The sequence below is a fragment of the Vidua macroura genome, chromosome 6, assembly GCF_024509145.1.
Source record: "Vidua macroura isolate BioBank_ID:100142 chromosome 6, ASM2450914v1, whole genome shotgun sequence".
Lineage (NCBI taxonomy): Eukaryota > Metazoa > Chordata > Aves > Passeriformes > Viduidae > Vidua > Vidua macroura.
In genome coordinates this window covers 37288085-37431278 of record NC_071576.1, presented here as the reverse complement: position 1 = coordinate 37431278, position 143194 = coordinate 37288085, and the positions used below count along the sequence as shown (strand labels likewise).

General features: G+C 44.2%; 3 protein-coding genes across 10 annotated transcripts; 2 read left to right on the top strand and 1 right to left on the bottom strand.

Annotated features, from left to right (window-relative positions):
• Positions 1-12652: 12652 nt before the first annotated feature.
• On the bottom strand, positions 12653-53622 carry RPAP1 (RNA polymerase II associated protein 1). Of its 4 annotated transcripts, none has more exons than XM_053979700.1 (27): positions 52914-53262; positions 50297-50573; positions 49266-49414; positions 48635-48727; positions 47121-47301; positions 44881-45057; positions 41911-42117; positions 38312-38427; positions 37801-37899; positions 37236-37337; positions 36256-36423; positions 33791-33973; positions 31900-32034; positions 31543-31722; positions 29397-29554; positions 27849-28019; positions 26882-27083; positions 24874-24983; positions 22823-23018; positions 21767-21916; positions 21197-21339; positions 19235-20039; positions 18299-18475; positions 17564-17620; positions 16707-16801; positions 13243-13326; positions 12653-12740 (listed from the first exon to the last, which is right to left on the bottom strand). In XM_053979700.1, the coding sequence occupies exons 2-27, from the start codon at positions 50484-50486 to the stop codon at positions 12710-12712; spliced, it is 4359 nt and encodes a 1452-aa protein (XP_053835675.1). In that variant the 5' UTR covers positions 50487-50573; positions 52914-53262; the 3' UTR covers positions 12653-12709. The 4 variants fall into 4 exon arrangements, with proteins under 4 accessions (XP_053835675.1, XP_053835676.1, XP_053835678.1 ...); XM_053979701.1 differs by having other exon boundaries at positions 53202-53262; XM_053979703.1 differs by lacking the exons at positions 12653-12740; positions 13243-13326; positions 52914-53262 and adding an exon at positions 53588-53622 and having other exon boundaries at positions 14626-16801.
• Positions 53623-74205: 20583 nt separating this feature from the next.
• Positions 74206-97390, top strand: LOC128809515 (transmembrane protein 151B-like). 3 transcript variants are annotated; one of them, XM_053981556.1, is made up of 3 exons: positions 74595-74664; positions 93052-93149; positions 94072-97390. In XM_053981556.1, the coding sequence occupies exon 3, from the start codon at positions 94105-94107 to the stop codon at positions 95500-95502; it is 1398 nt and encodes a 465-aa protein (XP_053837531.1). In that variant the 5' UTR covers positions 74595-74664; positions 93052-93149; positions 94072-94104; the 3' UTR covers positions 95503-97390. The 3 variants fall into 3 exon arrangements, 2 of the variants coding, with proteins under 2 accessions (XP_053837530.1, XP_053837531.1); XM_053981555.1 differs by lacking the exon at positions 93052-93149 and having other exon boundaries at positions 74206-74664; XR_008437748.1 differs by lacking the exons at positions 93052-93149; positions 94072-97390 and adding an exon at positions 79008-79583 and having other exon boundaries at positions 74577-74664.
• Positions 97391-101362: 3972 nt separating this feature from the next.
• On the top strand, positions 101363-142704 carry TYRO3 (TYRO3 protein tyrosine kinase). Of its 3 annotated transcripts, none has more exons than XM_053981206.1 (19): positions 101363-101801; positions 105076-105259; positions 107304-107404; positions 111422-111592; positions 114255-114341; positions 118268-118383; positions 121200-121377; positions 121838-121980; positions 123264-123408; positions 127506-127635; positions 128413-128513; positions 129456-129551; positions 131271-131351; positions 133006-133098; positions 133810-133931; positions 134239-134348; positions 135791-135950; positions 137301-137437; positions 140265-142704. In XM_053981206.1, exons 1-19 carry the CDS (start codon positions 101714-101716, stop codon positions 140638-140640), a joined length of 2619 nt encoding a protein of 872 aa, XP_053837181.1. In that variant the 5' UTR covers positions 101363-101713; the 3' UTR covers positions 140641-142704. The 3 variants fall into 3 exon arrangements, with proteins under 3 accessions (XP_053837181.1, XP_053837182.1, XP_053837183.1); XM_053981208.1 differs by lacking the exon at positions 105076-105259 and adding an exon at positions 109705-109807 and having other exon boundaries at positions 101720-101801; XM_053981207.1 differs by lacking the exons at positions 105076-105259; positions 107304-107404.
• The last annotated feature ends 490 nt before the right edge of the window (positions 142705-143194 follow it).

Sequence of the window (143194 nt, the reverse complement as noted above, 5' to 3'; positions counted from 1 at the left end):
ATTCCACGCAGTTCAACTCAGGGCTTGTTTCTCCTGTTCCTTTTCATTTATGTTTGCCTAGACCACAAGCACCTCAGAACAAAAGTTTTCTTTTCCCAGCCTTCTCTGTACCACTACATGCATTCAACACACCGAATCTGGAGAACTCCTGATTCTGACAAAAGTCCCCAGACACCTCTCTAATTGAAGCATCGTTATGAAGAAGCAGAAATTAAATGGAAACAAAATCATACCCATTAATCTTGCAGAGGTTTGAACACACTGAAAGTATAGACCAAAAGGATTAGAAGGTGTTAAAATTCCTGTGGCAGAAGAGACTCAGTGATAGCCTCTTACAATTTGTGTGTAAATTTAATATTTAACAGGAAAAGTATGGATAAGAAGCACTGCAGAAGCACAGGATTCCTTTCGAGTGTGTGGGGAAGGGACTACCCCGTAACATTGGCCAGAACTTGAATTAATTACCACAATTCTGGCTTTCAGTGCAGGTTTTGGTTGGCATTACAGGAAACCTGAATTTTGGGTCCCTCATACCAGGTTAGCGGTGGCACAACAGAAAAATGCAGAACACTGAAATGGTGTGATAACACTCTTCTGGTTGACATTTCATACTGCTGAGACCCAGCGGGGTAAGAGACATAAACCATTCAAAGGGGAACCACAGATTCAGGCTCAGAGCTGGCTAAGAGAGACAGAAATCATTCAGCTTAGAGAGCAGATAGTGTGTACTCATTTTAGTCTGAACACTGTACAGATATTCCCCAAAGTAGCAAAATCCTTCTTGCATTGGAAAACTTTCCTCCTCCTGGAGGGACAGTGAAACCATCTACAGAGTCCAATGAAACTAAGAAGGGAAGGCTTCCTGCAGCAGGAAGGATTCCAAAGTCTAATCTGCTGTGATTAATGCTGTCTTAAAAAACTTTCTGGGTTGAGCTTTCAAACCCTTTCCCCTCAAATATCTAGGGTGGTGTTGAAAAATGCATGTGCCACCATCACTAAGCAATGGACAACTTCTTTCCATTCCTCTTCCTTTTGCTGGGTAAACAGGCCAATCGCAAAGTCAGCAGCCACGGCAATTTCTGAATCAATATTTATCAAGCCCTTCTCCAACTGCTATTTCATGCCTCATTGGTCAGAGAGCATCCTCTCCAAGTGAGCCTGAAAATCCTGACCTTGCAAATGACAGAGGAGCTGCTTGAGGATTACAAAGTAGAGCAGCTCCTCTAGCTAAAAAAAAAAAGAAGAGCAATTCACATGAATATCCTCATGGCATTACACATTCTTCTTCTGCCCTTTTCTTTTCTCCCTTCTTTCAGCAGCAGTCCTTGAAGCGGAAGGTTCATTTAAGAGCCCTAAACAAACAGCTTGTTCATTAGCAAAAATCAAGCTACATGTAAACGACATTAAAAGCCACAGATACCCTCAAGGGAATCTGGTTTAGATTGGGTTTTTTTGTCTGTACTTCTAATGACATAAAAGATGGATTTCTTCCTGCCCCTGCCCTAGGCATAGTAAGTGAGTTTGCAATTATTCCATCAAACAAAACCAACTGCACCAATTAGGTGGGATAGACTGACAGAAAGGTGTTTGGGGCACAAGGATACAACCCCTCCATCCTGGCACTCCACAGAGCAGGCCACAGAGAACAGAAAAACCTGGGAGAGGCCAAGTGCTGTAACATCACCTCTGGAAAAACAGATTGCCAAAAAAATCAGCCAAAAGCTCAGGGACATTTGAAAGGAAATAAAGCATTGCCCTTCCTAGTCAGAGAAAATAACTTGTTAAGAAAACAAATATGTCCATGATCCTTTGAAGAGATGAAGTGGTGTTATTTACCAGCACAGCCTCTGAAGTGTATGGACCGCCTCCAGGAACCACTCAGGCAAATCAGCATGAACTGCACACTTCAGTCCAGAGAGGATTTGCAGTGCCACACAATCTGGTACCACAACATGTCCCTTTGCTGCAGCTTGACATGCTTGAGGTTTTCTGGGAAAATACATTTGTACCTGAGCACCTCATCAAAATATACACTGAAGGGGAGGTATCTTTCCATCCAGAAAATAATGAAAACAAACACAATCAAAGTGGAAATAGGAAGAATCCAAGAGGAATCACTGCTCTTTAAGGTTTTTTTATTCTCAAGAAGAAGAGAAGGATGCCTCCAAGCACATTCCATGCAAGAAAATTGCTTCTTCAAGTTTACTCCTAGTCTCAAGTTAATCAGAGAATTTCTGGAACTTTGACTACTGTAGTGTAAGATGTCTTAGGCCTTCTCTGTACAAATCCTTTATTCAAAAGAAAACAACAAACAATAGGGATGATTTCTGTGCAAGTTTTGCTCCCAGTAATCCCTACTACTCTTCTGGGAACACTTCTCCCTAAACAGTTTCTGTCTTTACTATTTCTCCTCTTCTTTTGGTTACAAGTTATTATAAAATTGCTTATTTTATTTTCATTATTTGTGTACAGCCTAGCAATTACCTACTTTGTTCCTTTCAGCATTCCCATATTGGTCCTCACCGTTCTACAGTTTCTCTGACTCTTTTCTGAACTCTACCCAAAAGACCACATCATCACATTTGAAATATTGCAGTGGACTCTGTATTTGAAACTCTCTCTCCTCATTCAGAAAGCATTTTTGCCCAGAGGAGTTTTGTCATGGAGTGTAATTTGGATGACAGCTCCAAATTACACGAAATAACACATCTTATTGGCACCTCAATCCCTGGGAAGAGGCCAGTGTGCACACCCAAGCCCAATGGCTTCAGCTGGCACTTTGTTCCTAAGGAGATCAGACTGACCATTTGCAAACCCTTTTTGAGCAGGTTTATTTTTCTTAGCTAAGCCATGTTTCATATGATCTCCCCTGTTTGAATCCTGTTGTATTGACTTCTGTCCAGATCTCAACATTTTAGTCGCCTTTGTATTTATGTGGTATTCAACACCACTTTCCACATTAGCAGCATCAGTGAACTAATGGGCTATTTGTTGTTTCCCCAGTCATTAGTCAAGGCCTTGCACAGAACAAGCCCTTCAGCAATACTTGTGCCTGCCCAGGACTCTGCTCCTCAGCCTCATTGCTGCTATTTACCATTTCCCTACACAGACATCCCCCACTTGTCAATTTCAGGCTCCCATGCCTTTCCCTGTTTTACGGAGGGGCACACCAGAAGAGCAGGATGCTCTGTGGTCAGTAGGGATATGTAACTGGCCAGCTGGCCCCAAACAGACTGAGCAGACATGGCAGAAATAGCAGAGCTGTTGTCTCAGCAGAGACACAAATAGATGCCCACTTCTCTTCTACTCACTGCCCAGGTCCCATGGAACATGCAAGCACTCCATACATTTACTTTCTGTCCTGTCACGCGGTTTCAAATTGACTGGATTGCAGGATTCCCCAGAACTCCTTCCTGAAGGAACTAGTCCATCAATATACTTGAGTTGGAATGCACTTGTGTGCACTTGCAGCAACAGTGACTTGGGAGTCAGTCATAGTGGCAGATGCACCTCATCAGGATCCTAAAGGCTGAGCAAGAGCAGTCCCTGCAGTTTGTGCTGTATTTTCTCATCTGTTAAACAAGAGAAAGAAGCAAACCATTTCAAACAGGCAACAAGTTACTCAATGCATTAGTGTTTATGGTCTGCCCCGATATGCTGGGCACAGGGAGAAACAAAAACTTGGGAGGATGGGCAAGTCAAGGATCAAATTTTGAGGCATCAGCTTTAAAGGTTCATTCCAGGCCCCCTTCTGTTCAATATATATTTATCAAGAATGTGGATGAAGGAGTTGAATGCACCATTAGAAAGTTTGCTAACGGTACCAGACTGGGAGGTGCTGTTGACTCCTGAAGGACAAGAGGACTTGCAGGGGAGTATACATAGATACCCTACTCTATTCAGCACTAGTACAGCCTCACCTTGAATGTTGTGCATAGTTCTGGGCTTCATAATTTTAGAAGGATATTTGTGGAAATCCATGGCATCCCTCTGGCTGCCCTGGAAGGTCTGAAACCCTGGCAGGGGGTCAGGAGCCCCCCTGTACAGACCCCCGAGAGACACTGTCTCTGATCTCTGTCCATGGAAAAGAGTTTTCAATCTTACAGGAAGAATTACAAGCTCTGAGTGTTTGATATAAGTAGTAATTAGTGTGGCATGGGTGCAAAAGTAGAATTTTAGGATAAGGGGTTTAAAGGGGGCAAGATGGAGGAAAATTGGGTGTGCCTTGTCCTTTTTCTTCTTCTTCGTACCCTCCATGTTTCACTGTGGTGTTGGCATTTTTCTGTTGGTTTAGGCTGGGGACACACTGTTCAACATGGGTGATAGATATTGGCAGGTTATTGTAAATATAGCACACATAGTTTCTAGTATATAATGTTTGTAACATCCCACTGAGGGGCAGAGCCCCACACGCTGTCCTGCGAGGCAGACCTGCTGCAGGTCAGAGAGAAAATATTATAGATAAGAAAGAATAAACAACCTTGAAAACCAGCACAGATGAATTACGACTCCTTCTTTGGCAGCTGGGCTGAAAGACAGACTTTCTACAATCTCAGAGCATTTAAATATCACAGATCCCAACAGATATTAAGGTCCTTGAATGTGTCCAGGGCATGACAGCAAAGTTGGTGAAGGGGCTGGAATGTCCTGAGGAGCAGCTGAGGAGTTTGGGCTTATCTAGTTTGGAGAGGAAGAGGTCAAAGGGTGACAGCATTGCTCACTACAGCTTCCTGAGGAATGGACAGAGAGGGAGATGCTGAGCTCCTCTCCCTGTGATGCAGAGACAGGGACATGTGGGAATGGCTCAAAGTTGCACCAGAGGAGGTCTAGACTGGACATTAGAAAACACTGATTTAGCAAGAGAGTTTGGACAAACCCTGGAACAGGCTTCCTAGAGAGATGCTCAATTCCACAGCCTGACAGTGTTCAAAAGGCCTTTGGACAATGCCCTTAATAATCTGCTTTACTTTGGTCAGCCCTGAATTGGTCAGGAAATTGGATTACTCTGTTCTGTTCTAAACAGAAGAATGCACAGGTCACGAAAGCTCGAAGCAAGCCTTTCAGGTTTGCTGTGCCACCTCAGCTCTGAGACAAGAAGTTTCCTCTAGAAAAGTAGGCTTGGCTGGCATAATTTCCCCAGATGACTCAGAAACTCTGACTAATGTACAATACCACCAGTTGTATTTTCATTTTGTGCACTTGGCTTCCTTCTCCACCCACCTCTTCAGAAAGGACTGATTTGCTGCTACATTTCACTATGAACTCCTGTATCCCTTTTCACTGCTGGTGCCAACCAAGTCCCTCATCAAGGTTGTTGCATTTGACCTTCAGAATCCGTGAGTCAAACAGTATGATGTGACCAACTCACAGTCTGTCATTCATGGGCACATCAGTGATGAGGTTACCCAGACTGCCAGCCAGCCATATAACTGCAGCATCCTAAATAGCTTCCAAATCCAATCAAGGCTTGTAATATATTGGTGACTCGAGAGAGAAAACCCTTTTGTTTCTGAACAAATTTACTTCTCTCTGAAATTAAGACCTTCTGATTTTAATTTCACCTTCTCTGCTGCTGCTAAAAGCAAAGATGATGCAAAGCAATGTCTTTTTTGGGCTAGACAAAACTTCATAATATACTGATGGAAAAACTTGGCACAGCTCATTCGTTTGACACTCTAAAATAGGAGAGCATTTTCTTCTGTCTGTTTTCTCCCATCTCAGATAACATCTGCCACAGACACGTTTCCCTGCTGCAGGCCAAACAGGCTCTTGACAGGAACCACAGGAATACACACTTCTGAGCTATCAAGCTGCACTACAGAGAGTGTGCCTTCGAGGGCAAAGTGGAAATCATATGGGAACATGTAAAGGTGTATGGAAGAGGGTGGGAATCAGTTGGTCACACCACATAAAAAATCAAGTTATGAGCTGGGTCCCGACTCCATGTCTGCTATAAAGGAAAAAACAGGCTACGTTACATATCATATGCTGAGAATAGTTGGGAAGGAGAGCTTCTTTAACCTCCTCACACATGCCTTTTCAAAGTGCAGCTACTGTGCAGAAAGACTTTGCTTATATGATAACTAGAGGGTTTTTAACATGGGTACACAGGCACACAGAATCCAGTTACCTATGACATGCTTCAAGCAGGACTAGCATGGTCTACATATTCCTGCTACATTTATGCAGTTTGCTGTGGCTGCAGTTTTACAGTAAGGGGGAATGAGGGGCCTCACAAGAGACATGGCCATGTAGGCAGAAAGATGAACTGATCCAGAAAAAGTATTGAGAGCTGCATACCCTCCTGAACAACCCAGAAACAAACTAATTTTCAGGCACAGATCAGTAAGCAGTTCTGTGCACAGTACAGCAAATGACAAACGTACAAACTGCAAAATATTATTTGCAGCCTCATGTTGGCCTGCCATGAAAAGTGATAAACAAACCATGACAATATTTCATAATAAAAACTTGTTAGAAACCTCCTCAGGCAAGGAACAGAGCAAGGACTAAAAGCTTTGACGGCATTTAGACTCCTGGCTACACAAATATCTTCTAAAATAAAGCAGTCTCTAGAACAGATAGTCAGATCAGACAGTGACAGATTGGTAGTTTTAAGTTCATGGTCTTTCAGATGAGACATAAAACTGGGTCCTGACCTTGTATGATCATTAAAGGCCTCATAACACTTTCTGCAAAAAGCAGGTTCTTAATCCCACTGGCCTGGAGACAATCCAATTTAGGTAACTACCTAAATCAATCTTACAGATTTGTCTAAATACAGCACTCTGTTCTCCAGGCTAAAATATTTTGTGGCATTTCTGTGTGCTATAATATACTAAGAGTCCTTCCTATCTCAGCATTAGGTAAAGTGATCATTTTATATGCACTCACTGCCACTCCTACGTGGGGGTTATGAACCTCAGTATGTGTTAAGGAACTTGGACATGCAAAGTGCAGTGGTGTCCTAGTTTCAGCCAGAACAGGGTTAATTTTTTTACAGTAGCCAGAAGCATGGTGTGGCCAGACCCTAATATTATTTGATACCACCTCACATCATTAGCAGGGTGGAGAAAGGGACTCTGGCTAGTAGGGAAGAGCCAGTTGGTATTTGTCATTTCTTTGTCCTATATCTCCTGTTATTAATATTGCTGCTGCTCCTGATTGTTTTCTTATCTCATGGCATATCTCAGCATTGCTCTCATCTCAAACCATGATCTCTGCCTTTTGTGCTTCCAATCAGAATGGGGAGGAAGGGAATAAGCAGCATCTGGTTTGGGAGAGTCTCAGTGGGAGCACTAAATGTTGAAGTACCATTCCTAAATCACAACAAATTGAAAAGGCATTTATTACCATGTTCAGCACAATTCAGTTTCCATGAAACCCTTTTCACACTAGAGTACCTAGAAATTAAATGTTCCCAAATTTTGAAAGTTAACAAATAAATGAAAAAAGCAGAAGAGCAGAATGTTTAGATACCTGTGCCACTGAATAAGTCTATGGAACAAGATTCAAAGGGGTAAGACTGAGACAATTGGATAGTGCCTCAGTTATGGCCACTGAACACATCAGTGGTCAGCAGGTGAAACTATAGGAGGTCCAAACCACTAAATTTTCAAAACACAAGGATAGGGTTCTTTGACAGGCATTTAAGGGAAACACAAGTCCTTCCCAAGTAGAGCTTCCAGCTTCCACCCAGGAGGATTCATAACATGCCCTGTTTTCAAAAGTTCTTTACATGTAGCACCATAAGATGTCCCAAAACTTCTTGGAGTGCATTCCATATGGAAATCCATAAGAGTGGATGAGAGAGCAGACAAAACCAAACACACACACATCAACTGTGCTATTCAGTAAGGAGGTAGTCACCCAAAACAGTCAATAATTATCTCTTAGAGGAATAAAGCAGCAATAAAATCCTGAAGGCGCGCAGCTCAAGCTACAGAAGACTTGAAATATGGATGTAGTAAAATAATGTGGATTTTTACTGTAATAAAATTGTAAGAGGACAATCACATCTGTCAACAGAAGATTAAGCTTTGAATGATATAGTGTCTTAACACAAGCATGCCTGCATACACATAAGAGTGCCTGGGTCAAGGTGCCTCAGTCAAGGTTTATTTTGAATTGAGCTCTCTGTTCACACCTATCTGTCAAGGCAAGTGTGTTATTATTTTGCAAATAAAAATGAAAGGTTGTTATCAAAGCATCAGTCAATTATGGTTACTTACAGCAGGTACCTTGCACAATCCCTTGGTTTACTAAACAGAGGTCATGATTCCATTCCCACTAAGATCTAAGATTGGATGCCCTGGGAAAAAGATCAAGGTTTATATGCAGAGGATTTCAGAGATGTTTTCACCTGCATCTTGTCAAAGAAAAACCAAGGTTTCTTCACCAGAAAAGCCTACTAGGTTACCATTTTCTTAATCTTCACTATCTATTTTCCTCAGCAGTCTGACTATATAACCAAGAGCCAAGCACAATTTATGCAAAAAGATCCAAGAACAAGTAATTTCTCATGGTGACACTTGCTTCTTTGATGAGGATACAGAACAGGAGCACACAACAGCTTTTTTTTTTAATGCATGCAATATTTTTCTGGTAAAACATTGTGCACTGGAGTCAAGAGAACACCATCAATAGAATTCTCATGCTCACACTTTCTGGTTCCTCTCACACTGGGGAAAAGCTCACAAGCTCAAAAGACACTGGTAATATTTAGCTTATAGTGTGCAGTTATGAGACTGTGGGAATATTCTCCAGTTACTGATTTAGTGCAATTTGTTGGAAGAGTATGTGGTTAATAAAAAGGAAGCCTGAACTAAGCCACAAAATACATTTATCACACTCTGAGAACATTTTTCCTGTAACAATTAATTTTTCATATATAGTCTGGTGAAGATGAACCAGAAAATAAGAATTCCATTTTGGATACAATTTTGTCAGTGACATGAAAAGTAGAAACCTCAGAAAATCTGGAAAAGCTTTCACATTAGAAGAGCTGTTGACACAGTAATTGGGGTCTCCCACATAATGAAAAATTACCTTAACCTCAGGCTATTTGTCTTTCTGGAGTGTGTCATATTTTCTCTATGACCATCCAGGCAATTCCTTATCCACCAAATGGTCCATCCATCAAATCCACGTCTCTCCAGTTTAGAGACAAGGATGTAATCTGGGACAGTGTCAAATGCTTTGCACAAGTCCAAGTGGGTGATGTCAGTGCTCTTCCCTTAATCCACCAATGCCATAACCCCATCGTAGACCTCCAAATTCATCAGGCACTATCTGCCTTTAGTGAAGATGTGCTGGCTGTCACTAATCACCCACTTATATCTCACATACCTTAACATTGTTCCCAGGAGGATCTGTTCATGGCAAGGGTTTAATCTGACTATAAAATTGCATTTTCTGTTTAAATAGAAGCCAAGAATCCCATGCCAGCTGTAGACTTACTGTTTCTTTCTTCCATTTGCAGCTAGCATAGGAATCACCAAAATAACTAACTACAGAAAGCAGTAAGCAAAAGTTGTTTGTTCAAAGGGAAAGTTAAGTTGCAAAATTGAGAAGTTTCATAATCACACAAGTATCTTGGTAGCAGAAGAGACTCATACAGAAGAAAATGTATTGTTCCTAAAACAATGTTGGCAATAACATACTAACTCTAGAGGAGCTCTCCAAAATGCAGGTGGGCACCTGCTAACTTCTCCAACAATGTAATGGTTGGCCTTCATGGCACCAGTGTACACTGAGGATGAAAACCTCTGACTTGCATTGCACAGGAGCAGTTCTTTAGCCACTGCTGAATACAAATAGCCAAACTTCTGCATCCTAACTTTAACTTGCAAATTGTACTGCTACAAAAAAATATTAGCCCAGAGAAGACTATAAAATACAAAACTTGCTGATAAGAGCTCATTGTAAGGAAGCATGATCAGCAAGCCCACACTCTCTTCCATAAATATTTTAAGTGTTAATAGAAAAGTACCAAAGAGAGAAAGATGCTAAAAAGTATATTTTGCATCCCCTTTCCTCCCACTTCTTTTAACAGTGGACAGACAGGAGGAGAGCAATGGCAGCTCCTGCCCAAATAATTTCATCAATCCAAACATGATCAATCTTACAGCAGACAAGAGGAACAAAAACGAGCCACCATCTGTGGTGTCTTCTGGGTGGCAGCACAACTAGCATTTTCTGAGTGAGCTGACACTCATGTCAGAGACAAGAGATGCATGATGGTTTTAAAAAACTTTTGTATCATTCTAAATTTGTTTTTTATAATCTATATTGAAAGATACATTGATGCCAGGACTGGCAAGCTGCTTTTTTGTGAAAGATGCTAACAACATACCTTCCCAGCGGCTGTCATTGTATCATCATGGTGTGTTGCACCCCTCTGAAACTACAATTCACTGCCAGCAATGTGATACCTGAATTTAATCCAGAGCTCTTTGCACTTCCTGCTACTTGGAAGATATTAAAGACCCTCCCCAAACATGCATTGTGCTGAAAGCTGCTAAGAAAATGTCACATGCACTGAGGAAACCTGGATACTATTTTGGAGATATTCATTTTTTGAGGCAAAAGTTTACCATGGTTGAAGCAGTAACAGTAAATAGTCACTTGATACATAGGCATCAGTCTCCCTTTCAGAAGATAGATCCAATACATTAATTGCTAAAGTGTCATCAAATATCTGACAGATCAGACCCAAATGGTGTGGTGTGCTTACACAAGACAGCAATTTGAGCCTTCAAAGTAAAGTTACAGACTGCTTTGCTGTAAGGTTTCCAAATGGGCATGTTTTGCATGTTATTTATGGACATCTGCCCAGACCTTCAGATGAACAACTCAAGAGATGTGAGCTTCCACTTCAAACTCAGTAACAACATCTCAGTTCTCCAGTTTAACTGTTGAATTACTGATTGCTTCTGCAAACAGCCAAAAGAGTGAGAAAAGCCAACAGGGAACTAGAAGTTACTATAATGGTGGAAAATTAAAAGTAAAAAGGCAAGCAGAGGGAAGGAGAGTCTAGTGAAGGGAAAGAAAGACACGGAACACCTGAGAGTACTGAAAGAAAGGGATACTGAAAAGCAAAGAGGAACCACAAAACTCCTCTCAACCTGAGAGACCCAGAAGCAAAAGCCAAGCCATGCTCCAAGCCCACCAGCTCACTCAATCCTTCTCTTTGTCTCTTCCCAAAGCTTCGCACTGGTCACTATGGTCAGGGAACAAGGTTGTGCTTTGGCAGGACCTCCAGCGCCTGCACTCCTGTCCCCTCAGTTACCACAAGGATTGGGCTTCTCCTGCCTCTTTTTTCCATAGCAAACAATCCTGCCAGAGCCCCCTCATTGCACCCAGGGCCCCCAGACCACCCCAATGAGAGCTTTTGCTGAGGGCAGGATGGTCAGGAGGCTCAGGACTTGGGCAGCCCTCCCTCCTTCCTTGGGGTAAACATGAGGCAGCGCTGTCAGCATAGACCCAAAAAGACAATAACCACATCAGCCCCAGCACAACACGCACAGTTTAACTTTACCAACCTGATCCATGTTCTCCACAGCCCTTAGCCAGGCACCCACACTCCAGAGAAGCAGATAAAAGGCATGAAACACGGCATTTACCTCCCGTGGATGCTGCTGCTGGCCCCTCCCCATGCTCTCTGAAGGCCGGTGCTGGGCCCAGGTGCTCCCTGTTACCTGCCCGGCCCCACAGCTGCTGCCTCTCATGACGGGCTCCCAGCAAAAACTTGGCACAAAACTTTCCTCCAGCCTGAGTCATCAACTAAAACCTCAGATTTCAGCACACACTGTCATGTATGTGGCTGTGCTTTGACATCAGTGGTACTTCTACATCACACAAGCCCCATTTCTGTTGTGGCCAGGACAAGCTGCTGCTTTGTGATGAGGAATAGCACCACTGGTCTGGTTTGTCATCCATGTTGGATTAGGGCAGGGGTGAGTGCATCGAACCTTCCCCCTAGCCTTAGACTTGGTTCTAGTGTCCATACCCAGTACTCCCTAGGAATATTCATCACCCTGACTGGGCTTATTAGCTGGTTGCTCAACAGTCAGCAACGTACTGCAGAAAGTAGCCCAGACACAGATTAAAGGACATTCATCTGCTGTCTGGAGCCATAGGTGTCTGCTGGTTACACCTCACCTACAAATAAAGATGGATCTGAAGTTGAGCCAGGTGTTGTTTGGTCTAAAATGTCCTCTGATCATTAAACCTGCACAGAGGTATTGCTGGGGCCAGGGGCAACTGCAGACTCACAATACAGCCGGTGCAGTGCCTGCTCCTTTAGCACCGTCCTCCGGCTGAGCTGGAGCTCTTGGTGCTGCAGCTGGCCAGAAACCTAAACACAGCATTGCAGAGCTGGCTTGAGACTCAAGATTATCACAATAAACACAGGGACGGGAGCACATTGTGGCGAACTTATCTCTGCTTACAACCACCACTTAATCATGCAAAACACAGCAGTTCTGTGAGCAGGGCTTCCCTGCACATTCTCCATTCAGAGGGAGAGGGGAAGCCAGTTTTAAAAACTAGGGCAAAGGCCAGTAAATTATCACAAAATTATTTAAACAAGGAACACCAGAAAGCCAGCTTTGTGAATGTAAAGTTTATATGAGCTTCTGTAAGCGGAGGGGAATAAGCATGTTTTGCCTCCCAAATACGATCATCAGCTGAAGGCAGCACCACTTCATCAGTGAGAAATTTCCAAGAACTTTGCAGAACTAGGAAGAAGTAAAAGCAATAATTAACATGACTTTCTGCTCTACTTTATGTTTGACACTAAAAGTAACGTGCTTGTCTAACCCACAGTGTATTTACACATCCACATCTTATGCCTTGCTCTGTCCATGACTTCATCAGCAAAAGGTGTTTAGGGTTTTCCTGGCATTAAGTGGCCAGACAGAATGCATTAGTCTAGAAATGGATTATTAAATTCCACTGTCAGACTGAAGTAGTCAATAAATACAGTGGAATGAAAGTCCTTCAATTATATAATGCTTTATGTGTACTGTTAAAAAGTTTCCATACAGTATGGTTTCAGTCCTGCTTTGATTTCTTTCTTGCCTAACCCTTTACTTTCTTCTGTCAGGCCTTGTCCTTCCTCAGTGTGTAGTACTGCCAGCTACCAAGTTGCTTACATCTTTTTGAGAACCATCCCTACTCAGCAAAGTGAGCCAAGTCACCACATATGGATTCTAAAATCCAGGACTTCAAACCACTCACATAGCTGAAGAATCACAAATCAACTCCATTTCTTCTAGGCACAAAAGGATGTGCTTCCAAGCTGATGGGAGAACTCTTTCTTCCCTTTCAAAATGCAAAGGAAAATTCAGTAAAATGCTATTAGAAGTCATAGAATGCAAACCTGTGACAGCCCCACCCTCTCACTCGCCTACTCAACAGCAGTGCTAAAAGGATTATCTTCAACTCGTCTTCAGTCCAATCAACCATTTGTTTTTAAAACCACATTGCTGCTGCCTTCCAGTGCATGATAAATTTGTACCAATAGAGATTCCACTGTTATCCATATGGGACATCATCAGTAGCTTGGATGAAACCAAGCATATTCTAGCCACAAAGGACCAGAAAATGGGATGCCCTTTTTAGGAATTAAAAGACAGGCAGGAATTTTTATAGTTGTTGTTGCTGGTTTTGTTGACTTCTGATGAGAGATACCAGACAACGTATGTTCTTCTGAGTTAGAACCACTTCAACACCAGAAACTATTTGTGGATCCTATTTCAGCAGAATTATTTTCTTCTCAAAGAAATCTTAAGCCTTCAGTAAGGAGTCAAGAAGTCACAGCCATTTTTTTGGACAGTTTTAATTTTCTTCACCTCCTCACTTACCGTGACCAGGATTAACAGAATGAACAGAATGGGCATGCTTTGGTCCTGTCTCAGACTGCTTCAGCTTAAGTTTAGATCTTACATTCAATGTACCATGGTTTTTCAAAAATGCTCCTGCTGTCAAAGCACTGTATGGTTCTCAGCAACCCACCACATAAAATATTTAATTCTCCACACTTGCTCCAAAAGTATATGCAAAAATAAAAAATGCAGAAAATTCAAGCAATGCATAAGGGTGGCTGGTTTTATTTCAGGTCTCATTAGCACTGAGGCTGAGAAATCTTGCATTTAAACTAGATAAAGCAATGCCCTCTAGTGGTTTGTTGCCGAAAGCCTTAAAAAAATTCATGTACCATCTCAGGTGACAGTCAACGTTTCAAAAGCTTACAGCTCATATGCAGCATCCTTGGAATTTTCTGTGTATCACTGTGGCCTGCAGAACTATTTGGGATCCCTTCTTTTCCTTCTCTCCACTGCTGATACTTGCATCATAATTTCAAATACCATCTGTGGACAGTCCTCCCACCTGGGGCACGTGTCAAATCACATCATACCACTCTGCACCTTCCCCAAGTACACACAGAATTTGGTACACTGTGTTACTGACCCATCACACAAGCAGGATGGAATTTTTGGCTTGAGGAGCTTTCTTACAGAGGTCCAAAGTTTAAAAGAATTCTTTAAGGCAGCAGCTGTCCTAAGATATTGATTAAACTGCAAACAGAACTATCCAAATTCAAGAAAGACTCAAGCAAAGTATTCTCATAGTTAACAAAAACTCCTGCAGAGCTATCAAAATATTTATTTACATCCTGTACACATTACAAAATTCAACTTTGCATCCCACAAAGGACTGGAAGAGATTTGATAAATGAAGGCCTGAAAAGCAAAAGGTAAAGTCCTTGATGAAGACTGCTCTTAAACGTGCAGCTAGGAGTCCTTCAATTTTACCACCCATTGCTCTGAAAGACAACTGCTGGGCTCTCACCATCTAGACAGATTAAAACTTGAATGACTTTAATTAAACTTTTGATCACATCAAATACTTTTAAAATAATTAACAACAGTAAAAAAATCCTGTTAGACCACTGTGCTTTTGTTATTTTACATGACATTGATCTGTTGCAGATAGAAACCACAGATCAAAAGGGAGGCCAAAAAAAAAAAAAGAGATTGGAAAGAAACACCAGTTCTGTCCATTTCCTACCTGAAATATGGGGGGAAAAAAAGATGAAACTGGCTATTTTCTGGCAACCTAAGGAAGGGGACTGGTACACTTAGAAAACTGCCAATACAAAGACAGCATCAGTCACAAATGCCCTAAGCCCTATGTGATTATGCAGGCATTTGAGGGGGCAGCAACACGACTGTCAGGTGAAAGAAAAATGCTATAATATAGATGGACACAAGGTCTTTTCTTTTCCAAACTCAACGATTCTTTGATTCTATTAAGTTGGAATTTGTTTCTTGTATGAACAATTTCAGTCACACAAGTGGGCCTATTAACAGTGATTCTCACTCCTCCTGGGACAGTCACTGGAGTAAGGTTAACACAGTTTCTTCAGAGGGAAGCTAGCTTGGCCTCTTTGATAGGTAGACAGAGGCTGAGCTCTTCAGACTAGGTATCACCCTGCACCTTCCAGAGGAATTTATTCATAAGAACAAAACATCAGAAATCTCTTTTAAAAGTTTTGTTCATAAAAGTCAAGTTCTGCAAACAAAAGTCTGCCAGAGTGACCATGCAAAAATATAAAGAGAACACCCAGTGAGAGCATACACCTAGAGAAAATTCTGGACTTGATGTGGCACTTGTAATAAGCCTTTTAGGGCTCTGCATTTGCAGCCCTTGTGTCTGAGGCTGCAATTCAGAATTTGGATGTAGAAGTAGGATCAAATTAGACATTTTTAAAATTAGGCTTGAGCTAGGAAACTCCACTTCAAAATTTAAATTGCCTTCTTCTCAGAGGGCAACCAATACATATTCTAACTAAACAAGCAGATACTTTTTTTTTCCCTCTAATGAATGATGATTACTGCCAAGCATTCTGGCCTGCAAAGAAATTATTTTTGATCTTGTTATACATGTAACCAAATTAAGGGAGAAAAGAAAGCAGTTTAGAGACCATCCGAAAGACAGCCAAGGGAGGATATTCAGTGTTTGTACCACTGCACTAGGAACTCATATTTCTTAGAGGTCTGACACAATACATCTGTGTTACTGAGTGTATGCACAGAACACTATCTTGGAGAAACTGCTTATATATGTTAAAAAAAACCCTCTCAGGATCAGATTCCTCCCTGTCACACTGTCATTCTGTTTGCAGGGAATAGTGTGAGAAAAAGACCATTCAAAATCCAAGGTACAAAAAAAAAGCAATGGAAGGATCTGGGGAAAACAGACATTATCTTGAGAACCCCGTTTCCAGCCTGAGTGAACAAAACAGCTTTTCCAGGTCCTTCAGTTTATTCAACAGTCCAGTGCCTTTCAGACACATTCTCACCTCCTCTGGGAAGAAGCAGAACAACTTCAAGGAGAATGGAGGAAAATGCTCCAACATCCATCACAGAGAGGTCACACACATACATGCTCTCATATCTTGACAGCATGTATGTTCTGCAGGGCTGGGAGCATTCTACTAGTGCTTCACTAGGCAAAGATGCCAAGAGTGTCCAGGTAAAACACTAAAACCATCTGAACTGAAAGTAGTTTCATCAGTGAAGTATAAATTGAGCTTTTCCATTCTTCACCTTGGCCCTCTTCTTGCACAGGTGCTTTGCTATGAGTCTAGTGCTGGTGCATTCTCTGTAATTTCTTTCTGTGTCACTATCTGCAGGTACCTCAGTCGCATGGGAGGGAGCTGCTCATAAAGGTCAAATCCTAAAGGACTCTCTGCATTCACCAGTCTGTAGTACAGCAGGTGCTTTTTCAAGTTCTGAAAAACAAAACAGAAAGGTATCTAATCTTTTCCACCGTCTCCAACACAACACAGCAAATCTGCAAATAGTCCAATTCCATCATGCCCAAGATATTTAATTACATCATGTTCAAAAGAAAGGCAAGTTTCTTCCACTAAAATTCACTTTTTATTTGAATGAGAATTCCTCTTCTAAACACAACTCCAGTCTCCTCAACAGCCCCTCACAATGACTTCTTGCCAGAAACCCAAGTGGATTTTTGAGTGTGATCTAATAATTTACTCTGGACACAAATCACAGAGGGCCAAATGACCCATCTCTGTGCCACAAAGGATAGATTTTGGCAAGCTCCTTGAAAAAAAGATAAACCTTACATCCGTCCTGCTCCTTTCAGGGGAAGCATCCAACTAAGAGTTAAGAAAGATCACTGCTGGCCACCTATTCATAACTGTGCTACAATCATCCCTCTAATATCTCTAGCTATCCAGATATAACACTACTTGGACAAGAGGCATGGAAATACAGTACAGGAGATTCATCTAGGCTCAGTGTTTTGAGGTCAATTACTAGTTAAGCATTTTTACAGATATTTTATTAGATATTTTATTAGATATTATTTTACAGATATTGCAGGCCAAAATCCTGCTGCAAATCTCCTCTCATTGTCAAATTAGCAACATAATTAAACACAATTTTCAAAGCCAAATATAAGACTTTAAGAGTACCACATATGGAAAACTTAATTCCCAGCAGCACAAGCCGAATCTTACAAATCCTACCTCATCCACCAACAGCCACGTCTTTCGCAGCATGCTTTTCCGAGCAGCATCTGTCTCCTGAGAACAAAACACATACTTTCCTTAATATGGTGCAGTAACACCTTTGCCCAGGGGCATACAGCACTTCAGGATGACTTGTTCATTATAGTGATGAGTAACTTGTTGCAGCAGAAAGTGCTTGAGATGCCTTATCACTTAAATCCTGCCTCTCTGCTCCTTTCCCTGATCTGAATCTCAGCTGCCTTCTCAACCTTCAGGTAGAATTGCAGATCAGAGGTGAAGTCTTGTTAGTACAACTATTCACTGATAGAGGCCTCAAGGCCATGGGAGGGCTTCTGCTTGGTTACTTAAGCAAAGTCAAAGAAAAGAGTACTTTGTACCTTAAGATTGCTAAGGCAGAGGCCAAATCTATTACAAGCTCTCTCTGTCTGATCACCTTCCTTATTCCTTCTGCTTATTCTTCCCCCCACACCACAGAACACATAATTGCTGACCTCAAAGATTTAGGTAGGACTAGCTACCATTACTGCAAGTGCATTAGGGTATAATGAACAAAAGCTGCTGCCTTGTATGCAGATCCTCAAACAGCTGACGAGTCCTCAACACATTTGCTTACAGCCTTTGTTTTCAAGTCCCAAAGGTCAGCGATTCATTGCAAGGTACACTAGATTTACAGGGAGAGCAGATGCAAAACCCAAAGACAGTAGTCCTGAAGCTCTGCTATCCATTACCCACCTGTGCTGTGCTTTCTTGGGAGAAAATAAAACTGTTCACATGGGCCACAGCCACCACATACAGAACAGGGCACCAGGCATGCCGCAGTGCACCAGTGACCAGTGTTCGGAAGTAGAGCCGCAGGAGGTTCAGGTTATCCTCAGGAGGGGAAGTGTAGCGCTCAAGAGGCACAGGAAACTGCAACAAACCCATCCAGAGGCAACATCACAATTTTTGTCAGGGTCCAAGTGGTGAGAGGAAGTTCATGATTTCTAGAGTGCCCTTCCTTGTGCACGCCCCCCATAACGCGATGTACTCCAGCGGCATGACCCCCATTTGCAGCAGAGCTGCTACGGCCCACCCTGACTGATGTGACACGCCTTGACAAAGTGCTGTCAAGACCTTTTCAGCTTTATGGAGAGATGTTTTACTGGTCCTATCACTGCAGCTGATTTTTGGCACAGATAAGATGAGCACTTATAAAGTAAGAAGACAGAGTATTTTTGACAGCACTGCTAAATTCTGTCTCTTGTGCTCTGCTCACTCAAAAGAAATGCAGTCCTACACTTGACAGACCAAATTTTCTTGCTGTTACTCAGAAGAGCACAACTCCAGTACAACTATATGTGGAAAGGTGGTTGAGAGGGAAAATGACTATTTGTCTATGCATGGGCAAGGAAAAAGTTCTCACCAAGGTGTGAAAACACTTATGTAAGGGAAAAGTAATTGCTAGCAGAACACAGGGTGCAACCAGCCTTTCATACATACAACCTATAAATTATAAGGTTCTCAATGGTTAAACCAATCATGGCTTGGGATAGTTTCCAGTGAAGACTGAGCAATTTCACAGCTCCTGCCCTCCACATATACACACAAATCAAGGTTGGAGAATCACAGGCAAGAGCCCAGTAACACAGAAATACATAGTGACAGTCTATTACCATAAGCCAGGATTACCTGCTGTAATGGCACTCCCAGCGCCCGCAGGATATTTGTGTGCTCCCCAAAAACAGAGAGACGCAGATGAACACTGAAACGCTTCTGTAGAGGTAGAAGAACAAAGACTCCAAAGAGTGGATCTCCAAAGGAGACGCCCTCAAATTGCTCCAGGAGACTTATATAGAGATCATGGAAGGACGCCAAACCAGGGAGAGGAGCATCCAAGTTCAGGGAGTCCAGGGCCTTGGGTTGGCAATACACAGAGAGAAGGGCAGCTGTGTAGCGGTGGATTGGTGTTTCTAGAAAGAGGTCACTGCCAGTGAGGAAGACACACATAAGCCGTGCAAGTTTGGCAGCAGTCGGGATGCTCTGAAGGATTTTAGAACGCCAGGTTTCCAGCAACAAGACCCACTGCAGGTTCCAGGTCACAGTGTTGATGAGATCAAGTGGGAGAGAGTTCAGTATGGCCCCACGTGTCTCTGCATTAGTCACTTTGTTGTAGAGGCTGATAAGTGGAAAGAATGGCCAGTCTGAAGGCAGGATGGGCCCTCTGACCTCAGGAAGCAGCATTGACTGGATGAGGTAATTCTGCCCTTGGTAGGATGCCTGAGAACGTGTAAGGGTGGGCTGCAAGTGGACAAAGTGGGAGAGGTAGCAGGAACGAATGGAAGGCAGATTCTGGTATGATTCTCTCAGCAGGGCACCACGAGTAACCTTTGGAAGAAATGCTGCTGCAGAGCCAGGCTGTGCCAGTTTGGCACTGGTGCCCAGATGCAGAATATCAGAGAAGTCAGCTGCTTCTGGCCCACCAGCTTTCCCTTCACTGTAAGTTAAAGACAACAGTTTAAGAAACAAACAAAAAAAACCCTGAAATGCCAAACAACACATCACATTAATTCATCTCTACAGTCTTCCTGGAACAGCAGTATAGGCAGAGCACACGACACTTTCTACATCATTGACCTATTATAATACAGAGGGCCTGTAAAGCCTCAGCTACATTGGTATTTAGAAGGAATTCACAGAACCACATCTGAGTCAGCAACACTGAGGCTGTGCCATGAAAACCCTCCACACAATGGCAGTCTAGTGTGGAGCCTGAAACCCCTTGTCCAGAGAGGCAGCCTACTTACCAACACAGACATGAGAGTGCTGAGATGAAATACTGCATATCAGATAAAGCCTACACAAACTAGTAAGACAATTCTCAAAACAGAAGCTTTGCAGCTGGCAGTGGCAAGGTCAGGGGAGCCATACAGACTGATAGAAACTGTGCATGTGGAGGGTGTTTGTCAAATCCATATGCCACAATCTCAGGCCAAAGACTCACCATTTTGTTGAACCAACAAAAAAAACCAAAACACCACCACACTAACAAATTTTCCTTCTTTCTGAAAAAACGTAGTACCTCCTTGCAGCACTTTGGTTCAACCTCCTACAGGGATACACCACGGCTAATTTCAAACAGATTGAGATGAATAAGATAAACTGCTACCATCGTCTTGCCCAGATATGAGAGGATTCATATCTGAGATGCTCATGAGTTCTTCCAGTGTAAAGTGGAGGACATGGCATTTGTCAAATCAGCAAACTTGATTAATATGGGTTTGAGAAAGATTCACTGAGCTTTTAGGCTATGTCAAATTCTCATTTATTTTCCATACTCTCAGGATGGAAGATGCTAGACCTTAGGGATGATCAGTTCTATCAGAATCACACAAGCCTTGTCACAGAGGAAATCAAAAGAAACTGGTCACATTTTGCAACAGCGGTACATCAGAGAAAAATATGCAACCACCATGCTTGCCTGATTAGAAGGCTCCATGCCAGAAGAATATGCCAGTGAGTAAGTAAAACATAACTACAGGCCCTGTTAAAGGCCAAAAATTATGACAAAATTGCAGAGCCAATATGTTTTTTCTATTTTCCCCATGTTGTCCCAGGTACCAGACTAGAAAAAGGAAAAAGTGCAAAGCTTACGGAAGAAACTCTGGATTAAAGGCAAGATCCAGTAGGACCTCGTGAGCCAGATGCTCACTCCCTGGCAACAGACGGCTTAGCAATGCCATGGCAACACAGTGATGGAGTGAGGCATGCTGGGTGGAATCCGGACAAGTGCCTGCCTGTACAGGAAACAAAACCACAGATAAAAGCAGTTGTCAACAAGACAATCAACAAGGACAGGAGGGTCAAACAACACACAGATCTTGCTGCAAAGTGAAAGACTTAGGCAGAGTGCAAGAGCTGTCAGCATTCATACCGAGAGATATTTCTGCTTCCCCTGACTGCCTTAGATAGTCAGATTTTTTTTAGCAACACAGTTGAAAACTTTGTTCTTACTTTATCCCTAAGAAAGGCAAAAATATAATTTTTACATCCAAAGTATTTTGGAACTAAATCCCCACATCAGTAACTGGAAAGATGTTATTTGCTAATGGGTCATAGAAGTCAGCAGAAGAGTTGCCAGACCTAAGTCAGATACAAGAAAGAACAAGGACATGAAGACCAGCTGTCAGTGGGGGAAAGAAATGAAAGGACTAGTAACGATACCATTCTCTGAGCCAACGCTAACACAAAGTACTGCAAGTGATATTCATGGCGCAGGATCCACGCAGATGAGGGAGTCACAGAAGGAGGTCCACTCTGCCAGCTTTGATGCAGATAATCCTTCAAGCCTCTGAATCCCAGCACAGAGCTGTACTATAAAGGAATCACAAGTGGAGACAAGCAATATTAAGATTTGCTTTGGAGGAAAGCAAAACACAGCCCTATCCAGGGCCCACCCCCTACCTCCTCTCACATGACAATTCCTGTTGGCTACTCCAAAAGCCATATTTAAGAATAGCCTAATAAATATCTGCTTTTCTTCCTCAGGACTCACCTGCATCCATCATGACCATCTCCATCACAGATAACCAACAGTCACTGTCTTACAGTGTTCTGTAAGGCAGAAATCTGACCAGTGGCTTAAAATGTTTTTCCGTCATCTGGCCAGATAGTTCCATTAGTAGCCAATCAGCTAATTCAACACAACATCCCACAGGAAGGCTTTGAGAAACCTTATGCTACGTATTCCATCTTTCTAGGACATTTGCTCTTTAGAGTCTGAAATCTTCCATAACTCATTCATCCTAAAATTCAGAACAAACCAAAGTAGGAAGGACCCTCATCAGTAGCACACATTCTCTTCTTTAATATTACCCTATTTTTCTTTGTTATATATGCTTCAACCGTGCTTTTCCTCCACTGACACTCAAATTTTATATTTTGCTTAGCCAAACAACAGCTATTCAACTCTTCTCAACATTCTTTATAAATACATCCTTTAAGCATCCTTCTTTATAAACACATCCGTCCAGCTTTTTAGTGCCAACTGAATATTGGAATTCAAAGACAAGATATTTTTCTGATCCTCATCCCATTTGTTCTGAAAGTCCGGCTGTTTCTCTCTATAATTCTTTAATATTTTTAAAATAAAAATGCACAACAGTTTGCTTTTAACAGTCCTTCTAACATCTCTTTTATGCCAGGGAAGATACAAATACTAACCTCTCACAAGGATATCATCATTCACCTAGAATTTACAGTGAAAAGGTTTATTCTCACCTTGCTAGTCAGGCCCTTATGAATGTGAGTGATGTTATTGATGAGAAATAAGAGGGCAGTGAGGAAGGGGAAAGGTGACTTGGAGCCAACCAGGCTCAAAGGAGGTTTGCCTCCAGTGCAACTCAAAGATGCAATGCTGCTGACAGATTCCGGTGCCGGGGAACAGGACAGAGGGTTGCACAAAGCAGAACATGGCCTATGTGAAGAAATAAAGGGAGATGGGTTAGGTCAAAAGCATTCACAGTGCTGAGGAATTATCTTGTTGAAATGTTGCTATCTGAACTGTACCACACATTGCAGTAAAATGGAAGCCCTGAATACAGCGAAATACAGCAAAAGCCAAAAGCCAGTGTCTTAGCTGGTACACCAAGCACTACTGCCATACAAGCTAATGCCAGTGAGCTGTCAGGAACTCTTCAGCTAAATTGGTCACGATGAGCAGAAATACTGATGCAGTGACGCATCTCTGATGTCAAATACTTGAAAGTGTTGGACCTTTGATTTAAGAAAATACGCCGTTCCCCACATACATACGCACACCAGGCTAATAAGGCTGCCCACCCACTCGAGACATTTCCATAATAAACTTGTAGGCAAAACCAAAAAGCCAGATTATATCTAAAATTGACATTGCAAATATGCTGCCCTTTATGTACTAATGAAATGCATATTTTGAAACTGTATTGCGAAAGAACGTAGCTTTAATGTACATGGACATGACTGTGCAGACCACTCTTGGCATGTGTGTTCTCTGTAGGTGAAACTACAAATTCCCACACCAGCAGTGCTTGTGGGGCCCAGAGTAGATACATCATGTCTGTATAGGTAAGACCACCACAAAGAGGAGTGATCACAAGCAAGCTGCTCAATGCTAATGGGGTAATAGGGCATGCCCTGTCAAAGATCTATATCATTACTCTATGGCAGAAAACTAATTGCTTAAATGCATTGCTCTTTCTACCACTAGTATTACATGTAGGAGATGCATAAACACATGTGGGGCTCACAAAGTACCCTGAACTCCTGGACCTAAACTGCCCAGAAAGTTTAGACAAAATTGTAAAAATATTAGGGCAGAGATCAGTTGACTCTGGTTTTTACCAGCCAGTGTTAGGAACAGCTAGAATTCTTGTGGATGAGCTTTTATAGCCTGACCAAATCCACTGTCTTCAGACCGCCAGGACAGGCAGAAAAAGATCTAATGAGTGCTCTTGTGTTGGAAGCTTCGGTGCCAAGAGCTTCAGAGCTCAGTTTCAGTCACAAAAGAACATGGACCAAACTGTTTGGTGGCCATTAAAACACACTTGAAAACAAAGGTTTCAAGTGCCCTTTATATCAGATATTCTCAGAGGCGGATGAATGCCTTTCTGACTGCAAGTCAGGCCTTTTAGACTCCCCACTCCAGAAGATTAATCACAGCCTAGGTAAGGAGGCTCCCTCTACAGCAGAAAGACAGAATATCTGCAGTGCTTAACTGTTCCCAGAGCCAGAGCTTATGTTATCCAAATGTCTGGAAGAACAGTTTGGTATCTGTTCTTACATTTCTCTGCAGGGGTTTTCAAAGCCCTAGTGAAGCTCTGTAGGAGACTGAAGATTTGAATCTAGTTAAATTCTTTCATATAAGCAGCACCACACAGAGCACATGAACAGTACATGAACACACACACTCACCTCACCATGTAAGAGCGACTCAACTAACGCTACTTGTGCTATTTTTTTTAGACCAGTGAAACCAAAGAAGAATCAAAACCAAGAGTGACTAAAATAATCTGAAATTGATATGAAAAGCCCAGCTACATGGCAAAGCAGAGATGCAGCAGCACCAGTAGAAAAAGAGCTGCAAACCTCTGCAGCCATCATGCCTTTTCTGTGAGGGGTGAGAGGACAAAGCAGGGTGTAGACACAGCCCTACTGCACTTCCAATTCCCATGCCTGGTGCATATTCCACAGGGAAAAGAGGAGAGAGGGGGGAGAGCTGTCACACAGTACAGTATAGAAATGGGGCTCCCTTAGCTTTTGACAACAGCATCTTAGCAGTGGAATGGTTTTACCTGAGCAAGTCCCACATGCTGTCTATGGCTGGCTGGCTGAGAAGGGGCTGCAGCACCTCTGATGTCAAACGTTCCAGTTCCTCTAAGCAGTCAACTGGATTGACTGATGGCTGTAGAAGATATGGAGAATGACAGGAAAAGAGAGTGAATGACCCTAGTATCCAGTGATAGCAAAAAGACAGACTGATTTATTTACTTCCTCTGTGTTTATTATCTTTTTGCCAGACCCCATTACCTACATAGTGGTACTGCTCTAGGTTAGAGCTGGCCTCACTGCTAAGAGTGTGGAAGTTGAGAGCTGGCACCTCAAGGTGTTCTCACACTCAAGTATTAAAGTGCAACCCAGAAATTCTTAATTGGCTGGAAGCAAGATATGGGATCCTTAGAATCAAGATGCCCTAAATTAAAACTTAGCTAGACCCTCCTCTCCCTATTATCTACATGTTTCTATTTCAATTGAAGACGACACAAAGGTGGATCAGAGCTACCTTGAGAAATCTGAGAGTCTGCAAAAAACAAAACAAAACAAAAAAAAAATCAGCTGCATATAGTGTGATCGACCTACCCATCAAAGCATTACTGTGGATGAACACTGGACAGAGGAGGAACTGTGGCTTTTAGAAAATCATCTAAATTCTTCTGACCCTAGTAAGCAATATTCCTGGTTGAAGGAACATGCTGGCAAATTTTAACACTTTTAATCTTCATTAGAATGCTGCTTTGGGATACAGAAATACTCCTTTCCATTACATAAAATTTGATTTTGCCCCAGGTGAAATCCACCTCCAGAAATCAGTAAAACCTTTGTGAAGATGTTAACCTTAGTTTTTAATAGTCTAACAAAAATATTCCAAGAAGGTCCTAGCATACACTCATCTACTTACTATACAAGTTGAGTTTTTCTGCACTAATCTATTCAAACATGATATTATTTTTTTTTAATCAGCTAACTACAGGTAGATGACCAAACTTCTCTTTAAGTGGAATTCAAAAAGCCAGCATAATTCAATGACTGAAGAAATTGTTTCATCAGTCACTCTTCTGGGATATCTGTAAAGGTTAAAAGGGAGCATTAACCTCTTGGCTGTCCTGCTTCTCTAATGCTCAGGACATAATCACAGCCTGTAAAAGGTATACCAACCTTCAGGGCCCTGAAGACATCTTTGAGAGATACTGGCAGTTTCCACCCGAGCCATAATTAATAAACTCAGTTGCTTTTGGCAAGTTTCAGAGGAGTTGCACAAGTGTGAATAACTACAGCCATTAAATTACCCCCCACACCTTCAACACAGCTCTCCCAAGTTGGAACTCAGACGTGTCAGTTGGGCAGTAAAGAGGAAAATTGCATTTATCTTTAGAACATGAATCTTTAAGGTAGCTAAGGTGTAAGACATTATTCTTCAACAGCATCACACTGACGTGTCACCTTCAGAACACTCACTTTAAAAGATGATCACATACCACAACTGTGTGTTGCAGAATTTGACCTTGAATGTCAGTGCTGCAACAAATAAATTTATCTTTATTATTTCCTATCCGAAGTTCATACAGCATGACCCTTAATGCTCAATCTTCCATCTAGATGATTGCAGTGTAGGTGTCCACATGTAAGCTCTCAGACCAAAGCAAATGCAAAAATGCATTACTTGATTTATCCCACTAGGAAAAACAACTGCAGAATAAAATTACATTGTATTTGCTTCGTGCTTTGGCGCTCTGTAGTAAATCAGAACAATCACAGCACTACCACATACCTTGATTGAGACTCTGATCCCAAAGGATGAAAGGACAAAAAAGGAAGCCATACTGCTAATGTATAGGGTTAGCAGACTTAAGTGACCCTGAATGTCATGCAGCTTAGATATGAGCTGTGGTAACAAAATCAGTGCTCAGTTTGATGTCTTAATACCCTTCTTTTTCAGTACTGCCTGTAAGTTCCAGTTTTCAGAGGTAATACACAAGCTGATGCTGGTGAGATGAGAAGACAGCCTGTATTTTCAGGCCTTACCTGTTGGCTGTAAGCACTGTAATAAACTCCCAAAAAGATCACACAAGTCGTGGTTAGAGGCTGGAGAGTTTGCCAAGTTTCTGTCTGGGATAGCTGCTGAAGGATTTTTTTCAGACTTGTCTCAAGGAAGGGCTGTAAGCCTGACACTTGACTCCATACTACTGGAGGAGGTGGGATTGGTTCACTATCTTCGGAGTTATTGCTGAAACCCAATGGAAAAATGGCATAGGATAGCAAATAAATATCAAACAACTGTCTCTCTAAATCATCAATTTTAATAGAAAGATGTAGTCTAGAAAATGATATCCAATAGCATAACTAGGAGGAAAGTCCTTGCATAGTCCCACAACCCAAACCAAATAATTTAGGCAGAAAGGATAAATGTAGAATGTACTTTGAAAAGCTGAAGTTTCTTCTCCTCCACTACTCTGCTCCTGAGCTATGCTCTAGCTTTACCAGCAATAGTACTTCAGTACTCAGCTTTAGTTTAAGAGTTTCTTGCTTTTCACCAGAAAAATTACATGCGTTTGCAGCAGATCCTACTGCTTTGATGTCTATCAAAAACAACAACCTCTTAATCCTGACTCACCTTGGTTTCTGCAGAGAGGTTCTTTCCTCCAAACCTCAACACATTTACTGTCTTTACTCCCAAAAGAAGTTCAAAGCAGCTTCCTACCTCATTTCAGCAGGGTATTTGGCTAACAGTGCCCTTTATGCCCCCTAGCTTAATGTAGATTTTGACTCCTGCCTCTGGCCATGCTAGTAGGCATAGCTATCAGACCAAAACACTACTTCTGACCTTGTGTCAGAGGGAATACATCCCACCATGCAAGCGCTCACATGTCGGACAGTAAACAACTGAAAATGAGGGGGCAAAAAAAAGGTGACAGCCAGGTCTCCAAACCAAAGAAGGGAAGATGGGATGCCAACAATTGAGATGCACAGAATGGTGATTTAGAGAGCCTACCTGCTTAACTTGGCCTGCAGCTCTGCCGCGTATCCTGCTGTTTGTGTCACATGTGTCAACAGCGTAACCACTGCTGCAGCTCGCTGCACAGACAACTCAACCACAGGGCTCTTCCCACTGAGTAACTCGGGCAGGGACTGCAGTATCCTCACCAGCACAGGGTAGAGATCACTGTAGTATGAATTACACATATGAATTACACAGTGGATATGGTTGGAAAGGAGATCTGGAGATCATTTGTACTTCAATTCCCTGTTCAAGACAGGCCAGCAAGACCAAGATTGCACAGGGATACATCCAGTCAGATTTTGAGTATCTTCAAGAATGAAGAGTTCAGAACCTTGCTGTGCAACAATGTCCCAGTGTTTGATCACCTTTACAGTAAAGTTAGTAAAGATTACAGTAAAAACACTTCAGTAGAATTTCCTGTATTTCCATTTGTGCCCATTGGCTCTTCACTTTCCACTGGAAGAATCTGGCTTTATCTTCTTTACACTCTCAAATAATTTCTTTATAAAGATTGCTAAAACGTGATTATGAGAACCACCACCACCACAATAACAAAAATAAACTGAATTAGAAAAAAGATGACAAAGGAAGACTACTGCTATTCCAATTTCATCTGAATGGGACCTACATAATACTCTGCCTCCAAGCACTCTGATTATCTCTTGAAAAAATTACTTTGATTTTATTCTTGCTGGGGAATAGTTCTCAGATTCTCAGAGACACTTATATTCTTGCAACCATAAGGAATTTTTATTCTTGCTGGGGAATAGTTCTCAGATTCTCAGAGACACTTATATTCTTGCAACCATAAGGAATCTTCTGCTGTTTCTTTCCTCAACATTACTTACACTGCTAAAAGAGTATATACAGTTTTTACTCTTTTTAAATCATATATCAGATTGTGCCAAAGAACACAAAATGCTGCTGTGGATGAGAATCTCCCTTCTGAAACTCAATACTGGCCTCCCTTTTACTCCATTTCAGAGCAACTCCACAGCCATCTCTCTTCTTCCAATTCAATGCAATTACAGGAAGAAGATTTAATGCTTGAGGCAGGTCAGACGTACACCAGGTGCAGACCTTGGCAGTCAAGCATCAGAACTTGTCCTGACCTGGAAGCTGAGGCACCAGTCTGCCCCACTCGGTGAGGTGACCACGGCCCACATGCTGCCCCTAGGTCAAGCAGATTCAGTCCTGGGTGTGCTGCAAACCACGTGTTTTGATGTCATACAAGCACAGATTATTCATCCCTTCAAGGGGAAAAAGATGCAGCCCTAAAAAGCTCTCCCACTGTAAAGCAGAAACAACAAAATAGCAGTGCTTAAATACAGGAGATCGTGAACAAGCAGAAGAAGGCAATACACAGCATGAATACCCTTAGTATACGAGTTTTACTGCAGGCAGCGAGAGAAAGCGAGGTGAGACACCCTGAAGGGAATAGAGACTGAGCCTGGAGAGCCCTGTCTTTGCCCCTTTGAACAGGATGCCCGTTGCCTCTGTAGTGCCCTCCATCCCCACGTCTCCAGCTCTGAGCTGTACCTGTAGAGGTCGCAGGCCTGCCCGTAGCCGGCAGCCACAGCCCACAGCCGGAAGGATTCGGTGCTCAGCCTCGTGGCTTCCTCCCTCGGCAGAGGCACATCCAGAGGCTCTTCAGCGATAAAGCGACTCAACCGACTCTTCATTTCAAATTTGTTAAGCTGTAAAACAAACCAAGGAAAAAGAAAAGGATGAAGAACAAAAAAGACAAAGGGCATCAGCTGCATGCATCATTACCTCATTGCTCCGACACACACAAAGAGCTGCAGATTTCAATTCAGCTCGTTCTGAGCTCTTCTTGCACTGCTCAAATCTGCTTTTATTTTGTGCAGTCTTAAGGAGCAGATCATTAAATGGTCACTGGCTATTAAAAGAGAACTATCCCTGGAAGAGATGCCTAGGGTTACCTAATCCATTCCTAACACAAATCAGCTACACTTAAATAATTTCTGATGAATTTTTGTCTGCCCCCACACACTCCTGTTTTGGATGCTCTCTGCAGCATTTAACTGATTTTTTAAGGAAAAAAAAAATCAGACATATATCAGATATATATCAGATATAATTATCCTTCCTTAAATAGTCATAAATACAACTCTCTTAGTCAAGCTTACATATAAAGATATACTTTGTGAAAAAAGATGTCTACAAAAGTACTGAAGTGATGCTGACATTCTTTTGGGGAGGTCACTATGGGTTTCAGAGGTTCTACAACCTAAGTCTTTCTATAATTCAGTGTTTATTTTATGCAAAGGGTACCTCCTGCCTATTACTTTCATAAGGTTATAGAATTTTTATGCCTTGGAAATGTTCTGAGGTTATTTTGGTATGGAATTAAGCATGACATGACTCATTTGCAGTTCTCTAGAAATAATTTTTATCCTCCCCTACATCTGGGTATTTTTACTTAACCATAAAAAAGAGCTTCTCTTTCCTTCTCCCACACATACAAAAGCTTCTATGTGATCTGTCTAAACAAATGAGGCAACAATGTCTTTTTCACAGCACAAGGACATATTATAGGTAATTTAAATTTCAAATGCTTTAGAGACATCTTGTAGGGAAATCAATGCACACCAGCAAGAAAGCAAAGGAGCCGATGAGTCAAAACTATAAATTCTGACACCTCTTCTACAGAAGACAGGACAAAGTCAAATTTACTTCCAGGAGGAAGATGGAAGAACTTTGTTGTTAGTTAAATAAATTCCTACATTGATGGTTTTGATTTAGTTTTTTATTATCTTCCACTCCCACATTTAAATGCATGCAACAAAACATATGAGAGTGTAACAGTAGCAAAGCCTGAGTGTCAGGAACCTTCTAAGCAATTTTTGCACACCTTGAAATACCTGGAGTACATAAAGCCTGAAGTAGAAAAATATCTGAATTTTACTCTGTTATGTTCCTAGTATGACTTAAACATCCCACTATCCATCACTGTTCTCTATATTTTACAGCACAGACTGGTGTTCTGTTGACAGTAGCATTTTCCTGGATAGCAATTTGTTAGGTGCTGTTAACAGCAGTGAACCAAAAAGCCTAAGAAGTGTTTTTTGCACTGTAATGGGTGCTGCTCTTGGTAGTTTTCATGCATTTATAGCACCAGCATGACAACCTACATGAGGGAATGCAATTATCTCTGAAGTGGAAAACTTGTCCAGAAGTTAAGAGGAATTGAAAACACCGATGAATTATCACAGTTATTAAGACAAATTAATGGCAGAAAAGTTCAACCAGGGTTGTAAAACACAAGGATAGTGATTATGTCTCTGGTTTACACAGTCTTACGCTGCCTATCACTGAAACATGGGAGTGTAGAGAGCATCACACATCAATGCATGCTCTAAACATCTGTTCCTGGTCAGTATCACCCTGCTGGGCTCTGCGACTTTCACATGAGTGCATTACACAAACCATAAAAAAGCAGAGTAAAACATGAGACAGCTCATCTACCATTATGCAGGAGAAGCATCATTATTATGACGCTGTCAACAATTCCTTCAAAACACACTAATGCACCTTCCTCACCCTGTTTTCTTCAGCTTCAGCTCACAGTCACCTCCAGTTAGCTTTCTGTCTTTATTTAGGGAGTAAGGCATAGAGAACCAAGGCCTGTGCAATCAGAAAAGCTCTTCCAGTAACCACTCACCAGCCTGGCTGTTGCATTTCGGCCTCCAGATGCCAACACCCTGATGAACTTCATAGCACTGGCACAAGCAACTCCATGGAGACTGGTAAGTAAAAACCCTGGTTCAGCCACTTTGGGATCCCACTGAGTAGGGAGAAATTCCCTGACAATGGTCTCAATCAGTCGAGGACAGTCAAGCAGCTGCAGAGAAATAGCAGGGAGCACAAATAACTAAAGGTGTGCAGTCATGCAGACATGCAGAAGACGTGCAAAACAGATAAGTTTGTCTGATCTCCTTGCCATAACTTCACCTAATCTTTCTTCCCTTTCCAAACCTTTCTCTATCGTTCCCAAGCTCTTATACAATGGGAGATTTACCTGGCTGCATGCTTCCGAGGAGTGCCTTGCTATATGGGTGAGGATGTGCAGTATATCCAGGACTACTGATGGAACAGGTCGCACCACCTCTAGGATGTACCTTAGCCGGTGCTGGATCCTTGTCTTCAAAAGTCCCTGAAAGGTGTTAAAAAAAAAAAAAAAAAAGAAAAGAATAAATCTGTTAGGATCTAAACAAGTGCTTTCTGTACTTCATTCGCTGAAAGCCAAAAGGAGATTACATCTTCTTCAGAGACTGTTTTGACTGTTTTAAAATTGGCAGTCATGAAACAAATAAGTTTCTGTGTATTTGCAAATATGCTGGCAAATGAGCAAGAATTATCTGAACAGAGCAGAAACAACTTTAGTTCTGTTCTGAATCAGACCACTGAAGGGGTTTAGATACTTGTGTTTCCCAGAGTATAAAACTCTAAGTGACAGGGAAATAACCTTCCCTATAAAAGACCATTAAAACCTACTGCTGGTGAAAAAGGTTCTTGTGGTCCTTGAATAATTTTGGCTAGACACCACCTTCAGCTAATGTAGCACTCCGAGAGTACTTATCACATCAGAGAAAGTTAACAGAAACAGAGAACAGACATAAATTCCTATTTTGAAGTAAGAAAAGAGATGCATAGGGATGATGTGATTTCTTTTTTTTAAATGATCAGTGCAGTGCCAGAGTGCCAGGAAACAAATCAGCAATTTATGTAACTGTGTGATGCATTCCCGATTCTGGGAAAAGGCAAATCCATAATACCTGCATTCATATTACTGATACTTCTAAAAATTTGCAGCCAAGCAAGTTGTAGCTCTAGGCCTGACCAAGTTCAGCAGCTGTTTAAATACTCCTTTTCCAACTGTGTGGAACAATTGGGTTGTAACAGCCAATAAGCAAGCATGAAATGGAACTGCACAACAATGGGAACAGAGGGGAATTTGATCCCAAATACCTTCTAAGTTCAGGCCACTCAGAACAAGCTGAATTACTCTGAACCATGACACAGTTTACAGAATCAGAAACTGATCTCCTATCTACCACTCTTTTGTTACATTTTTTAAACAGTGCCACACACCTAGCAGAACACATCTGAAATCATGAAGCCTCTAAACAAGATCAAATGCCCAAGTACAGTAATTCATGCACCCAATGATGCTTTTAGACCAAGTGCTGTTCAAATACAAGCTCAAGGATTAAGTGATGTGATCACAGGTTTTAATGATTGCAGCAGGCAAGAGGGGTGCATTGGCTCCACCAAGGCTGAGTTTGAGATAATAAAGTTTGCTATTTTTACATCTCCTATGAAAAATACAGGATTAGGTTTAAAATGTGGGAAGAATTCATTCTGAACACTGTAAAAATCTTAATCTGAGAAATGCAAACATGACATCTGGGGAAATGGTAAACAGAACAGCCACATTATGACAAATAAAAAAAGAGTATCACTGTACAAATCTACTAGTTCTGAACTATCTAGCTGTAATATTCTTGTCTAACTTCTAAAAAGTGCATATAGACATTTTAATAATTGCTGGAACCTTTTCATTTTTAATTCAAGTATGTAAGCCTGAAAGTCATGACTGTATGCAGTCTTTCAGGACATCTTATCTGGTCATCAGCATGTTTGTTGTTGAATTCCCTAGAAGAAGTTAAGATATATTAATAATACTGAAATGACACAAGTCAAATCTCAACATTTTTAGAGACCAATAAAATTATCCTCCTGGTAATATATGACAGAAACACAACAACCAACAGCCAGGAAAGAGTTCTAATTCTTGTTCAGAATGTTCTTGTCCAGCATGCACAGGAGGGTGGATGTTTCAACAGCACATACAGCACTGTGCTGAGCCTATTTTCCTAAAAATATTCTGGGTCTAACTCTGTGCCTACCTTTACAACATCGTATCGGGCCACATCTGGGTCTGGCTTGTTTTCATCCTTTAATTTTTTATTTTGAGATTTCTCTGTTCCATTTAACTCTTCCTCTTCCTCCTCTTCTTCCTCCTCATTGTTAGGGACAAAGGGGAATGCAGCCATCCCTTGGTACCATGAGAAAGTCCAATCGAGATATTTCTATAAGGAGTGTTAAAGCATATAGAATAAAATTCTTATAAAGAAAGACAAAAGGACAAAGACAAAAACTTTTTGGGGATGCTTTTGAATATGGAATGCTTTATTGATTCCTATATAATCCCAAGAAAACGTGAAGACAATAAAAGCTATTCTAAACATATACAAGTAGAATTCAATGCTTTTTCAGGGAAATTATTTTGACCTTACACACACACAGATTTGGAAAAACCCTGAAAAAGAATTACTGTGATGTGAATTAAATTTACTACACAGCTAACAGAAATTCAGTTTAACTGGAAAAAAATTAGGATTATAAATAAGTAAATAAATAAATAAAACAACTACCAAGGCTCTAGGCATTAAATGGAAATTTGGTATTTATTGGCTTCCTATTTTTGGACCCGTGTGGAATTTAGGTCACAAATAACACAGAAAGATCATGCAATTGATATGATAAAGACTGCTTAGTCTATTTGTTCATGTTTGCTTCACTTTTGCTTGAACATCCCTCAGCTTAAGCAAATAGAAAAACCTCTTTTTTTGTTCACAGCTGATGACAGTGTCAGGTACTCTCAAGTTCTAGGGTAACAGCCCAACTAGGGTAATAGTTCCAATTTTTCAGAGAGGGGATTGCTCCCATAAGAGACCTACTTCTCCCAAAATGTTTTAGAATATGAAAGACAGCCAAATCAAATGCTTGTACTGCTTAATAACTGCTATAATTTTCTATTTCCTGCACCCACAATCAGAAACGAACACCACATTAGATAGAAAAGTAGTGGCAGACTCCAATTGCCAAGTACCAAGGAAGCACAAGCTATTATCAGACAAAAAAAAATCCCCAATGCAATATGAACTAAAGATGGTGAGTGAATGGCACAGTCAGAAGAGGCCTGACTTGAGGGGATGAAGCCATGAGTCCATCTGGAATACAGAGTTCAGGACTATAGTCTTCCTTCAACCAAGAGAAGGAAAAGCCTTAAGATGAGGTAGCTGGGTCATTAAAGGAAACAAAAAGAAAGTTGCTTCTTTCCCATAGCCATTGAAGGATGAACAAAACCTTCAGACAGCACGATTTTTATGTGTGCTGATCTTATGTGTTTATGGTGTGGATAAATCCTATTTGTCTTACAAATCCTGGAGCAGAAGGCCACGCTTCCAACCCTGTCCCTTTCTCAGAGATCTTTTGAAATTCAGCAACACAAGACTCTAGGAAGGACTCTCTGTGTCAGAAAATATACTGACACAGCATTCACAGGGCTGCCTCTGGCAGCAAGAGTCAGCAATCCCCACTTACACAAGACATCTCACCACAAGCTTTGATCTGAAAAATCAGAGCACTGCAGACACTTATAAACCAGAGTAACACCAGAGGAGAGAAAAAGTACATTAAGAAACTGATTCACAGTACTAACTACCTACGATGGGTGGGCAGCACTCGTGTAGCAGAACTCCATTAGGCTCATAGATAGAAAAGTAGTAGCAAGATATGGAGAAAGCTACCTACTCTGTCATTTCTCCTCCTTCCCACTAGGGATAGCTCTACAGGCCTGGTAGAAGTTGCAGGGTACTTCTACTCCAGCTCTTCTATCACCAGCCCCTTTGCAGTCAAACAGAAAAGTAGCTCTCAAGGAAAGTACTTGGAAGACAGTCTATATCAGACTGTTTCTATCCAGCCAGGAGTACATCTTAATCTGGCTGCTCTAGGCTGTCTAGTAGCCTTGAAAATCTTTTAAAGTCAACCTTCTAACAGGTGAAAAAGCACCAGTGAGAAAATAAACACATGAACAGGCAAAATTAGGTATGTAGCAGTGTTACAAAAACACATGGGAACAGCAGAAAATGGTCATTGAGAGAAAAACAAAACAGCATTATTACGAGGCATAAAGGAAAGCACAGAGAATATTTAATCTGTTAAGAAGCAGAAAAACTATGGAATAAGAAAACAACCTAAGAGAACATATTAAAAAAATAAATTCTACATATACATTAGTAGTGGCCTAGATTGCAAAGATATAAAAAGAAGAAACTCAGCAGCGTGCACTGAATTTAATCATAGGGCAGAGGTAATTCAAAGAGTGAGGAAAAAAGATACCTGAATCTCTCAAACTGGGATAACACACTCCATCATCTGTCCCAAAGCACAGCAATTACATTCTATTCACCATTAAGCTAACATGTCCAGTAAACCTTTGTTCAAGCTATTTACCATGTCTTCTCATTCTGATCCTTATAAACAGGTCAGCATGAAATCAAATCCAGGTTCTGAATGATTATCTTACCTCATCATCAAGTGACACCAGCAGAGCGTGGAGAGCACCAACAGATGCTGCCATGACATTTTCCACTGTGTCATCCAGCGAGAAGCGGAGCAAGAAGAGAAAGCCAGCATCAAGCAGCAGACGCAGAACACTGCCCTTCAACGAGGAAGCAAACTCTCCAGCCCTGGCCTGGAAAGTGCCAGACAGAGCCAGGGTTAAGGCTGTGTCATCTCAGCTGGATACATCTCTGGGCTCTCACATCTCAACATTTTACATCTTTGCCTCTTTCCACTTCTACTGTAAAGCTGCTAAACTGTGTGGAGGTTATTCTTCCTATATTTTATCCTCAATTCATTCTACAGAAGAACACAACTGTAGTTCCTTAGTGCAAGAAACCCTTCTTTCTAAAGTATGCAATCATCTTTTGACTTCATCCTGTTCCGCCCCACCACCCTTCTCAAAACCACCATGTTTCTTCTTTGTTCCAGTGCCATTAGGGGGAATGTCAGCACTTCCCCCAGAAGTTAGGTAGAAATATGCACAGAAGTATTCATTTTGCTTTTTCCTCTTGGCACATTGCTCTATGAGTAGGCTTGGCTCTTTCTCACCTCCTACAGAAAATGCACATCATGAAGCTGGCTCAGACAACAGGAGTGAAAGGGTCAATGCCAAGAATAGGTTTGTCACAAAAATAACATTTTTAAAAATCAACGTGCATCCAAATTAACAAGAGAACTGAAATTGCACCACTGCTGCTGAACAGCACCTGAAAACCTGTTGGGAGAACAATACTCTGGAACTATCCAGAGAAACCTGCTTCTCAGTTTGTCACATCCCAACACTTATCTAACAGTAAGGATCCTCAGTGGAACAGAATGCCCTGTTGGTGACTTTGCTCATCTTCACTGAACAGCAGAAAACAAACAACTAGTACCAGAGAATCTGAGCCCTGATCCACCAGAAACTTAAGTTATGGGGAGAAATTCCTTGAAGTGACTTACCCTTTGAACAATACGACCTAAGACCTGTAGAGCCAGTGTCCTCTGTTGCGTAACTTGGCTTCGAGACAGATGAAAGAGCTCTTGCAGAGAATAACCAGCTCTCTAAATGGCAGGGGGAAACAAAACAAAGAAACCAAATAATACCCTCAGCTACAACTAAAACCAGGCCCCTTAAAATAAGATTACCTATAACATACTGCATAACAGAAGATAAATTGCAAGCCAATGTTATTTGCTGCTTCGTGGCAATTGCAGAATAGGTTCTAATCTTACATGTCACAGGAGAAAATTCAACTTTTTAAGCAAAGGAAGTATGTGCACCTTTTTCCAACACCAAAGAATTTTAACAGCATTAAAGAGAAAAAGCATCAACAGTTTTCTGGAAGTAATGCAGTTCATGCATGCAGACACAACTTGTCTTCAGGAGTTTGTTTCTAAAGAAAAATTACTGCACTTTTTAAAGGGTTTTTTTGTCACTAAAAAGCTTGATACAAAAGGAATCTACCAAATTAAACACAGAAAACAGAAATGTGTGTACCTTTTCTATTATATTACACCCACCTACCTCTGCCTCTTCTCCATGGTGGTGCAAGCCTAGATGTGTTGGCAAATCAGCATCTGCAGGAATCAATTCTCCCTTTAAACTGAATCGAGCTTGCATTCCCTATAGCAAAAGGGTAGCGGAAGAAAACTATTATTTTTATCACTGTCCACTCAATTCATTTCTAAAAATAACACTTTTTACATCACCTGCTGGAAGATAACAGTTCAAAAACTCCTCAGGCACCAAATTCTTTTTTAAAAATATATTCCTATCTTTCCTTTTTTCTCAGTTTTACACCTGTTTCATCCCAGATCACAATGGCTAGACTCTCACTTCCTAGCTCTCCTGAGTGCTACAGACTGAACTGATCCTGTATCATCCCATCCTCTGAAAGAAAATGTGGAATCTTTGAAACCTGATGAAATTCCACAGACTGAGCAGCCAGAGGACTCATTTTTGAAGCCTTTGAAACTGTTACTGAGAAGCATGATCCAGACACAAACATGCAAAGTATCAGTTTCTGCTTTCAAACCTTTTTGGTTTTCTTCTGCCGAGGTGAGGGCAAATCTTTCATCCATTCCAGCTTCTCAAACTCTACATTGTCCATGTGAATCCACTCCTTCCTGGGCTTCACAGGCAGATCATCATCTTTGTGTGGGGAGAAAGAAATGTCAGTCTTACCTTCCAAGGCAGTGATGAAGGAAATACTATTCCTTCTTTGCCAAGCTACTCAGCTTAAAGACTGTATCAAATATAAGATTATGCAAAATAAAAAGAAAACAGTTTTCAAACTGACTGTTGTCTGATGCATAAATATCGAAGGATTAAAGCTATTTTCATATTTCATGAGAGCAAGAAGAGGAAGTAAACAGCACTGTAATGAAATTCAGACAATGCTAATTTAGGAGAAGTTGAACAGAAGTCAGGACACAAGTAAGGCAAAATTATCAGAACCAGTGCTGAAAAAATACTATCAGCCCTACTTTTGAGAAAACAAATTAGTATCATCCAAGGAAAAGAGTGTTACGGGGGGCATGAAATTGAAAAGTATTAAAGCAGAGTCCCAGCAAATTATTGGAACCCAGTAAAATTTTAGCCTAGATAAACTGAAGGTAGCCCAATATTTGTGCTTTGGTTGCATTTGTGGTGCTGCCCTTCAGTATCCCTCCCTAAAGGCTTGAAGTGATCAGCTTGGGAAGCTTGGGATCAAAATGGCTGAAAATTTGCACAGCTTTCTAGAGACAGCTCAGTGGGGAAACTGGACAGTTGAAAAAGAATTTCAAAGGTGCAAATACTAAAGGAAGAAATTACTTATTTAACTTTATAAAGAGCTTTGACTACAAGAATTTGAGAAACAAGACATTTGTGCCTGACATCACAACAGTTCCCCAAGGAAAGAGACACATCAGCACATGGAAGAATATCACAAGTGAAGAGACCAGAGAGATATAACCAGGAAAGGTAAGGCTTTGCTACTAGGATACCACCCCAAACCAGAATAAGAAGAGAGGAGCTAAGAAATCTTTGCTATCTCAAAAGAAAGCACATGTAAGGACAGTAACGGGCAGTTTAAGGGCATGGAAAACATTAGCATCACTCCTGCTGGAGCAGCCCAGAACTCATCTGCATTGCAGCTATTAATCCTAGCACTCTGATCTTCTCTTGCAAGGAACAATGAGTCCCACAGAGATGCTCTTCTTTCATCAGATCTTTTCCTGCTGATAACTGGCCTGAAACCTAACCTTTTACTTTCTTCCAATTAGCAGATAAACTTTCAAGAAGGGCACTCGTCCTCTCCAGAATGAAGCTGCACCCTTAATGATCAATGTGGTATTGAATCAGGCAAGGAACCAAGCACAGAGTTATCTTGCTCAGCCAGAAAGCTGTTCTGCAGAATTTCAGCCAAAGGCTCAGCATGCATTTTAATTGAAGTGAAGGAAAAAGCATCTGAAATGTACGAAAGCGGAATGTTTGTGGGTGGTAGATGCAACATGAGAGGAAATAAAATCAGCAGAAAAACAAAATATATCGACATTTGCAATTTAAGAAAATGTTTTCTCTATTAATCACTAAATTGACAGGGTTGAGCTAATCATTTTATGAATAAGATTATGCATGTTACTAGAAGCCCTTAGTACAATGATCTTGTCAACAAGAAAAGATGGATATATATTTCAAGGCATTAGCAGAGTGTTACTGAGAAATCCCTTTACAGAAGCACAAGCTGGCAATGTGAACATAACATTTGCACTGAACTTTTTCAGACTTGGGTTACATTAAAGGCTACCAGTCAACCCCTTTACTTTTTGCTTTGCTTCCCGTTTTCTCTCAGTAACAGAATTAACTTTTCCATTTGATAAGGTTACAAGTTGCTGGATAAAGGTTTCACCATTTTGTTTCTAATAAACAGTAACCTATTATGTCATTAGAGGGAGGTTTGACTTTTGAGCAATCTTATTGCTCTGCGTCATCACCAGAAATTCAGTGTGACCATTTCTGCCGGGCTATTCATGATGCATTTACTTCTAAATATAAACAGATGCTAAAATTCCAACAATAAGTGCTAACGTCAAATTAATTTTTACATCTCCTATTGGCCAAGATGGGCTACAGGCATAAACGAAGGTAATTTTACTGGAATTTAACTGGAAAGGCTTCCCTTGCTTTTTTAACTGTGTTTCAGCTCACCTTTTGTTGTTCCAAATATTCTGGAAAAACTCATCTTTCTTTTTTTTTGTGCTGTCTTCTATAGGAGGCACATAACATTTTAAACACTCAGCTATTCCCAAGAGCATTACTATTATTACCATTACAGGCTGAACAACATGCTTCTATTGCTCCCAGGAGATGAAAAGATGTCACTTGACCTGGTGCTACTTGTGCACTCAGTTGTTCTGGGACTAAACAGAACTATAAATAGTCCCTCTGATTAAGATGGATTTGTGGAAAAGTAAAACTTGGGGAGAAACTGCAAAAGGACTGTTCAGTGAAGTGTCTTACTCAAAAAGAGGCTGAGCTTTACTTCTCCTGCACAGGTACACACATATATACACTGACAGACTCATCCCTCTCAGCAAGAAAATGGTAAATGCTTGCTATCTCTTGCAAACATCAAGCTGAAATCCCAAAGTGATTCAGAGACTTCTTTAATCACACTGCAGGTTACACTGGAACACAAAGGATGCATTAGAAGAGAGGATCAAGAGATGGAGAAAGGCAAAAATTGACATTAAATTGTGGGATAAGTATGTTAGGAACAAAAGTGTGGGGAAAATGACAACGGGAGCTTAAAAATCACAACAGAGAAAATGAAATTGCTAAAGAAAAAATGCAGTGAGGAAAGCAACAATAAGAGCAGAAGCCTAAATGGAAAACTCTTCCTTTCTCTGCCATGAGAATATATGGGGTTGCTCTAGCTACTGGAGATAAAGCAGCTTTCTCCTCATACAGGTACATATTGAGCATTAAAGGGTTCTGTCATAAGAGGAAATAGCTCTGTAGCACTCCACAAAAAGCAGAACAATCTACACCTTAATATTTCTCCCTGCATCCAAAGCACAAAGAAAAGAACCCTATCCTGTGAAAATCACTGCGTGCCTTCTGAGATACAAGACACAGAGTGGGGCCACCAGGAGCAGTGTCACACTAAGACAACATGCTCTATATGAGCAATTTCCCTGAAGTGAGAGTGATTGTCACTTCTGTGCTATCCTGTGAACAAATCATTAACCCTTACCTACCCAACACCCTTTTGTCCCCAGCCAGTACCAGTTAAAAGAAATTATTCAGGCACCACCTGAATCTCACTACTACACTCTCTGTTTCCTTGTTCACATGACTGAGCAGAAGAGCAATGATGCCTAGTTATACACACATTTTCCCTTCAGAGGCCTTAGAACAAATTTCAAAAAGCAAGACCTCCCAATGAACAGGTCACTTCCATTACATACTGTGCCACCTTTCTAATCTGTGGAGCCCATCTAGAGATGCCTTTTTTGAACCCAAAATACATATTTTTTTAATATAATGATAAAATTCAGATTTGGATCACTACAAAGTAGATTGATGTAAACACCATACAAATCTTATATTTCTGTTCAGAAAATTAACAATTTGCACGTTGTTTCTTACCCATGATTTCTACCTTCATACTTTCTTCCTTCCTTTCATGTTCTTCTAGACCTGACTCCTGCATGGAAAGAGATGATTTTACACCATGCTGAGCCACAGGCAGAGATTCCACAAACTCCTCCGGTCTGTTCAGTTCCATTTTTAATTCCTTTTTCGAGCCTTCATTGTTACCATGTCGTGATTTCAAGAAAGCAACTAAACTGGGATCTGCAAGTATTGATAAAGAGACAGACAGAGATGTGACAGAAAGTCTCAAAATACTTCATATGCCTATAGCTCCTGCTATTTATGTTTCAGTCTTTTCTACATGTCCTCTTTCTCTTACCAGCTGGCACTTCTCTTCAAACTGAGGCACTCCACTGCTTTATGACCTCTTAGACACATAAGGTGGGAGTAACTGACTGGTGAGGAGATGCCAGAGAAAGAACTGACAAATGTCTTTCAGGGTAAAGCAACCACAAAAAAAAATATTTTCCCAGCTTACAAATAAAGATAATTGCTTCTTTTCCCCTCACTGCCACTCAAATGAGACATCTAAACATGACTATTAATTGTGGAGAGAATTCTGGTCTGTGGTCCCTGCCTGTGGACTACTCAGAGGCATCAATCTGAAAACTAGAAGAATACACACAACAGACCCCACAAAAATAATTACCTGATCTTTATTGAATTGCAGTAGAACTGCAAGTCACAGCTCAGATATTATGTTACAAGGTGATCTTTGTTTGTCCTGAACTGATTCCCCATTACAATTATTGTCTGACAATACCCAAAAAAAAAGGACACAGCCATTCTCTTCATGCTTTGAAGATAAATATTTGGGAGGTAGATGTGTTTTGAAGGATAGATTATGTTCATATGGCTCCAAGATCATCATTTTACTTTCAGATCTGCTACATATATCCCACATCATTTTGGATGGAATGCACTGTCTCTGAACACTCTTCTCTAGAAGATGGTGTTGGGATGCTTATGCCAGAGGTGAACAGTGAGAGATTGTGCATTGTGCCTCAATGAGGTACAGAAATACTCCAGTAATCAGTGTCAGAGATATACAAAGTAGAACATAACACCTATAGTGGTTATTTATTCTTTGGAGGACAAAGGATAAGCAGTTGAGAAATGCTCTGTACCTGAAGTAAGTCATCTGAAAAATTATTCCCATGATTCTGAAACATCTATCCCACACTCATGATTGCTGCATGCTCTCCTCAATGATGCAGTTTAAACCGTCCTTGGTGAAGGACAGGCATTCAGCCCAGTCTCATTAAAGTATTCCCATTTTTTTCTGAATGCAGGCAAGAGCTCTCACTTTCTTAAACTTCACTGTACACAGAAAGGAAAGACTGTATTCATTATTTCATCATTTCACACAGTGACAAAAAAGTCACTGAATGTCAATCTGTGCACAGTATGTCAGAAATAAGCCTACTTCTTACAGAACTATGTACTCATTCTCATACTTCACACCACAGAGTATCATCTGCTTCATAACTAAGAAGTTAATTCAGGGACTGGACAGCATTTAACATGCACAAATTGTTCACACTCCCGAATATGGAGAAAAAGTCTCCCTAATTCACAGTTCTGTGTCTGTCCAGTTCCTAAATCCATCTGTAAGTCAGCAATTTAGTTTAGGAGTATTTCATCACACAGATATTCTAGGAATTCCAAAATTACTCCCAGTTTCTTTAAGGCCTCAAAAGACTAAAGTATCTACTATTGTAATCTACAAGGCATATAAAAAATACATTGCTTCAGAAAATCTTGTTCAAAAATACTTACAATACATCCCATCCTTTTTAAACTCTTTAAGTATTCACTTCACTAATATCCCAAAGGATAGAGTGGTAGGGACAAGGAGCAAAAGTCACAAATCACTCGCAAGAAGCAAGTATGTAATCAGGGTATTTTTCACACATGTGCCATTTTTATAAGGAGTGAAGCCAAATAAAATACTCAGGTATCTGAATGAAGGATGTACCTAAACAATCTAGCTGCAATTATTTTGTGTAGTTCCTTTGCCACCTTTCCAGTTATACCCATGTTGCTTGCAATGAAGTCAAGATAATTGATATGATCTTTAAGCTGAACCCACAAGAGACTTATGCATCTAAAATGTAGCTCACATCTAAATTCAATGCTAAAGGACCTGAAATAATGAGAATTTTAAAAATCCTTCTCTGCCACCTACATCTGTACATCTGCTCTTCCTGAGCAAAAAAATTCATCAAACTAATGCCAACAAGTGTTGCAGTGGCCCAGATCACATGAAGTCTTATCAAACACACCACATTCAGTGTTCTCCTCTACCTTGTCATCAGCTGCCAGTGATAGGCATTCTCGGAACACCTCTGTGGACAAGGGTCCAAACCAGAGATCACACCCCTGCTAGAATACGCCTATATCCAAAAGCCTGATAATTAAAACACTTTTTCTAAAAGTCAAGGCTAACTTCAAGTTTTTCTGCTCTACAAGTATAGGTTTGAACTGAAATCTCCCACATGCCCATATGTTCTCCCTATCCGGGTACTAACAGCTCTGGTCTGAGTTTTAGGTATTTTGGAGGGGAAGACCAAGGGTTCTTTCTCACCTCAGCATTGCTATGACACTGCTTCTTATCAGCTTCAAAAAATTACATTTTAGGACCTTAAACATTTATGTGCAACCATATATTATTTAGAGTGCAAGCCAATAAAGTGCAAGGATCATCTTAACCCACAACAGAGGAGTGACAAGAAAGACTTAAGCCAAACCAACTCTCACTGAAAAATAAACACTCTTTAATTTCTTCACACTTAGTTCTTACTCATAAGCTACTGACATGCAATGGAAGCAAGATTATCCAAACATGGAATGAGCAGGAATTCTGACTTCCCATTGTTGACCCATGAATTCACTAAGACTTCAGGACACCTACACATTCAATAAATTGCCTCAACTCTAGAGCCAACCCTGGGAAGCACATACCCAGCTGAGCCAGAAGCCTCGCCTGCTCCTGCAGGATCTCTTCCTCAGACATGGACCGCAGCTTCTCCAAGTTCTCTTTGTGAATAGCTTGAGCTTCCTGCTCACTCTTTTGGCTTCCAAGACCCTCTCCCGTTATGAGACAAGGATGCTGAGAGGTCAAAAAGTCATCATCTTTATCTATAAGAAGCAGCAGAGAAAGCAGTTAGTGATCTGTGTCTACAGCATCATGAATAAATCTCAAGTCTGTCATTAAGAGGCTTGCATAAATTCTCCTTTTGTTTTTTTTTTTTCTTTACCTTGGTAGTAAAGTTACAATAGGAGTAAAGAAGTTTCGTTTAGTTTCAAACAAAACTAAAACATTTGTGCTTTTATCCCATGTCACAGCAAACATGTTGACATAATTTCCAGCTTATTTTTTTGGGAGCTTGAGGAAGATGGCAGGGGAAAGGAATTATTTCTTTAATGCAAAGCAACAGCACAAAAAGGTAAATTGCAGCATATTTCACAACTGATGCATCAGAACATTCTTCCAACCTAGTGAATACTAGATTCTTTCCCTGCCCAGGAATGCCTGAACCCACATTTGTATGTCAGCTGAACCATGACCTAGTAAATATCTCCTGAGCAAGACAGAAAATTAGATGAAGTAAGCCAGCTTCCAGAGTGATACAGGATCAATTCTCAACACAGGCATGTTTGCTTCTAACAATGTCCTGTATTCACCTTCAAGGGTTAAACATATTAGAAGTTACAGCAACTTCCTATTCTAAACAAAATTGAGTCCCCTTTATCACCTGATCTAAATCCATTTTAAATGTTCATTTCATTTAACCATAGCACCAGGTAACATGTTCCTTTGGTCAGTGTGAGACCCTCCAGCTCTCCTGTAACCCACTATACAAGGACCTGACTTTGCGACTTTACTGCTTATGTTTTATTCATATGCTCCATATATTGACTTGGACTATCCCTTGAAACCAAACAGCCCTGAAAGCATCAAATCCCTGTTTAAACAGCAGCAATGACTCTCAACATAACACCAGAAGATTTGATGTCATTGCCACAGTTATTTTGCATATTGAGCAGAAAGAGATAAGACAAGGTGACCTGGCAAAAGCTTCAGTAAGCTTCCCACCACCAGCAATTAAACTAAGAGTTGCAACAGACAAATACACTGCTACTACAAGAAATTAAGCTCCCCCTCTTCTCTTGCTTCTAGTGATCCTGCCACAACAGTCTGGCTGAAGAGGCCAAGCCATTTTGTAATCTCTCTGTCATGTTATTACATTTTAGAAGCATTCATGTTTAAGAGGATGACAGCTATAAGGCTGCTCTATTTCCCTTTCAGCTTTCTCAGACAAAATTATACACATCCAATTATAATAGGACATACAGTAAGCACAGTATAGTGACCTAGATGGTGGATTTGTGCACACACAGCACAGCACACCAGCAGTTCTCTTACCAATTCTCTACGAGGGGGCAGGGCTGACGCAAACCTTAGCCAAATGGTGATAATCTTCAAATGACATCTGCCCTCAATTTCAATGTAAAAAACAGCATGTCAGTGTAAAACCCAGACTCAGCATGGTCCTAAGCAAACTGGACTGCCTCAGACAACACAAATAAAAAAAAGCCTGGAGATGCTGGTTACAGTTGAACTGACTTCATCTTTCCTTGTCACATTGCTGTCAGACAAGTAAGTGCTGGAGGTGGCACTGACTCATCAGCACTGCTTCACAGCATACCTTATGGAGCAAAGCCACAGTCTCATGGCAGCAGATCTGGTGATAGAAAACTGAGCTTTCAAACATTTCAGTAGGAGTGAGAACCCACATCACAGTGGTCTCAAAGGCTTTCAACACAGAACCACCCTCCTCCTAAAATTGTGGAAATCAGTGATGAAACAAGAAAAACTTCACATATAACAAAGAGAAAGGAAAAGGAGGACAAGAACCTTGAAAAATAAAGCTACTTCCCTGTGTGAAGCAAAAAGGAAACCAGTGAGAAAGCTAACCCAATTTTTAGAATGCATCTCAGAACTTTCTCCTTAGAATTTTTAGTTTGCATCTCAGACCATTTCAAATCATTGCCACAATACAGACTTTCCAACTGACCTTGAGATTCCTAAACTGAGGACAACAATGCTACCGTAATTTAAAAATACGGTGCGCTGATATTATGGTTACTAAGGCTATGTAAATATGGTCAGCTGGATAAGAAGAACCCCCTCCACTTACCATCCCTGCTGCTGGGGAGAAGTGTCTCTCCCATGGATCCCACAGGATCCAAGGCATCCGGAGCAGCTGATCTTACTTCCACGAACTCGGCAGCAGAGGGAGTCGTCGCTGCCTTTTCAGCAGCTCTTTTCGCTGCCATCTTCTGAGCAAAGATGCTTTTTTTTCCAGATCCCAGCTGCACCTGCAAACGGGGAAGCGACATATTCACTTTTCTCTCCAGAGTCTCCCTGCACACCTGCCACTAACAAATTTATAGATCTGATCCTAAAAACACCCTCAGATCAGACTTTGGGACATGACACAGGGAGGCTGCTGGCAGTCACATGCCCTTTTCTGTGCATGTGTGATTCTTTTTTAACACATAGTTTACTGCTATGACAGAGAGACAAAGACATGGATGATTTGGCACCTAGAGAAGGAAGATGATTAATTATAAGTGAATTCAAGCAAGGAAAATACATCTAAAATGTCACCAAACACAATAGTTACAGCTTTCCTGCTGTTTGGAAGCTCTGCATAGCTGAATACCTTGGATTTCTGAGTATAAATGGAGCTGTACTTCACTGTGCTCACCACATGCTTGGAACAGGCTTCTTATAAGGTGATTAGTGAGCAGCAGGGTGAAGAGATTTACACAGTAAGAACTGGGCAAGTAGTGCTAAAATAATCCTGGCTAAATTACTGTGTTGCTTGCCTAGGTAATGGAAGGGCATGGCTCTCAACAGCCCTGCACAGGGGTTGCACAGGAAATCCCAAGAAGACTAAGCAAAAAATCTCTTGCATGTCCCCAGTCCAGAGAAGAAGTTTAAAAGGCAGTCTGAACATTTGGTAGCTGCTTTGAGTGCAAGCTGGTAAACAAAACTGGTAGTTTAAAAAGTATTACTCTTGTCTTTCAAAAAGGCTGTCCTTCAAAATAAGCTACCTCCTCAAAGCAACCACAGCTGTCAATCACATATCAACTCCCAGCATCTGACTCCCACTCAGCTAGCAGTCCTTCCTACTACAGCAACAACTGATTATAGCAACCATGGCTTCCAGTTTTACAGCCTCAGAAAATAATTATGTCAAAATCAAAAAAGCTGCAAAAGATAACTTGACCAACCATACTCAAATGTTATGCCAGGAGAAATCAGTTGCAACTTCAATAAGAACCTGGTGGACAAATTAACAGAGATTGCTCCTCAGAGAAAAACAAGCAGAACAGGATCAATTCTATTACAGCACTGCAGATTTGATCCGCCTTAGTGAAGTTAGCCAAAGAAGGCTAAACCAAGAAGATTCCAATGTTACTTAACTGCAGGGTATGGAGTAGCTACTTGATCGCAGCTTGGTAGAAGAACTCTCTCCTTCACTCAGGTGGCAATGCTCAACAGATATGTTGAGCTAGCTCATAATCTCCGGCATACTAAGTTGGTTATTTTAAGCCCTACCAAGCCCCACTAAGCATTGGGATTTAATGGGAGAAAGTTTAATTGTTAATGAAGGTAGCATAAAACATCTGCTTCTAACCTTACCTCACTTTTTATCTCAGAGCGGTGAAATGTCCTTGGGAATGGGTCTCCCGTGGGGACTGGCATGGTCACTGCTACTGCACTTGTGTCTCGTTCCTGAAGAAAAAAATTCAAACCCTATAAAACCATTGCAACAGCCAGACATGTTTGTACCATTTAACTGAGAGCACGCTCAAAATCTCTCAGCTCTGCAGCTCACATTGCCATCAGGCTCAGAATACCTTGTGCTTATTTAGAGACAAAGTGAGGCTATTTTCCAGAAGACTGGGATGCCAAACTCCACACGTCACTCAAAGAATCAGATAAAGAAAAACCTAGGCCAGTGCAAAGCAAGGAGAACATCCCCAGTAGAGTCCAGAAACTCACCCAAATCCACACTACAGCACGTGCCTACATGCAATCAGTGTGACCTGTAGGCAATCAGGGCTGGAAGGCAGATCTGAAACTGTATTTAACTGAGAGCAAAAATACACCCGAAGAGCTTTTTTCTTTCAAGGTGCTCCAGGACACTGGTCTACAGTGCTGCTTCATTACATTGTAGAAATAAAAAGCAGCCACAGAGCCCTTCATCCCTGCTTAGTTCAGTGTATTTAAATAAACAAACACTAGATCATCACACAAAAGACGGACGTACAATGATTTTGCTGAAGACTGCCGTAATGTGTCGATCGTGACTCTCCAATCTTTCCTCTGGATCTTCATCCTCAAAGTGGACACTAGCACTTTTCACCTTGGACTTTTTTGGAGGAGCTGGAGTTAGAGCTGGGAGAGAATCAGGAAAACCTGAGGAGGGGAAGCAATAATAATAATAAAAAAGCAGTCAAGTTATTGCTGTATAACCACTGTGCAACAGGTACCAGACCAACACCTCCTAATAGCACCTTTTATTCCTCTGATGAGAAATAAAGATAAGGAAGCAATAAGATGATTAAGAGTCCCCTGTCTCTAACTTGAAGTGTGTAGTGGAGAGAAACATTCTTGAAGATTCTATTTATGTATTGGCACAAAATCTTTCCAAAGAGCTCCATAAGCAGAAAAGGGTACTGAAATCTCACTGCAAGAGTTAAGGGAAGAAGTAAGGCTATACAGAAACAAATATTGTCCTTGTAGGTTGTGTTGAGGCATAAAAGAGCACATTTCTGCTGCAACCTATTAAAAGTGAGGGATTTGTATGATCATGAACAAATTCCTTTCCACCTGCTATAAACAGATGGTATTTCCTCTGCCTGGAACGAAGTACAGATTTATACTGCTGCTTTTAAAAAAGCACCTTGTGCTTCTGAGATGAAGCACATGACAAAAGTGTTAAAGCTACTATTGAAAGAGAAAACAAAAACAAGCCAGATCTGCTGGCTGAAAACTGGAGCTGCTAGGAGAGGTAAATCTCAAAGACACTGAGTCTGGATAACTGGCAAAATAAGCAGTGAGAGTCCAAACAGTACAAATTACAGAAAACACCTCTTGCTGGCAAGGCACCACAGACACCTGATAAATGTGGACTAAGACAGCAAAGGTGCTTCTACTGGATGCTAGTAACATTGGACAAGCCAATTTCCAAGGCTAAGGAATAAATAATACTGCAAGAAGGGCACAAATGCAAGGGAAAAGCAACACTGGGTTGAGAGACAGAGAATCTTAGTAATTCAAAGAAACAAACAAATTTACCATCCAACATGACTACATCTTTGCTGTCCTGTAGCGGGGGTCTCTCAGCATCTGTGCTCTGTTCCTTCCCTTTCCTCTTGTCTGCTTTCTTCACAATCTTCACTGCAGGTGAAGCTCTGGCTGCCAGGAACTGGTTCTGAAAGCGCAGCAGGTCTGCCTCGGACTCCCCAGGCTTTGGTCTCGACAGCATCCTGCCTACTTGTTCTTGCAGCCCAGCCACATGTGCTTTTCACATAGGACTTGAATACATGGAAAATGGGTAACACAGCCGGATTTCCTGGAGATAGGATGGGGAAAGCAAAGGAAAACTACTAATTTTTCTTATGTTTCTGCACACACTACAGAGCCCCTAATTCAGGATCATCCAAACACACTTAAACGGGACTCCCACACGAACGAAACCCCGTTCTTCATTGTTGAACAAAAGACTACTTGACAAGTCTGCACAAGGTGCGACAGCCAGCTAGGAGCAGAATGGTATCCAGCCAGCAAAAAGACAGACAAAAAGTGCATCACTGCCAGAATGCCAACAACACGGCCTGGGATTTGCAAAGTCAGAGTAACATCATGTCCAAGACAACAAATTTGAGTTGCTCAATTATCAATGCCAACCAAGAATCTCAGAGGCACAGTATGACATAAACCTCCCACTCCAGCATATCACCTTCTCCAGTTCCCAGCATTAACATCCTTGGCAGGATGCAAGAGACTGTCCAAACAAAGCTGCACAATGCACTCCCTGACTCTTGTTTGCTCTCCTTCTCACTCACATCTCCCAAGTGAAAAATGTCTTTCTTCCTGATGTGGACCTCCTGTTCTCATTCTCTTTCACTGGCCCCTTATTGGCCCCTTACTGTGCTATTTCCAAGCATCTCCATTCACTGCCCAGGCCAATTTGGGGTTGAAAAACAAGGGTGAGATTTATACAGACTTTTTTAGATTGTGCACATGACAACTCACCAGGAAGGCAACCACTCCACCTCTCATCTACCAGGCATGAAAATATTGGTGACTCTTGCTCCCCACCTCTGATTCCTAGAGCCTGGGACCAGCAATCCATTTCTCACAGGCAGCAAGTAAACTATTTGCAAATACATTTCATTGTACTCCTAGCATAAGCACACACCTACTCACTGTTTATTTATGGAGCTTGCTGCCACAATGGGGCTCCCACAGCCAGACTTCACTTGCTTGGACCCTCTTTGATACCCATAAGGAGCAGAACACGCATCCCAAGCCAAGCGCTCCCTGCCCTGTCATCACAGGCTTCAAAACCCAAAAGAGGCGGATGCCTGCTTTAACAGGCACAAAGCACACACTTGGAAGCAAACCGTGCTGCTAAGCTTTCTGCAAGAAGCCTCCTCCACACAGAGCTCTACATAAACTTGTCCAAGTCTCTCCCTACCAAAAATTAATCAAGAAATACAGCACGTCTTCAAACTGCCGACCAAAACTTAATCAAGAAATACAGCACGTCTTCAAACTGCCTTTGTTTCGCTGGAAAACTGTCAGCACAAGAAGAGAACCATGCAGCCATTGTTAATGAGGTTGGATGTTCTTCCAGGAATCCTTTCCTCAGAAGGCTTTGCTTCAATACACATGGGACCTGCAGACACAATGAATGCAGGGAAAACTCTTTGCTTTCTTCTCGGGGCACCTTTTCCCATGTCCCATGGAAGCCATTGCAGCACATCAGCAACACTCCCTGGGCCGTCAGGAGTCCTCATCCCTACCCGCCAGAGCTCAGAGAAAGCAGGCAGGACAACTAACAAACTGCTGAGGATCAACACTAACCCCAGCATCCTGCAGCCTGGTTACCTCCAGCCTTGCAACTGGCTACTTACACCATCTGTTTGCCCAGAGAGACCACCAGCCAGCCAGCCAGCGTAAGCAACACACTGAGGTACTGTCCTAGGAACACAGGTAAGGGATCAAAACTGCCCAAGGACTATGAGCATCTCTGCACTCCACTACATTGTGATTCCTGTGCGGACACACTATCATCTTACTTCATAAAATCCAATACTGGTAGGCTTTTTAATTTCTTCTGGTTCATCAGCATTTACAGTGCATTTTTCTTCCTCGGCAGCAGAGCCCAACATGTAAAGGCAGACAGTAACATCTATGATGTTACTTTTGCAACATCTATGATGTTACTATGTCAAAAGACACAGTCAAGAGAAAATTTATCTATGTTGAAGCGAAAAAATTATCTCTGACTGCTACCATAATTTGTGAACCCTGGGGAAGGCCTTTTTACCCATTCTCAACTCTACAGCTTTGCATTATTTTGATAAATTTATCAGATTTGGGCGAAAGAGGCATACAAGGTACCCCTGTCACAATTAGTGCCTCAAATCAACCTCTTTCTTCACACCGTGTTGGCTGTGGTAACAATTTAAAGGAGAAGCAGAGAGTCAAATCTCAAGTCTCTCCTGGGCAGCCCAGTAGCCAGTGGAAAAGTACCATTTCCCCACTTGAGATCAGCAGGCAATGAAAGCCTCACTTAGGATTATCGGCTCCTTTGCAAAATGGTGATATACATTCTCTGCTCTGTCACAAAAATGCTCTCTGCACACAATGCTATAATGGCCAACAGTCTTCTTGACACTTTTACCTGCTACAGAGAAGGCAGACACTGGAAAGACACTCCTCACAGATTAAAAACCCCAGACACAAGTGTCAACAGCTGCAAGAAATTCTCTTCAAAGAGGCTCCACATCTCATGCTGGTCACAAAAGACTCAGTAACTGTGACTGCCTGTCGCACACACACCGTGTGCATGCACACAGCACCTTGCCAACAGAAACGCTGCTGTCCCAGTTTGTCTTGAGAGTGTCTGCAATGAACAGAAACCAGAACAGCGCAAAATAAAATGAAAAACAACAAACTGCTATTAACACACTGAAAAGCTGATGCGTGCCAGCGTTCCCACCGCGTTCAGAGCCCTCATGGACTTTCACAAACTACTCTGAATCAAGTCTCAAAACAGCCGACGGAGACTCGGCCTGGCAAGGCCTCTCTGATGGGGGGAGGGAGGGAAGGCGAGAGGGAGTGAGGCACTCAGCGGCACACATCCCGCAGCATCTCCCTGCACGGCGGGCACGGCCACTGGACCGGGGGCCGCGCGGCGCCCGTAGCCGCGCTCCTCCTTACACCAGGGTAAAGCCGAAGTGCTGGGCCCCAGCTGGCTACCCCGAGCGAGGCCAGGCCGGCCCTGCCCCGCCGCCGCCCCGGGGCTCCCGCGGGCAGGAGAGGCCCCGCCGCCGCCACAGCTCGGCCGCCACTCACCTGCGCGGCACCGCCGCTCCCGCCGGCACTTCCGCTCTCCTCGGCGGCGCTTCCGCCCGGCCGCCGTCACTTCCGCCCGGCCCGGCCCCGGAGCCTCGGCCCGGCGAGCTCGGCCTGCGCTTGTGCGGCCCGAGGCAGCTGCCCCGGTGTTATCCGGGGTCCGAACACCGGCCACCCGCATCCCACAGCGAGTCTGCACACGCAGAAACGCACTGATGTCCACGCAGGAGCTGTGCCTTGTCATTATCGGAAGCGTGGCCGGGCCCGAGACAGGAGGTGTTTTGGGAGAGCAGATGCATAAAGCTTTGTGAACATGGCTGTAATTTATTATTCATGACTGGTTGTTTCTAATACGTGCCAAGCTTTATTAGAAACTATGAGAGAACTGTCGGAACTTGCTGAAGATTTGATTTTAATGTTGGTTATTGATTTTAGTGTTTGGTCAACTTTCAGCTTTTTTTACAGAACAAGTCATTTTTGGAAGGCACCACAGTTGGTCATCTGGTCCAACCTCCCTGCTCAAGCAGGGTCATCATAGAGCACAGGGCACAGGATTGCATCCAGGTTCTTGAATATCTCCAGTGAGGGAGGTTCCACAACCTCTCTGGAAAACCTGTTCCAGTGCTCAGTCACAGGTACAACAAAGAAGTTCTTCATGTGCAGGTGGAACTTCCTGTGCATCAGTTTCTACCCCTTCTTTATTTGTCCTGTTTCTTGGCACCATCAAGAAGGGCCCTGCTCCATCCTCTGACACCCTCCCTTGAGATACCAATAGGCATGGAGATATGAATAAAGATGACAGACCTGGGAAAAGAATTCTCTGAGCCTGAGAACAGGCACAGATTCTCACTGGGGCTTGGTGGGCTCACGGGACCAGGTGGGCTCACTGGGAAAGACTCACCACAAGTGCCCCGATGCTGTAAAAAAATAAGCACTTTTTCACTGTTTGGTTGCTGTTTTTTGTTTTGGCTTTTTTTGTTTGTTTGTTTTTTGATACCTTTAGAAAGCTGAAATACTACTGAAAAATTACAGCCAGAAACAAATTTTATCCATTATGACCACTGAAAGCGCTTGAATCTCTAGACTTCTGTTCATCTTCAGGCCACACATCAGAGCACCACTGGTTTCAGAAGGGTGGGGCAGATGCAGTGGTGTGAGCAGAAAACTTCTCTCTCCCCCTTCAAGGCTTTCCTGGGGCTGAACTTGGGAATGGTTTCCCATGCACCCCATGGCCACAGTTCAGTTCTCCCAGCTGGACAGTAAGGCAGGGAGGCCGTGCCACTGCTTGCGCTGGAACGGGTTTGGGTGAAGCGTTGGGACTGCTTAGACTGTCTGACAACTGCTTATGGTTCTGGTTCAAGACAGCCATGAGCATTTTCCCTCCCTGACTCCTCTCACACTGGCTGCACAGCTTCTGTGGCCACACACACCGTGTCTCTTAGCATGCAGGTGAAATGGGGATATAATCTTTTTTTGCCAGAAAGACATACAAATAGAACGTATTTGATTTTAATTACTGCAAGACAGGAATGCTTCCCATCAAAGCTGCCAGAGTTGTATGTATCTTTCCTTCATTCCATTAATTATTTACCTTCAGTTTTAATAATACAGTTAAGGACACTATATATAGCTTCTGCTCTATCAATAAATCATGCTTGTGTGTCTTCATATTTGTCCTATAAAATTATGAGTACCAACATGCTTGCATGGGTTTGCTAAGCAACTCTAGCAACGAAATTCCCATCAGTGCATGTCTTGGAATCTTTGGTGGTGAACTCAAATATTCCTCACTCAACGAGAGCTATTTTATGAGACTTTTTATGAGATTTTTTTTTTTATGCGCTCACCAGTCTTTTCACAAATCCTAACAATCTCCTTCATCCCCTTCTTATAGCTCTGTGCTGATGTAAAACCCAGCAGGAATATTAAACCTACTTGAGCTGCTCCCTTTCTCCTGCCCCTTTCTGGCAGTGGAGGAAACACTAGGAGAGATTATAAACTGGAATCACAGTTTACTGAAAAATTGCAATAACCACAAAAATATTAATAAAACCGTGTACAAAAGAGAGTCTTTTACCCACCAAAGGGTATTCACCACTGAACAAACAGAAACACTTCCCAACGACCACATCCAGTGTGGTTTTCCAAGACAAAGGCAAAATGATGGCTGGCCCTGTGCTGGGCAGCATGGTGTATATGGAAAAACAAAAGCACAATGTTGGAAAGGCTTGCAATTTAACTTTCCCCCCTCAGACTGAAAACAATAGAAGAACAGGGACAAGGCAAAACCTAGTGGGACCTGACAGGCTCTGAAGCAGGTTAGAGGACCCTCCTCCTGGGCCTGACTTTGTGGGAGTGGGACTGGAGAGCTTGGCAGTTCCAGCAGCAGCTTCAATGGCTGCTGTCACAGCAGCTGCAGCATGGGCTCCACATGGCTCAGCTGGGCTCTGCCATGGTGCTGCTTTCTCTCTTTTCTTTTTCTCGGAGCCGTTCACCAGCTTTTGGGCTCACTGGCGCTTTCTTTGAGCATCAAACCAAAAAAGCCACATCCCCAAGCATAGCAAAAGACGGCCACTCTTCCACTTCCAGCCCCTGACTTCCTCCTGCTCCAACCATGTCCTTGTCATTACATGAATGGTATGGAATTATACAGTGCTAGAAATTCTATCCCTTTCCTCTATAACCATAATGAACTCATCACAGTTTGACATGACTTCTTGACCTATCACCAAACCCAAGAATCCCCATAGTATCATAACATCATTGCACACAAGCCACCTTCCCCATCCCATAAATCCAAGGCACATGTGATCCACAATCCAGACTCAGTCCATCAAACTAGTCCTTGGGTTGCATTGCTTGAAACAATTCTCCTGTTTGTTCAGCAATCTCCTTCATCTTCTGACGTGCCTCTTCTATGGTGGTGGTGGCGTTATGGACAGTGACACAGCATTCTCCATCTGTTAGGTTTAGCATCCCACACACTCCATTCTCTTTCAACAACAACATATCTATGGCTAATCGGTTCTGCAAAGCCACTTCTGATGCCTGCGGGGCCTGAACATTCGGTTCCCTGAGTGAATGTCCGGTCCAGCTGCTTAACACATGGACTTGCCTAGTTAAGTTCTCCAAGACATACTTGTGCTGTTGGATAACTCCACTGGACACAAAAAATGATTCTAAGTCTAAAGCAACACTTTGTCCCCAAGTGTAATAGTCGGGGACTTGAATCCCCCGAATCCACCCTTTTGCATCTGTTGGATTGTGGATTTCTCTCCGCAGTTTGTTGTTACGATAAAGTGTATAATTGAATGTTTTAGATGGACACATGGTAGGAAACCCAACAGTACACTGGAGTCCAGCCATATCATACATGTTCAAGTGGGAATACATTTTCCCATCTGAACATGCCCATACCGTTCCCCGTGGAGCTGGATATTTGGCTTGTGAACACTGATACAGGTCACCTTGGGAAACTTCCTGTGCTTCGCTACTTGAATTCCAGACCCTTCTTTGGTCAGGGCCGTGTGTAATGGGAATGCCACAGGAGAGTGCTGTCTCTGAATTCTCATAAGACCCATTGCATCGGGTGTCCTGGTTTAGATAGCCGTAGTTGGGATAATCCCAACAGGTACACATGTCCCGGATAAAAGTTCTCAGCTCCGAGATGTACCAGGTTTCTATAGGCTCACCTGCTCCTGTGGTACAATCTAATATACGGGAACAATTCAGAAAGGAGGTCTCTGATTTACTTTGGGTAAGGCTTCTACGGTTCCTCACTTTCCAGCAGATGCTCTCTCCATTAGGTAGTGTGGTCTGATGGTCCTTACAGTCTGATTTCTCCACTTCCCATTCTACTATTTTCCCTGTGGGGACCCTGGAAGCCCATTGTAGGGTAGATACAGGGTCAAAGATTTGTTTCAGAGACCAGGCCCACTCATAATTTGTTCGGTTAACTTGGTGCATGGTTCCTGGGTTATCGGGGATTTGTATACACCATCCTGCATCCCAATGTAAATTGTATTCATGTTCAAAAAACCCACCCTCAGCAGGAGAATCCCACCACGGTACCACCGTGCAAGGGATAGAAGTGACATTTTGCAATGTCTCAGAAGGGTTGGTGTCTAATGACCGATAGCATGTCTGATTCCATAAATCACTCCAGGTAGAGTCACGTGGGAGCTGGTAAAAGGCGTTCTTGTATTCTACCCATGTCCCATTTGCATCCCATTGTTGTCCTTCTTTCTGGTCTAGGAACTGTGACTCCACCATTCCCCACGTAACATTTCCTCCTGTTTTTTTAAGATTATCCAGTTCTCTTGTTAATATTTCCGAAAAATTTAACCAAATCATCATAAATCTAAACCCCTCTGATGCAGAGTTGGGGAGGTTAATACATATTCCTTGATTTGTATGATTCCAAATATGCATAAATCCTTGTATCAACTCCCAAGCTAAATTTGGTTCAGTAGTCTGATTCTCAGTCGCTTGAGACAAAATCATACATCCATAACATAAGAGCAAAAACTTTTCCCACGCCATTTTTTTTTCTAGTAAAAAGGCAAAATAGGCTTAGCAAAATCAAACTAAAAAATACACGAAATGATCCGTCCACTCAACAGTTGATAGCATAGGTCCAGCAGTGGATTTCAGATAATCTGCAAAACATATACATGCATAAAAACAAAACATGATTAAAAGGAGGGAACAATCCACCACCTGGCACACAAGATAAATGGCTTTTTTAAGGTCAGGGGAACCAATCCCACTCTTGGCAATTCTGCCAAAACCAGCTGTCCTAGGTAATGGAGAGGATTTGCAGGGTCTTTAGTTTCTTTTGTTCCAGGGAGCATGGGTATGGTTGAAGACAAAAGGCTGTGAGTTATGGGCACCCACTAACTCCCCAGCAGCTACTGAGTCTATATGTACCCCATTTGACATCCTCTTGCCCATTCAGGTTCATGAGGTTTCAGGTTCCTCTTCAAGAGTCCACTGGTGCATTCAACAACCTTATTTGGCTGGGGGTAGTAGAGTGTGAAAGATCCACCAGATTTCTTCATCCTGTGCCCACTCTTGAACTACCCTGGCAGTAAAGTGACTACTGTTGGATTGGAGGGATTGGAGCCATGCAGATAATTAAACCACAGCTTTAGTCCCTTTTCAGTGCTGTGCCCTGCTGCTCTTGCTACTGCCTCAGCTTGAGTGAGTTCTGACATTACTTCCACCCTGGCTTCAGAAAAGGCCCAATATAGTCCACCTGCTGGGTCTCCCAGAGGACTTTTCTGTGTCCTTAGTGATGGGATGCCTTCTGCATGGGGTGTTGTTTCTCTAGCCCTGTACAACACTGGCCATGACAGTGTTGCACAGTTCCCAAGCGACAGGCCATCCTGTGTTACCAGCTCCCTTAAAAAGATCCTTAAATCCTGAATGGTCTCCCTTGACAAGTAACCACTCTAGCAGATGTTTCCATTTTTCTTCTCCCTTTACTGCCATATCTGTTACACAGGTCAGTGAATCTACCTGATTATTCAACAGGTGAGCCAGATTATCCCTCTTCTGGTGGGCAGGATTCCATCCCACCAAGAAACACTTTTGTTTAATAAGTTTAGGATGTCTTCCCATTTCTCTCACTGCCATACTGGCAACTCAGAAGATCACCCACTGGTTTTGTTCACAAAATGGGAGCCAATTGGTGCATCCCTTGAAAACAGCATAGGCGTTTGTATAAATAAACACTGGTTCTTTAGTGTCAGCCTCTAACAATCACCCTGCATATGGCTACCAGTTCTTCCATCTGAGCACTTTCTTCTCCCCTTGTCACAATTCTGTCCCTGAATCAACATGCAGAAACACTGCTCAGTATTTCCCTCTCTTCTGAAGGATGCTTCAGTGAACCACACACTTCTCAGGTGAGGCGCAATTTGAGGAGTAGGTTTTATATAAGGGAGGCTCCTGGTCCAGTAGACTGCCAGGCAATTCCTGCATTTGGACCATTCTGGGTGCTCCCTCCTCTATCTGAGGCATATGACAGTGATCATGTCATACCACCTTTTTAGTGCTTCTCCCTGCACAACCCCCACACCAGCTGGGGTTCTGGCCAGTAGGCGTTTCAAGACCTTGAAAGGTCCCACTAGAAAAATTGATTTCTGCCATATGACTTTTTCAGCTCCCTGTAGAGCTAGACTAGCCACAGAGGCACTTCTACCAAACTGAATAAAGTTTTTTTGCATCTTTAGAGCTGTGCAAATAAAACCTGACAGGACAAGTCAGACCCTCAGGTCTCCATTGCCACACATGCATTGATAATCCATGAATTACAAAGCCCCATTCAATATACAGTGGACCTGTTGGATGCATTGGTCCTAAAACCTGATATAACCCAGCCTCAAATATTAACAATTTTAAGACTTCTGCATGGACAGGGGTCCAGTCAGAGGTGGTCCTCTGGTGTGTTAAATCATGATGAGAATGTGATATGATAGAGAAAGCCAGTTTTCTCCAAATTACCAGCAGGGCAACAGCATGTTGTAGCTCCTTCTTGTAGTTCCTTCCTGGATTGAAATCCAGGAATTTCAATTTGCTCAAGAAAAGTCAAGGTTTTGGGGTGAACACACTGTTCCTCCCCTCCACCATACTCCCAGAAGCTTTACTTCAGAAGATGGGGGTTGCACCTTTTCTACTGAAATTTTAAAACCTAAATTTTCAGGGTGAGTAATTATCTCTGTTTGGGTTTGTCCTAGTATTGTGGCATTGGGAGTGCCTACCAATACATTGTGAATGTATTAATCTGCTTTAACTCCCTCCACAGGCATCACTACAGAGCATGCTATCGTCTCCAGATCCCAGCATTAACATCCTTGGCAGGATGCAAGAGACTGTCCAAACAAAGCTGCACAATGCACTCCCTGACTCTTGTTTGCTCTCCTTCTCACTCACATCTCCCAAGTGAAAAATGTCTTTCTTCCTGATGTGGACCTCCTGTTCTCATTCTCTTTCACTGGCCCCTTATTGGCCCCTTACTGTGCTATTTCCAAGCATCTCCATTCACTGCCCAGGCCAATTTGGGGTTGAAAAACAAGGGTGAGATTTATACAGACTTTTTTAGATTGTGCACATGACAACTCACCAGGAAGGCAACCACTCCACCTCTCATCTACCAGGTGACTCTTGCTCCCCACCTCTGATTCCAAGAGCCTGGGACCAGCAATCCATTTCTCACAGGCAGCAAGTAAACTGTTTGCAAATATATTTCACGCTAATTTCAGCCACTGATCAGCACTAATGCTGCAGACTTGGCACCCTCCCACCCTCAGTATGTTGAAATAGTTTGTGCGTATTTGATTTCTTCCACTTTTAAAATCTCAACAGGACTCGGGCATGATTTATTGAAAAATTAGAAAGGAAAGTGGACTTGGATTTTTAAAATGACTGTTATCTGCCATATGGATAGGCAGAACACATGAGAAAATGCAAAGCATGGAAGTAAATCCCTGCCCCAATCTCAGACAAAAACAAAGTTCAACCATTGTGCAGGCACAGCCACTGCCCTGAAGTCATGCTTTCTCTTATACTATTACCATAATTGATTGTAAAATATGTAGGGAAAAGCCTTGTGGGAAAGATGCTGAGACACAAGAGTTACTGCCTGTAGAATTTATGACCTACCCTTGGAAGATTTATGCTGTTTTCAGGAATCTCATTCTTGACCAAGGCTAGTTAAGTGAGATGCTATTGGTTCTAAGAGAAAAAAGGGGGCCAGGATGTTTTACATTTGCTTATTAGTTTTATGCAAGCTATTGGTGTAAAACCATCCACCAAAGGCCACTTCAGGGCAGGAAGGCAGGAAGGAGCACCCTGCTATGGTACCTTACTACTGTTGGGGAAGGGACTAACACAAAAACACCTGGGATGTCACTGCAGCTCTCACTGATGTTGGGAATGGAGAAACGCTCCCTATCAGCCCACTCCCCTTGCAACTGCACAGCAAAAACTGAAACCTCCACAGACAGCACCTTCTTTTTTTTTCTGTACTCCTAGCATAAGCACACACCTACTCACTGTTTATTTATGGAGCTTGCTGCCACAATGGGGCTCCCACAGCCAGACTTCACTTGCTTGGACCCTCTTTGATACCCATAAGGAGCAGAACACGCATCCCAAGCCAAGCGCTCCCTGCCCTGTCATCACAGGCTTCAAAACCCAAAAGAGGCGGATGCCTGCTTTAACAGGCACAAAGCACACACTTGGAAGCAAACCGTGCTGCTAAGCTTTCTGCAAGAAGCCTCCTCCACACAGAGCTCTACATAAACTTGTCCAAGTCTCTCCCTACCAAAAATTAATCAAGAAATACAGCACGTCTTCAAACTGCCGACCAAAACTTAATCAAGAAATACAGCACGTCTTCAAACTGCCTTTGTTTCGCTGGAAAACTGTCAGCACAAGAAGAGAACCATGCAGCCATTGTTAATGAGGTTGGATGTTCTTCCAGGAATCCTTTCCTCACAAGGCTTTGCTTCAATACACATGGGACCTGCAGACACAATGAATGCAGGGAAAACTCTTTGCTTTCTTCTCGGGGCACCTTTTCCCATGTCCCATGGAAGCCATTGCAGCACATCAGCAACACTCCCTGGGCCGTCAGGAGTCCTCATCCCTACCCGCCAGAGCTCAGAGAAAGCAGGCAGGACAACTAACAAACTGCTGAGGATCAACACTAACCCCAGCATCCTGCAGCCTGGTTACCTCCAGCCTTGCAACTGGCTACTTACACCATCTGTTTGCCCAGAGAGACCACCAGCCAGCCAGCGTAAGCAACACACTGAGGTACTGTCCTAGGAACACAGGTAAGGGATCAAAACTGCCCAAGGTCCGTGAGCACTTCTACACTGCACAGCATACCAATTGTTATGTGGCCACACTATCATCTGCTGTTGTACACTCTGTCTACATTAAAAGTCTCACAAAAGAGTTTCCTGTCATGGTCTGGTCCTGCCATGGAGACTCTGAAAAGTCCACCAGCTCTGCAGGAAGTTTTACAGGCGTGGTTGGGAGGAAAGATCTCAGCCTAAAAGAAAACACAAGAGCACAGAAGGCAATAAAGCCACAGATTGCTTCGAGGGCCAAGATCCACTTCTGAATCAACCAACTTTAGTCCAAGCGTGAGCCTGGGCAGGAAGCTCAGTTATGACAGTGAGGGACCCTAAACACCAGTGCCGCACCAGTGTGTCACAGCGAACAGCGTTTACTTTACAGAGAAAGGGAGCTCCACAATGCTCTCCCAAATGCTTTCCAGCAGCAGCGTTTAAGCTTTGAGGCAAACGCCGCCACGCTTGGCCGCTGCTCTCGGCAGCTCCGGCCGCCACTCACCTGCGCCGGCACCGCGCCGCTCCCCCGGCACCTCCGCCCTCCCCGGGCGGCGCTTCCGCCCGGCCGCCGTCACTTCCGCCGGCGCGGCCTGGCCCTCGCTGCCCGCGGGGAGTTCAACTGAATTAATTGAATGTTCATTTCGGCTTTTGATGCCTTAATCACAGCCCCAGTTCCCGGCACTGTGCTTACGGCCGCCCGTTGCTCCCGCCGGCCCGGGGCTCCGGGAGGGACATCCCGCCGCCGAGCCGCGGCTGTGGGCTCGGCCTGCGCTTGTGCGGCCCGAGGCAGCTGCCCCGGTGTTATCCGGGGTCCGAACACCGGCCACCCGCATCCCACAGCGAGTCTGCACACGCAGAAACGCACTGATGTCCACGCAGGAGCTGTGCCTTGTCATTATCGGAGGCGTGGCCGGGCCCGACACCGGTGGTGTTTTGGGAGAGCAGATGCATAAAGCTTTGTGAACATGGCTGTAATTTATTATTCATGACCCCCAGTGCTTCATTTCTTATGGCAGTGAGTCCTTCCCAAACAGTGAGCCCATTTACTCCAGCCCAAGCCCCAGTGAGGATTTGTGCCTTCTCATCCTCAGAGAATTCACTTCCCAGGTGAAAGGATGAAAGTTGACCAAGCACTAAAATCAATAACCAACATTAAAATCAAAGTTCCTGCAAGTTCTGACAGCTCTCTCATAGTTTCTAATAAAGCTTAGTGTGTATACAAACAGTCATGGTTTTTATCCCTTCAGAAATCTGTGATACTAAAGCAAAATTACAATTGGGAACAAGTCTTATCCATTATGGTCATTGAAAGCACTTATGTCTATGGAAACAAAGATAATCATTCATCCTTTCAGCAGACAGCCAGCCTTAACTATATTGTCAGGGAGAAAGGACTATGACTAACTCATAAAGAACTGGAATGAAAATTACAATTTTTTAAATACTAGGCAGAAAACATCTTTCTCAGCTTCATGTCTTCTGATGAGCAACCATGTTGCTGACATGGTAAAGCTGACAACTGCATTATTTTAGGTCATTGAGCTTTCCTTGAAGTAGGAATCTACTTGAAGATGTCCCATTAGGCGTAGTAGATAACCAAGAGTGACCATGAGTCTAACCTTATCATCAGACAGGTGATTCTGGCAGCGATGTTTAAGCACTTACTGCTGTTACGTCTGGTGTGCTTATAGATGCTTTGAGCAAGAGGAATAAATAGACTTCTCTTAAATACATTTTGGAGATCTGCAGAAAGGAGCCTTGAGAATGTTTGGAGTGCTTCTCCAGTGCTGCCCTGCCAGACTGCAGTTCATCAGCTGGGGGAGCTCTGCTTTGTGCTCCCTGAAGCAAAAGAAATCATATTAAAGTCAAACCTAGTTCAGGAATAGCAGTGCCTGCTGAGAAATGGAGTGTCAAATGCTCCGTTTCACTGAAAATAACTGCTACCCTACCACCACCATCTGCCACTTAATATTGTTGTTCCCAATTTATGCTGGTTTGGGATGCAATAAACACTTTGAAATAATTGTGCAGGTTTCTTGCAGTTAAACTTCAAGAGCAGTGGCTTCTCATCCTTTTTCTGTGGAACCACCCACCATCCTGATGGCTCCAGGACTCTGTTGCTACCACAGGTCTGGCTGATTGAAGTGAGGCATTCAAGGTGTCCTTTGGTACCTTTTGTAATCATTGCTTCTTGGGCAGTAAAGTTCAGGTGGGGCTGCTCCAAAATCTATTGAAATCAACAGATTGTGCCTCTGATTGAAGCAAAATGAGAAACAAAGGTTTTCGGTTTTGCACTACTCATCTTCAGGCCACACATCAGAGCACCACTGGTTTCAGAAGGGTGGGGCAGATGCAGTGGTGTGAGCAGAAAACTTCTCTCTCCCCCTTCAAGGCTTTCCTGGGGCTGAACTTGGGAATGGTTTCCCATGCACCCCATGGCCACAGTTCAGTTCTCCCAGCTGGACAGTAAGGCAGGGAGGCCGTGCCACTGCTTGCGCTGGAACGGGTTTGGGTGAAGCGTTGGGACTGCTTAGACTGTCTGACAACTGCTTATGGTTCTGGTTCAAGACAGCCATGAGCATTTTCCCTCCCTGACTCCTCTCACACTGGCTGCACAGCTTCTGTGGCCACACACACCGTGTCTCTTAGCATGCAGGTGAAATGGGGATATAATCTTTTTTTGCCAGAAAGACATACAAATAGAACGTATTTGATTTTAATTACTGCAAGACAGGAATGCTTCCCATCAAAGCTGCCAGAGTTGTATGTATCTTTCCTTCATTCCATTAATTATTTACCTTCAGTTTTAATAATACAGTTAAGGACACTATATATAGCTTCTGCTCTATCAATAAATCATGCTTGTGTGTCTTCATATTTGTCCTATAAAATTATGAGTACCAACATGCTTGCATGGGTTTGCTAAGCAACTCTAGCAACGAAATTCCCATCAGTGCATGTCTTGGAATCTTTGGTGGTGAACTCAAATATTCCTTACTCAACTAGAGCTATTTTATAAGATTTTAAAATACTGCCAATCTTCTCACAAGCCTGAAAATCTCTCTCATCCCTTCTTCTACCTTGCCACAAGTCAGTTTCACATGACTTTCTAAAAGATGGTTTTGGTCTTCCAAAGCAGAGGGAAGCAGGAGTGCCTACAGCTGAATGCATTCTCATTGGATGATAACAGGGGAGGGATCAGAACTACAAAAACAGTATGGCAGTGGCCTTGGTGGGATTAGAAAGGTAAATCTGCAAATGTAGCAGTATTATCTATGTTGCAGAGACGACAAATATTAAGATGAGTTTTAAGAGAAGGTGACCATGGAAGCAGATAATTCTTCTGCCAAGAAGACAGAAACTGAAGTTGAGAACAGAGCAGCTGGAGAGCAGCGTGGTGGGCAGCACACAGGTCTGCTGGTGAATGGAAAACAAATTATCCTAAGGGATCAGTCCAAGATATAAATCTTACTTTTGTTAGCTTTTTTTTTTTACTTTTGGGGTGGACCCTGGCATTCCATGACAGCAACACCCCACTGAGTAAAGGGCATCCCTGGGACTAGGTGAAGCAGGGATATTTTAAATCAAATATCTGCTTTTTCACCAATATAAACCACACATGCATGCTCAATGTGAAGAGATTTAACCATGTAAGAGGAAAGGATTGTGTATTTTAAAAACCCAAAACTGCAGAGTATTTACTCATCCCTAGTAATGCATCTGCCAAACATTATGTTGTCTTTTGACAGTTAGCATGAGATTTCCTCTTTATTGTTTTTTTTTAATCAGTTGTTTCTATAGAAATGCCATTTTTATCAGACTAGATGAAAATATCCTGAAATAACACACCTCTTCAGAAAATACAGATATTTCTTGCTCAGTTTATATATTGTATCCCTATCATACTGGGTTTTCCTCTCCTCATTACAACATCCAAATACAAACCAGTTAAAAGCAAGTCACTGTACATTTGGGACTCCAGAGAACAGACTCCTGTGGAAATTGGAATGGGCAGTCAGGCAAATGTGTTTCTCAAGTCAGGTCGTTCAGACACTGCCTCTGAAGTGTGTTGCAGGTGAAAATCCATATTTGCACAGATGGTGAATGCGTTGTTATTGACATTCACTGCTTCACAGAAGGCTTAAATGAAAATGGTCTTGAGCTGACCCTGCCTGGCAATGCCCTCTGCCCTGCTATCAATGAGGAAAACCACGTTTCTGAAATCCAGCTTCTCTGGGCTGAGGACAGCATCTCCCTTGGCTGCTGCTGTGGGATTTATCTGACAAAATCTGAGTGATGTAGTCAATGCATTCAAATCCACTGTCATAGACTTTAAAGGAAGCCTGTCAAAGTGCCTAAGTCTGAGATTTCAAGTAATTTGAGACAGTTTAAAGCACTGGATGTGCTCACATGATTACCCTCCATGGCAAATCTCCTGAAGAACTGGCTGTTTTATTTGCATTAGAATTTGTTCCTTTCTTCTTTTCAGGTTATTTACTGTTGTACCATGGGGAAAACCTTATACCTTTCCACCTGAACAGGATGAGAATGATGTGTACATGCTTTATCCAAAATCCATCTATACTAGTCAGCATATGTACTGAAAGGAGTGCCAGGGGAAGCTCATCTCTCACAGGCTTCAACTCTCACACCTTGGGAACAGAAAGCATGGCCTGTGCAATGCTCTTGCTTTAGGAAGATACTTTTATGAGGGCAGGTAACGATAGGACAAGGTGAAATGGCTTCAAACTGACAGAAGCGATATTTAGATTAGATATTAGGAAAAAATTAGTGAGGCACTAGAACAGGTTGCCCAGAGAAGCTGTGGATGCCCCCCCCATCCCTGCAAGACCCAGTTGGATGAGGCTTTGAGCAACCTGCTCTTGTGGAAGGTGTCCCTGCCCATGGCAGGGTGGGTGGAACTAGGTGATCTTTAAAGGCCTTTCCAGCCCAAAGCCTGCAATGATTCTGTGAATATTCAATGTAGATGCCTGCACAGCAGCAGTTCCTACTGCCAGTGGACCCAAGCCTGAAGTACTCAACTCTAAATAGCTGTGTGCAGCTAGATCTGCCAAGAGTTTTTAATAGTGATGATCATGATGTCCCGCTGATTTAAGTGATCTGGCAGAACTAACTGCAGTCACACAGAGCTGGGTTTTTACCTTTATCTTTGGAAATGGCTGTGATGGGTAGCTGTGCCTCATCTTCTTAAGTACTTTTCCATGAGTCTTTATTAGGCCAGAGCAGGTTTCCCATTTCCTTGGGAGCGATGTGAAAAGGTGTGGGTTCTCAGAGGAGAGTGCCAGTGGCATGCATTTCTGTTTCTCACATGGCAACACAGTGCTTCACCCAGCTTTCTGGTAGGGAGAGACAAGCAGCCTAATGAGAAACAAAAGGACAGCTCAGCAAAGTGGAAGAGATACCTGTAAGAGAGGTATTCTAAGGAAGATGCCAGAACTGCATTGTTATCACATTAAATATCTAATGCCTAGAGGTGGCTCCGATACACAGTGCTGCATCATTTTAAAATTCTCTTGCCACCATATAAATAGAAGAAATTACTTTGCCAGTCTTCCACAGAATAGGAGCTTGCGCCCTGTATTTCCAGAGGCTCAGTGCTTGTGAGGTTTGGTATATGCATGGCAGCAGGACAAGACTGTTCTGTCACTGGTGATATTTTCTACCAGGCTGACATGTAGGCATCTTTCTAGAGTACTCTCTTATGCTTATTTTTTGCCTGACAAAAAGTTCTCTTCAGTGTTGTGGGTTGTTTGTTTTGTTTGTTTTTTTTTTTTAATTTCTTTTCAGAGGTATTTATAGCTATTGTGATCTCTCATGACAGTTGCCTAAATCAGGAGCAAAGAAAATGACAGTGACCAAAGTAAAGCTTACTGGCAGAGAACACCCCTCCTGGTAGTGGCAAGTAGTACCATACCATTAGCAACACCAATATGTAAAAGCCCTTCTCGAAATGGCAGAGATCACTGCAGTGCTTGCTCAGTGTCACCGTGTGGGAGCATTGATTGCCCAGGTGCATGTGTTGCACCTCTCCATTATGGTTTGTCACTGAGGGCCATGCTTTTTAAAAGTCTGTTTGGCACTGGACAGCAGCCCTGAGTGCTGGCAGACTGCCTTCTAGAGACATACAGCAGCAGCAACTGCCCAGCTTTCTTCCCATGGGAAAATGTTGGTAACTTTCCAAATTATCGACTTGGCTCTGGAATGACACTGACCAGATGGCTGTTTTGCATCAGAAGTCATGAGCTGTGGAGTTTAATGGATGGATTTGGGCTTCTGAGTTCAACTTGGGAAAGAAGTTGATCAAGCCAAGTTGATGGTTAGGTGTTTCCTGATAAGAATGAAAAGTAGTTCCTCATCTTCCAGCCACACATGCAATGCTTTGGTGCTTGGAGCTGTTGGTGATTTGCCTAGCCTCGGATTGCTCCTCTGGTCAGCCACTACGCCTGAGAACCTCTCTTTCTTTAGAAAAGATAACAAAATATTGAAACAGATTCTTTCACTGGTATTCCCTTTGATTTAGAAAGCCCTGCAGTGTTGTGGAGGAAAAAATCTGGGGGCTCAAATTTCTCATGACTGTCCATAGCACCCCATTAATATTGAGATGTTTTTACAGTATTTGTAAAAAGAGTTTTGTCCTCATTTTCTCCAAAACATTTTGTGAACAGAACCTTGCTAGCATTAGGCTGAGCTACCGAGTTCCACTGAAAAGCAGGGTGCATCAGCCTAGGCTTGGAATGACATGAGCAGCAAGCACCAGCCTTAGAGGATGCTGGTGGACTATCATAGACATGACCTTTTGCTGCTGCCTGTCTCTCAGAATATCTGTCCTGTTTTGTGCAGGTCTGTTCTGCACCCCTGGAACAGGAAATGTCAATGCAGGAAACAACACCCTTGTGCACAGAGATGGGCAGAGACACACCTAGATCCCTCAGGTTGCCCATGGCCCTTCCTGTCCTATCTGGGATTGGGAGTATCTGTTCCATCAGTGGAGGCTGATGAAGCAGAAGAAAAGAATTGTTGGATTCTGCTTCAATACAGCAGAGGAATAGCCTTTGCTTACTCCTTAGTGCTGCTTGGGAACAACTCAAGACAATGCCGTGAGGGAAAACGAAGCTCTTGGTGACAGTGATAGGGAAAGAACTAGGAAAGATTTCTCAGGACTTAAAAGTTGAAAAATCTGGGAATAAGTTAGGAGAGTAGTGATTGTTCAGGTATTGGAAATAGCACCTCAGAAGGAGTAAGATAAGGGAAAGAAAGAAATAGGAGACAGGTGCCAAATTTGAAAGACACAAGCCAGAGAAATAGATGAGAGGAGAGAACATTTCATTCTGAAAAAAAAGAGAAAATGTCAGTGCAAATTCTGGCATATCCATGCAATGTGGCAGTTCCATTACTAAATCTAAAGATTGAGCATAGGCATCAGTGCCACTGGGAAAGAGATGGCAGGAGACAGGGCACAGACATCTGAGAGAACAGGAGGGAAGCAAAAAGCCTAAAGTGTAGAGATGGGCTGTTAAAACTCGGGCCCCTTGGAACACCAAGCCTGCTGTTTAGAGCAGGGGTGCCTCTGTGCCAGGGTGGTACCAATGCTACGTGGTTTACTTCATGCTGGTAATTGGAAAGGCATCACTTGACAACGGGTTGGTGGCTCATCGCACTGTGATCCTCGGAGCTGTGATCATCACAGTCATTGTTAAAGTGCCCCTCAATAGACAACGTCCTTTGTCAGAACCAAGAGATCAGAGCATGCAAAGACTTTACAGCCTAAGAGCCAGTATCGCCTTTGTCCTCTTTTTCTTCAAGAAGGCAGCAAACTGCAAGCACTGGAGGATGTAATCCAAGTGCTAATAAATTATTTATGTCTCTCTTCAGCTTTTTACTTACTAAAAGGATATCAAAGCTCATTTTGTGAATGGTCCAGACAGATTCTCTTTTGCTATATCCACAATTGGATTCACAAGTATTTCACTAAGCGTTAATATTGAAACAACATAGTGCTCTCTCTTTACAGGTTTAGCAAAAGATAATAGACATGTTTTGGATTACACACTCATAAATAGATACAGTGATATGACACTTGTAACTGCAATAGATGTTTGATTTTGTAATCTTAAAAAGGCAGACCTTGTTATTAACTAGGAATACACTTTTTTTTTTAATATTGAAAGCCAGTTGAGATCACTGTATTTAGTCCTTGCAGATAGTCTGCATAGTTCTTTGGCAGGACATACAACTCATAGGAGGGTAAGGCTTACTTTATATTTAGCAATAGCTCCTCTCTTCCAATATGCCTATTTGCATAAGTGAACTAACAAACCATCTGTATTGGAAATAGTCTTTACATTACTGTCAGCTTTGGGGCAGTATGTAGCACTTCCTTAAGAGCATATATTAATTTATGCTGGTTTTAGAGCAGCAGAGAAGTCATTTGAAGCCTTCATACTGCAATTTTCTGGGTAGGAGTCTCCCCAGAACAGAAAGCTTAGTTTTTCCTCTTTCAATAAAGTATTCTGCAAGTTTTGATGGCCAGAAATGCTCAGGATCTTCATAGCTGTCTCATCTTAAAGACAGACACCAGGCCTCCAGGTATATCTTAAAAACGGTACCAGATCTTTGCAAATTTAGCCCAAATGCTGTCTCTCACTTAACAGCAGAGCAAGATTCTGCCTGCTAAGTCAGTGCAATGGCCCAGCTGAGCTCAGAGAAAGGATTATAAACATTTTTACAGTGGCATGCTCTGAATGACAGGGTGCTGATCTTAAATTGACACAAACTGCAGTTCCTGACTGCACCAGTTTCTTCTTGCTCTGAACAGAGGCAGCAAAGCTACACATGCATGTTGTTTCTGTTCCTTGCTAGCTGTTTAGAAAGATTGAGTGACCAGGCACAAAGCCTAGGAGAGCTGATTTTTGCAATATGATATACATATTTTGCAAGCCAGACCACAACTGCTTATCACTTTTTTAATGCTATATATATATATATTCATAATTAATCCGTGTTAAAATAGAGTATAAAGCTTCTAAAGAAGAAAAATAGCCCCTTCAGGCATCTCATAGCAGTGACACTGATCCCCTCCATTTCTGAAATTAAAAGATGAGCTTCTTTGCATAGATTTTGCAGTAGTCTCTTGAGTTCAAGCTTCCTTTTTTGCCCTGATCCTTCAGTTTGTGAGGGCAACCTTGATAGCGGAGATTGATACATTGAATCTGGAGCTACAGAGGTGGAAACAAAGGCACCTGGTGAGAGATGACATTTCCAAAGCTTAAATCTCAGGAATAATAACCTTCATTTTCCCTTCTCCAGATCTCTTTTATCTCTAGGCTTTTTTCACATGTTTTGGCTTCAGGTACCAGCAGAATTCTGACAGTATGGCAGGTGGGAAGATGTAAATGCATGTGCCTTCCAGATCAAAAGCCTGAATTCAGCTGGGGGCTACATATTCTCAGGGACAACTTTGTCTCTTAAAGGTGGAAGGGCCAATTAGCCAGTCCTTGGGACTCCTGGCAGCTATAGCCAAACAACAGTCAGGATTGGTTTTGATGAAATAAATCACAGTTTATTCAACATCAAAAACAGAGTGACTGTGGAATTGAAAATAAATTCATGAAGCTGTTCAGGCATCACCAAAATCCAGTGGGTATTAGATGTATTTAATAAATAAAGCGACCATTTGGACTGGGATGGCAGACAAATCTGACAGGCTGAGGTCTGCCAGGTCTTTGTTTTCTGTCCTTGTCTGACTCAGCTTTTGGATATGATGCTTTTACTCCTGGGCTGTGTGGCTTGCCAAGCTGACACCTTTCTGGTGCACAGCCTCACCCTACTGCCTGTACAAATGGGGGCCCCATCTTCTGAAAATTGTCAACCTTTTTCCTTACTGAATGAGGATACTTCTTCATATTGTTCTGTGATACACTGAAGCCCATTTCTTCTACTTCCCTTCATGCTGCCTTTCATAAGGGCTTTTAAACAGTCCTTACAAATAGAAATTTGGCACAAATATGAAGTTCACTCCCAGTCTCCCAGTGCACAGTTTTCTGTCTTGGCACATTTCCCTTCCAATTACAACACCTCATCATGCCCCAGCACCCATTCCATAGCATATTTAAAGGTCACTAAAACCACCTAGACAAAAGCTGACAATACAGAACACTTTTAATATCTCTCTTGCTCTATAGATTTTGGTGTGTATGTCACAGGCACTCCTTATGCATTCTTTTTGGCTCCTTTCTGTGTCTTAGACGTGACCCACTCCCTGCCAATCTGCTGACTATCTTATCCTCCAGAGATTTTCCACTGTACCACTTACAGAAAGGAAACTGAGTATTTTAAATGTGCATTCTCATGTGGTTTATAAACTTGTATTATAGTCCCTTCCACTGTGCATCTCACAGGTCCTCTCCAGGTCTGAGAGAAGTAAAAGCCAGACTACTTTGGATGTATATATTGGATGCAGCCAAACAAATGCCATTTCTGCCAGAAGGAGATGCCATTGGGGCAGGACGAGGTACATGTATCTGTAGCTACAGTGGCAGTCGCTGTGCTACAGTGTTAGCCAGAGACCTGTGAGGCCAAGGGAGTTGACAGTCTCTCATGGACATTTTGCACCCCCAAGAATGGGTAGGTTTCTCAACATGGCATCAGTCAAGACTTCTGCAGTGAAATGAATATCTTAAAAATTCAGATTTAGCAGAGCCAAATACTTCATGAAAATCCAAGTTTTGGAGGTTTTTGGTTTATGCATTCACACACCAAACAGCATTCTCTGCTCTACAGTCAATCTAAACAATCTCTTATGCAGCCTGAGTGCCTTGAACCTGGAGTGGCATTTTCCAGAGCAGCATGCCTGAAAAAGCAGCAAGCATGTTGTGACAGGAGTTGAAGTACGAGTATTAAAGTGAAGGTTGATGCTTCAAGAGTGTTCACTTGCCTGTTCGTAAGATTTTTATGAAGGACTTAAAATATATGCTGCTCTAAGGCACACTGAGAGAAATGGATCAAATGAGATGAGCATCACGAGAGTATAATGAAACATGAAGCAAACATGCCAAGGTAACATGGTGCAGTACACCAGTCCTGATCAGCAGGAGAGCCAATCATGACTGGATGCGCTGAACACAGGATGCAAGCAGGAGGAAGAAATATTGACAGGGCAGGGAGTTTCCAGGAGGTTGCAATTGTGGGGGAAAGCCTGTGCAGGAGGCAGATGAAACCAGAGGAGAGACTCAGGCCGCAGGGAGGGTGGGGAAGGGGCAGGAGCAGCTGGGTGCCTCCACTTCTACTGCCAGCTACTCCTCCGAGAATAAGGAGGTGAAGGAGGGCAGCAAGGCCGGCTGCGGGCTGCGGGGGCAGCCCCAGAGCTCCGTCCCGACAGCGCTGCCCTCTGTTCGCGGTGCGCAGGTCCAGCGAGCAGGGAGGGCAGTGGGGCATAGTCGGGCTGCTCCGTGAGGGAGCGCTTCCGCGGGTCTGCCTTCCTCCTCCTCCTCCTCCTCCTCCTCCTCCTCCTCCTCCTGCCCCTTCTGCTGCTGCCGCCGGGTCGCGTCCCGCCGCCAGCCCGGGCGAAGTCCAGGCGCTGGGGAAAAGCGGGAGAAGTGGCCGAGGCTGAGCTGCGGGCGGCGAAGGCGTGAAGATGCGCTGAGAGGGGGGCGGCCGGCGGCGGGGGTGCACCCGGGGCGCACCCGGGGATAGGGAGCGAGGCTCACCCTGAGAAGAAGACAAGAGAGGGCACCCCGGAAGGGTAGGGGTTGCGAGGTCGTATCCAGGGAAGGGGACACACCCGGCAGCTCCCAGACGCCCGCAGAAGCGCGCCGGGAGCCGCCGGGCAGTCGCCTTCCCACCTGGGGGGGCCAGGAGCAGCCGGGGCACCCCCCCACTCCGCCTCGTCTTTCTCTCCTCCCCTCCGCCGCCTCCTTCCCTCCCTCCTTGCCCGCCTGCCTGGGATGGTGGAGGGAGTCGGGAGCACCCGGCAGGGCGGCCCTGGGCGCGGGGGGCGGCTCGCCCCAGCCCCGGCCACGGCGCGGGGCGCGGTCCGCGGGGGGCTCCGCCGTCTCGGGGTCCCGCAGCCTCCGCCGCCGCCGCAACTGCCGGTGATGGCCAAGGATGTCCTCGGAGGGGGAAGCCGAGGCGGCTGCTGAGAGCGGGCCGGGCAGCACCCCCGCGCCGGGGGCCGCCGCCGCCGAGCGGGAGGAGGTGAGCGGCGGCGGGAGCGTCCGCCCCGGCCGGGCCGGGAGAGACTGGAGGGGCAAAGGCAGCCCCGCCGCGGGCACGGGGTGCAGGGCGGTGGGGTGTGGGGAGCCGCGGCGGAGGAGGGTACCCCGGCTGGAGGCGTTTGCGACGCGGGGAGAACCGAGGAGCGCAGCTACAGCCTGCTCAGGTGCCTGCAGCTGCGGTGCGCTGCGGTGCTGCCCCGCCGCGCCCTGCAGCGCCGGGGCCGCCGGCGGGACCCCCGCGGCCGCAGCCCGGCGGCCGCTACTTGCGGGGTTTTACCGACGGGCCCCCGGCGCCCAGCCCTGCGCCGGCTGCCGGGCTCGGGGCGGCGGCTGAGCCAGCGGCTCTGTACCGGAACGATGCAGCGGGGGCGAAAGGGGGCCTGCCCAGTGGAAGTTTGGCCAAATGAGCCCCTTGGGGTTTGGCCTAGGAGAGCCTACCTCTTCCCGGGGACTTGTGAAATGGTCAAGGAGACTGCAGCTCTGCGAGGCACTGGTGGAGGTGGCAGGAGGGGCACAAGGAATTTGAGAACGGACTTGCAGTCCCGGGCTGTGTGGCTTTCAGGTGTTTGGGGGCAAAGGAGGAGGTCATGCCTCTCCTTTTCCCCTGGGGCCTAGGCACTCCTATTGCATCATCTGCAACAGAAAACAGTGGAGAAAATATAGTGTAATATGTTTCTTCAGATCATCTGTGAAGCACTTACTGTGTCCTTACACATCATAGAGAGGGAATAATGGATGTGTCTGAGTGTTGACACGGAATCCTGAGCCACGAAATATTGGTCAGACAGAACTGCAGGGCTGTGTGACAGTAGGTGACAATGTGTGTGTGCTTGCCTGCACACCTGGCACAGCAAGCTGTCCTATTTTAGAAATATCTGGGATTTTCTTCTGCGCTTAATGTAGTCTTTGCTTCCAACAGTTTTGACAGGTCTGCCATTTACATCATGTAATCCATGTGCGGTTCATGGAAGTGTGCAAACTTTCTTCATAATACGGAGTTAAAAATGAATGTACATGCTCCTAGGAATGCAGAGAGCAGCCTTGAAACAGGCTTAGAGAAGAGAAAATTGAAAACAGAAGTGAAAGCAGCCCTGGAACATTGCTGTGTGCAGTCATTCTGCTTAAAGCTTTTGTTAGCAGGTCCCATGGCTCATCAACAGTCATATAATCCTGTAGTCAAAATCCAGTAGCCTCAACAAGGCCTATGTGAGGCTGTAGGATACTTATCCTACTTAGGAGGATACTTGTAGATCCAAACAGCAGTTGAAACTACCTATAATTGAAAATTGGCTTTGCAGCTCAGGTTGAAAAAACTATCATCCATGGGTGAAAATTAGGGTTTTCTCCTGTTTAATTGCTTTTTAAACACCTGCGACACAGTTCACCGTGAAGAGCTGTGGCTGGATCTAGGATACAGCTGGTGTTCCAGCAGTAGAGCACACCAATGTAATTACAGCCCTGCAGATGATCAATAGATATTTAATGCTGGAAGGGATTTTTTAATTTATTTGGTCTAGGACCAGGAGCTACTGAAGGCTTTCCAATGTATTAAGTCCACCATAAAAACATCTAAGCCATTTGTAGAAAGAAAGCACTTGATCTCTCTGCTAAGCACTGTCTGTATCTTGCTTCATTCATCCTGTTCTCAGTTCTTCTTCTGTTCCAACACAAACATTTGCACATTTGAGTCTATATCTCAAACGCCCGTGATATCTTAAAACTGTAGTCCTACAATGTTGGTCCTTCCTCATGCCTTCCCCTTCACCGTGTAAATAGCCTTTTTGCACCTGGACCTGCAGTTGCATGTGAGTGCCCTGTATTGGTATTAAATGGGCATTTCATGGGCTCCTCTGTTAAGCCTTGTCATTTATGGATTTCACTTAGAACAAATGCATGGACCTAAATGGTAACAACAACTGAAAATTGCCTTTATTGGGTATCAAATCAATACAACCCTGAGCTAGTAACAGAGAATGTGTCTGAAGTCTAAGTTTTTATTTCTGAATGAAGGACGTGCGAAGGTGCAGCTGCAGAGCAGGAAGGAGAGCAGCAGTTCACTTTCCTGCCTCGGCCCTTGTCCTCTTCTGCCAAGGACCACATAGGTTTCCTGCTGACTTTGCTGAATGTCAGAGCAAGCCCTCAGATTACCTGACAGTGTTCTGATTTGGCATTTTTCTAATGAAACATTAATTGCTTGAGCTGTATGATCTGGAACAGATGTGCTTTTGTTATTAGTGTAGGATTCTACCATTCTACAAACTCTTGTGAAGAGGAATCAAGATCTTTCAGGGGAGAGTATGCAAAGGATTCCTTTTTTCAAATGTTTCAGCAGTTATTAGTGAAGATTGGTTCTCTGGAGATACTTGCCTTTGCTTTCTTCTCCGAAACAGCAGAACCTGCTGCTCTGTACTGCCCTGGTTAAATAGTGGGCTGGCTGCTTTTCTCGTTACTGTGACAGCCTATACCTACACCAAAGACTTGATAGTGACTTTTCTTAATTTCTACCAATTTATAACTCAATTGGTCTTAAATATTAAAATCTTTAAAACTTTGTTGGAAATTAAGAGGGTTTTTTTCAGGAAAACAAAGCTGGTGAGTAAAAACATCATTTTTTGTTTCCAAAGCCAAGTAATCACTGAAGAAAGCTGAAAGCAGCAGCCACTTGACATTTTGAAATATGTATTTGTCTTGTCTGTACTGGCAAAGTCAAACAGCAGTTGTCCATGACTGGTTTTATCTTCTCTTCTATATTTAAAAACTTAAATTTGGTATGACATAATGTAATCAGTTAAGCTATTTAAATAAAAGGGAAAACCTCATGGGTCAATGTTCCTGAAACCCACAGTCATTAGCTTTCTGATGGAAATTTTATAGAAAAGAGGGGCCTCTTAAAACTGCCTCATTTGCCTCATGTTGCCATTGCAAAATGCAACAGGGGCTAATTTGTAAAGTGCTACTTGTGGTCACAGCAATGCCGAAGGGGTGTTTTAAGTTAAGAGACCATACTTAGTGCTTGTTTGCAGGCTACAGCTTTACAGGCTGTCCAGTCCAAAGGGTAGCTGGGACCTTTCCTCTTCAGTGTGCCCTTGGAGAGACACCTTCTGCTTGGGGCATTGACTCCATTTAGTTATCCAGCTTTTTTATCCTTTTCCCCCAACATTTCTTTTATTTGTCAAGGCTTATTTTATGGCACTGAAAACACGAGGCATACAGCCCTTACTAACAGACCGGTTAGCTTTAAATTGTCCCCATCTATGGGCTGAGTTGTACCCAGGTGGGTGAGAGGTTAAGCAAAAGCTGCTGAGACACCGTTGGTATCAATCTCCAGAGAGGGGCTATTTCTTTGTAAACCTCCCCCTTCAAAAGCTGCCCAGGGCACTCACACGACAGACACTGTCCAGAGAAGGGTAGGAAATGAGTGAGACTTGATTCCTAGGAAGACTCTCTTCCTTCTCCTCAGCTCTTCCAAACCTCATGCAAAAACCTGCTCAGCTAATCCTCTGAATGATAGGTGCTGGTTAGCCTGGTGGAAGGCTGTCGCCATCCCAAGTGAGTATGACTGACCAAACAGTTATCTATTTAAGGCAAAATGCATGATATTCCCCTTCTTGAATGAAAGTCAAATAGGACAGGCCCCTATCTTCCCTTCCTGCCCTTGGTCTATTCAGTAGACACAAACCAAAGAGTGCTCCTCATTCCTTGTTCCAAATTATTTCCCTCATAGATACAAAGGGAAAAGTCCATCAAGAGTGGCAGTATTTTTCATGATCCTGCAGTTTCAGGCAGTATTTGCATTGCAGATTCTTGTCATAAGAAAATCCAAGCTGAGCCATTGCATCTTTTTTTTTTTTTTTTTGCTCTTGCTCTTTTTGTTGCCCCACTTTATCTTCTGATCACATGTCTGTTCTTGGTGCCTTGGAGTTGGCTGTCTTCTCTGCACTTCACATGAGAAACTGTCAAGAGTTTTAAAAAAGTAGATAGGAAATACCAAATGAATGTGTCTGAGCTCTGGAGGGCAGCCTGGTCTCCAGCTGTGTGGGCCACTACAGGCAGAGTCTTCTGCTTCTTGTCACCATGGCTGAGAATGAAGTGAATTGCTCCTTCAGGCTGACTTTTCCAACCCCTCCAGCAGGAGAATTTTCTCAGTGAAGCTCTGGACTGTAGCAACTGTGGAGCTCATTGAGTTCTGCTGCTGGAGGGTTACAAGGACAATTTAGGCAAATGGCTGTTAAATGTGCAGATGTGGCATCATGGGGAAGGGACAGACTAGGTGACTTGGGGGTAGGTCCCCTTCAGACTTGGTTTCTAATGCTGCTCTTTCAGGTGGACAGACCTGACACTGGACGCCTGATACTGGTGGAAAAGCAATGGGTCTACACACTTTTTGGAAGCCCCAAATACTCTCCTTGTTCTCCCTTTCTCACTTCAGAGAGCCCAGAGGATGATCTCCCCCAAGAAGGGAAGTGTGGATACCAAGGATGCTTTGCAATCAGTGCAAGCCATTGCAAGAGTGAGGTAGGAGGTATCTGCTCCCTGGGAATGCAGCACTTTACTTCCTTTCATCTGTTTCTGCACCTTGGAAGAAGATAGCTCAGATTATGGCTAGTGAGCAGTGACTTTGTGGAAACAGAGACTAAAAGGAGTAAAGTATCCCCAAGTAATCCACAGTGAGTAGAGCTTGTTTCACCATGTGTCCTAACACATTGTCATGAATTGACACCAAAGGAAATGGCTGCTGAACTACCACCAGGACTGTAAGGCCCTTCAGTTGTTACAGTGATGCTGTTGTGACACAGCAGATAAGGCTGTGTTTGAGTTTTCAGAAGTTCTACTTTTTGGATAAAGCATGGTTAAGTAGTTAATTAGTTTTTAAGTTCTAATAAAGGAAAATGTAGTTCACTTTCAGACTCCAATCATTCATTGTGCTCCTCAGAGCTTAAGACCTGTAAAGTTAAAAATAGCACATAGTGAAACTTTTCGAGGTCACAGTTCCTGTAACAGCTCTGTTAACTCCCCAAAACTCTAACAGGGCAGCTTCATTTCAGCAGCTCTCTGCTGGGGAGCCAACCATGTGTTATAGCAAGGATGCTGCTGCAGTGGAGCTGGACAGGTCTCTGCCAGCAGCACCACATTGGGGGGACAGGGGTTGAGGCTGCCTTTGACAGGCACCCATGCCAGCTCCTCCCTGAAGGCTGGCTGCTCTGCCCACAGCACATCTCCCCTGCAGTAAAAGCAAGGAAGAAAAGTGCCTGAAACAGGCGTGACAGATGATGAGTGGGAAGGACGGACGAGCCTGGCTGCGCGTGGCACAGGAGGCTGGCAGCCTTCCCAGTGTGGAGTTAAGGTTGTGGAGCAGTGTGTGATGTAGCTGGCAGCCTCTCTCAAGGTGCCACACATGCCACTGGGAGAGGATGAGAGGATGAGGGGGCTCACACCCCCTGAAGTGTGCGAACTTTTGGCCTCAGTGGTTTTACATCAGGTGAATAAGGCACAGAGAATCCTAACACACAGCACCATTCCTATCCAGATGAGGTGCTGCACATCCCAGTTCAGCATTCAGCCACCAGAGGAGGAAAGATTGGTAGTACTGGCCTCATGGAAGATGGGCTGGAAACAGCCACCAGCTGGTGAGAGCAGGGCCTGGCAAGGTGGGAGCTGACAGCAAAGGGCAAAGAGCAGGTCATGGAGGCCCCGCTCCTGGCAGGGAAACCAAGGGTAAGTAATTGAGGTGACTGGCAATGAGGAGTCTGAATAACGTGACCTTACCAGGGAAGAGAGTGGGATCAGTCAAAGACTTCTGCAGGTCATGGCTTTGGGAAAGAAGTGATTTGTGGTGATGGATTTATGGCTGGAGGCCTTCTTCATACTCGTGTGATTGATTGCCCTTAGGAGCTGGCCCAAGAATTGTGGAGCACAACACACCCACAAGAACAAACCATGCCACCTCCCCACGCTGCAATGGGCAGAGGGAGCACAGAGCACCATGGAGGCTGGGGTGGTAACATCTACCAGTAGAGTCCTGCCAGCATTAGAGTCCCTCTAAAGACCAAAAATAAAGAGAACAACTCCCTCATGGCTTCCTAGAGGTAAGGTGGCCAGGCAGAAGTGCCAGTACCTGGTAGAAGAGGAGCGTAGTGAGCGTGTGTGCTGAAAGGGTGGGGGTGACAGTCTGTCTTCAGGCCTGAGGTGTTCCATGGTTCTTTGCAGAGGACTGCCTGTCAGCCGGCCAGGGCAAGGAGCTAAATCCTCTGCTTCCCACCAGCTGGTACTCAGAGTGGCAGGGTGCAACAGCTCACATGCAGATGATGTACCTTCCTGGAGTGTGCTGCTGCAATGCTCATGTGAAATCACTTTATAAGTGCTATTTTTGCTATTTTTTCAGTGTCTTCAGGAGGTGTAAGAAGGTGTACTGACAGCATGCCATGGGTCAAAGTCAAAGCAAGAAATAAAAGCCAAGTGTCCTGGCTCTCAGGATCCCTTTTAACCATTAGGTTTTTAAATGAATTTTCAGTGAAGTTTTCACCTGCTGTGCTGTCACATATTGCTGCAGAATGTGTCACAGAGAAGCAAGACAGAGAGAGAAATTATATTTATAATGAAAACTTGTTTCTCCCAGGGAAGCATTAGCTGCTGGGATACTCCCTTATCTTAACTGGAGCACCATTATAAAAACCTGACATGCTGAGGTCACAGCTGTGTTCAGCAAGGTGCAGAGATGGGGAAACACACTCCCCAAATCTGACAGAGCAGCTGAAGCCTGAGTAGTGGCTGGGTGTTATTGTGAGGGATGCTCAGCTCAGCAGCATGAAGGACCTGGCATGGCCACAGCCTGAACTGCAGCAGCCCAGCACCGTGGGGCTGGCACTGCCTCTGCTGAGGTGTGGCTGAAGGGCTCTGGCTGGGGAGTCGCACATGGGAAGAATGGAAGTTGACAGTTCAAATCACAGAGCCATGTTGTTCTGGTTTAGCTAGATAAAAGAATGGCCTTGCAAATAAGTGAGGATAAAAATAAAACACCATGATTCTGGGCAAACCTTCATTCACAGATCCCTTTGAAAGACTTACCCAGACTTCACAGGAGCTTGTATCAGTCCTGGATCATATTTCTCCTGAGGACTTGAGAGCTGTTTCTATATCCTTCATTTAAATCTCAAGGTGTTCCTTTAGACTCAGCAAAGATTAAAAGGGATTCATAATCATGAACTATTTTTCTCATTTGTGAAGTCTCTAAACAGAGGCATTCAATGAATAAGCTGCAAACTAGAGAACTGGTGTGGAGCTAACACTGCTCTGGCTTCTTCCTCACAAGGATGTCTTTACTGGCTCTCTGCTTTTTTGCTCAAGGAAACTGATCCGTAGCTGTTGTCCAGCTTGGCTTCAGTCCCTCACTTCCCCGTGTTGAGGCTGAAGGAAGGTTGGGCAGGACACAAGACCTGTGGCAGTGGTGAGAACACTAAGGCACAGGACATGCTCCTCAAGGATGAGGAGAGCACTAGTGACCCTAGGAACCTGGGAGCGGAAGGAATGAGCTTCCCTACACCACTGGACTATGGCACTGAGATCCCCTGCTGCAGGCTGATGGTGTGCACAGCACAGGAGAGCACACACCTGCTGGAGCACAGCCAGCCTCCTCTCCCTGCTTGCTCCTCTCTCACCCCTGCGGAGCTGCATCGCCTGTGTAAAGGTGGGAGCAAAGCAAGCATTACAGGATTCCTGCTGAACTCAGATGAGACTTTGTCAAGCACAGAGGCTGGCAGATAGCTACTCTCCCGTTCTCCCTTCCCTGATGTCCTCATCCCTCAAGGGCTGAAGCAGTGGGAGCTGGTCCCACTGTCCTTCTGTTTTCCCTTGGCTGGTGTCAATTTTCCCTTTATCTCAGCAAAGCCACTGAGTGGACACCAGTGCACCAGTCAGCAAGCTGCACCTGGCTGATCCCTGGGGGCCATGGTACTTTTGTGCTGCAGCAGCATGCCATAGGTGCAGGGAGCTGGTCTGGCTTTCACAGGCTGGAGCACACTGCTGAGGATCACTCCACTCTGCAGCCACGGGATGAACAGATAGATAGATGCTGCCATCAGTCCTTTTTTAGGATGTCCCTGCAGTGGGAGCAGGGGCAAGGGCAGCTCTGTGCAGCATGGCTGGCTGTGGTGGAGGGCAGGTGGCTGCCTAGGTATGAGGCAGGCTGCAAAATACCCAGTGACACAGCCAGCTATGGCTTATGTAATTCCTTGGCCTTACTAATCCAGCAGTGGCTGGGAACTGCATCCCAGGAGCTTTCTTGTGGTTGTGTGATGCTTTTATCAGTTAAGTGATAAGTGTTGAGGTAAGCCATTTAGTTATACCTGTAAAATTTTCCCCGTGTCTACTGGAAACCACTGATATTCAAGGCAGGGGAGTAGGTAATATGAGCTAAGTATGGTGGATTCTTAAAGTGTAGAAAAAAGAACTGCTCTTACTCTCTTGCTCTGAGGCAGCTTGAATCCCAGCTTTCCTTTCCTAATGAACTCATACCCAGCACTGGCATTACTGGGGAAAATCCTCTGCCTCCAAATATGCACTTTTTATTGGTACAGAGACAAAAGCCAGTGGCAGCAACATCAGCAATTTGGGGGGGGGGGGGGGGGGGGAAGCAGTAATTTTGTTAGTGCAGCATTTTGGTGATCTTGTAAAAAGATGCCACAAAAATAGCCCTGATTTCTATTTTGTAAATTGTGACCATTTTGTTGCTAGGATTCCTTGGCACTGAAGATGCAACTGCACAGTTTTCCTTGGAGCAGCTTGAGGAAACATCACTTATGGATGTGTTTAGGACCAAATTCTTTATGACAATCACATGCACCCTTGTATTGTACTGAGTGGCTTTCCTATCCTGCTGTAATGAGCAGCATATATATTGGCAGGGATCCAAATGGCTTTTCTTTCTGGGATTTCCTTTATTTCTGCTTGAAGAACTCAGAAGTATCCTGCAGGACCTAATCCTGAATCTGACATTTTAGAGTACTGTAGGCTCCTTCTGTCCTGACCTCTGCTTTCCTCCTCCTCAGATGCTGGCTTGAATACATGAGGATGATTAGTGTGAAATAACAGACTGTCTTTGTATGGTATTTCTGGGGCATCCTAGCATCTGAAATTCAGGTGGATCAGCAAGATTTGTGTCTTTTCATAGTTCTGACTTGTCCTGCAATAGGCTTATCTGTGGAAAGGTTTTAACACTACCATTTTGTGCACCTGCCTGCCCTGAGGCGTTCCCCCTGACAGCTCCCTTGATGGAAGGAGGAGATTATGTCTCCACAGGGATTTAAATCATGAGAAACCAGACAATCCCTGCTCACCACAGGAGGGCAGTTGCCAACGCCTGAGCCAGTGACGCTACAAACACGTGGAGTGCATGATGCAGGTTCTTATTTTCAAACCTAGTAACAGCATTTCTGCTATGCATTGACATCATGGCCCCTGCCTGCAGGAACTTTTTATTCTCACAGGAGTCCCATGGCAGACAAGCAAATAGATGTGCAGGAACCAATCTATGTGTTCAAGGACTGGAGGGAGATTAACTTTGATGCAAAATGGCTTTTTTTTTTTTTTTGGTTGCCTTCTATCCCTTGTATTTCCCTTTCCATGCTACTGGCTCAGCAGGAGCCAGGGGTAATGGGCTCCTTGCCGTTCAAGACGGATGGCAGGAGGCATTTTGTTTCAGCTCCCCAGGAGGGGATTGATGAGATGACTGTTGTAATATCTCCCTTTCTCTTTACCAGGCCTTATTACTGATACCCCATGTGGTGCCAGGATTGGGTCACATGGTGGAGGAGCACTTCTGCCCACCATTACACCAAGGTCTGGGTTAGCACAGCCTGTCAGGCTCCTTCTCACTGTACTAATGAGCATCTGACCTGAGAGTTCATTTAGCCCTGGAAAGCAGTGAGAAGTTGCACTTTTTCTGCAATTGTCATCGCCCTGGTCACCCCAGACTTCTCAGGCTGGTCTTTCTCCAGGGTCACCTAAGGAGCTGAAGGTGATAGATGCACCCACATCTCTTGTGGCTGCTTGGGGACAGTGGATAGAAATCTCCTTGTTCTTGCATCATCCCTGTCCACTGCAGAAGGGGTGAAGCACTTCTCAGCACCAGAGGCTGGTCCTGGTGTAAGGGCTCTCCTCAGTTCTGATTAATAGCACAGCCTAGGGCTTGTCTAGCAAGGACTCAGTGGTCCTCTCTGTGTTCTATCCTGCCATCAGGAGGTGGAACATCCTCCCCTGCCCTGTCTTGACCAAGACTGAGGAGTCTGTCATAGTTAGAGAAAAAATTCTGCTTTCATCCAGACTCGGGTCACCACCTGCCAAAGTGTATGACTTGTGGTTATTGATTACTCTTTCCCTCTCAAGTATCTCATTGGGATATATTAATCACAAGCATAAATCCACAGGGCCAAATTCAGTTATGACTGATGTTAATTTATCCACCATTTTTTCTTCTTTCTTAGCTGATTTTATCTCTTTTTTTTCACAGACCTCTCTCAGTGTTTTCCCCATTCCTTTTTCCCCATGGTCAGGAAGATTATTCTTGCTAAATAAGAGGAAAAATTACAAGATTAACTCTTTGCTTACATGAGTAATCACAAGATGTGGGGTTGTTTTGTTGTTGAAGACAGCCAAATCACCTTGTAGCCCCAAAGCCAGGTTTTGGCAGACAGCAGGAGCATGCTGTGATGCCACATTCTGCTGAGACACAGCTGCAGCATCGGCCCTGCTGTACGCTCTGACCCCTGTGGAAATCTCTGGTTCAATTTAGCACAGCCTTATCCTACTCCTCAGGCTGTGGGGAGGAGAGAGGGGCATAGATCTGTTTCTGGAGAAGTTCCCAGCAGTGAGAAAGCATCCATTCAGGAGTATCTGCTTTCCAGGCCATGGATGGGCTGGAGTAACTGCTGGCTCATAGGATGCTTTGGTGCTGTCAGGCTCAGTGCTGCCTCCATTAATCTTCACCCAGGTCCTTTCTCTGGGTGTGATTGCCTCCTGCCCCTGCTCAGGCTGACTGGTCTCTATCCTCACCTGCCAGCACCCTCCTCCTGCCTCAGTAGCACTGGCATTTGGAGCATGACCTGGCTATCCTTTTCCCTCTTTCACTTTGTCCCACCTTCCATGTTTCCCTCTCATTTCTCTAATTCCATTCTGGCCACGTATTTGCTACCCTCTGTTTTCTCTCATTCTTTCATTTTAGACATGATAGCATTTTCCTTCAGCAAATTTGCAGCTCGTGAGGTCAGCCACCAAGGACAAATGCATGTGGGATTTAAAGGGACAGGAAATGCTTTTGACATTATTTCCCCAAAGGAGAATGTTAATGCTTTTGAAATTGGGGAACACAGGTACCTGTCTGTGAACCAGGCACAGACAGTCAAGCTTGGGCCCCAAACAAAGCAAACAGAATAAATTCATGCTGCAGCAGCATATTTTCTGCTTATACAGCTTGTGCTGGAGTTTTCAAGGAGATTGAAGAATAAAGTCTGACAGAAGAGGAAAAGGTCCTTTTGTCAACAGATACATATGAAGAAATAGCAAGGATAAGTCAAAATTATAGATCAAATGTTTAAAGAATGTGACTCCAAGATAATTTGTCTTATTTTCCTTTAGATAGGAATCACAGGCTATTTCTTCCCCTTTTATTGGTGTTAGTTTGGCAACTTTCAGTTCAATTTTTTAATTAAAATTTATTTATTAAAAATAATTTATTTATTAAAATTGGCAGGGGACAAAACAAGGGTTTTTTCAGTGTCACCATAACCATTTGAATGCCATGAGCACTACTGAGGCAGCTAGAATGAGAGATTCTTCAAGCCCCACTGCTACACAGCTACTTCTGGAGTAAAATACAGCTGCTGATGAAGGTCATAAATAGCAATCTAGGTGATAATGTGCTCTACTGAAGCTTTGGGAAGTTTTCTCTTAGTATTGTATGAAGAGCTGCTCATGGAATTATTCCTGGCAGTGAACACTGGAAATGTGAGGAGCACCTCAGTGCCTACATAATGCTTACAGCCTTGTTTTTGTGATTGGCACTTAACTTTGTGAAAACAGTTGTCTTGTATAAGTTAATGTGGTATCTAGCTAATTATTCTGCAGGAATAATTACCAGATTTGACACTGTTCACTGGAATTAGGCATAAAACCACTGCTGGTAGCATTTACAGTTGGCACAAACATTAGCAGGCTGGTCTATAATGATGAGATGAGCACAATTCCATTTAGAGATCTCCTTAATTTGATAATTTATTTACTCAATCCAAAGCCAAATCTGATGTTACACATTTCAGAGTGGAGAGTAGAGCCAACCTTTCAGCTGCCCTAAAAGAGAGTGACTCAAAAAATACCTGGGAACCAAGTGAGTGAGAGGTTGAACATGAACTCCTGGGATGTTGCTGGGTATAAATATCTTAATGCAACCCTTGAAGACAATAGAAAGGGGGAATGAGTGGGAGTGGAAGGTGATTTTATTTCTTGGTATGATGCCAGTGAAATAAGTGCTGAAGTCTTGTATTTACTTCCAAGGTACAGACTTAAGAAGGATCTCAAGGTGCTGAAGAGAGAGCAGAGCACCAGAAAGAAGTAGAGCAGTGAAGTGAAGGACTTGAAGACTTTGGCTCCTTTAAATTATCGAAAAGAAGGCTGAGAGATGTCATAATTAGAATGGAGAAGTCTCTTCTGAGTGAAAAGGCATCCATATAAAAGAAGTCTTTCATCACTTGGAGAATGGGCATCCTCCTACCATGAATGGGGGCTGAAGCAAGACAAAATTACAAAGGCAATAGAAGTTCAGCACCAGAACAAATTTCAAAAGGAATTGCAGGTTCTTCATTTCTTTTAGGCTATCAATTAAAACAGAGTGTATTTATGGAAGATGAGTTTTTACCAGCCACTGGTTTCTAGGCTGTCCATAGGATGGCAGAGTGAAATTGCATTGCCTGTGAGACACAGGAGATATGAGGAGAAGGCATAGTGTCTCCCAGTCTTAAAGTGTAAATGTAAATTGGGTTGTAATATGAGCTGAACCTTCCTGACCCAGCATAAACTTGCAAAGTTGATAGGAGAAATTTCTGTGATTACCTGTAAGGGCTGAAGAACTGTCTGGTTGTTTATTGTCTAGTAAGAATCCCTGCCACTAGTGGATGGCTGGTGGCTGAGTCTTGCTCCGTCCACGCTTGCGGGAAATCCAGGACTCCTGAACAACTGACCAATATGATCAAGCAGAAGCTGATTATTGTTTACATTACACACACTTTTATAGATTCTACAAACTACTAAGATCACAATTCTTGATTGGTGCCTTTGTCTTGCTCCCTCGTTTTCTGCCTCCATTTCTCAGTATTGGTTACAGTCTAGGTGTTTCACAGTCCTCTGTTATCTAGTTCTTGCGATCCTGGTATTCAGTTTCTCAGCTTCTTTGTTCTTATTGTAGCACAGTTTTTGTCTTAGTAACCTTGATGAATTCCACAGTGCCCTGAGAAAATTCTGATAAGAACAGTTACAAGGGGTGTGGCTGGTGCACATTGAGCCTGAGTTGTTCAGATACATTGCTACCCACGCTTGTATCCAGAGGCCAGCAAAAGCAGCGAGCCAACACTGGTGAAACAGAGGCACCAGAGTTTCAGGTTAGGCATTCAAAAACCTGGGCTGGTGGAATCAGTCTGGGCTTCTCTGTGTGGAGGAGGAGGAGGCCCTTCCTCCTCCTGCTAAGTGGGAAGCACCTTTAGAAGAACAGGGATAGCCAGACCACCTTGGCTTCTGCCTTGAGGAATCAATTTGTTCTATGTATTCATCAAGAGAAAGGGGACTAGAGTTATAAGCAGTTTGCTTTTCCAGAAATGTGTTGTTCTTGTTCTTTAGCATCGGTGTTACATTTTGAAGATGCTTTTTAAGGAAAAGTCAGGGTTTGAGGGACTTTTTTTTTCATTCTTGGCCACCCCCAGTGCAGTCACTTTTAGGCTCACTCAGTGTGGTTACCAGGTACAACTTACCTACCAGTGTCCTAAATCTGGTCACTTGTAAGGAGTCAGGGAATGGATATGAGAGCCAAAACCCTGACCACCAGGCCTTTGCTCCTGCCACCAGAGCATGCTTGGCACCAGATGTTAAGCAGGGGGATGTGCCAGTCTGTGCACACCCGCTTGACTCTCTCTCTCCACCTCTTTACGCTAGGCAAGATTAACAGCCCAAATCTGCACTCTCCTGTAACACAGAGCACGTTTGAATGGTTTTAATTATGATTGCTGCAGCTGGAACCTGACCTGCCTGCTGTTGAGCCAGGAGGAGTTGGGTGGGTATGCCTGTGCAAAGGAGGCTTCACCTCAACCCTTGCAAATGTGCTTTTGATCTTGGGTATCTGCCATCAGAGGATGCCTTTGAAGGCAATTGCCCTTTCAGCCACTGCCTGGATATTTTGTCATTTACAAGCTGAGTTTCTTAAAGAAGAAATAATTGAAATGTTGCCAGCCTGGAAACTCCTGTCTCCTACAGGTGTCAGTTGAAATTCCAGTTCTCCATCAACAGTTAGGGATTTCTAGACTATTTTCCAGTGACTATGGCCACAAATTAAATAGCATCTATAATTTTAGTGTCTCAGAGTGCTCAACACCACCAGAGAGCAAGCAAACCATATGGGGCTGACTGAGTGGTACACAGCCTTTGCTCTGTCTGAGCTTTCTAGAAATGATGGGCCAAAAAAATCAAGCACAGAGCAGCACTGTGGGGCTGACTGACTGCCTGGGGCTAGGGACAGCTCAGGGCAGGCTATCCCTAAACCTTGTCACTCTCCACAAGGTTCAGAACACACAGCCCTCCCCACTCATGCCACCTCTCACTCATGACATTTTTTTCATTCATGATGACATCTACTAAAGAATTTGGAAAATATTTTTTGGTTACTGTTTTTAAATGTGGAAGAGTTACATGAATTTTGTCATGTGATTATGGATAGTTTCGGTAAGAGTTACCAGGAGTTTCCAATCCAGTCAGGTGCAGTGAGAAGGGAGGCCTCTGAAAGCAGTTCAGCAGCATGCCAGAGACTAGCAAGATGTTTTTAACAGCATGTGTATTTAATACAGTTTGAAATTCATAAACAGTGATACTGACAGCTCAGCTCTGCTGCTTCATGACATTCCATTCATAACAGAGGGGATTTTTACCATTTGTACTGTCATCAGAGTTGGTTGGGACCTTTTGGGTGAAACATTTGATTTGATAAATCCATTCCTCTTCACAATATGTGGTTGTAGACCGCAGAACAGTTTGTGTTGGAAGGGACCTTCAAAGCTCCTGTCGTTTCAGCCCCCTTCCATGGGCAGGGACATGTTGCACTAGACCAGACAGGCTCAAAGCCTGTCCAACCTGGCCTTGAACACTTCCAATGATGGGGCATCCACAATTTCTGTGGGCAACTTGTGCCTCATTTAATCTGTCAGGATGTTTCTCAGGTCAATGCTGGAAGCAAAGCCCAAAGCAAAACCCCCACAAGCAGGAAATGGAGGACATCTCTCGTGGTTTGGGTTAAAGAACCAAGCCCTTTAGTTCTAGCTTGCAGACAAAGTGCCTGACAACTGAGCCTCCATCTATTCTACTCCCTGTTTGGCTCTGGCTTTCTGTCTGGCTCTCTGTTTTTTCTTTTTTCATTTATTTCTTTCAGTTATGTTTCTCTCTTAAGATTTTCCAGGGGTTATGCTTTTATTCCACATGAAAACAACACAGATGCCACAGCATTCCTCAAACAATGCAGCTCCTGTTCGCTGGCTAGCCCAAGTTATCATGGAAATTATTAGTTTCCTTAAGCATTTATTGTACTCATCCAGAAATACAAGCTTGCCCTGTTTCAATCTGAAACACTATGCACAGAAAGGAGAAAATTCCACACAGTACCACAAACATAATTCTTGTAAGAAGGTGGTATGATAATTAATAAAGTCTGAGAGCCACTGGTTTAACATATTAATGAATTTGTTATGCAGAGAGAGATGAAAATATATATTTCCTTATTAGATTTTTTAATGTCTGAACCTTTATTATATGTTCTCTTTTGTATCTTTCTTACAAACATTCTAATAGTGTTTCTAACAGTATAATTGTGTTTGATAATTAGTTCAGCAAAGAGAAGGAGAAATAGGGGGTTATAGGCCAGATGAACATGGTCAGAACTTGAAACAGGCAGTACAGCTGTGGAGGTAGACCCTGGAAGAGAGATTCTTTTATAACTGAGGACCTGTAGAGATTGGGCTTTGCTTAGGAACAACAGCAGGAGTGACACAGTGGGTCAGAAAATCCAGGTGAAAGAACCTGAGTTTTTTACCGAAGGGTTTTGAACAGGAAGGCCCTGCTGAACTGGACTGGTAGCTGTGTGAATGAGATGTAGCAGTGCGCTCTATGGCTGCATGTCTTCACTAATGCAAAGAGGAGAGAAGATGCCTTTTTTGTAGGCTGCTGTGAAAATGGTGGAGAAAATCTGTCTTGGGCTGATCCAGACCTTTCAGTGTGTTGAAGACCATTTTTGAAGTGCCTCCAGAGGATGCATACAGAAATGTCATCTTGGACCTGCAAACCTCTGAGCTACTGCCAACCCAGCTGGGCGCTGCTCTAGGACTAGTGGAACCAGAGCTATCTCATCCCCCAAAGGAGAGATGGCATTTCATGGAGATGAGCACATTAGGAGGCATTTGCCCACTGTGATATGGCCTCTGATAGCCCTAAGCAGCAGGGCTGGTTGGGGCTGCTTACCACTTGGGCAGAAGCCAGCCTGTGGGTTGCAGATTGGACCACAGAGAAGTTGTTAGTCAAAGCAAGTGAGATAAAGGGAAGGTGGGATTGCAGTGCCTTTGGCAAATAGTGCCCTAACTGGCATGGGACAGCCTTGTCACCTGGCTGTGCCCAGGGCCAGGCTGACAGTGCTTCCAACAAGTCGTAGAAAAAAATGGGGTTCCTGGAACTGCATGAACGACTTAAGCACTCACCTTACATTAAAACTGACTGCTGGGCATTTTTTGGTGGGTCCACTGGCACTGTTCACTTTGTGAACCATAAGTGACTTTAAATGAGAGGTACCAGCAGAAGCCTGAATGAGAGCACAAATTCATGTGTTGGGATATTGTCCTGCTGTACCTTCTGCACAGTCTCAGGGCCTGGAGTAGAGAGATGTTAATGGTTAAAGTTTCTTCACCTCAGAAAACCTTCAGGGGAGGAAAAAAAAAAGGATAGTGCTTCATTACAGTTTATGTTTTTGCATTACTGTAGAAGTTAAAAACTCTGGTTTCATGTCAAGAAGAGACAAAGGATAAAAGTCAGTGATTTCCAGTAGGTTTCCCATGAGTCAGGAGGCCTGGGGCTCTGACCTGGTCTAGTGTACAGCTGGGGCAGAAGCCTACATTGGGGCAGCAATCACACTGAGACTGAGCTGTGGGCATTTGACAAGAGTTTCAAGAACTGAAACTCTCCGTGACTGCACATAGGCTGCACATAGGGGATTCACTCCCAAAACTTCTCTAGTTATTTTTTAGTTGATTTAGGGACTGCCTGAAGCCACCTCATGGCTTTTCTCTAAGTTTCATGCAAAAGGCTAAGAAAAACAGCCTTATTCTTACCTATACTGAGTTTTTTTCACTGCTCTACCTACAGAAGTTATGTACTCCGTACTTTATAACCCACTTAGCTTCTCTACATCTGTTTTAGCTGCTGTAAAGAGACTACAGAAGCTAGAATATAGCCCAGAATATTCTGACACATGTACAAAAGTTTTGGGATATGAATATAATTTTTTTTTACTGATTCCTTCTGGATGTATCAGGAAGAATCAAGGACCAGATTCTGCCCTAAGCTCCTGCAAGTGTATACTGGTGTAACTTCTTAAAATAAAAAAAAATTACTCTGCAATTACACAGTGTCAGATTAAAAGTTATGAAATCAAAACCAAACCCCATGAAATCTAGTTTTGCAGTGTTCACAGCAAGTCATAAAATCCTCTGTGGTTGGGGAGAAATTTATCTGTGGAAAAAGAAAGAGAAGACATTTCCTGAACCTAGCATCTGTTGGCATCTACAGAGCAGTTTGATGCATTAGAGGTGTGCCCCTGGGAGAAGGAGTAACAGTGTGCTTCTATTTTTGCATGAAATCAGGCTCGGCAGAGGGCATGATGATGCATGAGTATCAGTGTGTATCTGCTTTCTCACTGTCATTTCCTCAGTTAGGAGAGAGGCAGAGGATGGCAGTAACCAAAGGGATGCAAACAGTCCTCCCCATTACCCACTAGGGCAGTGGGGATTTTTCTTCTTGCACTCTCTACAGACAGACAGCTGCCAGCCAGTGGTGTAACTCATGCCACCGCTGCTCTTTGCAGGGACACAACTCTGTTGAAGATGCTTGGCTCCATTTGGCATTTTTCTTTGTAGCTGAACATCGCATGACAATGCAGCTGATTCACTGCACCAGTCTGGGGTAAGGACTGCAATTGTGCCCTCTCAGGGATGAAGTGGGAATACAGGAGTGTGAACCCAGCTCTGCTCTCAGCCCGGCTTTTGGGACTTGAAAGAGGGGGGTGTGCTGTTTTAAATATTCACAAGTACACCCTTAGGTACAACACTGAAGCTTTCAAGTATTTTAGGTCAGAGCTGGTGTAACCAGCCTGAATCAATGCTGCATCGTGCTGTAATCTTAACAATTTTTTCAACTAAATGTGCTTGAATCTAGTCATTTTCCTGATGGCTCATCTCCAAGAAAATGGTGTCGATCATTTGGTAGGTTTCAGGGTTGGATGTGAGTCAGCTCTGAGTCAGGCAGCAGCTTAGGCTTCGTGAAATGCTGGTCCTCCTGTGCTGGCACAACCTGTGGGGCCGCAGCTCTGCGACAGACACTGCTCCTGAGCCTCCCCAACAGCAGCATGTGGGAACTTAAGCACGGGGCACTCGCAAAGCAAAGGGGCAATTCCACAGCACCACATTTTTGGCTGTTCACCTGCTCAGCACTCTCGACCTCTGTAGATGGCAGGGTGTGTAAACGATGCTGGCAGCAGGCAGGGAGAAGGAGATGGGGACCTATCTTGCTCCTTGCAGAGGTGCCCATCTCACCTGGGTGCGGGCACAGCGTGTCACTGCTACACAAACAACTTCCCTCCCCAGAGCCAGAAGGAAGCAAGGAAAGACCTTTGTCCAGAGCCCTCTGTCCCTGGCAGGGTGTTTCTGTTTATATTGACATTTTTATTAAGTAGGGTGGTGTCCCAGTTCTCAGTGAGTCGAGAGAAAAGCCAGACACAGCCTTGATGGCAAGCAGCCACTGTGTGTGTTGTGCAAAGCAGCGTGACTGACGGGTTCCTCGCTCTCTCTTTGTCTTTCTCTCCCCTTGCACGGCGGTGTGATTGAAGCAACGCCCTGTGAAACAGTCCCTGAGCGCTTGCATGTGCCGAGAGTCCCACTGGAAATGCCTCCTCCTCTCCATCCTCATGTATGGCTGCCTGGGTGCAGTGGCCTGGTGTCAGCTGGCCAGAGTCACCAAGCTCAGCTTCGATAGCTCCTTCAAGGGCAAGTCTATGATCTACCATGACAGCCCGTGCTCGGACGGCTATGTTTATATCCCGCTGGCCTTCCTCTCCATGCTGTACGTGGTGTACCTGGTGGAGTGCTGGCACTGCCACGTCAAGAGGGAGCTGCAGTACAAGGCAGACGTGGACAGTGTGTATGAGTGCATCAACCGCATGCAGCAAGCCACTCCATGCATCTGGTGGAAGGCCATCAGCTACCATTTCGTTCGGCGAACCCGGCAGGTGACCCGGTACCGCAACGGTGATGCCTACACCACCACACAGGTCTACCATGAGAGGGTCAACACACACGTGGCTGAAGCTGAGTTTGACTACTCTCACTGTGGCTACAAGGACATCTCCAAGGAGCTCCTGGGCTTGGAGAGCTATACAGCCACCAAGCTGAGGTTCACCAAATGCTTCAGCTTTGCCAACACTGAGTCTGAGAACTCTTACCTGACTCAGAGAGCTCATTTCTTCACAGAGATTGAGGGGCTAGATGACTACATGGAGGTGAGGGAAGGCATGCAGCTCAAAAATGTGGATTTTAAAGAGCTTATGATGGCCTACGGAGACCCGGATCACCTCCCGTGGTACGTGTCCCATTATGCTTTCTGGGTGGCAGCTGTCCTGATGATCTCGTGGCCACTCAGGGTACTCATAGAATATCGGACTGCTTATGTCCATTACCACGTGGAGAAGCTGCTGGGCCTGGAGTACACGGCACCCACGACAGCGGAGGAGCCCTTGTACCGGTACCGCATGCCCCGGGACACCACGCAGGACAGCACCGAGCTGGAGTGGCACATCTGCACCAACCGGCAGCTGATCCCCAGCTACTCGGAGGCCATGCTCATGGACCTGGCCAACTCCCCGACCTACAACAGCTACACGGTGTGTCGCTATGGAGAAACGGCCCACGGCTGTGAACGCTGCAACCGTGCCTCCAGCACCTCCTCCATCTTCTCACGCCACGCTTTCCACAGCTGCAGCGGCAACTCCCGCCTCTCCCTCAACACCAGCCGCTTCTCCCTCTGCCGCATCCATGGCTCCCACAGGACAGGCCTCTGGAGGAGCCGCAGCAGCAGCATTGCAGACCGGGGCTGCCAGGATGAGCAGTGCTGCTCCTACTCCAGCCAGCTGGCTGTCAACGAGAACCCCCCAACCTACCATGATGCCCGATTCTTCCCTGTCCTGATTGTGCACAGGCCGGAGGGGCAGGACAGGCGGCATTTTTACATCAGGCGTTCCTCCTGCCTAGAAACCTCTCTGTGACAGGCCTCCATTACTTGGCTCCTCTGCTCTGGGACAGGGATTGCAGCGGTGACACCAGTGGGGAGCCTGCAAGTGTCAGTCTCCACAGCAGGTCAACAGGATGCATTTCAACTCTTCCCCCTGCCATTGCAAGAGGACATACAGACTCTGACCACACCTAATCTCATTTCCAATATTTTCTCCCCCTCTATGTGGTCTCCCATGTCTTTCATTCCTCATTCCTCTCACTCTTTCACTCCTCACCCTTCCTTTGCTCCTTGATTCCTTGCCTCTCCTCCAATCCCACCCTCATGCCTTTTTTTTTTTTGCATTTTAGTCACAGCATTTGGTTGTTGTGGCTGCTGGAGGATTTTAAATGCTTGTGCTTTGCCAGTACATTTGCCCTCCTGGATGCTTTGCGAGGTAAGAACCTCAGATAGAGCAAGGCACAAGGCACACAGCCAGCCAGAGTCAAGTCAGAAGGAGAATTCAGATCTGCAGGCACTGAGTCACCTCCTGCAAACCCCAAACGAGGTTCTTTTTTTAAAATTTTATTTTCCCCAATCTTTTTTTCCTCTTCTTCCGTCATTCCTTCTCTCCTTTGTTCATGTTCTTCTCCTCTCGTTTTACCCTCATCTTCCCTTTTTTCTCAGTTCTCTCACTTTTGCTTTACAGTTTTTCTGGGGTTTTGCCAGTGAGGATATCTTTCAGGGTGTAATTATCTTCCATTGGGCAAAAGTAAGGTTTTCTTAGCACAAATGTCACTGACTGCTCACACGGCCACAAATGAAGCCCCTGAGAAATGCTGAGGACTTTTTTCAGGAGCAGTGATGTACACCAATATAGCAAAATGCCCTTTACTCACACTTCCCTGCCTGGTCTGCAGCAGAGATGCTGCTGCATTTCCAGCTGTAGTTTTCCTTGTCCAGCTCCACCCCTGATAGCAATCATCGAGAGCCATCATGTAAATTAGTGCCCTGTTAATGCCACTATTTTTAGGACAGTAGGCCTGGTTTGTGGTTGTTTCATTCCTTCAACTTGAGTGCAGCAACACAGGCTTGACAAGGGGAGAGGGGCTGGAGAGGGAAAGGTAAATATAGTATTAACCCTCCCACAGAGAGTCTGGAGCTGTTAGGAAGCTCTTCCACCCACAGTGTCTATTACAGCAGTTGTAGGACTGCCTACATTACCTTTCAGCTTTCTATGTGCCCTGAGGAGGGCTTTTGGTCTGTAGCCCACTTCACCTTCCCAGGTGAGATGTGGCACCACCCCAGCCCCAGGCAGAGAGCCCAGCTGGGAGCCAGCCCCACCGGCCACTCCTGCTGGGGCTCCAGGTTCTTCCTGCAAGGCTCCCCCTGGAGCAGGTGTAGCACCTTCCAGAATTAGTGCCAGCCTCTCCAAATCCAGAAGGTGTCTGGTTCTGACAGAGCATGCCACTGCACTCTGGGCTGTGGGCTCTGCCCTTTTGGCCTGGCCCCCTCTGAGACCCAGGGGCCAAAAACCTTGTGGCCACACTGAGGACCATCAGGGACCTCGCACCTGCCAAACCTCCGTCCCACAAGGGATGGCTGTATGCCGAGCAAGCTCCATACCCTTTTGTCACATGGCTGGTGGAGATTATTATCCACTCTGACTCAGAGGAGAATGCAATACGATCGCAATACATACGGTCACTTTCAACACCAGTGTTGTCTCGTGCTACCTTACAAGTAGGTAAGAAACTGAGCCCCCAGAGGGGCTGGCAACAAGTGCTTCCTCCCAAGTCCATTTTGTGTGTATCAACATGTAATATGAAATTTGTAAAGTCATCTTGATATGTGTAGATTATATGTAACTCTGCATACTTATATGGTGATTTCTTACGGCATTGACTGTTGCACCATGTTAAATACATTTTGGTTTTGTTTGATGACTCCGTTTTGATGTGCTGTGTTTATTTTAACTCCAGAAATGGAAACATTGGCAATACCCGGTTAACCTGCTGCAAATGATGGCACCATCAGAAAGGTTTTTAAAATTCTTATGAGTTGATCTTTTTTAATGTAAATACTTCATGTGTGATTTATGTGACATTTTCATTCTGACAGCTTGGCATTTATCACAAAAGACAGATAACACATATGATGTGTTAGTTTATCACCTCTAAAAAAAAAAAAAAATAACCATCCCAGACATGTGGAGGAACAATGTTTGGGCTTGGGGTGGTGATTATGATTGAGCTGGGGCCAAACTGCATAACCTTGAAACTTAGAGAAAAATCCAAATTTAGATCCACCAATGTGACCCAATCCTAGTTTCCCTCATCTACACCATGCCACCTGCCACACCCAGGCAGAGCTGGGAGAGTTTGGGAACTATGAAAGGATCAGGCCTGAACTCAAAGCTCAGACTCATACCTGATATCCTTGTATTCTGAATACAAAGTAAATGCAAGTCTTTAATAGAGTTCCCTGTCCTTCTCTGTATTCACACAGAAAGTTAAAACCAGCACATATGAAAGATTTAAGAGCTGGTCGAGGCTGAAACAGAGAGGCTGGAATATTTCAACACAGTTCCTTATGGAAGAAGGTGGTTGAGAGGACGTCAAGAAAGGAGAAGGGAAGAGATGGTAGAATAATATAAATGAAAAGATAACAGAGTTCAGCTGTAGCTAAGAGAATTCCCAAATGAGCAGCATAACTCAGTTATGGTAAGCTTAGCCCAGAGACAGGCAGGATGAGTTTCAGCCTTCTTGTGAGCTGCTTTTGCTGCTGCAGCCACACATGGCTTTAAATACCATACCCAAGGTCTTGGGATGGCCAGTTTTGTCCCACGTATAGGCCAAGATGGAGAGTTATATTTGGGTCCTTAGAAGTAGCCACGTTAAACACTATTATTATCTGACATGAACAATCCATTATGATGGGTTGGGCAGAGAATGGAGACAGTTTATTCTCAGTTTAGTCCTTTTCAGTGACGTGAAAAGCCACTGCATTATCCAGTAGCTCTCAAGTTTTGTCCTTGGCAAATTTTGGAAAGTCCTCAGGGTTTGTGTTTCCTTAGTCACTGTATTCTGGACCAACTTTGGGGCATTAATTTGAGAAGCTATCCCTAAGCTGCAAAAGCCCTCACACACTTGGAACTTCCTCCTTTCACTTGCTGTAGCCTTTGGTGGTGACCAAAAAGCTGGGAGCAGCTCTTGTTCTAGTCTGGGACTAAATATGCTGGCTTCAACAGATCTCCCATTCAGGAAGCACCTGAATAGCCATCCTGGGTCTCCTACACTGTAGAGCAGAGCTACTCCTGTACTCCTGCAACCCTTGAATGCCACTTCATCCTTGTTCTTGCCATTGCCACCACTTCCGATGCAGGATGAGGGATCTGCCCCCTAGCAATGGAGGGGTTAATGCTGCTTTTCAAATCCCAACTTGGAGGATGAAGCGGACAAGTTCTTGAATCCCAGTGCAAACCAGGCAGCTCTATAGAAAACACCTTGTACAAAACACAAGGATTTTTCCATCCAGTTGCAGACTGACTACTTTGACAATGGAGCAGTGGTATGTGCCAGCAGCTTTTGTTGAACTTTTAGGGCTATGGCTTCTCATGTGGAAATGGGAGGGTTTGCTTTCTGACTGAGATAAGCTGTTCTAGATGTCCTGTTGGGTCTCAGAAGAAGCTGAACAGTAGAAGAAGGTGAGGAAGTCCAGCAAATACTTCTCTTCCTTCTGCCTTCTCATTTTCCCCTCCCTCTCTTTTGTCCTTTCTTCTCTTTTTCTTAATCTTCAGTAGTCTCCCAGCACTGGGCATCCACCTCTGGATTATTGTATAATAATAATAACAGATATTCAGACATTTTCTGGAATATACCCACACTTCCCAGCATGTCTGATGAGATGTGGCAAAACACTATTGCAGCAGAAGTAAGGAAAGAATGTAATCCAGAAAGCCAGCAGCTGTGTCCTGTGTGTGTGAACAGTGAGCACTGTCACTGATGTTACAGCTTGAAGAATAAAGCCATGGTGCTGAATCAGTGCCACAAGAGGCCAAGAGAGCTTGTCTCCAGTTCCTAAAAACATTTAAGATTCACCAGTTCCTTTGCTTTCTGCATGGTGATACTGCACTCCTCTGTAAGTTTTCCCACTGCAGTTTGCACTTCAACTGGCAGTGTGTGCAGAATTTCAGTCCAATTTTCATATGGCTCTTCCTGCCTATCACTGTTAGCACAAAGCCCTTCTCAGAACAGCTGAAGTCAGATCCCTTGATGGGGAAAATCCCTCTTGGTCTACTTCTTCCAGCAAAGCTTCACTCTCTTACACCAACCCTGAGCCTGGCCTGTGCCATGCTACAACTGGAGCACTTCCTGGGCCCATGGGACCAGTGTAGTGTAAGCCTCTGTAATTGTAGGGCTGGAAGAAATCTGTAGAAGGAAAACACCATAGAAACATGTCAATATTCTAATGGCCATTATTTTTTTTTTCTCATGAGACGACTAAGATCTGCAAAAGTAGCTGCCTTCTGGAGGGTGCTATTGCCCTAAGTGCAGAAACACACCATGTAGCTGGATGGACACCTGGGGAGAGGCAGCAGCGACAGCAAGTGTGCATGAAGCTTTTAGCAAGCACCAGCACAGAACCTCTCAGCCCAAGAACTGCAGTGATCCTGGCGATTTCCTGTCCCCAAGTGCAACTAGACTTCCCACGAGCACTCGAATGGATGGCTTTGTCAGTGTCTCCTCCCAGCTACCTCATTGCAGCAGGAGGCACTGGGGAGGGAGTGACATTTACATTCTAGTAATGAAATCTTCTTGGCATTGCTCCAGTCCCCTAGAAATTCCTATCAGAAATGCAAATTATTTGGCGGGGGGGAGTGAAGATTAGAGTTTGGAATGGAATTATATGAGCTTGTTGTGCCTCAGTTTCTCCTTCCCCCTCCTGGCGATAATGCAGTTTCCCTGCACTCCTCCGTTTAGCCAGGTTTCCAGAGTGTTGCAGGAGCTGCTAGGCAAGTGCTGCACGCTGACGGCTGTGGCAGAGCTAAGAGCTGCATCGTGGTGTAATGATATTGCTCCTTATGGCACCTTTCAACCCAGATTGTCACTGTAACTCCTACGAAAAGGTAGCGCCAGATTTTTAAAAAAACTGTTTGTAAGTGACTTTTTCCACGCCGTTCTACTAACCCTGTGGCAGCAGAGATCTCCCTCCCAAGCTCTCTCCCTACTTTTCCGCTAGCGGAAAAATGGTCAGGGCCGAGCCAATTCCTGCTTGAAGGGCACGGGTGGATCTCCTCACCTTGCCGGTGCTCCTCCACAGCTCAGCCGCCGGGATGGGGTGACCGACATCCCCCAAGCAAGTGGTCGAACGGTGAGGAGAGTGTGGCCGGAGCAAGGAGCTGGAGAGGGCCGGCCAAGGGAGATGGTGCTGGGGGTGCTGCGTGCACGAGGCGGGGCTGTGCTCATCCCGACAGAGCCTCGCCTTGGGGGGGACTGAGTCCCGGTGGTCACCCCAAGTCCTCCTCCCCTGGGGGGCTGGATGGTGCGCTGGGGCTCCAGAGGGGCCACATGTAGGTAGGGGGATGACCGGAGCCCCGGCAGCTCCCGCGGATGTGGGTCACCCGCTCCCGGCGCTCTGGAAACCAGGCCGCTCGGCGGAGCAGCCCTCGGGGGGCGCCGCCTCCACACACCTCCTCGATCGCTGCCGCTCCCGCCCCACCCCGCCCCGCCCCTCCCGTCCCGTCCCGCCCTCCCGGGGTCTCGGAGCCCCGGTCCCGTCCCGGGGCGGCGGAGCGGGGGCGGCGGGCGCGGTGATTCGCCGCTTCGGGGGCGGTGGGCGCCCGGCTCATGCATATTCATGATGTGATGTCAGAGGGGGAGCACAGCGCGCGGTGACCGCCCGAGAGCGCCATTTCCTGAAGGAGGCGGCGGCGGCTGGGCAGGGACGGACAGACGGACGGAGTGACCCGCAGAGTGGCGCCGCGGCGGCCAAGCCGGCAGGGGGAGATCGCCCGGCGGCGGCGACCGGACCGGAGCGGACCCGACCCGACCCCACCGACCCGCGCCGTCGCCCCGCAGCAGGTTCTCCCGAGCCTCGCCCCGGCCGGAGCCAGAAGTTTGAGCGTCCTCGTAGTCTCCCGGGCGAGCCCGGTATCGGCCGGCGACGCGGGGCTGCCCCAGCCGCTGTCGCCGCCGCCGCCTGCACGGGCGGTGGGAGCCCCCCGCAGCGCCGGGAACTGGTGGGAGGATGGTGGTGCGGGAGAGATGGAGCTGAAGCGGAGCATGGTGATCCCGCGGCTCCTCGTGCTGGGACTCTGGGCTGCGGCACTCCGGGACGTCGCTGCCGCGGCAGGTGAGCGGGGCTGACAGCCCGGTGGCGGCGGGGCACTGCCCCCCGAGACCCCGGGTGCGGCGGGAGGGGCTGCGGGGCACGGCTGCTGCCGCCGGGCCGGGTCTCCCCGCGGGCAGCTCCCGCTCCGCCACCTCTACGAGTGTCCGCTGAGGGTCGCCGGGCGGGAGCGGCCGGGTGCGGCCCGGGGGCGCCTGGTCCACCTGGTGCGGCGGCCGCGGGGCCTCGGGCGGCCACCTGTGGGGTCGGGGCCGGCGCATTTTTGCCCCTCCCGGCCGGGCACGGGCGTCTCCGCCGCGTTTGTGGGGCCAGCGACGTGGCGCTCGGCAGCCGGCGGGGAGACCGGGCTGTGCGAGCCTCGCCTGCCTGCGAGTACAGTAGCGAGTAATCCTCCCCGGTGTTCGCGGAGGCATTGCACTGGTATGTGCCTAGCGCGGGCCGTCGCCGAGGAAAGCTGGGCGCTAACGCATTCCTGAGTGGCTTTTGTTGTTTTTTTCCCTCATGAACTCATTTTCCGAAGTTTCACCCTCCGGTCGGCAGGGAAAGGCAGCGTGCTGGAGCGTCTCGGTGCCCCGGCCAACCTCCTCCAGACTTCAGCGGGAGTTTGGGCTCCGCGCTGTATGTGGAGCGGTGTGCGTGCAGTGACACGGAGGCTGTGGCACAGGCTGGATCGCTAGATTAGTGTCCTAAGTAATCTGAGGAAAAAAAAAACCTTTACCCCGGCGTGCATGAGCAGACGTCTTCCTCTCTCTCCACTCCCATCATCACAAAAAACATATTCTGTTCCTAGGAATTAAAATATTCAGAGGTAGCAAGTTTAAAAAACAAACAAACAGATGTGTCATATGTTTTGACAGCTAGTGTGTTCACTAGTGTGTTCCCTGGCTGTCAATTCAGACAATTGCTTGATAAGATTTAAAACAGTTCTATTTCCTATCTATATGTTTCACAATCTGCAGCTCTTACAGGTAGGCTTGGTGGAAGCTATTTGGATGAAATTACTTCTTGCACAGTTGAATCAAGAATGTTGTCAGATGAGAAATAGCGAGTGGGAGAGTAAAACGAGGAATAGGTGGAAATTAAAATTCCTATTTGCCTCCTGTGTGATTCTTCCTGATACCTGCAGGAAGAGATGCTGCAGCCAAAACTGCACTATTGACCTGTGAAGTTATTTAAAATACCTGATGTGTAGTTCTTCATTTCGGTTGAAATTGATGGAAGGATTATACTTGGACAATATGTACAACTCTGACTGAACACTTGTACTGTATGTTAATTTCCTACATCATTGATTCCTCTGCTAACTGACAACCATATAGAATCTCTAACAATATTTCCTGGTTTAATTTATGGCTAACTCTTTCAGCAGGGCAGTCTGAAGGATGCTGAGTAGTTTGATTTTCCGTGAAGGCACCTGTAATGAAAATGTCTATCAGTTTGTGCGCATGTAGCAGCCTGACTATATCAGTTTTCTGTAACACAGAGAGAGATGCTATGAAGCTTTCATGTTGTATTCCAGTGCTGTGAGTGGTGAAAGGGGGGATGCTTTCTGGCATGCACTGGGACATGTAGTTTGTGTCACATTTGAGTTAAGTAATGCGAGGTTAGATCATCCTCACCCAAGGTGATCAAATCCTTAGCCCAGCAAATGAGCTGTAGCAGCTAAACTCAAATGATCAGCTTGCCTGTTTTCCAGTGCTCTCTGTGAATTTGTTAAATGAGTAACAGGAGATAGAAAGGCAAAAGACTGAGTGTCGGGAAACCAGCTGGGGACTCTCATTAAGGAAAAGAGTAAAGACCTTCTGCCTGTGCTCTGGGTTTTCTCCTAGACTACTGGTACTCATCTGGGTACAGGCTGATGATGGCAGAGCGCTGGCTGGTGCCACAGTGCTGGCTCCCCTTCTCCCAGCTGTTACAACCACGCTGTGAGTTCCTCTGCTGCTCCTCTGCCCTGTGAGGTGGTGCCCTCATGGCTGTGGGAGGGTGGTGTTTTAGCAAGAAGGGAAGTGGCAGATCCAAAATCTGTGTTGGATCACCGGTAAGGCTGTAACAAAGTTTGAGAGCAGCAGGGCTTCTCACTAAGCAGTGCTTTCTGACTGGCTCTGTGGGTAGCAAGTTATCCTGTGAGAAGCTGACCAGCCAGTGGACTGGGTGAAGTTGTAATGTACTGTGATACGTGGCCAGGCAAGAGTGATGGAGTAATTTTTTTTCTGAAGGATGTGGAGTCCACTGCCAGGGCGTAATACTGGACTAGGCTAGACCTGTTCTGGTCTGTCAGTCCTGTGCCACTGCATAGGAAATAGCCACTCTCCCTAACAAAACTAACTTTACATTTATTTTCTACCTTCCTGCTTTCCCACGGTCTCCTTTGATCTTCTGGTTCCTCCTTTATATGCCTGTCTTTCTTAAATGTGCTTAGATAGTTGGCTTCTGCGTCTTCTCATGGTAACAAATTCCATGCATTCGCTTCTGCTTGAGGGAAACACTCCCTGTCCACCCACACACGTAACAGTGCTCCAGGCCAAATTCTGATCACTTCTGTGTCAATATAAACCTGAGCAGCTTCACCAGCTCTGGCCCTGCTGCTTTGGGGTCGCAATGGTGTGGTCCTTTGGCTGGACTGAAGGGTCCTCCAGGCGGCTCATTCAGCACACACCCACATCACGCAACAGAAATATCTGTTCTCGAACAGTTCTGCTCCTCTGTGAGGTATGCTGTGGAATAGGCTTTGCTTTCATGGGTTTTGCAAATTGTAGAGAAGCTCTCTGTAAGGCAGGAGAACAGTGTATGCTGAATAACAAAACATAATTGATTCTTTCTCATATCCATGCTCTTTGCAAATGCATACAATGGAGCAAGCATGATGTTTTCTTAGCAGCACAAGAACACCATGGCTTAAATCCAGGCCTGGGGAAAAGAGGGAGGTGTGGTAGCGTGTTGAACGGATGCAGTTAGCACTGCTGGATCACTGACGTGGCGAAGCTCCCGGCATTTCTGTGCGTCTCTGCTTGGGCACTGCTCTGCAGAACATCATCCTGCTGTTACACGAGTTGAAAAAATCCCCATGTACACACTGAACCACCACTTTTCTCCAGCAATTGTGCTTTCAGTGCTTGCATTTGCTTAGCAGACATAGTAAAGCAGTGCTGAGATTAACACACTCCTCTGCAGCGTGTGCTGGTAGGGTATGTAATTCCAGACCACCAACCTAGAGTAATTTGCTGTACTCCAACCCCCCTTCTTCTGGGGGTGGGGCGGAGTAGTATTTTTTTTTTAGGTATGAAATTTACAGGACCTCCAATCAAATTAAAGGTGTCCCAGGGTCAACCCGTGAAACTAAATTGCAGCCTCGAGGGAATGGAAGATCCCGAGATGTTGTGGATCAAGGACGGAGCAGTGGTGCAAAGCGTAGACCAGGTGTACATTCCAGTAGATGAAGAACACTGGATCGGCTTCCTCAGGTACAACAGATGCAGAGAAGGAAGAATATCGTGGAAACTATTGCACAGTTTTCTGCTGTCAGCTATATCTCTGCAGTGCCCTCAGTGGGGCAGAGTCCTAATGTCTGCAGCTCACTGTGTGGCAAGGGCATAACTGAGAGCAGAACTGAAGCCACTGAGCACTGAGATTTTATCCACTAGAACCATATTGGTTTTCTGACTACTGTGGGGACAGGTGCTTTGCTAATGCTTGTGATGCTTGAGACGTGACTTCAAGGTGAAAGGATGGTCTTGCTTTGTTTGTTCATCTTGTTCTGCCATGCAGCAGTATAAATAGGTTTTCTCTCTCGTACTCATCCTGTTCTCTTTCTCTCTTGAGCTGTCAGTCTGCCTAAAAGGTGAGGATTATTGATTGAAACTATACTCCCAGGACTACATCCCCTTCCTTTCTTTGGAGAGGAGTGTTTGTCCTCTGAACCATCCCTGATTCATTTTGCAATGAATCTTGATTTATTCGTAATGCATTTACACTATGTGATATCAGTCTTGCTCCATGCAGAGGCATGAAACTCTTGTGCAAAGCAGATCTCTGTACTTTTATTTCAGCAGAAGAGGGATGTCAGCTGGTTCTGGAAGTACTGAGATAAGCAAGACCCAAGGTTCTGCTCTGTCTTTTTTTATACATTAAAAGAGCTTGTACAGGCAAACATATGAACACCACGAGAGCTCAAAACTGTTGACTGACTGAGAATCACTGTTCCCTGAGCTCGGCTTCATCTCCTGTTACATTTCTTGGATTGACACTGCACAGGGACTCCAGTTCCACCAACTAAAAGCCTTGTGTTAAAGCTTGTCTGAAAGAAACATTTTGGTAGGAAAAAAACATCTGTGCACAGTAAAACTATTGCATAACATTATGTTGTGGAAACAGTTTGTCTTGAAACTACTACCCCCAGTTCCACTAGTTAACTCTGTCCTTCACAATCTTCATTCTGATCTCCTTTCTTGCCTCTTATTTTACTCTGCTGAGAACTCTTTCTGCAGCACCAGAGATAAGTTAGGGTGCTAAATCTGGATGTATCTGAATCTCTCTCTCCTTTTTCCTTTCTTCTCCTAAAGAGATAATTTCTACCACCTACGTGTGACTCTCTGCTGTAATCACTGTGTTTCAGAACATGGGCAGGACAGCTGATGCCATTTGAAGGTCCAGCTCTGAAAATCGGGCTGTAGTGGGTCCATTTTGTGCATTTCGGCAAACACTCTCCCTTTTCTGTCTTCCTTCCTGAGACATCCTTCCCCTTCTCCAAGGAGGACTGCCAGCCTTAGAAAGGTGGGCATCAGCTCTGCGGAGGATCCCTGCATGGCAGCGGACGCATGGCTGCATGTCCTGCGGGGAGCAGGCAGCACTGGTGCACTGACGGGCTCTCCGAGTCACACTGTTGCCTTTGGTAGCTGAGACCTTGTTGCTTTGGTACCAAATTCTGCCCTTGCTCACCATGCACCAGCATAACCCCATGAAATCACAAACTGGGAGGCCCAAGGAGTTTTGCAGAGTGAGCACTCTTGGGATCAGGTTAGCGCTGAGCGCAGTTGAGGCAAGGGGGACCCTTTTCTGACCCATCTGTTCCTGTATGAGGCTGTTGCCAGTCCTGTCACCTGAGGCAAAGCAGTCGAACTCTCTGGAGGTTTGCAGTGTGGAGTTTCCTGCTAGCTCAGATGTTGTGGCCAAGCTGTCGCACTTGAAGGCTAGCTAGAGTCATGATTCAAGATGGAGATGACCCCTTCCTATCCTCAGAGGACACAGATGACTGGTTTTCTGCAAGGATGTTTTGGAGGAAGACTGTCTGCTCTGCAAGGACTTTCTCCACCCACTTTAGAGAGGAGCCTCCCATCTCTGCTGTTTTGCCGTGTGCTTTGTGCTGGCTGGCTGTTGATCTCCCCAGAGCTGGCTGTGTCTCAGTGGGTGTTTTCCATGCATCTGGTTTGCCAAACACTGGAGGGTCCTTTGGGGCAAAAACATGCTTTATGCACATAAAATATCGATATGGCTTTTGACTTTTTTCAGCTTGAAATCCGTCGAGCGGACAGATTCTGGGAAGTACTGGTGCCAGGTTGAGAACGGGGGGAAGAAGGAAGAATCACAACAAGTGTGGCTCATAGTGGAAGGTAAGGAGGAGTAGTAGTGCTGGTTTCCTTTCACGGCTGACCCACCAATATGCTCTAGGTTGAAGTGGTGAGAGCAGATTGCTCCAGTGACAGGCTTCTTGGCTCTGAACCATTGCTGCTGACTGCAGGGAAATCGCTACAGAGCAGGAGTAAGAACTAGGAGAACGGCTTCAAAGAGCAGAGCTGTCTGTTCACTGCCTCTGGTTTTATGGAGGATGTTTTTCCTGGGATGTTAGGAAACAAGATCTTTTCGTGCAAGCACGTTTCTTTCCAGCTTTTAAATCCATTGTTGCGGTCATCTCTAAATAATTCATTGAATGGTGAATAGTTCAGTTTAAGAGGGATCTGTGGAGCTCATCTGGTCCAGCCCACTTCTCTAAGCAGGGTCACAGTCTGCTTCTGCGCGTCAGCCAAACAGGTCTTTGTGGGCAAGGTACGGTTTTAACGCAGTTGTGAGTTTTGTGAGAAGTGCTGTACATCAGCACTTCATAGCTGTGGCTGCTCCATGTGGCACTTTTCTGTCTGGGGTTGTCTGCTAAGAATGGCTTCTACATGGCTGCTAAAAATCACCCAAGGCAGTGTGGATTGGTGGCTTCTTACTTTCTCTAGTTTCATTTCCCTTGAGCCATGATCTAACAGAAGTTAGATCCTCTGTTAGAAGCTAGTAGTCATAGGATGGCTTAATATTTGGTGAAGAAGTTGACAGGAACAATGCACTTGCAGCAAGAAGTAGTTTTTTGGATGTATTTGCTAACATTTGGGGCCAGAGCTGAATTAACAGTCCTAGACAGGGGGGAGCAGGGAGGGTGTTGTGGGAGGTGATGTGGTCTGGATGTTTTATAGCTAACATCTTGCTCACTCAGAGCATGGAAACATTCATAGCAGCTCTCACAAGAAGAGTAACACATTCTGCCTTCCATAAATCCCAGGCTTTTGTCCACCTAAATTTTACAGCTTAGAACACTCTCTCATGCAGAGTTTCTATTTCTATTCAATTACCATGGTCTGCTCCAGAGGTGGCTGCATTTGCATGGTGGGTGCATTAGGAGTGATTGGGTAGCTCAGTGTGCCAAGCTGTCTGAAATAAACATGATGCCCTTCTGGACTGCACAGGCAAAAGGTATCAAAGTCACAAAAAAACAGCTGCAGTTAGGTAAGGTGGAGTGTGTTGAGAATGAAGGCCAAAGCTTACAGCACAAGTGAAAAAAATGCAACCAGTTTCCTTTATGAGAAAAACAATTACGGCAGAAGGTAGTTAAACTTGAACTGGGCATGTGTCATGTGTAAAGGGAGTTGGTGGATATAATTAAAAATTAACAAGTAGTGATAAGGGGTGGAGTTTAAAAAATGTGTCAGCTCTCAGCATAAGAAAGCACTTGGGATATCAGACCCACCTTTGCTGTTATCTCTGTGTATTTCTTCCCTGGATGTGCCAGCTTTGTGTAGCAGTGATTGCTCTATCGATAACATCTGTCCTCTGACTGGGAGAGGTTCTTTACTCTGGTGATTTGCAGTAGGTGCTGACATGCTTCAGTGTGGCACACAAACAAATGTGGACTATTGGTGATCTAACTTAAAGTGAGCTTGACTGGATTTCTATGCTGTGTAGTATCTGCTTAGGTAGTCTGTATCTGCCAGATTTTCTAGCAATGGTATTTGAACTGTCTTTGTAATAAAAGTGTTTGATCCTATGAAACACTTCTTAGAATTTACGAAACCAAAACTGTTTTGGACCTGTTTCCTGGTTTAGAGACTAGTCTCTGGCCTTACTGAGAACTTGATAGTGTTTGATGGCTGGAGAGGTGATCTCAGAGGCACACTGTGCAGTGTTAAAAAAAGGATTGTGTTTCTTATAGAACTCTCCATCTGAAATTACACCTCTGACTATGTGGCTCTTCCTGGGGCTGCTAGCCCCCGTTGTGGCTACAGTCAGAGACCAAGCCACACCTGTGTGGACACATTCCCCTGAATCAACACTGTCTCAAAACTAAGCTGTACATAAGAATCAGCCTTAAAGGTTGGATGCTGGCTTGGAAGAGGGGAATAGGTGGGATCATTTCCTTGTTTTGCTGCTGATTTCCTGACTGCTCGCTGCTCAGTGCGTCCATGGGGCATCTGTGAAAGGGATGTGCTGACACTCACCTCTTGTACCAGGAGCTGGGAGGCTAAATGTGTCACAGGCAGCGAGCTGTCCAGGTAACATACGGACGGGGGGCAGTGCAAGTTCCTCAGCTGGATGAGTCAGCTGCACTCCCTCAACTATGAAAGTTTTTAATTGTGGTCTTGTCTGCTCTGTTTAGCTGCTCCCAAAGTGAGAAAACCTGCCGAGCTGGGCAGGATCTTCCTGAAAGTTTACCTTGGGTGTCATGACAAATGGACAGGAGGCAGGGATCCTGCTTACAGGTAGAGAAACAGTGATTATTTTCCCTTCTAGTTTTCCTTGGAGAAGGAGGGCAAAGTAGGCAGAGGTGTTGCAGCTGGTATCTCAAAAGCTTACTCATTTTTATTGCTTATGTTTGAATGCAATAAAAAAAAATGAAATAAAATATGTCAGCAAAAATGAGCAGTATGCCATGACAATGGATGTACCTGTCCTGAACGTTAGCCTTTGCACAGATAGGCTGTCATTCTTCAAGAGACTTGGGTTTAGATCTGTTTTAGTCTGTTCATTTACTTAGTACTCTAAGGGAAGGAGGCAAGGAAGGCACAAAGGAGCTGCTACCTGAAAGACACAAACTGTGACTGGACAGTCAGGGAAAGACTGAGGAAAGCACTTTTGGCTGTAGCTTGGGGGAAATGTCAAGTGTCAGGCTTCTAAATCCCTATTTAGGTACCTGTATTAATTGCCTGCTGGTGGAGCTGCTTGGGCCTCTCATCTTTGGCCAGGGACAGACAGTGTAATTTTGGCATATGAATGCACAATGTTGTCAGTTCCGCTTTTTCTGTGAGGCAACAGATCAGCAGCTTCCAGAACATGCTTTTTCCAGCTGAGAATACCTGATTTTGGTTGGAGTAAGTGCTGTTGGTAGCAGCCATGTTTGACACACAAAGATTTCTGTATAGAAGGGAACTGAACATTTCCCTGGGCCTTCAGTTCTTTCATCAATCACCAGAAGTACATATTGGCTGTCCTGCATGGTCAGCACTGCTGCTGATGGCTGGTGAAATTTGTGCTGCTGGTTTGGAGCACTGAATTCATAAGAGTTTTGGCATTGCCCAGAAGAAGAACCACATCTCTTGATGTGTCAAATTACACTCAGCTATTGCCACTTAGAGATGATCTAAGGTAGGTAGCATTGCAGCTGCATTCTGCTCCCTGTGGGCCTAATCTGATACCTGTTGTACCAACCAGGAGTCTTTCCATGGTGGGGAACAGATAATTACTGAGAGTTGTGTCCGTGGATAGCCTTCAGCTCTGAAACAAATTACCCCGACTCGGAGGCAGCCCGGTTGTTGTGGTGTCAGAGTGTGCTGGAAGGCATCTCCATTCAATTAAGCTCCAGAGAGAGCATTGTAAATGCTCCCAGTCTCTCACTGTGGGGATTCTTTCCTCATTCATGGGTTTGTTAAAGCCGGTAGTTCAACACTTTCTCAAGCTTCAGTTTTTAATGCAGGGCAAGAAGTATCTGCAGCTGGATTAGCTGTCTTTTAAAGTGCTGTGTGCCACCACTAAAGTTATTGACTGTTACCTCTTTAAACTCCAATCTCTCCAGCTGAAAAATTGAGAAAATACTACCACTAAAAGCTGTTTCATAGGGGAGTCTTGAATTGGAAGTGGTTTTTCAAAGGCATTGTGGGAAGCAAGCACTCTCTCTGATTTCTAGTCGTAGTACTTAGACATTCGTGCCCTGAGGTGATGCAGCATGTCTGACCCTTGGTTTCTGTGAAGGGCTTGGAGGGCGTCGGATTCAGCCTAGCAGCAGGACAGATGGATGTCCAGTGTTGGGCACTGGTTTTAGTGGAAATAAACAAGAGGCAGTTGCTCCTGTTATTGTCACTTGTCTGTTGCTTTTCCAGGTGTGCCCTACTTTACTGTGGAACCTGAGGATGTGTCCGTGTCCCCTAATGCTCCGTTTCATATGGCCTGTGCTGCTGTTGGTCCCCCTGAACCAGTGACAATTGTCTGGTGGATGGGAGACTCTAGAGTGGGGCTTCCAGACATCTCCCCCTCCATCTTAAATGTATCAGGTAAGGCTGCTGCCACTGCAGGGGATCACTTGGAGCATCAGAAGAGGAGAAGAGCTCTCTTCTGATCATGCCTTGTACACTGGGTAGCCACATAGTGTGGCAATGTTGTTTAACTCTGCATTAAATGTTGAGTGGTCATGATCACATACAAGGAGTATCTCGAGGGGTGGTGGTTGCTCAGTGCGTTTTCTGCTGGCTTGAGGCAAACAGACTCTTACAGAGTTGGGGTGTGACTGGCACTCTTGTTGAAGATGCTGTTGAACAGATGATGCATTGGGTGCCTCTTGTTCTGCCTCCTGGAGGGTGTTCATGGTTATATGAAGTGACTCTGTTGGTGCCGTTTCTCTTGGAACTCTCCAAGCCTTCACATGTAGCAGATGCCATCTCCTCCTTCTGTGCACAGCCCTGTCACACCCTGCTTTCCCCTCTCTTACCCACCCCCATCTCTGTTCTTGCAGGCTTGCTGGATGCTCTTACCATTAAAATCTGACTGCCTCATGTAATTATTTGATACTTCAAGGGTGATTGTATCAATGCTGAAATGGGCTGGTTGATACCCTTCAAGACCAAGGTTTGCCCCAGAGCAGAGCTTTCCCCAGCAGGGTCAGCAGAAAAACTCAGGAGCCCGTAGGTGTTAGGGCCTCTCTTCAGGCACTTTCAGAAAAGTGTCTCTACCTAAAACTGACTGCAGCTATTCTTGCAGTTACCTCTTAAAAGTAACTTCATTGTAGTTAGTTGTCCAACAGCCTTGTGTTATGTTTTCTCTTCGCTGCTGTTTCATTATTCTCAACACCCTGACCCAAAGTTTAGCTAGTTATTTAGAAAGAAAAGGTTTTACAACTAAGAGTCATCTCTAGGGCCTCTTTATCAATGTCAATACAATTACACCCAGGGTGAGTTTTTATATGTCTTTGGCCATCCTTTGAGCTATCCGATCCTATTCAGGCTTTCCTTAGAACCTTATTTATTCACAAATCAAAACATGATTTGTGATTTGAAATGGTTTTAATGATCTGCTCCCTCTCTTACATAGCCACAGATGATGTTCTAAGTTGGAAATGAAAACTGCTCCCTTATGGTATAATTTGCCTGTTGAAATGGAAACTGAAAAGATGGATAGTCAAGAGGAGAAAGACAATAAGAAAATTAGTCACCCCTCCTCCACTAACTCATCCCACAGTGCCTCACAAAATATCTGTTGCTGGGGGGCAATGGCTTGGAAGCCTGAAAAAGACATCTACTCCTAGTGATTCTTCAAATGAATTGCTATTTTATGTATTAAGTGTTCTCAGCACCTTTATTTGCTTCCAGTGTTCTTTGGGATGCCCCTTGGGCACACCCTGTTTCAGTGCGCTTCGGGGTGTCCCTTGGGCATATCTTGTCTTTGTAACTTAAAACATGTAGCAGGACACAACCTGCATGGTTGGATTACCAAAGCATGTCAAAAGAGTCAGTTGGTAAGAAAACAAGCATTGCTAGCTGAGGAAAGTATCACACTCTGAAGAAAATAGTAACAAAATACTTGGCTAGAAAGCAAACATTTAGAAGGTTCAGTAATGTTGTATTTGGAAAGCAGTGCTGGCATGGTGTTAGGGAACATGCAGTTCCTGGTTTGTGGTGTATTTTGTATTTTCCTCAGGGCAGGGCTGTGTTAGGTTCTGTCTTAGGACAGGCCTCCTACATCAGGTGCTGTTCTGCTGTGCTGCCTGGCCTTCAGCCTGTTGGCAGCGTCTTCCTCTGGTTCACAGGGATGAGAATAGCATTCCCTTCTCTCTCCCATTTCACCTTCTTTGCAATGCTGTTAGTCTCAGGCTTGGGAGATGAGTCAAAGGTCAGAGACACTGTGCAAGCTGCTCTGTGCAGCTCTGAAATGCTTTTCCTTCCTAAATTGTATGCCCACAGTGAGCCAATCTTTAACTTTTCACAGATAGAGTCTATTAAGGCAACTGAGGGCCAAGCCACGTGACAATAGTTGCCGGACACAGTTCTCCAGGCAGCCTTGCAAATCTACCTCAATTCTGATTCATTTGCAATATCTATATGTGTCCTGGGACAGCCAGATGTCATGCCATCATGCCATGGGATGGATGGATGGTCACAGAAGACATTCTGACTTGTATCACCCCTGGAAAATGTTTCAGTGCTGATGCAGTAGCATTTAGCTTCCACTTCCTTTGTATGTCTTCAGAAGTCTGATGCAAGGTGAGGGACAGGTGGGCATTGACTAGAAATAGGCAGCATCTGACTAGAAGTTTGCCTGGGCTTATAGCCCAATTGGAAGATGAATGTTGCTCAGGTGTAGGCTGAGGCCCAAAGCGTTAGGCTGTCTGTGAGCTCACAGTTCAGCATAATCCTTGCTTCAAAGATGCTCACCAGAATGTGAGAAGCAGGCATCTGCTACCTGAGCACTATGAGCTGCTGTCCTGACAGATTCTTCCTTCCTTTTCAGTGCTTTCTGACACTTCCATGAAAGCTTTTCTACATTGCCACACTCCCCCCATTAAAAATGTCTTTATCATGCTTTTGATTGGCACCCAGCTCACCCCTCCAACTGCCTGTACAACTTGAGCTGGATGTCACAAATAATTGAAATTCTGCTGAAGGTTGAAGCTGGATTATATAGCTATTTGTGTTTCCTTTCCTTTTCTTGGCTGTTCTCCAGGTATCAATCAAAGCACAGTTTTCTCCTGCGAAGCTCACAACGTAAAGGGATTGTCTTCATCTCGGACTGCCACTGTTCAAATTAAAGGTGAGAGACTGGGTGCCAGAGACTGGGCAAGGGCCTCGGATTTGCTCTCTGGGGAGAGAAAGTAGGGCTCCTTAATGCAAGGAGTTGCCTCAAAGCTGCCAGCATTGGTTGGAGTTCTCAGCAGTCGAAACAATGCTTTGTGTTCTAACAGCAGTTCCCACTTCCTATGCAGGGCCGTATCCCAGGCAGTTGAAAATAATCCACATCTGATTCAGGAGTGAAAATGTGATGTCAAATGACAGCTTTTCCTTGAAAAGGAGAGAGCTGGGGCAATTAAGTTGTTTGTGAGAGATGAAGCTGATATAAATTTGCAGCAGGGAAGTCTTTCCCTCTTGGGAATAGATGGGTCTTTTTAGAGCTAAAGAGGCTGTTACTTCTGCTTGCTTTTATTGGCATCACATTAGATGCTAAAAAATGTCAAGGAAGGTGATCAGCAGTGCCCAGTAAGGTCTGCTCATCCACACTGGGTTTATGAATTTTGTTTTTTAAATTCTTTGCTCTTTAAAAGCTCATTGAAAACAAATAATGCCAGCCTGTGCATGACCAGTTGCTATTTGGAAGTCTCCAGGCTGATGTGACATTTCCTCTGTTCCTCCAGGTAACTGAAACAGGGATAATCAGAGCAATCAGCTCTTCCCCTCTTCTTCATGTTGAAATGCTTCTGCATTTGAATTTTTAATCATGCTTTAATGCACTTTTGCTTACATGATCATCAGTTCCAGGAGAGGCATGGCACAAAAATAATTTGTTCCAAGTAGTAGCTTATTGCTCAGCACAAATACAAGCAATCCTTTTTGTCTGTATCAGTGTCAGAACTCACAGTTGTAGTAGCTTGTGTTCATTAAAAGACAGATGTAAATCCAGCTGTAATCTACTGCCCTTGGAGTGTGTTTTTGTTCAGGACGTTGTGGTTACTGCTATGCCAAGAATGCAGTATGTTGCACTAGTAAGATTTATAACTTAATTTAAAACCATTTGGAGTTGTTGCCTTAAAGGCTTGTCTACACAAAGCAGTTAGTTATTGTAGAATATATCTTCTATGGATATTTTATCCTGGGATAGAATTTAGTTCACAAAGCTATTACACTTCAAAAAATCTTGTCAAGCCATAATTTGAAAAAACATTTGGCATAAACAAGCTTTTGAAGTTTTTAATATTAATACTGATTGTTATTTTTTAACCATTAATAAGAGGAAGGGGTAAAGACCTCAAAATTCTCTCATTTCCCAGCAATTATATTTAGCTGAAAAGTGTTCCTCAGGGATCATCAGGTAATGAATCCACACAGCCTATTTAGGAGGGACATATTGCCATTGCACACTTGGGTCATGCACACATGTTCTAGAGCTGAGAAAGAGCAAGCTTAAGTCACTCAGTGTCACTTAAGTCACTCAGACGTGCACCAGTATGTGGCATGTCCTAGAGACACAAATTCAGGTTTTGAATAGCAAGTCCAGTACTGTAGTCATAAAAGTTATGTCTGTAGTACCTCAAAGATATGTCTAAAAAAATAGTTATAAATTTACCTAAGTGATGAGGCTTTTCTAAATAGAAAAGCTTCGAAGATCTAGTATAGCCCTGTTAAAATTAAAGCAAAGTTCCTACACAGCAGAAATAGGGCATGCCCAAATCATGTTTATTTAGTTCTTGATCCTAGGATCATGCAGAATTCAATTAAGTTACTTCTGGAAGCAGTTGTCTGCACTTGCATGTTCAGGGCCTTCCTCTCTTACACAAACCCATCTGCTAATGATGACTCTTAAATCTTTCTACAATTTATTAAACAATTAGTTTCTTCTGTGTTTCCAGAGGCAAATATTTTTGCTAGGACGTTGACGAACTGTTAACATTTCTTCCTATTTGCTCCTGTTGTTGTTCATTATCTATTCTCTGTAGTGCCCACAATGTGCTGGGTGTACTCCAAGCAGAAAATTACTGTTTTTGTAGCCCACAGTCCCCAGCCATTACAAAGCCCCATTGTTCAGCCACTCTCTAAGCACAGAGGAAGCTAACTCTCTTACGTTAACACTCAAGGTCCTGTTTTCTGACAGGCTTTTCTCTCCTTTATACGTGCAGCTAACACTTTTAGGGTTGTATCCCGTGTTTCAGAGCACAACAGGAAACAGCCGCCCACAATTTTTTCCCAAGAGATGACAGGACAATGCATCTGGCCCTTACTCGCAGAGTTAGGGAAAGGTGCTAGCAAGCCAGCCCTCCTCAGCCACTGTCTCCTTCACACACGGGCTGTGTTAGCAGTTGATTATTCTCACTGGTGGCACAGCGCATACCTCCTTTGGGCCTGCCATTCTGTATTGAAAAGTACACATTGCTAAACCCAAAAGTTACAGATGTGTCTGCAAAAACTTGACTTATGGACAATGTTTCAGCAATACCCAGTAAGCAGTAAAAGCAGGATTTTTTCCCCTTAAAGAGCTTACAGACCTGAACACAAAATATCAAAAGAGAATGAAACAAAGATCCAGGAAAGTCTTAAGTTAACTAATAACTCATTACCTAGTTTCCGTCCCGGACCCTTGGTCTGTGGCCCCATACACCACGTTCTTATCTAGGTGCCAGGCCCTGCCCTGGGTCCTGGTAACTGGTTAACCAGACAACAAAGGCTTTATAGGGTTAATCTGTGTCACCATCTGTTTGACTCCTCCAGGCCCTCTGCAGAGACTTGAGTGTTCGGGCTCTGTGTTTCTCCTGCAAGATGGCCCTGTGGATATGCTGAAGGCAGCAGTATAAAGGTGCTCTGCCAGGGCAGAAGATGCAGCTGGAGAAATCCTGGCTTGCAATTACTTTTCTATTGCTGCTTTCTGATGGATACATCTCAGGAGGCTTTCAAAAAATTCAATCTGCAGGCAGAGCCTTATCCTGAGGATGGGTTTCTGAAAGAGGACTCCTGTGGGTACAATTTGTTGAGGTGCTGCAGGAAAACTATTACAAGCATCAGCGTACAATTTTTTTAAATGAGAAGAAGGTCAGGGGAGAGGTTAGTATTTGTGAAGCTGCTAATTTTGTCAGGCGTGAAGTGCCAGAATGAATGCTCAGAGGTGAAAAAGAGATGGTGACTGGAACGATAGGAATTAACTATGTGGAATTAACAGTGAGAGGAAAGGACAATTCAAAGGGAAGCATCAAAGATCCTAAAAGGAAGCCAAGCAGTTTGGTGCTGTACTGTGGTGGTAGGAAGCACGAGCATCTGATTAACTGTCCAGTCTTGGAATCCTGATTAAGGCCCTGCCCTTAGTTTGTGGAGAGGTATCAGCCATGTGTGGCAGTGTGACATGCACTCTCCTTGGCTTGAGTTTCCCCTCTGTAAAACAGAGTTTATTCATCCCAAGGCTGAGGAGGCACTTTTCAGTCCAGGCTCTGTCCCAGGGTGTTTCAGTGGGAGTTTGCAGTGGACACCTGGAGGCAGCACAAAGAGGTCTACTACAAATCCAGCTCCAGGGCATTCAGGTCACTACAGCAAGCCACTCTCCACCCGGTGCTGGCAGAGCTGGTGTCAAAGGCTGGACTAAGAACCCGGGGTGGGATTTTAAAGCCCTGATTTAGTTCACAGTGTGGGTTCACAGGCAACTGTGTGGCAGGGCTGAGTCATGCCCTGCAATGGAGGGGGAAGGGAAGAGAGCTGAGTAGCAAAGGTGTAAACATCACACATTGGAATTCCTATAAAAGAGATCAACCACTGCCTGTGTGCATCTATGGACAATGATGAATGGCTGACAATAGCTTGTCCAATGTTAAAATAATAGTTTCATTCACAACAAGTCAGGGACAGTCTCTAAAGATGTGCTATTTGACCACATTTCTGTTAGTGATTTCATTGCATAATTTTTAGCCTCAAGCCTCTTCCATTTCCACGTGGATACCTGCTCAGTTCTGTGTACACTGAAAGGTCTCTTTGTTTCCTTTCTAGCCATGCCTCTCCTGCCTCTCAATGTAACTGTGAGCCAAGTCACCAGCAGCAATGCCAGCGTGGTCTGGGTGCCAGGATTTGATGGCCGCGCACCTCTCCATTCTTGCACTCTTCAGGTATGGCCTCTCTGGGTTGTGCCCTGCCCTGCATAAATAATAGGATTCTCCTAAGCCACATTTCCCGGGCTGTCATTTCCTTTCCCACCTTATTAGCAGTGTTGCAATTCTTATGTCACAGCTTTAAAACATAAAAACTTAACAGGAGGCAACCATAGGTGCCAAAAGAGCAGGTCATGAATTTTATGCTCAAAAGTTAAGTGCTAAAGACTGGCCACATTCTCCTGGCCAGCAGGTTATCAGTTGCTTCGTGGCAGCTACTCCATATGGGTTATTATCCTGCAGCACACATGAAGCTCACAGCACTCTGTGGGAAGTGCCCTGGAGCAGCTGTGGCTGTAGGGTGCTCTCCCTTCCTGCATGGAGCAGTGGCCCATGGTAGCTTGTTCCAGTGCAGGTGCCTGTGAGTCCCACGCCAAATCAGGCCCGTGCTGTGGGGTGCCAGAAAAACTGCAGGAATTCGGACATACCAATGAATCCAAGGGATGAGGAGCTTGCAAAGTATAGGATGCGGTACAGGAAAGGTAGGAATGATGGAGGCAGGAGACAGATTGGGCTTTTTGATACAAGATCAGGCCTATTTGCATGTTTCAGAGCAAATTTAAACCCTGTCTCTAAATCTTGATTGGTTTTCCATTGTCAAAGACTAATTATTCCAAGAAAATCAAGCTTGATACTATTCTGTAGCTCTGCTAGGTGCAGAGTACTCCACATCTGTGAAAAACTGGTCTGCTTCTTGGAGTTCCTGAGAACAATGGTATGTGTCCAACCTCAGGCAAAGTTAGTTTCTATCCTTGCGTACTTAGCTGTAGAATCAGACCAAAGAGCAGGTAGCCCAGTGAGAAAATAAATGGTGATACCCAAAGCAGGCTGTGCAAACACAACTAGGCACATTCCCATGGATTTATTTGCCATGCCCCTATGCTTTCCCTACCTGATTACGGCAGCATTATGAGCTGGAGTGGAATTTCTATGCAGTGTTGCCAACTATGCAGAGGAGGATTATAAACTTAAGGTATGCTGGAAGCAGTCTAGCTAATTGTAGTCCTCTTTTTATCTGGGGAAAAAACAGAGGTTTCATCTTCTAATGTTTATTATATTTCAGAAGTAAAGGAAATCATAATTTAGTTTCAACTCACTGGCAGAAAGAACTGAATGCAGCTGGCCCTGGTTTGTGGGTTTTGTTGCTACTTCTGTTCTTTTTTTGCAGTTGAAAATGGTTTTCTTCCTCTGTTTACAATGCCAGTTATCTTGAGCTGGAACAGCCTATTCTCTCTGGCTTGCACGCTGCAATGCTAATCATTCTGGGGTTTAAGTTCTCCCTCTCATTTTTGGCAGGGGCACGGGTGGGGGATGGGACATGTGGAAAAGAGGCTGAATCAGAGCAGCCCAGTTTCTGTCAACTCAGCAGTCTCTCACCCCTTTTCTAAGCCTTTTCTGTTCTATTTGGGGAGGATGGAGATTCCTGCATTTGAGTCTGGGAGCAGGATAACTTGGCAATGACCCTGCACTGTCAGAAAACTGTGCTTCCTCTGACTCCCACATTATGAGATTCTGTGTGAGGCACTGACCTACATTTTCATGTGAAAATGCACATGTTCCTGGCTCCTCATGATTGCACTTCTGCTGGGAATCTCCCAGAAAGAGAAGGGGGATTGGAAGTTTGCTGTGCTGTTCTGGCACTCGGGCATTGCAGCAGGTGCCCCAGGAGCACCGTGTTCAGACAAGCAGATTGCTTCTGGGGACAGGGCAGGGAATGGCAGTGTTTTCTGACTGCTAACACAAGCCAGGTTCCAGGGTGTGAAAGGGTCAGATGCACGAGCACCAGCTCTTGGGAGTGTTGAACAGAAACACATAATCCAGCAGACAGGGTTTTACAAAATAGTTGTCTTGTTTTTTCGTGCTGCAGATGACAGTGATAATGACAACAATATGCTTTTCTATTCAGGAAACTTGAGATTCTTCCTTTCTACCAGCCAAATAAACCAGTGTGCTAAAAGTGTATGTGAGAGTGAGCAGAAGGGCAGTGAGAAAGGAAGAAAGGCCCCCATATAAAATACATAAAGTCCATATGACTTTCTCGCTTTTGTCAGTACATCTTGCTTTTACTGTCTGCTTTGCTATTTTGTATGCACTTGAAGAGAAAGTCTGAGCCTGTGAGCTGTGCAGTGAGTTCTGCTATTGTTAGTACAAAAGTAGGACTCTGTCTGTGCATTAAAAGCACTCAGTGATATCAGATTTAAATTAACATTCATGCTGCTTTAAAGCTCAGATTTGGAAACAAGAAAAAGAAGGGATGTAGGAATGGTAAGAAGTTTCTTTACAGTTTAATTTAAAACAAGTTAGTTGAACCAAGTCACTTATGTCTGCCATACCTCTAATCCACTATAAAATTGAAAATATACAAACTTCAGGAAAAAAGAGTTTGGCAAAAGGTGACAGTAGGCAGTAGGCAAGTTGCTCTACTGGTTTTCATTGCCCAGATTTAAACAAGCCTCAAAAACCAGCTGCTACCACTCAAAGCGACAAGCACATTTAGTTTTCTTTAAAGGAATTGTAGAAATTGTAACATAGGGAAGGAAATATTTTAAAATATGCAACCAAATTTTCATCTGGTGGTAAATTTCGGTACTGCCCAAGTGATGCCACTTCATGATTCTTAGTTTGACAACTCCGATTTCAGTATTTTAAGCACCACTGGTGCTGTATCTATTCTTACACATTCCTAAACTGACAATTAAATGAATTCTTATCCATATGGACATGTTAGTCATATTGTTTATGCTAACAGTCATCTCATTTCACTCTTGGCACAGGTAGCTGAGTCACCAGATGGCCAGGAGGTGTCCACTGAAGTCACCCCAGTGCCACCCTTCTCCTACACTGTGCAAGGCCTGAAGCATTCCACCAACTACAGCGTCCGTGTGCAGTGCAGCAATGAGATGGGCAGCTCCCCTTTCACTGACAGGGTTTATTTCCAGACCCTGGAGCTTGGTAAGAAACATCAGACAAGAACAGGACAGCAGTTCTGAACCTGAAAAATAGACGATTATAAATGTCATTAACTCCTGCTGATCCTGCACTATAGGAAATGTTGTGCTGTTAGATTGCTCATCCACTCCGAGGGTCTCCTAGAACAAAACAATAGTACACAGTCATATGTGGTTAGTAGCAATGATGTGTAATACAGGGGTTTACCCAGCCACGGGGCTTCTGCATGCTGGTCCCATTAGCTCTGTGAGATTTGTGGGATCTTGAAAAAATGAGAGGTGCTGACCTGTCTTCTCCACTTGAAACCACACACAGAGTGCTGGTGGTTTGCAGAAGTTGTTCTCTCCCCTCACACCCTCTCTTTTCTGGATGATCCCGGGAAAGAGGGTGAAACTGCCGTTTTCAGTGTGGATAGTGCCTTATTTTCCTGCACAAGTGATTGTGTTCTGTTCTCTGCTTTCAGCTCCAAACAGCACCCCTCAAAATATCCACGTTATTCAAAGAGATCCTGGTCTAATTTTGGAGTGGGAAGGTGTGGCTCCAGATGTGCTGAAAGAAAATGTCCTGGGATACAGACTGGAATGGATTCAGGATAATGTAACTCAGGTAACAGATTGAGAAGGTACTGAGCCATTGAACACAGAATTGCAGAAGGTTCGTACTAAATTTTCTAGGCATTAAGGTCCCTCATCCATACCAGAGGATTAGATTGCTGACATTGCTTTTGTGTATATGGATCTATTTTGACTTTAGGGAATGCCTCAGTATTTGACTTCAAGATATAGGACCATTGCCTCCTTCCTGGCATATTCAGAATTCCTTCACTTGAATGTTCATCTGCAGACAGACCAGTTCTCTGCCATTCCTTGCACAAGCAGGACAACATAGAGAGAATCCACTTTGTCTCCCTCTCCCTCTTTCTAGGGCTGTCCAGCTCAGACAGTACAGGATGTGGGTTTTCTGTCTCCTGTGACTGGGCCTTGGCTTTCCCAATCCTAGCAGCAAAGGTGTATTTAACAAGTGATTGAGTTGTGCTGTAAATCACAGAAAGAAGGTTATGGATTCTTTAGCTTCATTTACAATACTTAGGGAGTTGAAAGGACCCTGACAGGGTAGAAGGCCTTTCATTTGTTCTTTGGCATTGACCTTTCCCAGGTATCTATCAGCCTTTGAAGTTCACAGCATTTCTTATGGTTTCTAACTTCCTAATAGGTGTTTACCCAGTGCTTATTAATGAAGAGCAAGCCTGTAATAGTAGACAGCTAGAGGGAAAAGAGAATTATTTCCTATTTTGTATGACCCATTTCACACTAGGTCAGCGTCATTGACTTTGAGTGATGGTATTTTGAGTTCTCATTGAATTTACTCTGTGTCAGTGGTGGCAGCCAAATATTCATGGGTCTGCTGTATGAAGAAGGTCCATAAAACTACTGAAAATATGTTGACCTTGCCATCCTAAGTGAAAATTGGGACTGAAATTCAGAAGCCATTTAGGATTTGGTCAGCAAGTTAAAACAGACAGACAGATTCCTCCCTTGGATTAAAACCACCAGAAGCTTTACAGTAAACCACTAGAAGGAGGTATATCTTTTAACAGCAGAAAAACCACATCTTTCTATAGCAATGTGCATGGGAGGACCTCAAAGGAAGAAATTATTAAACCTCCTTTCTCCCTTATGCCTTGGGAAACTTGCAATTTTTGGGAAGAGAAACCTAAGACAACAGCCCAAATCTCAAGCAAAACAAAGATAAGGACCCAGAAGTCACAATTCCCAGCCCTTGTTATAGTGCCAGTGAAGTACATGTTTGGTACTGTTTTGGTTTAAAGGTGAAGTTTTACATTACATGCCTTTTAAGACAGCTCACAGTTCGTTGTCATTTGCACTCAGGGGGAGATGACCGTACAGGACACAAAAGCCAATCTCACCATGTGGAATCCTCTCAAAGACCTGATTATCAGGGTGTGTGTGCTGAACTCTGCAGGGTGCGGGCCCTGGAGTGACATCTTCCTGCTTGAAGCCCAGGAGGTCATGGGTAAGTGTCCACTATTTTCTCCCTTCAGTTGGGGAAAAAAAGTCAGAAATACTGGGACTGCTGTTTTTTCTGAGTCTTTTTCTTTCAGTGCTTACTACTTACTGAGACACCTGGGCTTATACAACAGCACGCTTCGTCAAGGAGACTAGAAATTCACTAATCTTTAAAGAGCTGGTATAGATAAAACAGCTTCTGGCCTCTACTGTGTCTTCTTAGAACAGGGTTTTACTGTGCTTAGTGCAGAGCAGAAGGGTAGACACAATAGAAAATATGCAAATGAAAGTTTACACTGATTTACACAAGTAAATGTGATAGAAAACTCCTCTAGTACAGGTTGTCTTCTTTGATTTAATTTTATGCCATTCCTGACTAGTTTTAGTGAAGCCTTATTTAAACCGTAGTCACATGGGGGTTCATAATGGTTTTACTGAATGTATTTATATTAAACCAGTTTAGCTGACTCCAGGGAAAAGCTGAGCTACTGGTAGAAGAGGAAGATGATGCTACAGATGCTGTACCATGCAATCTGGACCATGTGGAAGGGTTTGTTGGAAGCAAAGAACATGCACATGTGGAGTGCACTCCTAGTGCTGAAGGGCAGTTGGGCTCACCTGGGGTGATTTCCTTGCTGCTTCTCTTTCACAGTGAATGGGAAATGGGGGCAGGCTATGAAGCAGGGCAGGATGTTATATGGGGAGATGAGTAGAAGGGTTCCTTGGGAAGGAAACTGTAACAGAACTAAGAGGAAGATGTTCCAAATAAAGATACAGATTGGTGATAAGAAGTCAATGAGGTATGACCATAAAAAATTTCACAGTCTCCTGAGGTTTTGTTTCCAAGTGGCCATGGCAGGACAAGATATCAGTCTCTAATTTCTGATGCTGACCCACCTTCTGATGCTATCTTCCCACTCCACATGTCTCTGAGGAATCACATGGACACTGAGCTCTCCTGATCCCTCCACACTGAGGGATGGCAGGGGGACTCTAGAGAGGAGCTCCCAAGGAAGCAGGAGGTGGGGATATGGGCAGAGCAACCAGTAGAGAACTGTACCCTTGCAGTAGTGCATTTAATGCTGGTTTTAGCATGCACATTACTCAGGTCTTTGGCAGCCCAGTTCCTGTGACAAAGTCAGCACTGAAGGTCAAGTGTGAGCACACAGTCACTGTAGGATCAAAGCCCTCAAATTATTTAAAAGAGATTGAAGGGGTGTGAAGGTTCAGAGCTGAACCTACTGAGGTTGGTCATTATCTCCATTATTTTTTTCCTCCTACTTTTTGATAGAGTATTTTCTGTGGCACACAAATACAGACAAAAGTATCTGGAAGAACCAGGAGTTCCCTTTGGAAAACAGCCATCACTGGCAAGAAGCCCCAGGGAATGTTTAAGGTTCACATTTTACAGGGAGCTGGAAAGGGATAATCCTGAGAGCACTATATGTTGTTTCTTGATTGTTTTTATTTACAAACCACTTCAAAAAAAGTGGCATCAGGAGTGGAGCTTGTTTTGGCCAAATGCTGTCTAGAAGGACATGTATTTCTTCACAAGCATAATAGGCTGGAAGTAAAAGTTCACTGTGGAAACACTGACAGGCCTTAAGCAGCAGAGCTGCAGAAAGACTGCAGTTTTGTTTCAGGCCTGGTAGAAAACATAAGTCGCTTCCTTTCCTAAAATAGCAAACTGGCACTGGTTGCTTCATGTGAGAAATGCCAGGGGTGGTTCTGCCCAGCTCCCAGTGCGGCAATAAGGATGACTAAGCTCGTATAAACTTTAAGTCGAATTTGTCATCACAGCAAAGCTAGTGGGAGCTCCACCCTACTTATGCAGAGATCTGGTGTGCTATTAACAAAGATTGTTTCAATATTTTCAGAAACTTTTTCAGAAGAAATCTCTTTTTTTCATTGCAGAGTAAAGAACAGAGTGGTTTAATAGCTTTTTCCTACCTGTAATCTTCACAACTGGAAGCAGGAGAAGACTCTTAAATTATGTCCTTTGCATACCTTTGAGATACAAACTTTCTGTTAATTAAAAGGATTCAAGGGCTCCTAAATACTCTTCTAAACTCTTCTAATAATACTGTCTTCTCACTGCCTTGTGCAGTCTTAAGGCATATGCTGGTTGAAAAGGGGGTTGCAGGAGATGGGGGAGAGAGTTGAGAGGTGCAACTTGTGGGCTGCAGCTTCCTCTCAAGCTCAGTGACACGAGTGGGAAGCAAGGATGTGTGGGGCAGAGCAGGAGGAGCAGTGAATTTCAACATTCATTTCTATTTCTGACACATTTGCTATAAACTATGGGATGGGCTTCTGATTCCCAGCAGTTTAGAAAGAGGGAAAATAATTTACTTTAGTTTTGTTTTCATCCATACTCCTTTTGGAGGGGCTCCCCAGAAGTTGACCTAAATCCCTACTCTCTCACCAGAACAGTCAACAGACAGAGACTAGAAAAATAAGCCAAAAGAGGTTTTTCTCACTACAGGGAGAAGGAAACCTTATTGTTAGCTATCAGAGAGGACCTTTTTCATCAGTGTTGTTAGTTGTTTCTATCCTGATTGTTAGGCAGAATCAGATCAAGTGTTTGGCTTGGGAATTGTGGAGAGGGTTGGAGTTACCTCTATTTTATTTGAGAAATACAGCTTCTGTTTCTGATCTCTCTCTCCTCATAAACAGCCTTGAAGGCTGGGTTGAAATTGCAGCAAGAGGGAGTATCATAAGCCCCAGAGCCTGTAAAGCCTTCTGGGTGGTAAAAGAAAATGTGAGTCACTGAAGGAGATAAGATGCTGGAAAATAAATACTAAAGATCTGATAATTTGCTTCAAGTGGAGAAGTACTAGTCTGCTTCCTTCTTTGTCCACAATTCTGTGTCCTTAAGCTCTACCTATTTATTAGACTAATACTACTTCTTTAAAAACCTGGATGATAAGGCTCCTCAATGTAGCTGTTAATCAAGCCTCAGAAGCCTCTTGCCTGCCAGGACCCTGCCAGTAAGCATTGTCTGACTATTTTTCATATGCATTTATGCAGAGATCCATCCAAATTCCAGCCCATGAACCTAATATATCTTTTAAGAACAGGTTTATTTATACTGTTGTGACTTACAACAGGATTACTTACATCATCAAAGATGATTCTTCCTTACCTTCACGTAAAGGGCAGTCAGCTACTGAGGGTGAGCAAGTGAGCATGAAGGTGAAGGAGGTGCTCAGGGACCCGGTACCTTTTCTTGTTAGCTCTTAAACAGTTTGGAGATATGACGGCTATCCTAGATTTCAATAAACCCATTCAAATTCACATTTAATCTTTAGTAATTGTATTTGGAGAAGAAATCTCTCAGGGAGTTGGATTAATTTATCATTTTTTGCCAGGCATACATAATCTTTTTATTCAGAACTGTATTGCTTATCTTCCTTGCTTGGCAGCTTGCTCAGCTTGGCAGCGTCTCCATTTCTTCTGTAGACCTTTTGTAGTCAAAAGTATACGTATTTTGGGAGCAAATATTCTTTTCTTTGGGGAGAGACTGCTGCAACCAACCAAACAACATTGTAAAGTTACAGCTAATACCAAGTCCCTCAGGGTGTTTCTCTTTGTGGGAAGGGTTAGAGGAAAAATGTAAATATTTTTAACCATATTGCCATAAGGCAATTGTCCTTCTCTGTTGTCTTTCAAAATGTTGCCTGGCTGACATTCAGGTAGTGCTGTGTTACCTGGTCAAGGTTCTGGTGTCTGTCTCAAACAGGACAGGGTGAAACCCCCACAGAAAAATGATCATGCTAAGGAACCTTCTTGACCCGAGGCAGCAGTTTGAAGTGACCCAGATAATGAGCTCATGTGAAATAATATAATCTGGTGCAGCACCTATTACATTCTCAAGGCTCAAAACCAATAGTTTCTGACAACTAGATACTTCTGCTCTGCCTCTTCTGTGAGAAAGAGCTAGTTTTCCTGATGATTGGCTGAGTACTTGTTTATGCCAAATTCCAGTATACAAAGATCCACCAGGTCCAGCAGCATGGCTTTCCCATTTAAAAGCAAAAGGAGAAACTGGTCTGTTTAACATTGTCAGTCCTCTATTTCCTGACTGGTGTTTTCTCCATCATCTAGGTGGCCAGAGACAACCTCCTTATGGGACATCCTGGGTTCCTGTGGCACTGGGCATTCTCACAGCTCTGGTCACAGCTGTTGCCCTGGCTCTTATTCTCCTTCGAAAAAGAAGAAAGGAAACTCGGTTTGGGTAAGGGAGTTTCTCCTTGTGCTGGCTAGAGAGATCTCTGCTTTCTCTTCTATTGTGGTTTTTGACTCAATTATTTTTCAAAAAAGCATTGTACTTTTGGCAGTTTCTTTGGGTAACTGTATTGGTTGGTTTTTTTATTGGGATTTTTTTTGGAGGGTTTGTTGTGGGTTTTTTTCATAGTTTTGGGGTGCCTGTGTTTTCTTCAAAATGATAACAGCAAAATACATTAGGGAAAATGTTGTGTTAATAGCAAGGCCTTATTAGACTATACAAATATAAACTCTATCAAGGTAATTCTTAGCACTGCTGCTTAAGAGAAGAAATCCACAGATGAAATACCTGTATTCTTATGGTGTGAGCCCTTTATCCCTTGCTGGTTTTCAGTCTATCAGCTGATTGTAAATTCCTGACTGCCCAGAGCCCTCTGGATCCCCAGTAAAGTTTCCTTTCCATAAACAAGGTTCTCGTTCTTTCCAGTCTCCCAGACCTCCCTGTCACAGCAGCATCTCTGCTCCTGTGACTCCTGCAACCTGCTCCAACCTGCAACTTCTCCCGGGCACTTGGGAGGAGTGATTCCCCTGTTTTGGAAGGCTGTAGGTGCATCAGCAAAGCAGCATAAACCCATTGTTCCTCCTCTCCAGATACACCCTCTTTAACAAAACAGTCTGAAGAATTTATATGGCAAGGGGCGAGAAATCATCCATACTGTTCAACACACCCTTTTAGAAGTGAATGGCCCATGTAATCATGGTCCTGTGTGTCTTTTCTGCCTTCTAGCCATGCCTTTGGCAGTGTGGTTGGCAGAGGGGATCCAGCAGTCCATTTCAGAGCTGCCAGGTCTTTCAACAGGGAGGGCCCAGAGCTCATTGAAGCAACATGTAAGTAAAATGGCCTGAGTGATTCTGCCCGGGAAGCTGTGTTCATGCATTTACAATGCTCTCTCTGTTTTCACTGAAACTGATGTTTCTTGATCAAAAACATGGGATTAATCTACAATGAGGCTTAGACACTGTGAATTGCAGAGGTGAAAGGCCAGAATGGCTGTTTCCATACCAATTACACAGCCCTTGCTAATTACAGCTACAGTCATTATGTATATTAATGCAAGACGTAAATTCACCACTCCCTTGCCCCAGTTTCACTCTACAAGGACTCCTTCAACTGGAGTATAACCTAGTGATGAGATAAATATGGCTGAACAATATTAGCAGGACTTTTTTAAACCCAGTATGCTGAGCTGTGCTACAAGCATGAACCAATTAATCAGTCTTGGAAAGCCAGGAATTAGTAACTTATCAAAGAGGAGATTGAGTCCCAGGAATGGTCAGATGCTCCATTAAGGTGATCCATTTCTGTCTCCTGCTTCAGCAAGGGCATGGCTCTCTATGGCAGCACTGAATAGCTGGGTTAGGATGATGCTCCAGACAGTCATTAAATGGTGCAGCTCCATCAACTTGAATTAAGCTGTATGAACCAGTGTCTGTCAGTGGCCCTTCAGATTGGATTTTGTCTTAGCATTCTTTACATTATTTCTGGATTCCTGTTGTTCTTGTAGTGTTTAAGGGTGGTATTATCACGCCCTCTCCCTTTAAATGCTGTAAGTACATTTTCTGATGCTTAAAAGTTACTGGCTGCTTGTCTGTGGTGAGGCTAGAGGACATGGAAAGGAATTATGCCTTTTTCAGGTTTTCCTGCTTACAGTGTGGGAATCAGATTTGAGATGGAGATTAGAACTGGTGACTCTTGATGTTGTGACAGAATATTTAAATATCACTTATTTGGTGCTTCATTTGTTTTGTTGTTGTTTTTTTTTTTCACAGTGGAGAGTGTAGGGATCAGTGATGAGTTGAAGACAAAACTAAAAGATGTCTTAATCCAGGAACAGCAGTTCACCTTGGGAAGAATGTTGGGCAAGGGTAAGAACCAAAACTGAACAAGGCTTTACATTGAAAATCCCACTTGTGTTATTTTAACTGTTGAGTAGGAAGAAGCAATTACAAGCAGTCCGTTTTCTCTCCAGCATGCAGATGGAAATTTAAATGGAACTACCCCTTCTGCTGGGATAAAACATTTCAGAGGTTTAGCATAATTAAGAGGATATTGGCTAAGCCATTCCTATAATATGGCTCTACACAACCATGAACTGCAGCCTATGCTCCACTTTCCAAACTAGTGTTAATTCACTGGTGTGCAAATTTCTTGCAGAGATTTAAACAAAATAATATTCAATTAAATGTCACCTTTTCATTTTTCTTTACAAAACTAGTTTTATTGCAGGTTTTTTTGACCCTTTTCCATAGGAAGCATTCTTCCACTCCATCCCTCCTAGAACAAATGTGTTTCTTTCAGAGCAGGAAGATGACCTTCCTGCAGAAGTGGTCTCAGAGGGCTTAACAATGCTAAGTTATTAAACAGCTGTGTCATCTGTTTGTGAGTGTTAGCTCTTGGCCAGTTTCTGGGATCCTACTTCAACCCTTTTGGGCTGCTCCCATGACAGGTAAACTGAAATTGGCTGCAGAGGGGCCCCAGGGCATGGCCTTGGTGTGGGGATGCCAGCTGGCAGAATCTGGTGTGTGTTGTCAGCCCCACTGCCACAACTCCAGGTTACATGTTATAAGATTACATAACTGCATTGTCTTGGGCTCTGCTGGTTCTACAGCTGAACAACAGCTCCATAGTATGGAAGCAGCACAAAATACCTTGTTCCTTCCCATTTTCCTGATTTGTGGTCAGATCCACTGCTCATGGTTTTTGTGAAGTAAGCACGTGCCATAGAGTAGTGAAGGACACTGTTGAAAAGCTAGTGGGAAGATAACACTTCTGGGGTAGGTGTCCTAATTGCCATATTTTGCTTCCTTCTTTTCGGTATCAGAGTTCCTCATACTAATGCATTGTGGGTGGGATAAGCAGTTGCAAAATTAGGGAGAGCAAATCTAGGGCTAGATCTAATGCAAAGAGGCAGTTAGGCTGTGGTATAAAGCCTCTTCAGGCTAAATATTTTGAAGAGGTTTTGTCCTGTTGCATTTCCTCTTAACTCCCTTAGAGAACACACCAGGGCAAAATATTGCCTTCTGTGAATCAACATATCACTCACACACAAGTAGACACTGTGTTTTCTCTGGTCAGCTGTGATTCATAGAAGTAATTCTCTGAGTTTTGAGAGATAAGATTGACTGTGTCTCAAATGGTTGAGTCCTGGCACTATCACTCAGCTCTGATGGCTGTCAATACTAAGAGCTTCCTCAGCCAGCCCATCCACTTGCTGCTTCAGCAAAGAGCCTCCTCTCTGAACAGAACCTCACTCAGACTCATCCCTCATGATATGGCTTCCCCAGAAATGTCTGCCCAGCTTAAACTCTGTCTCTGCATCATCTATCTGGTCAAGAATTGCTTTTTTCCCTTCTCATTTTCCTTTGCCTTCTGGACTGCCAGCACAGTGAGCTCTTTCTACTGGTAGTGATATCTCTTCTAGACACACGTGTGCTGAAAGCTGGTATCTGGAACTGCAGAATGAAAAATGGAGCATTTCTTATGGGTACTCAGCTTCTTTGCCAGTGACCCCTGAAGTGAACCTGCTCTGAATCATACTTTCTTCACAAGAAACTGTTCCCTCACTTCCTACTCTGATTTTACAGGGGAGTTTGGGTCAGTTCGAGAGGCACTACTGAAGCTAGATGATGGCTCTTTCCAGAAAGTGGCAGTGAAGATGCTGAAAGGTATGTGGGAGCAGGGCTACCTGAATTACTTAAGAAAAGAGAGCTTGGAAGGATTAAATGTTGTCAGTCCTATTCTCAGCAAATATCCCCTAGTGCTCTTTATTTCTCTCTGAGCTTCCCACTCAGCCACTCTACTCATTTTGTCTCCCATCCCTTTCGTGTTAGTCTTTTTGTAGTGGAACTCTTCAGGAAAGGACCTATACCACCTAGTTGCTTCTACAGCATGTAGCACGTGGTGAATGCTACCAAAACCACTACATCATGTAGCACAGACAGTTCAGACAGGTCTGCTCTGCCCTAATAATTCAGCAGTGAAAGAACAGTATTCCTGCAAGCACATATCCTAGAATAAACAGAAGAGTGTTTGGGCTGAATGCAGTGACAAGCTAACTCATCTCAGTCAGCACATTTGACTGAGCAGTCCAGCTCCCTTCTGATTTGTCATTTGGTGAGTGTATATAACAAAGGCAACTAACAGGCAGAAGTCTGTAACAAGAAAAGCAATTAAGAGATAGGTATAAATCAAAGGAAACATGCATATATGTGTGCTTATATATGTTAACCTTTCCTGTTTGATCCTGTTTGCCTGTAAGGCAGAAATTAACTGTGACTGACTGAAAGCAGTCACACTCGCTTATCTCTGGAGCTCAGTTTGCTGTCACAGAATAACAGCTTGTACTAAATACACTTAGTACCATTCTAGTGTAAATTGTATCATTTTATCCAGTTTCAACAATAATTCTAATCAGTTTGCAAGCTTTTGTGTAGTCAGAATGTTTCCCTTCAGGCATCTAACTTAGGAACAATCTGTCAGTCTCCTGAGGCACCTTCCTTTCTTCACTGACTGTAAAAAGGGAATCTCTTTTTGTCTTCTGAATTATATTGAAATTACTTGCCTAAAGTAGATAATGTGAACACTCCCCTATAGGTCTGAGTCTGATCTTGCAGCAGGACTGGAGGACTCTTGCTAAATTCAGCAGCAGGAATGGTGGAAGTAGTCAACTAGGATACTTCTTGATTATATTGATATATTTCCAAAAATCTAGAATTATAGCAATGAGAAATAATTTACTCCAGAATTTTGCTGATGCATATCACTGCTGAATTTGGTCCAAGCTGTCCAGAAGTGTGGTTATTTAAGAAATCTTAGCTCTAGCACCTTATAAGGCTCAATCATGCTGAGAGACATAAAAGCATTTATCTTTCATGGCTTCCTTTTAAGAGATTAATTGGGCCCTGCTGTGCCAGTCATGGGCTCTGGGCCATCTCCTCAGTTTCAGCATTTTCTTTCATTTGCATGACGTCTCCTCTCCCAGACATTTGTAGTTAAGTTCTTTCACCTAATTAATTCTTACATATTTAACCCCCACACAGTTTGCACAGCTTTCAGGGAAAGTTTTTATTCAAAAAAGAGCTGCTAGCCAGCGGTTCTTTACTCTGCCAAGAACCAATTTACCAGATGTCCCTGATATGTGCTTACTGCTGCCTGTCCCAGGAGAGAGAGTCAGGTTCTGCTTTGTTGTAAAATGGCTTATCTAGCTATAGGTCTGAGAAGATGTGCTGTGCCACAAAGAGCAAGCTTTTGACAATCATTATTTGTAAAGCCCCTTGGAGCCACCCACAAAGAAAGAAAACTTACAGTCACTTTTTCCAGCGGACATCTTCACCTCAACGGACATTGAGGAGTTCCTGCGAGAGGCTGCCTGTATGAAGGAGTTTGACCACCCTCATGTCACCAAACTGATTGGTAAGATAGCACTGCTGCTCATGCCACAGAGCACCTCCTGTTCCTGCATTATCCCATACAGCCTCACTCCCCCCAGCAGTGCTGGTGCAGCTTCCTCTGTGCTGCCTGGAGTCCTGCATAGGTCAGCACTGCTCCTTCCCAGGCCCCAGGGAGTTGGACTGTGTTTAATGCTCCCCACACGTGCCCTCACACATCAGGAACAGCCGTCTCCTATTTAAGCTGGTTCCTTGGTTCTTGCAAATACATCAGGGAGACTTTGGCTGGCTGAGACATGTCTGAACTGCTGTGAAATGTGAACAGGTGGGCAGGTAGGCTATAAATAGGAGGAAGATTTTGCCTTTCCAAAATACTGAGTAAGAAGCAAGACATTCGTGGGTAAACACTTTGGAATGCAGGTATTTTCCATAATGTGGAGATTGCTCTGCAGTGCCTGGGGTTGGGGCTCTCTGGTCTGGAGTAATCCTAGAAACATTTATATTTGGTCCTTCAAGAAGAGGTGAAAGACCCTAGGCTCTTAGTACAGCCTCTGATGCAAACAGGGTTAGAGGCATCGTAGCAGCACCTGGCATAAAATCATAGAAGCTTTGAGCATGGAATCTACCCACCAAAACTGCGCTCCAGATCCGTAAGAGGAAAGTGCAGCAGGCTGTAAGATTCCTCCTGGGAATAATCTGTTTGCTAACACCCCTTTGCTGTGTGTGTCCTCATCAGGAGTCAGTCTACGAAGCCGTCCCAAGGGCCGTCTCCCAATTCCCATGGTGATCCTACCCTTCATGAAGCATGGAGACCTCCATGCTTTTCTGCTGATGTCACGGATTGGGGAAAACCCGTTTGTAAGTCTGTCATACTGTAGAATTCCTTCTGGGAGGTTAGGGATTTTCAGAGAATGTATTTGGAGCAGCTCAGGATTGGTCTCCCAAAGGCACTGGCAGGTGATTGGATTTTAACACCAGAGGAAGTTGTGAGATGTGATCTTAAAGTATTTCATTCCATGCATGCTGGGGACCAGCTCCTCCATTCCATCCCATCCCCTCCCTGTATTCCACATCCCTGCTCTGTAAAGTGGCAGCAGACCTTGCAGTTTTGTCATATGTGCTTGAAAACCTCCGGGAATAGAACCTACACTGTTATTTCTTGCAGAATTTGCCTGTTCAGACACTCCTCAAGTTCATGATTGACATTGCCAGTGGGATGGAGTACTTGAGCTCAAAAAATTTCATACACAGGGACCTTGCAGCTCGGAACTGCATGTAAGTGACTCGTGAGTTTTTAGAGAAAAGAAAGACCAGAGTGGGTGAGGGAGGGATGAAAAACCTTTTGCATGACAGAAGTGTGAGGGGTCCTGTCTAAGAATGCTGATCCTGGCATTAAGTGACAACAGACATAGGGGAGTCATGGTCATTGTGGTGGGGTGTGTGGTGGTGCTGCTGGGAGCAGGGAGCAACTCCTCAAGTCCCACTGATCTTTCAAACAGACCCTTTTTATAATGAGCTTTTCTATCATTGGTTTGCAGATAGAGTTTCATACAGTTGATTACAATATGTGTTTGTAATTAGCCACTCCAGTGGTTATGTGTCAGCATAGGCTATTTGTTCCACAATATAAAGTAACCAGCAAGAGGGAATGGGTTTGGCTGTGTTAGGAGAAAAGAACGTTCATTGTATCATGAAGTCTGTATTTCTGGTATCTATTTTGAGGACTTGATTATCACAATATAAGAATTGTAGTTTCCTTGAAAGCTTGTGGAGAATGCCTCTAAAAATATTTGCATGGTGAACACACTGTATGATCCCACTTCACTGTTCTTGACACTAAACTACCTCGACTGCTTTGAAGGAAAGAAAAGTCCGTTTTTTATCCTTTCCACTCTGCGTCTTCCCTGAGAACGGAGTAAAGAACAGCTCATTGTGACAGCAGAACTCTGCCTCTGATCAAAACCACAACAACCAATAAAATCCACAATGAGACACAGATTTCCAAAGGCTTTTCAATGTCCAGATGTACAGACAAAGAGCCTGATAGTTATGATGAAAAATGATGGGTTAGCCTGCTTTGGCATTTATGAGAAACCCATACTGATTTTCTATTTTTGTAGACATCCTCCAGAGGAAGCTGAATGCTTATTTCAGCACATCTTCTGGGGAGTGAGTTCTTTATGAGGCCTGGGAGCATGAAGTGTTTGTGGCCTTTACTTGGACTATCTGCCAACATGTATAGGTTTAAGTGGGTGACAGAGCAATTCAGACTATTAACCAGGTCTGAAGAGGAGATGTTGCAGATCTAGCAATTCAAGCAATTTTAACAGGCAGTCTAGGCAATCACCCTATGATTTTTTTTATTTCCAGTATCCAGTGCAGGCCTTAGTGATAGCAGTGAGCATTGCAAATGTCCTCTGATAATATTGGAAACAGAAACTATCTGAGTTTGCTTTGTGTAAGACACTAGACCATCTAAGCCTAGACACTTCCTTACTTCCTTAGTAATGATTAGTTCCCTGTTAATCTGAAGGAACTAGTTTGAGACGACTAAGCTATTTCACACTGGTCACCAAGTAGATGAAATCATTCTCCTTTTGTGTAATTCTTGGTGGTGAGCCATATACTTTTTTTTTCTTTTTTTTTTTTTTTTTTTTTTTTGCCAGAGGTAGCCAATAAATGCTTTCCTTTCCTCAACTGTGAAAACTTTCCCCTAGGTTGGATGAGAACATGAACGTGAGTGTTGCAGACTTTGGACTTTCTAAGAAAATCTACAGTGGAGACTACTACCGCCAGGGCTGTGCTTCCAAGCTGCCAGTGAAGTGGCTGGCTCTGGAAAGTCTGGCTGATAATCTGTACACAACGCACAGCGATGTGGTGAGGTTTTCTCTGGTGCATTGGGGACTGCTTGTATTCCTGCTGGAGTGGAGGAATCCCACTGAGGGTGGGAAAAGGCCCTGGTGATAGGAAAAGAAGTTTACCTTGTGTTTGAGGGATGATGCTACTTCTGCCTTGGGTGCTATCAGAACTCAAGGCTAAAAATATATGAGACTGGTTAATGGCAGAAGACATCAACCCTTTTCTTCTTGTTGTCCTTTTCTCCTTTATTTTTCAGTGTTTACCCCATCCTCTTCTTCATCTTTCCCCTTCTCCTCTTCCTTTTCCTCTCTTTATGCAGTATCTTCTCCCTTATTCTTTTTTCTTTCTCTTCTGCCTGACAGTTTGAAGGTGATATTTGAAATGGTGTGACCCACACATTTACATACAAGTACCATGCAGCAAAGGAACTCTGTGCTGCAGAAGGCATTGGTGGAACTCCGTAGATCTGAATACATCAGTGCTTAAACACTCCCCATTAGACACCTTTGCTTCTGGGGAGCAAGGCTAAACCCATTCATCTGAAATTGTTACTTATTTTTCTTTTGGGATTTTTTTCTGATACTGTCTTCCCTCTTCCTTGCTGCCTTTTGGTCTATTTTCACACTAGTTTTGTCCTTCCGTCCTGTGGTCTTGCCTTTCCAGTTATCCCTGTCACAATGTCCTTGCAGAGATAACCAAGACTGCCTTGTAATATGGCTGCTGAGTTGCCCAGCAATTGCTGCATCCACTGTAGACAGGGTTTAGTGATTGGTGATCACTAGTTCAGCCAGTTTACAACAAACATTGGACAGTGGTTTGCTTATAAAAATAATAATTTTTTGCACCTCACAAACCTTGCAGTTTAGTTGAAAAGTACAAGTACAGCTGTGCAGTGTAGAGCAGAAAAGAATGTGAGCCATAAGTGGTTTGTTCCTTCCCCTGCTTATTGGCTAAATTCTGCTTTCAATTGTGCCTGTACATTACTAGAAACTCAAAATCTGGTTAAATGAATTAAGAAACTGATTTGTGAGCCCCAAACCAAAATCTTCTTCTACCTGGGAACCAAAAAACTGATACCACATACATTAAAGAACATAAGTAGGAAAGGTCTGCAGGTGGAAGACAGGAATAGCTCCCAAATCTTCCCCTGCTCCACTGCAAGTTGGGGCTGGACAGGACCTTCAGCTGTCTCCTAAGATGATGTGCCAGCATCATATGGGTAATTTCTGTTTTCTAGCTAGAGTTTGGATAGTCCTTGCATCTCTGCTGCTCAGATGACATTACCCAGCACAGTCTGAGCATACTGAAACCAAGCCCAGCGCGCAGGGAACGGTCTGTTCACTTGTTCTGTGTGCTGTTCTCTTTCAGTGGGCGTTTGGGGTGACCATGTGGGAGATTGTGACCCGAGGGCAAACCCCTTATGCTGGCATTGAGAATGCAGAAATCTACAACTACCTCATCAGTGGGAACAGGCTGAAGCAGCCCCCGGAGTGCCTGGAAGATGTGTGAGTACTTCCTCACCCTGCTGACATGATTTTTTGAGAAATTTGGCTTGCTGGAAGGAAACAGAGGCAGCTGGCTGGGATGCTGATCTGAATTTCTCCACTTTCCAGTACACAGAGCCATTCACTAGAAAGTCCCTGGGTTAGCTACTAGATATTCTTTGCTGGCAGAGCTCCCAGGAACCTGTGGTAACTACACAAGCAGCTAACTTGGCTCAATGGTTTCAACAGTGTCAACGTTAGCAGTTCTTGGCTTTGTGGAAACTGTAATTGTGTTTCCAGAATCACTGAACCCTGCCTTCTCAGGCCAACATCTGAGCAAAGGGATGAGTTCCATGGCACACCCTGAAGGCTGAATAGAGAGGCAGTCTAGCAAGACTACAAGGAAACTGGATTGCAGAGGCAGTGGCCTGCATGTGTCTTTCAAAGTTTGGCCCAGTTTTCAAATTTTGATCTACTGCTCTCAGAAATAGCAGGCTGAAAGAGAAGAGAGCAGATGGGACAAACTAAAGTTGTGTAGATCAGTGTCCCACCTTAAATTACATCTAGGAACAAATCCGGGACAATCTTGAAGATTCTGGTTGCAGACATTTTCAGACGTACAGGAGGGACCTAGATAGTCCACAGGGCAGCAGGGAGCCACGTGCTGCAGCCTGTGCTCCTGCCTCAATCCTGCTGCCAAGGGATCACTCTTGGCCAGCAGGTCACAGGAAATGTTTGCTCAGGAACCCTTCTTCCATGGGTGGTGGTTGGAGATTCCTGATCTCCTTACATGGGGCTGGGATCCCCCAGGGAGTGTCACCATAACTTATCCCAGGGTAAAAGTTTGCCTTGCCTGGACAAGGTAAAATCATTTCCCTGAGGGCCTAAGCAAGGCTCTGTTTTCTGTGTGTTGTGCCCAAAGCAAGATATAACTATAAGCACTGATTTTAGTGGTCTAAGACCTCTTTCCTCCCTCTTCCCTCCTGCTCTGATGGTGGATTATTTAATGTAGTTGCTTTCTTCTTTTCCTTTTTTTCTACATAGGGAATAATCTGTACTCATGTTACTAAAGCTGAACACTTCTATCTTCTCAGCAGTTCATTTTAACTTTTACTGAGTATGAATGAAAACATTGTTATATCACTGCCTAAATTAATTACACGTCTGCATCCTGACTGCTCTGAGGAGCTTTAATTCCAAGTTGTGGAGCTTATGGCTGTAAGATGTTAGAGAAGCAGAAAGTAGAGAAGAGACTCAAAAACCTACTAGATAGGCACTGGAGAAAAATCCATCAAAAACTATTGAAAAACATTGTTTTGTGAGGTGCTTGAGCTACAGGTTGAGAGAATATACCAAAAAGATCTCACTACATGCTCTCACCCTCAGCTTACATGCTTTCCCCAAGTGTTGCTACTGGATTCTGTCAGGCACAGGGTACTGGGGCAAAGGGACCTTTGGGCTGATTCAGTATAGCCAGTGTTTTTCTACCTTTCCTTCAAATGGATTATTCTGATGGACAGCAAAGGTAAAAGCAAGTATTTAATTTGGTTGCACAGAATTGGAAGTTTCTGTTTTATCTGCAGCATTTATAACAATTTCTACTGTTTGTGAGAGATGTAAATCAGGATTAAGACAACTGAACCACAGAAGCTTTCTGTAAAAGTAGTGTGAGATCAGAAACAGTCTTGTAAATCTGATCGCAAGGAATACAAAAAGTAAAATAAAACCCATCGTGAAATGCTTTATTTCCCAGTAAAGGCCATATCAGATTTTTTTCCATTTACAAGTTCAACTGAGGTTCATTTGTATGCAGTGTTTTTCAGCACCAGCACTGTGCTTTGTTCCTGTTCCCTGCAAAACTGGCAACAATAACACCATAGGAATGCAGCTGCCAGTCTTGTGGGTGATGCACAAAGAGGATCAGGACAATGGCTCTGGCTGTGCTCCAGCGCAGCACTCCGGCCGCAGGCTGGCCGGCGGGAGCGCAGCCAGCGCAGACACTGAGCTGCAAACCCGGCCACAGGGCGGGAGACCTCCCCTTCTCTTGCCCAAACACGGGCCAGCAGAGCCAGTGATTGTGTCCTCGTGCTGGCCCTGGGGCAGACAGAGCTGAGGTAGCTGGCATTTGACCATAGGAGGAAGGCTGGAGGATGAGACCTGGGCCTGGTAATGGCCCTGAGCATGTCTTCTGCACCGAGGTGGTACCTTTGTAGTTGAAAGGCCATTTCAGCATCCCTCTTCGAGCACTGGAGCTGTTGCCCATTCTTTAACAGCCCTCTAAACAAACTCAGTGTGCCTCCTTCCAGTCCTGTTGACAACCTGTCAGGCAGCAACAGCAGCACACTTCCTTTACTCTGGGAGCTGAGTTAACATGGCATGAAAGAAAAGATACTCTGGAAATAACATGCACCTCCCGGAGTTTGATCTTTGTTTTCTTCCTGTGATTTATCTGCTCTTGAACTAGAATTTGGAGGGATGGCTTCAGCTGAGGCAGAGGTTGTGAGGGTGTTTTTTGTGAATAAATTCAAAAGCCCTATTCTAGCTCCCTATAGAGAGCAGAACAAGGGCTTTACCAGCAAATTCAGCATACTTTGACAAGGCTTTTGGGTTTTTCATACCGTCAAAATAACATTTTTGACCAAAGGGAGAATGCCCTTGAAAATGGGAAGAAACAAGAAATTAGGTCTGTAATGGCCATCCATGCTCTGTCACCTGTGCAAGGCCAAAGCTGACAGGTTTTGGGGGAAGTGTCTGTGTTTTTTAAGCTTCACTGCCCAGACCCCCTGTTCAGAGGTGCAGGGCGTGGCTGCTCCACTTCTCAGTGCTCTTGTCTCTCTCCACTTTGCAGCTATGATCTCATGTGCAGATGTTGGCATCCTGAGCCCAAGCTACGGCCCAGCTTTGGAGTACTCCGATCCCAACTGGAAATGATTCGAGGGAGGATGTCCACACTCTCTTCCAGTCAAGATCCTCTCTATGTCAACATTGGGAAGGACAAAGAGGCGTCTGCAAGTGACCCTGCCCTGCACGCCTCCTTTGGAAATATGGATGCTGAAGAGACTGTTGCTGGGGCAGCTGCTGCTGTCACAAGTGACTATCGCTACATCATGAGCCCCTTGTGCCTTGGAGATGATGCTGAGGGTGAAAGGCATGCAGATGGACAAGAAGGGGAGGACAAAAGCCTTCTGTGTGAGCTAGAGACAGAAGGAGAGAAAAGTTGCTAGCCTGTACATAGCAATGACACTCTGCTTCCCTGGGACTGGATGTGTGCAGCATGGTGCTGTGTCTCCTGGGGCTCTGATGCCGGATCTGGAATGGCTTTGAACAGCACTGGCCAGGGCTCTTGGGCAGCTTCTGTAGCTTTCACCACCTGTGTGGGCTGCAGTGGCAAACAGCTTGGAAGAACTGCAACCCAAACAACCCCTGGATTTGGGGAGGGAGGCAGTAGGGTTACAGGTTGACCACAACGTGCTGAAAGGACTTCAGAGCTAAGGTGGCAGTCAGAGTCTGTGCTCTGCTTCTTCTCACTGAATGCTGGAGCAGAGCTGAATCCACCTTCTGTTCAGTCAGTGCTTGCTCTTGTGTAGATGTTGTCTTCAATCCTGGCTGTGTGACTTCGGGACTGGTACCCCCGGAAACTCTAGTGGGTATTTATATTGTCATTCAGGACAAGAGGGCAAAATTCCCCTCGTGTTCACTCAGCAGTACTGCCTAGACTTGTTGCCTACCTCAGTGGTTCTCAAACTGATCAGCGGATCTGCTCCTACCCAGCACTGAATTTGAACATCTGGCTCATTTCATGCAGTGACATTTGCCGCTTCCTCAGCCCAGGGCTCTTTTAAGAGTTTCAGACATTTTGGTGAGCAAAGAAATTAGAAAAAAAATGAAAATCCAGCATTCCTCTTCTCCCCATGTACCTTTTTTTATGTCTTTCTTTTTCTTCTGTTTGATGCCAGTTCAGGCCTGACTAGACTTGCAGCTGACATTAAAATGCAAAGGGAGGGAGAGAAGCTGGCTTGTGTGAGGGCAGAATCCAACTTCAAAGGAATGGAAAGGAAGCAGTGTAGAGAGGACTTAACAGCAGTATGGGGAAACAGTGTTAATTAATGCTAAGTGCTGCCCTCCAGGAGAGGAAGAAGACTGAGATACAGAATGACAGACTTGTTCAGTTTCAGCAGGAGCGGGATTCAGCATTTGCTTCAAAGTTGGATTCTTTCAATCATTATCTTTATTAGTATTATGTCTTCTTCAAATAATGAAGAACTGTAGCTGCTACAGTGACATGTGAAATCAATTTCAGGAAGATATGTGTTGAGGGGAGGGATCAATTGGAAGATTTCTTTTGGAAGAGAGAAGCCTCATGATGAAAAAGCTTGAGAACCACTGGCCTTCCTATTTAGGAGGCTTTCTGGCATGCTGTAAAAGTCACATAAAACATGGAGTAATATCACTGCAGCCTTCCAGACAGGGCAAAATTAATGGGTTTGCTCTTTGGGTTTTGTTTTGTTTTCCAATCAGCATGTCTGACTCACTGTAACTGCAAGTGGTTGTGTGTTTTTTAATAATTTAATATTTTACTGTAAATCAGCATTTGTTTTGTGCAGTGGTTCCCAGCAAGGAAGTGCAGTTACATCTTACTCTACTTATCCTAAATATTTGTTAGATCTTAATTTCTCTTATTTTCACTGCACTGAAAACTTGGCAGTATTTCTTAGGATTCCACATTGCACTTTCTCAAACTAATACCACAAATGTCAGCATTTGCTGAGTTGGCAAAGTTGGGACCAAAAAGTCAAATGAGATTGCAGACTTTGTATCAGAACACTCCACCCTTCAATACTCAGTATTTGCTTACTGTAAGGTCGGGGTTTAAATATAAAATTCAGGTCAAGCTTCAGCCCTTATGAGAACCCTTCCTAGGGAAGGGGAATTTCAGCCTGGGACTTGAGCATGGGTCATTTCTGTTAAGTTTCCGACTGAACAGAGATGTCCCAGAGGTGTCTCCAGAAATTCAGTATGGTTTCTCAGTCACAGATACAAATTTTACCATCTTACACCCCAGGCAGTACAAGGTTTTCTCTTAGCTGGAATGCTGTCGATGCAGGGGAGAAGATAACACCTAACAAAGGGTAACAAAAACCTGTGCAGTGCACTTTTGCAGTGAGGGCAGAAGGCTACGCTCGCTGCAGCTGCCTAGGAAGTGCAGATGTACATATAGACTCTAACTCTGGGAAGCATGTCTTTAGTTTTTATGCATTTTTTAATAATAAAACCTGTACTGTGTTTGAGTCCCAGCCTCTTAACTGTGGCAGAGCATGTGATGATACTCACTGTGTGGGCCATAGTCAGCCCCAGCTGAAAGTCGTCTTTCTTCTTTCACCAAGCATGATTGAGCTACTTCTTGGGGCACAGAACATGTTTGGCCTGCCCAGGTGACAGTTACTCTGCATTGCTCCAGCCTTGAGATTGTGAAGGCCAAAATCTGATGGGCAGGGGCCAGTGGTTCCACAAAGAGAGGCTTTGTGGCCACTGCTTTGCAGGAACCTGGGGAAAAGCCCTTTCTGGGACATGGTGCTTCCTTACCCAGGAATGCAAGACCTTGGCATCAGTTCCTCCCTGAAAATTGTTGCATGCACCCATCCAACTACTGGCAGTGCTCTCAGTGGAAAAGAGGTTTGGAGGAGGTGGGTAAAATTCAGCTCCTGACTCAAATGTTCCAAGCACAACATAAAAGAGCCCCTGGATTTCCAGCTTGCAGAGAAGAAAAGGCGTACCTCA

Excerpts from the sequence above, each read along its gene's own strand:
- TYRO3 (XM_053981206.1), top strand. The coding sequence starts at position 101,714 with ATGGAGCTGAAGCGGAGCATGGTGATCCCGCGGCTCCTCGTGCTGGGA. Across the intron at positions 121,981-123,263 it reads TTCAGGATAATGTAACTCAG|GGGGAGATGACCGTACAGGA; the intron begins GTAACAGATTGA and ends ATTTGCACTCAG. Across the intron at positions 133,932-134,238 it reads GGATTGGGGAAAACCCGTTT|AATTTGCCTGTTCAGACACT; the intron begins GTAAGTCTGTCA and ends TATTTCTTGCAG.
- RPAP1 (XM_053979700.1), bottom strand. The coding sequence starts at position 50,486 with ATGCTGTCGAGACCAAAGCCTGGGGAGTCCGAGGCAGACCTGCTGCGC. Across the intron at positions 37,338-37,800 it reads ACCATGGAGAAGAGGCAGAG|AGAGCTGGTTATTCTCTGCA; the intron begins GTAGGTGGGTGT and ends CCTGCCATTTAG. Across the intron at positions 29,555-31,542 it reads GAAATGCAACAGCCAGGCTG|CTTAACAAATTTGAAATGAA; the intron begins GTGAGTGGTTAC and ends TTTGTTTTACAG.
- LOC128809515 (XM_053981555.1), top strand. The coding sequence starts at position 74,575 with ATGTCCTCGGAGGGGGAAGCCGAGGCGGCTGCTGAGAGCGGGCCGGGC. Across the intron at positions 74,665-94,071 it reads CCGCCGCCGAGCGGGAGGAG|CAACGCCCTGTGAAACAGTC; the intron begins GTGAGCGGCGGC and ends GTGTGATTGAAG.